Source organism: Sus scrofa, chromosome 8, assembly GCF_000003025.6.
Source record: "Sus scrofa isolate TJ Tabasco breed Duroc chromosome 8, Sscrofa11.1, whole genome shotgun sequence".
NCBI classification, from domain to species: Eukaryota; Metazoa; Chordata; class Mammalia; order Artiodactyla; family Suidae; genus Sus; species Sus scrofa.
The window spans coordinates 35,761,894-35,906,072 of record NC_010450.4 but is presented as its reverse complement, the minus strand read 5'-3'; the positions used below and the strand labels follow the sequence as shown (position 1 = coordinate 35,906,072).

Here is a 144,179-nt window from a genome sequence, read left to right as displayed (position 1 = left end):
GTAGGTAGAGCAACATTCACGGAGAAAATTTATGAAGGGCACATAAACATATGTAAACTGTTTAATCAAATAAATGCCAGGTGAAATGACATATTTTACAGTTCAAAAACATGTAACAGTGATGGTTTCAATTATAATAAATCTCTGTGAATTTGAAGCATGGCCAGTATTATAACATACCTCCAGAAGAAATACATGTTTTCAAAATATCTTAATAATGTCTCTTATTCACAGAAGTTAACAATAGACATATACAAAGTCGCATATACACAAAATATACAAAAATATTTTAATAATATTTTGATACCATTATATAATACTAAAATAATATGAAGCGAATTAAAATTCAGTAAAATATTTATTAAATGTTATTTCTATTTTATCTTATACTATCTCTCCATCCACACTTTTATATATTTAAAATTAAAATGTTTAAATCTTAGAATCATTTTAAACTTTGAATTGTTTAAAGTTTATTAAACGTATATGATTCTTTGATGATATAAAATATTTTATCTAGGTGGGTAAAAAGTGCTTTTACATTATTTACCTTCTCATAAAGCTATATTTTGACCCACTTGCACAAAAAAGATAATTCATTTTAATTATTCAGGGCAATGTATTGAAATGTGTCCAATTTAGTTTATGCTCATGTGTTCTTCTAAATAACAGTCTTTCTGTGTAGCTAACCTTTTCTCTCTAGGCAGTTTTGGTAGTTTCTACAACTACGTTTTTTTTTTTGTTTTTTTTTTCCCCCCGTGGCATATGGAGCTTCCCTGGCTAGGGGCCGAATCAGAGCTGTAGCTGCCAGCCTATGTCACAGCCACAGCAATGCTGGATCTGAGCCAAGTCTGCAACCACACCACAGCTCACAGCAATGCCGGATCCTTAACCCACTGAGCAAGGCCAGGGATTGAACCCATGTCCTCATGGATATCAGTTGGGTTCATTAACCACTGAGCCATGAAGGGAACTCCTATGTCTATGTTTCAAGTGCACATTTTTCAGTAACTATCATGTGTTGTTTTAAATCTTTCTTTTTATATATGTTTTTTCCACAGGACTCTAAGCTTTTACTTTTGATACTTTCAGTGTCCAGCACTGTAGCATATTGTACACAATGGGCACTGAAGAATAATTTGTTGAACAAAATCCTGAGCCACAGATATCAAAATGTAGAACTCACACCATACTTCTTAATAAAGACTCCCCCTCCTCTTGCTTATATTAGCCATTAATAATCAACCATGGTAATCATTTCTTCTTCACCCATATTTGGCTTCAAATCTTTCTTGATATAAGACTCCACGTGGCCACTGTTTAGATTTACCCAGTGATCAGTTTAGACATATATGCTGAGACCTATTCTTCCTATCATTAAATCTTCTTAGTGAGCTAAACCTCTTGGCATACTTGTCTCCACAAATACGTACCTCTCCTAGCTAATTCTTGTTATGCTTCTCTAATTCACATGAGTAAACCTGTGGCCTGCTTTGATTGTGTCCAAGGCATATGTTTGCCATCTGTGACAAGGATTTTACTCCAGCAACAACGTCCTCCTCAGACTATGACATTGAGGCTACAGGAAGTTATACTACCCTATGCATAAAAGATTAGTCCCAGCAGCATTTGGGACTAATACATGTCAAGTATTTTGACAAACACTGTTCAGAATACTGCTCTAATCCTAAACAAGTTCCAAAGTGAGAAGAATAAGACCCTGAGGTACTCCCTCAGGGCACTGCCAGATGCTCAAAACAGAAAAGCACAACTCACTAAAAAAAGATTCATATCTTCCCCTCTGGCACTTGTGTGACACACAAGGAAAAATGGGCTGCCATCCCTAAAGCCACTTCTGAGAAAAGAGATTGGTGATGGCAAGCAAGCGAAGCAAAATGCCAAGATAATCCTACACAAATTTATCACCTTCTTTCTCCAATAAGAATTCCTTAGATTTTATCAATCTTTGACTAGGTTCCAGAATTTTGGTAAAGTTGAGTCTGACAGCAGATGCCAGTTCAACTGTTGCATCAATGGAAGAACAGGTTCCTGGTATTCTCGACTCCTCAGGTTTTAGCCTCAGGCCAGTTTTTATCTTTCTATTACTTACAAATTATTCTCTTGTTCCTGTCCTAACAGTAGACTCCTGGGTTACAATTATATATATTGCATCCATTGCACATGGAAGCTCCCAGACAAGGGATTGACTCCAAGCTGCAGCTGCCACCTACACCACTGCAGCATTGACGGATCCTTAACCCACTGAGTCACAACAGGAACTCTAATAATAATACTTGCATAACAGATAAAGGAGAGGGCCTTTGATGCAAGGTGAGAAATTGGAACTTAACTGCATAAATGTTGTTAACATGATGAAGATTTTAGAAAATGAATATAAACAGAGTTGATACTTCATTACTGAATTACCAGCTCTGAAATCTGTAATAATGCTTTTTACATGTTCCCTTTACAAACACATTTACCCCTTTCACTATCTTTCTGGTCTCTATTTCACAGGTGTAATTTAATCATTTGGGTAGGGTTTTTAATATCTAACAAATAGGTTACATAGATGGTATTGAGGGAAAAAATAAAATACTGACATATTTAAAAGGGGATATTTGTTTTGTAAGTGAACTCTTTCTTTTGTGCTCTGGAATTTAGTGATAATAATCATATTACCATACCTTAGTATTAATTTGTTTCACTGATCATGCAAAATCCCATCCCTGATGATAGTTATTTGACAATATCAATTGAGATGGACAATTTATACATTTGAGCATGTGATTTTATAAAACGATAGAGGTAAAATATTTAAACAAAAAGAAATAATTTATTCTCGGAGATACAGTTCTATGAATATGGATATATTCCACATATTGTTCTTTATTGGTTGTTTTTTCTTCTTAAACTTCAGTGGGTGAAAATTAGTGTTAACTTTTATATCATTGGACACAATGACCACTTTCTCCTATAATTTCTCTATAGGAGTGTTTTAGAGAATCTAATATTCATGTTATAAATATAATATTTTAAATGTGAGCTCATAAAGGTATTCGTTTCATAGCTATTGATTTCTCCTGCTCAAATATATAAGTATCTAAATGCCCTTTACTATTGCTCTAGACAATTCACGGCTTGTAATCCACATTTAAATATTATTGATTTCACATGTATATTTAAAACACATATTTGAGAACTGAATTAAGTATAAATTCTCCACTTGAAGTAGTATGAGCTGTTTTTCCAAACTTCTGTCTTTAAAATAGGGCTATGGCAACTGAAGATCAAAGAAAATGTTTAAAATCTATCACCTTTAGACAACTCTTGCCTTCACAGTTTTCTTCATATTTTCTTATATTGTTCCCCAGTATTAGAACTAGAAACAACAATGAAATATATTCTTCAACAATGACAGGTAAAGGTCACTTACATTCTGTAAAGATAAACCTACAATTTCCATAAAATCCATTTACATAAGTTACTGCCACAGAGACAACTGGTGGCAAATTTGTTTTAAATTATTTTAAAAGCATTATTTTACATGGTAGAAAAATGTCAGAGAATCGTAGACAAGACAAATAATACCATTCTAGTGACAAACAATGAAAATGTACAACCTGATTTATCTGCCAAAAGAAGAATATAAATTCTTTTAAATAACTTTTTGCCAGGTGACTGAAGAGTTGGAATTATCATACAAAAATATCATTTTTAAAATCTACCAAAAATAATCAAAACAGCTACAATAATGCAGACAGAATATCTGTATATGCCCCTAATTCATTTGTTGCAGCCTATTCACCACTGAGGTAGCATGGGGAGGTAAGGCCTTTGGGAGATAATTAGGTCATGAGGGTAAAGTCCTTATGAATAGGATTAATTCTCATATAAGAAAAGAGAGAATCCAGCCACGCCAGCACTCTGATCTCAGATTTCCAGCCTTCAGAACCGTAAGAAATAAATGCCTTTTTTTTTTCAAACCCTCAGTCTATGGTATATTTGTTAGAGCAACCTGAGCCGACTTATCAAATAAGAATTTTATAGACTTCCAACTTTATTACATTGTGTTATACATAGTAACTGGAATTAAACCAATAAAATATTTCCTCTATAAGTTCTAGATTATTTCATTTAATAATAAGATAAATAATAAGATAAATGTTTATTTAAACATATCCAGAGGGAGTTAGGAAGGGTGACACTTTAGCAGACATTTCTATAAGAGAGGTACCCATCTTATTAGTGCTGCCTATAGTATATAAGCTGCCTACAGTATAGAGTCTATAAAACATATTTTCTATTCAGAGATAATTAAAAGTATACAGATGGGAGTTCCCTTCATGGCTCAATGGAAACAAATATGACTAGTATTCAGGAGGACACAGGTTGGATCCCTGGCCTCACTCAGTGGGCTAAGGATCCAACATTGTCCCCAGCTGTGGTATAGGTCACAGATGCAGCTCGGATCCAGCACTGCTGTGGCTGTGGCATATGGAAATTCCTGGCCAGGGGTGGAATTGGAGCTACAGCTGTGGGACAGCCTTGGCAACACCAGATGTGAGCTGCACCTGTGACCTATGCTGCAGCTTACACTAAAGTCAGAACCTTAACCCACTGAACCAGGCCAGGGATTAAACCCACATCCTCACAGAGGCAATGTCAGGTCCTTAACCTGCTGAGCCACAATGGGAATTCCTGTATGCTACTTCTTTTTCCCACTTTTCCTCTCCCCACCTGATTATAATAAAGATATAAATATTATGGACATAGAGACAAGAACTCTTATAATGGCAACAAGATTGAAGCAGCCTAACTCCTCCACAGGATGTAACCTCTATCTGAGGCCTGGCTTGCTTATGTGTGGACTGTTACATGATAGAGAAATGAAACATTTTCCTAATAAAGTCACTATATTTAGAGACTATTTTTACAGCAACCCATTTGATCCTAACAATGTGACTACCCATGAATGCTTTAATATAGATAAAAAAGGCTTATAAAAGACTAGTATGCCATTCTGATTATCTGTTAAATTCTTAATGCATGTAGCTGTTGCATAATAGTATTATAAGTTATTATAATAACAAATAAAATGCATCTGATTAAAACTTTTGCAGAAGAACTAATAGATATTTTCCCAAAGAAGACATTAAAATGGCAACAAACACATGAAAAGATGTTCAACATCACTAATTATTAGGGAAATTAAAATTAAAACCAAAATGAGCTATCATGTCACATCATTAAAATGGAGATCATCAAAAAGACAAGAGACAACAGGTCCTGGTGAGAATGTGGTGGAAAGGGAACACTTATAAATCACTGGTAGAAATGTAAATTTGTCCAACAAATTAAACATATATTTACCATACAATCCAGAAATTCCACTTCTGGGCATATATCCAAAAGAAATGAAAACAGGGTTTCGATGAGATATATGCACTCACATTTTTATCACATTAATCACAATAGCTATGATATGGAGATAACCCAAATGTCCATCAATAGATGACTGGGTAAAGAGGTGTGATACAGATACAAAATCACATCACATATATGCGGATCCTAAAAAAGGTAAACCTACAAAAAGCAGAGAATAAAATGGTGGTTTCCAGTGGATGAGGATGGGAGGATAAAAATTATGGCGTTTAAATGGACAAACTTGAAAAGAGTAGTAAATAAGTGAGAAATCTAATACACAGTATAATGAATAGAGACAAAATTGTTGCACTGGAATTATATATAATGATAAATGTCATTACATTGGCAATCATATTACAATATACAAAATGTAACAATGTAACATGCTGTATATCTTAAATTTACATTGTATTGCTTATCAAATTTACTCAAAAAGTAATTAATTTTTCTTTTTTGTCTCTTTGGGGTTGCACCCACGCATATGGAAGTTCCCAGGCTAGGGATCAAATCAGAGCTATAGTTGCTGGCCTATACTGCAGCCACAGCAACATGGGATATGAGTGTGTCTGCAACACACCACAGCTCACGGCAACACCAGATCCTTAACCTACCGAGCGAGGCCAGAGATTGAACCCATGTCCTCATGGAACTGCGTCCTCAGGTTAGTTACCACTAAGTCACAATGGGAACTCCAAAAATAAATAATTTTTTAAATGGTGAAAACGATAACAATACTTCCCTACATATTTGTTAGAAAGATTAAATGGCATTATGTGAAAGACTTAATATGACCTCAAATATACATAAAACACAATCACTAAATGAATATTGGTATCATAACTTTTCATCACTCATTTTATGTGTTGCATATAAGTGTGTATGTGTGCAGATATTCATTCATTCAACAATATTTACTGGATTCCTACACTGTACACTGGAGTTTTGACATATAGACCAAGACTTCTTAGAAGTAGTATCATATAACTAATGTGATGATGAATTCTCTTACAGTAGTGTAGAAGACAGGTAGGATGATAAAGCACTATTTTATCCCAAGTTCCCTGGAATGACAGAGCCTGAGGCATAAAATGCAGTGCTTACACTTTACTGAGGAGTGAAATCCTACAGAAACATCATTGAGGGAAAAAAGGAGTGTGAGGTATAGAAGGAGACAGTGCAAATAACAATGTTACTGAACTGGCCTCAGATTTGTAACAAGGGTGGTTGATTAGCAAGACTCAATGGACATATTTAGAGACACTTTAAGGAAGAAAAGAGAGGATGTATCTGCACTTGTACCCCAAGTCCTTCGTTGGTCAAAATTTGTTCCAAATTGAGTTTACTCCCCTGTGGTATTTTCAGGTTGCATTTTCTAGACCTTCAGTTGCCACTGGGAAAGGGTGATGAATTATGATCATTTCCTGCTTGTGTTGGTGAAACTAGGCTTTTGTTATAAAAGAATCCATATTAAAAAAAAAAAGGCAGCCTAGTCTCATTCTTAAAACAAACATTATAATCTTAGGCATATGTGGGTTAAAACCCGGGTAAGCCTTTCAATCTGTTACTTTAGATAATTTACTTAAGTTCTCCATTTCCTGGGAGACATGTCTTTAAAAGAGGAATGATAACAATGTTTGTTATGTAGACTTATCTTGAGAATTAAAAGCATTCTGAATGATAGTCCAGGATCTGCCACATAGCAAGCCCTCAATAGTACATGCTCTTTTGGTACTGTATTATTTTAACATGTAATGTATTAGATATCTGTTACTCTAGAATGGTGGAATGTAAATATACCATCACCGAGAAATGTATCTTATATTAAGGAATATTGGGGCTTTAAGCAGTTTTTTAAAGGGCTAATGATAATACTTTGCAAAAATTGATATTCTGGAGGTAAAACCTGCCAATAACTCTACAGTCTTGGCTACCCTATATAAACTCATCTCTGTATTTATTGAAATACCTTTTTGAAAGCTCTAAAGAAATAGAAAAAAAATTTGCTTAGATAAGTGTTACACTCTGCACTAAATAGGGATGTATTAATTTTGAATTTCCCTGTGAAATTGTTTTGATGGAAGTGAAATCAGCGACTATTTTGGCAAATATTGTAAAAAAAAAAAAAACTTAAGCAGAGGATGGTTTCACAAAGAGTCTTTGATATTTACAGAATTTGGGGGAGTTCCTGTCATGGCTCAGCAGTAACGTACCCAACTAGTATCCATGAGGACACAGGTTCAATCCCTGGCCTTGCTCAGTGGGATAAAGATCTGGCATTGCTGTGAGCTGTGGTATAGGCTACAGTCATGGCTCAGATCTGGCATTGATGTGGCTGTGGTATAGGTCGACATTACAGCTCTGATTTGACCCCTAGCCTGGGGACTTCCATATGTTGTGGGTGTGGCCCTAAAAAGCAAAAAAAAAAAAAAAAAAAAAAAAAAAAAAAATTACAGAACTTTTACTCATATCATTTTCAAAAAAATCTTAATTATTTCTTATAGATATAATGACATGATTTTAATATACATTTAATTTAATCTGATGTGGTTTCCTGAAGAAATACTAAGGCAATTAATTCCAAGACTTACAACAGTATAATTGAATGAGGACACTGTAAGTTACCTTATTATTGCTTCATAGGAAGTAAAGTTTTATGAATAGATTATTAGAAACTGCTTGAGACTCTGAAGGGGTCATCAGGTATGATTAACAACTCCCCTGTCAGAATTCTGAACAAATAAAGAATGAATTAAGAGGTATCAGATAATAACCAGAATATTCCTTTTATTGCCGTTAAAGACTCAGCTATAGAAGGAAAACTCACGTGAGCTTTCCACCTAATGAGAGATAGGATGCCTCTGAAACAGAGGCAGCATATGTACAACCTGTGGGTAATGGGCTTCCAAGGAAAATGTGGGTAGAACCAAGAATACCTTGTTACTTTCCCCAACTTATCATTCTGCTTCTTCCAGGGCATGAGAATGGAGAAGAGGAGAGAGCCACAATGTTCTAGAGTGAATGTTCTACGTGAAGATTTCTGCTAGAAATTTGCTTATAAATGGATTTTTATAAATGGATTTGTAAATATAAACTGGATGTTTTAGAACAGAAATATTAATGTAATGTTCTATAGAACATTTCAATATGCCAGATAGAGCATTTATAGCAAAGAACTACTCTCTGAAAGCACGAATGGTAAACGTCTATTCAACATGGTAGGTATGTTTTAGACTTTACTGAGATGATGCTTTAAAGACTGCTTAGCACTCCACTTTGTGATGAAAAAGATTTGTGAATAATCAGAAACAGGATGTCATATCACATGACATCCATTCAAACCTTGCAGACATGACTCTTGAAAAGGCCTGATGTCCCCTTAAAGACATCTCCCTCTTTAGGCCATTTTCACAGCATGCTGAAAGACACATCCCCAGATATCCAGACAGGAAAATTAAAAGTTCATCTTGAAGGAAATTTTTATAATTTCAACTCTATTAATATTTCAAGGACAGTAGGTTACATTATAGAAGGCTGTGGAGTTCAAACTTCAGTGCTATGATTTTACACTGTAAGTTCAAAAATCAAAACTCTTTTATCTGCATAGTCATACTGCATGTATAGAATTAAATGTTTCAAAATTATATTATTTTAGTACGTTAAAACATTCCCATAAACAACGATTAAATTACATCATCACTGGTTTATTCCTAAATATTTTGTGATAGACTAAATAATTGGAATTTAGCCCCCAGTATATTATTGGCACTAAAGTGGAGAGTGATAAACATCATGGACTGAATTATATGGCTTCTGGAAAGAAAGATGAAGTATTTGAAAATGAGTTAACGCATACCAATACTTTTTCAAAATGTGTTTCAAGAAGCCTCTATTGTTTCCCACTGATACATCAGGATTCTTTCTTACTTGATTATAATTTAAATGCAACATGTAATTTAATTTTTCTTAAACTGTAATGAGAAGAGTGGAAATTTAAATTTGTTTACATTAAACTTTAATATAGACAATGAATGTGTTAACTTTAGCTATCAACTCAAAATGAAGCTCTTTAGTCATCTCTGAGCACATGCTTAAGTTTCTTATAAATGCGTCACTGAATTGGAATGTTACAGGTCTGCAACTGTCTACTTTTTAAAATGAGGTTCTGGATATGTCTCTTCATGTACAGTTTTACAGAGCACCTGGGAGGAGCATAGATTTATTTACTCAAATAACTGGAAAAATTGTTTCCAGTTGATGAGTATTCTTGAGGCATGCACTTATCATGCTTGCATCAAAATGCATGTAAAAATTTAAAAAGTACAGATATGATACTCACTTCAGTTCTGCACACTTGTCACAGGCCAAAATGCATGTAAAAATTAAAAAACATATGTATGATACTCATTTCAGTTTTGCACACTTGTCACTAGCTTTCATAAAGATTTTGTATAAGTCTTACATATTTTCATTCTCCTGAATCTAAAATATTGTACTATTGATATGAGTCTGCGTAGATTTACTAAAAATTAATCTAAAGATACAAGGTAAGGTATTAAAATGGATGGTCTCAAGTTTTTTATGTGACTTTTATGTGACAAAATATAAACAAATGTATGCTCTCTCAGCTTTCTATCAATTTACACATTTGCTTTAGCTCTGCACTTCTGTTATGGGTTTCATTATTCCTGAGGTATTCACACTCAGTATAAATAGTACTTCCTCAAAGTGCCTCAGATTACCCTATTTAAAAATTTATCTTGTTTCCTATTTTTTGAAATGTATTAATTTTTCCAGCTCTATTGAGGTATAATTGAAGAATAAAACTATACTATACGTATTTATGGTATACAATGTGATAAAAAATATGTACCACCTTACATAGTTGCCATCGTGTGTGTGTGTGTATGTATATGTAGTGAGAACACAAAGTCTCCCTCTAAACAAATTTTAAGAATACATAATTAACTGTTGTCTTAACAAATACATTGTATAAAATAATGTTAGTATTTATTTCTTTCAGTGATTTTTGTCTTTTTAAATTTTCTACACTGTAAATTCCATGAGGATAGGGATTTTGTCTCTTATTCAAGAGTTTTTGAAACCAAGTATATTAAGGAGAGAAGAGTGGGAGTTAAGAACACAGTAGGAATAATGAGGAAGTAAAATTGCGGAAAATCCCCAAAGGATATTAAAATGCCCCTGCAAATTCAGTAGGCTTAAATATCATGACATTTTTAACTAAAATATGACACACATATTCTGTTTCATGGTTCAAATTTATACTATAGACATCATAATGTACATCAAAAGGATTATTCTTATAAATAACTGGTGTGGGAAATTTAGCAAATTTGGGAATGTAATAGTAAATTCTCAAAATCATTTACTGTAAAATATTTTGAACTTAATGCTGTAGTCTCTAAAGATGGACGCTCCTTAGACACACATCCATCCTGTTCTTACTGTGCTTAATGCTATGGCTTCTTATACAGGCATTTAAAATACCATAAAGAAATCATATTCTTTATGGTAGTTTAATTTTTAAATAAAATTACACATTAAAATGTTTATCTGTGAAGTATACAGAAGTAGCACAATGATTTGTTGAGTGTCTGCATTTTTGTCAGACACTTCAGTTATTACATGAGCTGACAAGAGTTCAACTCTATTGTACAAATGCAGAGTGTAGATTCATAGGAAGTAGGGCATATCTGCATGGCTAACCAAGTGGTAACTTCTGGGGATTTTAACTACAAACTCTCTGACCCCAGAAACAGTAAGTCCTATGGGAGGAAGCACTAAAAAGAATGAAGGAAGGAATTATGGAATTTTGAATATTATGAGGGAAACAAGTATCACGAATAACTCTAAAATAAATACTAGATTTTTTAAGAGACTGCAGATCATCATGCAGGTGTTGAGAAAGAAATTGAAACTACCACTGAGTTCTCCTCCACAAAAGGAAATTATTCTGTGCAATGATATATAATGTGTGCATGTATGTGTATACAAAGACACACACACACACACGCACGCACACACACCAGGATTTATAAACACTTGAGTTGTATCCAATACAAAGTGTAATAAGTGAGAAGATTCTGAAAAATAAAAATGTGAAAACATGGAAAGGTAGTATTTTGAGATGTGATTTCAGAGATGTAGTGGGTGGAAATGAATCCCTGATTGTCCACAGCATATATTTTTTCCTAGAGCCACTGTAATTTATTTCTAATCAATTGTCATACAATAATTTGAGTATTTTGAAATGATCACTGTTGGAAAAGTGTGACTATTGAACCTTACCAATTTAAGTGCAGTTAATTTTAGTAAGAATACAATGGGTCATTAAACACTAACATTTTGTTCTACATATTGTGTTCCTCACTCATAGTAGATAGGTTTTCTTTCCTGAGTTAATTTTAAAGCAAAGTGTCATACTCAGCATGTTATCTATAAGCACATTGCCTCACCTAGCCTTTTCCCTTACAAATGAAAAAATGGCAGGTAATTCACCTAATTTATGTTCAATCATATTTGTTTTCTATATTCAAATTTCAATTCAAACAAAACAAGCAACTTACATAGACAAAGTCCACGTTAACCAAGCCATTACTAGAACATGCTCTAGGCTACTTACAGAAAGGAATAAAAGAAAAAAGGGGAAAGGAAGAAAAAGGTTGATTGTTCAAGTAAATAAAAATACTTTCTTCTAAAATTACTTTTATAATGTACGCTTTAACTTTAAAAATAATTTAAAAAATAATTCAACAACTGCAAGCTTTAAGAACAGATATAAAAGCTGTTGTCAGAAAATACAGCTGAGCAATCTTATGTATTAGAAAACAAATACAAGCAACTGAATGCTAATTTCACAAAGAGTAAATTGCCACAATTCCAAAAATAGTTTACATTAAAGTTATTCATCTTAATCCAACTGGTATCCGTGAGGACATGGGTTCAATCCCTGGCCTCACTCAGTGGGTTAAAGGATTCCGTGTTGCTGTGGCCTGTGGCTGTAGTTTAGGTGGGTGGCTACAGCTTCAACTCAACCCCTAGCTTGGGAAGTTCCATATGCCATGGGTGCAGCCCTAAAAAGACAAAAAACTAAAATAAAAAATAAACAAACACTTAAGGTTATTCATCTTCGTTCTAATGGAAGATTCCAGTGGGGAAAAAAAGTTTTTCGAAATGTAACGGATCAGTAAAATAACATGAATTTTAGTTCTAGAGACTGCAGATCATTAACTGATAAAGCTTTAGTACTCAAAGCACATTTCTGGTTGTACTTATTTTTTTAAGATCAGAAAGTCTACCATTGAGCAAGGTTTAATGTTTGACATGATATAAATGGAGTGATTTGAAAGTAAAATTTTCCAAATGCCTCAGAAAATGTTATCTATCTTTTAAACTACTGAATATTACTTTGCTCAGAAAATTTGTCATCTATATTGATCGGGATCTATCTCCAGATTGATATTTTACTTGAATACACCAGTACTGACATATCCTTTGTGGAAACCGTAAATTATTTTGTCTGCTACTTTTGTCACATCCCTCCCTCCATTTTCCAAGATACTCTGTCCATCCCAAGAGTCCCCTCATCCACAACATCCAGATGCTGCAGAGCTGTAGGATTAACACCTGGCACAGTAAGGGATGCAGTGATAGAGCATTCACTCTGATTGATCTCCACCAATATCACACAGGGTTTTTTTTAACGTTTTGAATTCAATTCCAGGTTTGAATGATCACCTCGATTCTGTTAGGTATATGCATGATCTTTGACATCTGCCTACTTCCAAAATGTCCACTTGTTTAAATGTCAGTATCTTAGCATTAAAGGAGCATACTTCCTCCATCAAGAGTTAGAAAATAATTGTGTTAATAATATTCACACATAAAGAATAATTCATTCATTCAAAGATTTACTGCGCACCTATTTGCCGAAAGATATACTTGGCAAAGAATACAAGGCTGAATAATCAAGATTCCTTTTTTTTTTTTTGTCTTTCATCTTTTCAGGGCCGCACCCGCGTCATATGGAGATTCCCAGGCTAGAGGTCTAATCGGAGATACAGCTGCCAACCTATGCCACAGCCACGGCAATGCCCGATCTGAGCCGTGTCTGTGACCTACACCACAGCTCATGGCAATGCCGGATCCTTAACCCACTGAGCAAGGCCAGGGATTGAACCCGCAACCTCATGGTTCCTAGTCAGATTCATTTCTGCTGCGCCACAACGGGAACTCCAGATTCCTTTTCTTATGTGATAGATAATATATCTTATATCCCCATTCTCTACTGGAAGCTTTCCAAAGCACCATAAGCACAAATGCTTAGCCAAAGTATACATAAATATATTGAGGCAGAGTAATAAATACTGATTTAGGCAATTAGTATAGAAACATGGGCTTCAATGTATTCTTTGATATAGCTGTTGATTAATATCTATGATTTGGGCTGCTGTGGTGTGGGCAGGCAGCTATAGCTCCAATTGGACCCCTAGCCCGGGAACCTGCATATGCTGTGGGTGCAGCCCTAAAAGGAAAAAAAAAAAAAAAAAATCTATGATTTGGGAGTTTCAGGAAATAACATTCTCAGGCCTTGTTTTCTATAGAAAGTATATCTGCTTTACACCTATGTGAACGTTAATCTCTACACCCCTGACTGAAAGAAAGGAATGAGAGAAATGGCAACTCCCAGTCTAGGGGAAAGAACAAAGTAGCCACAAAATTTATGGGGTATATCCATCTCTAAGACCCCTATTGGGAGTTCCCGTCGTGGCGCAGTGGTTAACGAATCCGACTAGGAACCATGAGGTTGCGGGTTCGGTCCCTGCCCTTGCTCAGTGGGTTAACGATCCGGCGTTGCCATGAGCTGTGGTGTAGGTTGCAGACGCGGCTCGGATCCCGTGTTGCTGTGGCTCTGGTGTAGGCGGGTGGCTGCAGCTCCCATTCGACCCCTAGCCTGGGAATCTCCATATGCCACGGGAGTGGCCCAAAGAAACAGCAAAAAGACAAAAAAGAAAAAAAAAATCTAAGACCCCTATTGGATAAGGCCTGATACAGGTGACTGGACAAGGCCAATGGGAAAAAAAATGATGTCTGGACCCCACATTGGTACCCTGTACTTAAGAAATAAAAGCCTCCATAGAACAGTAGGAAAGGGGGACTCCCTCCCCATCCCAGTGTCTGTGCTGGAAGATATTTGCTTTCCTGTAATAAAGACTTTTGCTTGTTTGCCACCTGTGTGTTCACAAAGTTCATTCTTCGGCTCCATGAACAAGATATTACTGAATTCCGGTAATATCTTTCCACTATTAACATCATGTGCTTTAACTAAGCTTTGTTCTTCTTGGCATTCAGTAATAACTGAACAATAGGAAATTATTGTCTGCCTGATATTGAAATAAAATAAATATGTCAAAAACGTTCTCTATTTCTGCTAAAAATTGCCTTTTCTATATGCATGGATTGATTACAAATATTTTTCTAGGATATATATACAAAATAAATGAGAGACGTAATTACTATTCAGGCTGTTGACACACTTAATATTTTCCTTTAGCTAACCTGAACTAAAGAAAAGAGCTTCTTTTTATTTTTCTTCTTTGCAATAATTTTCTAGCATCAAATAACACCTATAATTTTATAATTACTTGATTTGGTACATAAGATATTGTTCAAGTTATGTATATAGTGCTTATGGTATTACTCATCAGTAACTTAATATAGAATTTTACCCTTAGAAAATGATGTTTATTGAATTGTATACATTGAAAGGTGCAATATATCACATCTCCAGAATTATTCTAAAAGCTATCTCATTCTATAAGGTTGTTTGTTTGTTTTCAGTTTTTTTGTTTTTTTTTTTGTCTTCTTAGGGCTGCACCCGAGGCATATGGAGGTTCCTAGGCCAGGAGTCCAATCGGAGCTGTTGCCACTGGCCTATGCCAGAGCCACAGCAACGCCAGATCCAAGCCTCGTCTGTGACCTACACCACAGCTCATGGCAACGCCGGATCCTTAACCCGCTGAGCAAGGCCAGGGATCTAACTCGCAACCTCAATGGTTCCTATTCGGACTCGTTTTCACTGAGCCACAATGGGAGCTCCTCATTCTATACTTTTAAATCATGTTAGACATTGATGTAAAAAGGTGGAGATGATCAGTTTAGTTACACTGTCAGAAAGCCAAACCAAACTACCTTTGTGACTTAAAAAAAAAAAAATTCTGCTTTATAATAGTTTTTATATGTATCCATTTGAAAATATTTAAGACTTTTAGAGGAGAGCAAACATATTTTTTTTTCCTCTACTCATCTTAATTTCTTTGCCTGAAGCCCTGCATATTAGACGGACAAAAACAGAGTAACAAGAGAAAAACAAACAGAAGATTATTAATACATGCGTTCACAGAGGAGTACTTCACGCTGAGTAACTTGAAGAGGTGGTTAGACCTTGGATGCAAGTAGTATCTTAACAAACGAACAATAAATTTGTAGAGGAGTGACAAGACAAAAGAAAACTGCTTTCAGCTTTTAGGGGAGGCAAACTGTGGGGAGGTAAATATATGGGGAAGCCTAAAGGAAGACAAGGACTAGTTAGTAAGTTTTGTTATGTAGATTATTCTGGTGCTGTCTCCAGACCCATAGGAGTCTAGAGTTGTCTCAGGTAATTAAAAATGGTCCTGCCTTTCCTGGTAGGAGGTGCAACATAAAAAGGTTTTCTTGTATCTGCTTCTTCTCAATTGCCTTCAGCTTAAAATAATCCTTATGCCAGAGCAGCACATTTTGGGTGGCATACTCTGAAACTCTTCAGACTCATTTACTTTAATTAAATGGAAATTGAGGATAATATTATATTAACTCTAGATTTAGATTTGATCTCTATCTCTTTCACTATTTGATTTGTATATTCATTGGGCAAATGCTTTTTGAATACATCATATATACTATGTATTACATTTTGGGAATTACAGTGGGCAAATCAAAGCTGCTTCTCCAATGAAAGTCATTTCCTAATAGGGGATTTACAGAGTAAACAAACAGGCATAACATGTACTAGGTACTGAAAATGCTATGGAGAAAAGTAAACCAAGGGAGGGAGGGGAAAAGATATAATAGGTTTCTGAAGGGAAGACACTGCAACTAAAGAAAATGCAAAGTACAAGTGCTCTTAAGAACAGCAAAGACATCAATATCTGCAACAGGGTAGTCTGAAAGCAAAGGGCATGTAAGTCAGAGAGCTAACTGGTATTGTGAAGGGCAGGCTACACATGAGCTTATGTTCCTGCACTATCTGACACTGAAAAGCACTAGGAGGTAGGAGTTCTAAAGAGTAATAACATTAAATTTGTAAAAGATCACTCTATCTGCTGTGTTTCATATACAACTGCAAGCACATAACTACAGAGAAGAATTAGAAGGTGATTGTGATAAAAATCTAGATGAGAAATTATGGTGAAATGCATCAAAAAGTACACATGGAAGTGGTGAGAAATGGTAGAATTTTGATTTCATTTTGAAAGTAGAGCAAATAGCAGTTGATTGACTGAATTTAAGATGTGAGAAAAATTGGAGGATTCAGGAGTTAAATGTTTCATCCCAAGAAATTAAAGTCAGGGAATAGTCTACCAATGAAATGGGAAAGAAGGGATGAGGAAGGTACAGTTTGGGAGAGATGACCAAGTGTCTTTTGGACATGTTGAGGCTGTAACATATATTATACACCTAATTAGAGATGTCGAGAGAGTAGCTGAATACATCAGTCTGAAGTTCAAAGATGATGCGAATTATAGGTACATCAGTTCAGTTATGATATTTAAAACAAAACAATTTCATGAGATCACCAAGAGAGTGGATATAGATGGTTAAGATTTAATTACTGGACCTTGGAATGCTCCCATATTAAGAGGTCACAGAAAAGAAGAAACAAAAACAAAGGAGACTGGGAAGGAGAAGGGAGTGAGACAGATGACCTGAAAGCCAAATGGACAAATAAACACCTATCAGAGAGGAACAGGTGATCGACTATACCCAATTTTCTGTCAATTACAATAAAGATAGTGTTTGGCAATGTGGAGACCACTGATGTTTTTATAACGCTATTTCAGTGGAGTAGTGGTGGAACACAGCTAATTAGAATAGCTTTGACAAAACATGGAGAGGAATTGAGAACACAGAGCACAGGTGAGGCTTTTGAGAATTTTGAGATAAAGGAAACTAGAAATGTAATAGTAAATCACAGAGAAAATTAGGACATGTAAGAGATTTTTTTAAAAAACATTGAACAATTAAAGCAGGTTTAGGTGCTACTAGGAAAATTCCAGGAGGCAGGAAAAAATCAGAAGTGTAATAAAGAGACAAGAGTATTGCTGGACATATGTCCTTGAGTAGGAAAGTAAGGACAGAAGAATGGGCACAAGTGGAGAAGTTTGTGTTAGGTAGGAGTCCAGATAGATCATCCCTGCTAAGAGAAAAGAATGCAGAGTGTCTATGCAAGACTTCCGGTACAGGGGTATGTCATTGATGGCGTTGTATTGAAGTCCTCTTCTACTGGCTCCTAATTTTTTAGTCAGAAAGGAAGAAAATGATCAGTTGAGAATGACAATGGGAGTAGGTGTGGAAGCTTCATCAGAGAAAAAATATGAAATTTACATTGGGCAGTGTTTGAGAGTCGATAGATCAGAAAACTGAAATAAGATTATCTGGCACCATATTGGTCATGCTTTAACTACTGGTCATGAATTTAGAGTGAGCCCTGACAACAGCGCTGTGATATTCTCTTGTCACACCCAGCTCTCCAGGGCTAGGTTTAGAGTAGGGAAGAGTTAAATTTAACAAAGTTTTGCATTTTCCAAAGACTACAAAGAGAGGGGCTAAAGGACTGAAGGTAGAGACAACAGAGTGATTATAGTATTCAAAGAGCGGCAAAAGAGGTGATGGGATGAAGGAGTGGGAGTGAATGAGAGGAGAAAGGGCCAACAGACTGGTTGGTATAGCTAAAGGATTATTGTTATAAGGTAAGGGAAATAGTGAGCTATAAAAATCAGAAGCTCCAAAAGACAATGAGTAACTCAGGTAAAATACTACTTTCAATGAAAGAGCAAGAGTTTCGTTCTCAAAAGAAAAGGTGGCAAATTACTTAAATTCTTATATGTAAATGAGGAAGAAGAAATTTATCTTAAAGAGTTTTTAGAATGACTAATTAAGATAATCCAAGAGACATGCTTAGGTCACTGTGCATATTAATCACTCTATTAGCACTACTTTCTATTTTAACTACATTGCCATTGATCAGGTCATAAAACAGCCTTGATCTCTATTTTAATGATGGTAACTTTTATTCCTAGGTTGAAACAAGACCCACATAATAAGAGGAAATAATGTTTAACTTAGTTTTGAATTTCTTTGTATTTTATTTTTAATATTTTCATGCAAATATAATGCTAGTTATAAAAGAGATTTTAAAATTATGTAGAAATACATGATAAATTTTAAAAAATCACAAAACTCTTGTGACAGTTTTTTTTTCACATTGAAATTATGGAGAAATTCCATAAATAATTACCAAATTTTGATTCAATATATATTCCATGTTTAACTACAGGTTAAGTGCAATTAAAAGAAAAAAATAACAGATGTGTTCTAATCGCTCAGCTGATATGATCCTTGGAGATATATATTCATACATGAAACAAATGCATAAAAATAATCTTGCATATATAATTCAATGATAAATTATGTAGGAAGTATTTTAAATACAGTATACCTTTCCATTTTTTTAAAAAAAACAAGGCCCCTTCACCCTTTTGTTTTATCATTTTGAAAATGACAGCTTAACAAATTCCAATTTCTAGAGATTTTAAGGATTAGAAATAATGGGAATATATATTTTCAATCATAGAAAGCAGACATACTTTTAGCAAAAAATACCTGTAGTCCAAAAAAGTAAAAAGCTTGTGAAAATGACCTTTAAAAATAAATACAAATGTTGATATCATTTGTTTTTGAAAAACCTTGGAATGCCCTGTCCACCAAATATTATTAAAATATAATTAATCTAGCAATATTTTAAGAATTTCTTGATATCTGAAGCAACTCACTCTGAATAAAGCATTTTGAGTTTTAAAAACAGAAAATATAAACCAGTTAAAACTCAGTTTTGTAGCATTTATGATGACTGGATGAGTATAGACAAAATATTGATGATTTGATAGCACTTTTCTGGCAATATTATGAAGTTCTGAAAGTTCTTTTGAAAGTTAGTGAGTCATCATCTTTCCATTTTTCTCTGTGGCCTCAATCAATATTTAGAACTCTAGCCATCTCCTCTCATCCTTCCAGCAAATGAAGTATGGGAAATTAGTTGATTGAGCTCCAAAAAACTTTTTCAAGTTCATCATTTAGTTCTCAAACTTCGTGATCATTCATTTATATAGTTTATTTAGGAGAGCAGGTTTTTAAAAATCCTGATTTATTCTTCACTGGAATGCAGCCTAATTTTAGAGTGATAATTTTAATATTCATGATTTAGACATTAGAGAATAAATATTATATACATATATATTTTTAATTGGAGAGTTTATTCATCTCCCTTATATATCCTATCAAATTCTCCCAAACAAAATCCTGGGCAGAGTGAAATATGAAGATCTTATTTTAACAAGAAAAATACGGTATATTCAGAATGCTCATAAAGACTTACAACAAAATTTTTAGAAGACTTGAGATAAAACACTTTATTTAAATTCACTTCATTTTCTACCCCTCTCATCTTCACAGTCTAGCACAATGATAGACTCATGGTTTCGCCTCAATAAGTACTTGCATATTTGCATAAAGAGAGTTAGCAGCAAATGCCTACAAAATAGCTCTACTAATTGTAAATAATACTGCCAATTCACTGGTGGGCAGGGTCAGGTTGTAGCTTGGCCTAAAGCAGTAAAATGTATTTTACTAGCTCCTAGCAAGTGTTAAGAGAAACAGAGATGTGAGATTCTTGAGATAGGAGTGACTGAGGTAAATTTTATTTCTCATCCATGTCTATCATAGGCTCCAATGCTGTTGGCAGAGTCATAACATAAAGGAACCCTAACTCAACTGTGTTGGCCATATTACCTACCTTCATAATCCTACATGCTCATATAGACATATACATTTCAATTCTTAGCATACTTTGATTCAGATTAATTTATCTCACTTAAATGTCTGCTTTAATATTACATTGCTTGGTGTTAAAAAGCAAGGATTTTTTTTAAAAAATTATTTTTAAAAAAGCAAAACAAAGCACTAGAAAATTAGGGTTGCCAGTGGTTTCAGAGTGGGGGCAGGGGATAGTTAGGTGGAGGGCAGATTTTTTTAGGGCAGAAAGCATGCTGTATAATTTGTAGATTATACAATATACATTGTTTATCAAAACCTGTAGAACTGTACAAAAAATAAATCCTAATGTAAACTGAGAATTCCAGTTAATAATAATTCATCAGTTTTATATCATCAATTGCAACAAATGTACTATATCAATGCATATTAATATGTGTATCTATTATAGGTTTCTGGTGTGTGGTAACCAAGAGATTTATAAATGGTTAATATTTATATATTATAAATGTATATATATACATTTATATGTTTATATATACACACATATACACATATATGTGTACGTATACACAAAATTGTATTTAGTTGATGATCGCTTATGTTTAAATGCTTTCTAATAATCCTCATTTTCACCACGCCCTTCCCATATTTGTTGTTTTTGAAATAATATTTCACATCCTTTTCTATTGTGTGCACTAGCTTTATAAGCAGTTGATCTATAATCTTTATTGTACGTTTGCCTATACCGGTAAGATTTTTCCTTTTGTAATTTTCAAATTTCTAGTTGTGGTCTTCCCCCCCGCCCCCCAATTTAGAGAAGTCTCTTTAACATTTTTTTTTTTTTTTTTTTTTTTTTTGTCTTTTTTTGCTATTTCTTGGGCCGCTCCCGCAGCATATGGAGGTTCCCAGGCTAGGGGTTGAATCGGAGCTGTAGCCACCGGCCTACGCCAGAGCCACAGCAACGCGGGATCCGAGCCGCGTCTGCAACCTACACCACAGCTCACGGCAACGCCGGATCGTTAACCCACTGAGCAAGGGCAGGGACCGAACCCGCAACCTCATGGTTCCTAGTCGGATTCGTTAACCACTGCGCCACGATGGGAACTCCCTCTTTAACATTTCTTATAAAGCTAATTTAGTGGTGCTGAATTCTTTTGGCTTTTTCTTACTTGTAAACTTCTTTATCGCTCCAAATTTAAATGATAGCCTTGCTGTACTCTGTGTTTTAGGTTTTTCCCTTTCAGTACTTTGAATATATCAAGCCACTTCCATCTGTCCTTCAAAATTTCTACTGAAAAGTCAGTCAATAGTCCTATGGGAGTTCTCTTCCACGTAACTAGTTGCTTTTCTCTTACTGCTTTTAAGATTCTCTCTTACCTTTGTTTTTTGTTTTTTTTTTTCCTTTGGCTGCACCCATGTCATGTTGAAGTTCCTGGGCTAGGGTCAACCCAGGCCACAGCAGGGACCAATGCCAGCCACTGCAGTGACAATGCTGGATCCTTAACCTGATATGTCACAAAATAACTTGTCTTTAATTTTTGACATTCTAACAATGTGTCTTGGTGTAGTCCTCTTTGGGTTTGTCTTGTGCTTTCTGGACCTGAATATCTCCTTTCCCAGGTTACAGAAGTCTTCAGCTATTATTTCTTCAAAGAAGTTCTATGCCACTTTTTCTCTCTTCTCCTCTGAGATCATTGTAATATGAATGTTAGTATACTTGATGTTATCTCAGAAGTCTCTTAAACTATCCTCAGTTAAAAAAATTCTTTCTTCTTTTTTCTGTTCATCTTGGGTAATTTCCACTATTGTGTCTTTCAGTTCACTGATCCCTTTTCATGTATTTTTAATTTGTTATTATATTATTCAGATTTGTTTGGTTCTTTATATTAGCTAACATTTTGTTAAAATGTTCACTGTTCATCTATTCTATTCTTCTGAGTTTACTGAGGATCTCCATTTTTTTTTTTTAGGGCCATACCCATGGCATGTAGAAGTTCCCAGGCTAGGGATCAAATCAGAACTCCAGCTGCTAGCCTATGCCACAGCCACAGCAATGCAGGATCCAAACCACGTCTGCAACCTACATTACAGCTTGCAGCAGCACCAGACCCTTAACTCCACTGAGTGAGGCCAGGGATCAGAACTGCATCCTCATGGATCCTAGTCTGGTTCATCACCACTGAGCCACAATGGGAATTCTGAGGACCTTTCTGATCATTATTTGAACTCTATCAGTTAGATAGCTTCTCTCCACCGTCAATCTTTTTTTGAGGTTCAGTCTTCATATTCATTTGGAATATATTCCTCTGTCTCCTCACTTAACCTAATTTGCTTTTTCTTTACTTCCTTCCTTTCCTTTCTCTCCCTTCCTTCCTTCATTCCTTCCATGCTTCCTTCCTTCGTTCTCTGTGTGTGTTTATTTCTGTATAGTTTTCCAACCTTGGAGAAGTGGCCTTTTGTAAGAATACATTCTATGGGACACAGCAGCATACTCTCCCCTCAGATTACCACAGACATACTCTAGGAGTGCTTCAATGTAGGGGCTGTGTGGGCTCTTCTGCTGTGGTAGGGCTGATTACAGTGGTCACACTGGAAGGTGGGTCTGGTTCTCAGCTAAACTGGTTGATGATCCATTGGTGGGCAGAGCCAGGTTGTGGCTTGGCTAGCCTTGCAGCCCAAGTTCCTGGTTCCTGCGACTGGTGCTAGTCTAGTAAACAGTAAGCTGTCAATGATAATAGGCTAGAAGAAGGACTCCAAAAGATGCCTTCCAGCACCAGTGTCCTTTTGGTAGAATGACCTCCCCCAAATGGCTACTGTCAGTGTTTAATACCTCCACAATGAGTTTCAGTAGGCTTCTGCCTCTCTGGAGGCTCTCCAAGATCAGCAAGTGGGTCTTATCAGGTTCCTTTCAAATTACTGCCTCTATATTGGGACTCACAGCTAAGAGATTTTGTGTGATCTCTTTAAGAGGGAAGACTGTTTCCTATAGCCCTCTGGCTCTCTCTCAAGCAAGATTCTCTGGTCTTCAAAGCCAAGCATTCTGGAGCCTTGTCTTCCCAGCGCAAGATCCCCAAGCTAGGGAGCCTATTGTGGGTCTCAGACTCTTTGTTCCTTGGGGTGAACTTCTAAAATTGTGACTATCCTCGTGTTTGTAGGGTACCTAACCAGTGATGTAAGTACTGACTATATTGTGTTTCTGCCCCCTCCTACTCATTTCTGGTTCCTTCTTTAGGACTTTAGTTATAGAAAACCTTTTCTGCTCATCTTCAGGTCATTTCAAAAAGAGATCCTCTGTAAATAGTTGTAATTTTGGTGAACCTTTGTGAGTAGGTAAGATCAGGGTCTTCTTTCCTACTACATCATCTTCACCACATCCAGCTAAGTTAACATATTTATAGATTAGTATGATAGCCCACATGATCATCCCAATAAAATATATAGATATTTTTAGAGAACCTGTAATAAAATTATCTAGATATAATCCTGAAATGATTTAAAAATAATTCTTAGCCCAAAAGCCAGTTATTTAGCTTAGTGGTGATAGTCAAAGCATTCCTGTTAAAGTCAGGAATAAAACCTGTGATCTATAACCACCATTATTTAATATTAATATGGGAGTACTCACTAACCCAGTAAGATGAAATACTATCATACAAGAATGATCAAAATTATTATTATGTGTGGATGTTATCTTTCTCTGCTTGTGAAACAGAAGAAAACAAGCCAATAGCTATATGAGAAATAAGTAAAAAGACTAGTTAGAATTTAAATAAAAATCAAAAGAAATAATTCAATATAGTCAACCTAGCTTATACGATAAAGCTTATAAAACTCTATTTCACATAAAACCCAATATGAAAATAAAAAATTTTCTAAAAATATTCTTACATTACAAATTAATAAACACATTCCCTGTAATTCTGTTCAAGCTCCTAATATGTTATTTAAAATCTTTTTATGACATGAAATAGTCTAAAGTCCCTCTTAAAAAAACAGTCACATGTGAAATGAGAACAAGAAAAAAAATTTAGGAAGCATAAGAAAATATAAGTACAAAATTATTTATATCTGATGTCGAATCATGTTGAGGTCTTAATAATTAAAACAGTGTGATATCAGCACTGGAACAAAAGAACTGTATTAGTTTGGCAGCAGGTTATAGAATACTTCATGAATGACAGTTTAAATAATAAATGATCTTTATTATTTACTTGAATGCCTCAAAGTAAGCAGTTTCAGAACTTTTCTAGCAGCCCCAGATCTGGGTCACAATTGTTCTAGCCTTTTCTTCATCATTATAATATGCTTGCCATAGCAGCAAATATCAAGTCCTCACTCAACAACAAAACATATGAAAAGGAAGGTATGGGTGGAAAGAAAACTTTCCTCCTATAATGGTTTCTCTTCTCAGGAAAGACAAAGTCTTCTCTTATAAAATTTACCAGAAGTGGGTTAAAGGCTTACTTCTTGTCTAATCACTAGGGAAACAATACAATTAGAGCTACTGATAGAGGGCTATTACGATCCATCCCCTGATCTTTTCTCCCAATGATCATTCCTTGTGGGCCGTGGCCGTAACTGAGATGATGTTAACAACGTTAAAGGCCAGTGATGGATACTGAACAGGCAAGTCAGGTTCTCTTCCTCACATTTCAATCAGTGTAACAGAACAGAGAGCACAGATATAAAGCCACAGCTAGAGGCATTTACTATATGATTAAAATATAATTTCTGCTCAGTGGAATAAAGAATGAATTATTCACTAATTGGTGTCAGGATAACTTCCCATGTCATCTGTAATAACAAGTGAAACAAGCCTTAAGATTCACTATGCTTTATAGTAGAAGAAATACCAATTCCAACTATGATTCCAGAAAAGAATTTAAAACCATAAAAAGTATAAGACAAAAGAATAGTGAAAATATTTTTAAACTTGAACTAAATTGACCTTAAGTTCTTGAAGGAAAATAAAAAAATACCTGTAAACGTTTAACAACTTGAAATCACAGGACAAAAGAAAAAAAATTAAATTTTAAAAGAGAAACAAAAGGACATCAATAATATTTATCTCAATTAAAACTGAAAAATATTAAAGTACTCACATATTAATAAGCAACCAAATATAAAAACAAGAAAAATGGATAGAGCAGATAAAAAAGCAACTTACTAAAGAACTATAATGCAGCAAATATGAAGAAGCATAGGTAAATATCAATGCCAGAATGGATATGGCAAAGCAAACACTTTTACTATTAAATTACATGAGATTCTACCTTTCTGAACAACATTTGAAAAAAAAAAAACATTATTACTGTTAGGTTCGCCTTAGAAAAACTGAAAAATGAAACCTGACTCACCCCACCCTTGGAGAAACATAACTAAGACATGACTTAAGTCTTCCCGGAAATCATGTGACTCAATCTTAAAGCCTACCTCACCCAGGAGAGTGTCTAAACCTCTGCTCATATCCCACTAACAATTCTCCTAAGCTGATTGGTCTGTTCCTTTTCACCCTATTTACATAAGAAATGGCCAATCAGCTTCTGCACAGGTGACCCCCTTTCTTGGCACTCACAAATAACCTCCCTCCTCAAATGGCTGACTGCTGACCTACCCTTGTGAGTCAGCCTGGCAGTATACCCCACTAATAAAGTCTTTTATGCCTGAACTAGGGTCTCACCCTTTCGGCCAATCTTACAATTACTATTATTATTAAATAATCACTCAGTAGATCAGTAATAACAAGATTAAATAAATGTGTGAGAAAAATGAGCTCATGTTATTTCAAACAATCAACACCAACAACCCAATAATAGAACATAAGACAATGATATTGTAGTAGTTCCTTTATGCACATAAGAAAACATACTCAGAGTAGTTAAGAAATTTGCTCAAGGACATGGAGTAAGTAAGTGGAAGAGTTAATATGAGTCCAGACAGAAAATGTGAACAGTTTGCATTAGAAATTCATTTTTTTAGGAATTTATCCTAATGAGATCATCAGATTGCAAAAGGATATGTACACCAGAGTATTTATTCATCACATCATTTTTACAACAGCATTATTTAGAAGCCACATAAATATGCATCATAGAGATTGGTTAAGTTAATGATGGTACATGCATTATGAAATTTTAAGCAGCTATTAAAATAATAATGTAGCTCACTCATTTACATGGAAAATGCTTGCAACATGCAATTGGATACTAATAAATTATAATTAAACAGAGAGGACTGACAAAAAGCATTAATCTCCTTTCTCAAAAGACAACTAAAATAACGGTAACTGAATTATGTGTGACTATATGTGCCTCTGTGCGTGCGTATCCTTAAAAGGAAAAAACAAAACAGAACAAATTAAAATAAAAAAGAGTACAAAAACACAACAGATTAATGTATGATGACAACACTTTTTTTTTTCTTGCTTTTTAGGGCCACACCTGTGGCATATGAAAGTTACCAGGCTAGGGGTCTAATCAGAGTTGCAGCTGCCAACCAATACCACAGCCACAGCAATGCAGGATCTGAGCCATGTCTGTGACCTATACCATAGCTCATGGGAATCCCGGGTCCTGACCCAATGAGTGTGGCCACAGATCGAACCCACATCCTTATGGATACTAGTGGGGTTTGTAACCTGCTGAGCCACAACAGGAGCGCCCAACAACACATTTTTGGTCTTGCTACTGCATTTAAATGAATAACAAAGATTACTGTTCCATGACAGCAGAAATCTTTGAGGAGGAAGAAACTGGAAATATTCCAGTCCCTGGTGAGGCTTAAAACGTCGCATTTTAAAGGAATTAGTAATTTTGGAAAAAGTAGCAAAAGAAATATATATAAACATATTCTATGAATTGATTCAGTTGTGAAAATATTTATACAATAACAATATAGTCAGGTTTTTTTTACATTTATTTTCCATGGACATTTGTGGCAGCCTGGTGAAACCTATGGACCCTTTCTTAGACTAATGTTTTCAAAGGCAGAAAAGATAATGTTACAAAGGAAACTAGTTATATTTAAATACTATTCATAATTAAAAGTATTTATATTACTGTTGGTGACACAATCACAAATACTTCCAAGGCTCCTTAGTTTTTGTTTACATTCATATATTAAGAAAATGTTGAATTTCAGATAGAAATTAATATAAATGGAGATGGAAGTATTTTCCTCATTCAGGTCACAGAGTTACTGAATTCAATTTATTGGTATCTTTGGACCCCAAGTTAAAGATGGCTGAAATATTTATTAATAATTTAAATAAATTACAGTTCAAATAAAAATGTGATCTATCTATACAGGGAAATGTGGAGAATGGAAGACAACTAAAATAGGTGAATGCAAACACCTCTGGGGACAACCACTGGAAAATAGGAAGAAATAAGGTAAGAGTTTTTTTGTTTTCTAAAACCACTTGATTTTAACTATTATAAATTTTACCTTCTAATAAATAAAATATTTTGTTAAAAGTCATTGAATTGCATGAATAATTTTATCCTATTTGTGTAAATGACATGCATGTGTTAAAAGACATCTGCAAGAAAAATGATAAAGATGTTAACAGTGATTCGTTTATGGATGAAATTTCCAGACCACAGGAAAACAGAAACAAGGATATGTAGATAAAATACTGCCTGCCATTTCAGTAAACAAGGAATGTTGCCTGCCATCAAAGCATCAGCCATGGCAGCCATCCCTGACAGTGTACCCTGAAGGGGATTCAGGATGGAGAAAAACAGGATATTGGCCCTAGATAGTTAAGATGAGTATCAAAGGAATAATTTCAAAGAGCCCTGATTCTTGCATTTTCTAATACATAGAAAAGTGCTAAAATCATTAATTTGAGATGTCTGTATTCCTGATTAGGAGTAATCTTTTGATGTCTGACTGAATGTTTAAGCAAAAACACCTATATACCCTGGCTCCTCCTTTACCTCTTGGAGTTTCCTGAGAAGCTGTCTTCTGGACTACACTCCTCAGTAAGCTCCCCAAATAAAAAACACAACTCACAACTTTTAGGTCGTGCATTTAAAAAGATTTTTTTTTTTTCACTTGACAGTTATTGGGAGAGGTGTAAGAAAGGGCAAAGATGAAAGGCAATGATCCTTGTCATAGAAATGTTAGGATTTGAGGTATATTAAAATATCCACATAAAGATTATAAATTTGCTATTTGGTTGGAGCTAAGAGCAGAAGTTTGGGGAGCAAATATATATTTAGTAGTCATAAATATTTTGTGAACTGAAGTTTGGTTCTTGCCATTAACCTCTATATGAATTAAATCATGAGCCACTACAGCTGCTGACCTGACCTGTGGCACCCCCTAAGCAGAGCTCAGGGTGAAAACCAGGAGCGAGGCACTCTGTGCTCTAGGAAAACTGGAAGAAGAGGTCTTCAGATAGTCAGATATTTTTAGGAGAAGATTTTTGTGCCAAATTCTTGCATCTTCTCATATGTAGAAAAACACTAAAATCCTTCATGGTGATGGCTGCTCCTTGTGACTGGTAATAACCTTCAGGAGATCAGCAACAAACTTTGTAAAGTATATGTATGGCCCTATGCACCTCGCCCTCACCTTATCATATCCTGTTCTGCCCCCTTTCCTCTTTGGGTGGTATTTCAAGTATCTGAAATACCTTGCCTGGTCTGCAGTTAAGGATAAAACAAAGAATGTCACCGTCATCTGTGAATGCAGTCACCATGGAAGGTGAGAGCCCATGTGTCCTGCAGGCGTGAAAACTCAGGATACCAGCCCTGATAGCTGAGGTGCATATCAAAGGAATGATTTCAGTGAGCCCAGGTCTCTTTTGTTCCTTCTATCTGCAGCCTTCCAGTGGTTTTTCACGGCTACCTGAGATGCTGTCTCCTGGGCTTAAGTTCTAATTTTGCCCCACATAAAACTTAACCCTCAACTTTCTGGCTGTGCATTTTTTTATGTTGACAATCTTAAGTGAAATTATGGGTTTGACCCATGGAAGAAGGATGAATCTAGAATATGCCAGGTATGACCTCTGTCTTGAAGATATTCTGGTTAAAAGTGAAAAAGGACATCAACTAACTTTAAAAATGTAATTTTTTGCATGTTAAATATTCAGTAAAAGATCTCCTTTTAAGCCTGGGCTAATGCACAGAGTCACGTAATATCACAAATCTTTTTAGCTCTGACTTCAACTCTGCGGTTTTAATTTTAGGCAGGCATCGTGCATGTGTGTGAAGCTGTCCTCAGTCTTGCCAGGACTACATTCGAAAAGAGGAAAAGAGTTTCCTCTTGAACCAAAACTTTGTATTGGAAAAATAACTACGGCAGAAGGTACAGAGTATCAGCCTTGTTAACCACCCCAGCTGGTAAGGAAATCATGACCTGCTGATTGAAATCTCTACCAGATAATAGAGGATACATTTCTCAGAGAAGAATTGGTTGATGACAATTCAACCAAAAGATGACAGAAGGCAGAGGCATGTTGTATAGGGAAAAGCAAATGTAATCTACCAGAGATTATTCAGAATGTCAAATACTATGGGATTCTGTGTTTAGGGGAACAAACAGGAAGGAATTAGATAAATACAACTGGAAACAAACAAACAAAAAAATCCTGAGCTACTGTAAACAGTAAAAAAATATATATATATTTATAACAGATTGATATAATTTTTTTTTTTTGTCTTTTTTAGGGCTGCACCCACAGCATATGGAGGTTCCCAGGCTAGGGGTCTAATTGGAGCTACAGCTGCCAGCCTAGGCCAGAGACACAGCAATGCTAGATCTGAGCCATGTATGCGACCTACACCACAGCTCAGGGCAATGCCAGATCCCTGACCCACTGAGCGAGGCCAGGGATCGAACGCACAACCGCATGGTTCCTAGTTAGATTCGTTTCTGCTGCACCACAATGGAAACTCCAGATATAAATTTTTAATAAAGGTCTCTGAATCAACAATTTTACTGAACAAAAAGAAAACTAACCTGACATATCCTAAATGGATTATTTTAAAGGTAGTATTAGTGAATAAATATTTTCACTATTTTTTCTTTTTTTGATCTTTTTAGGGCTGCACCTATGGCATTTGGAGGTTGCCAGGGTAGGGTTTGAATCTGAGTGTAGCCACTGGCCATAGCAACTCCAGATCTAAGCCACATCTGTGACCTACAGCTCACAGCAATGCCATATCCTTAACACACCGAGCAAGGCCAGGGATCAAACCTTCATCCTCACGGATACTAGTTAGATTCGTTTCCACTGAGCCATAATGCGAACTCCTGTTTTCACTATTTTTAACAAAAATACGAAACTACTACTTTTATCAAACTAAATTATGACAGCACTATACTCAAATGATTAATCACAAATTCTGACTAAAAATGAGACACTAGTATTTTTTTAAATTTTTTTTTTCTTTGTCTTTTGTCTTTTTTTTTGAGGGCCACACCTGAGGCATGTGGAGGTTTCCAGGCTAGGGGCCTGATCGGAGTGGTAGCCACTGGCCTATGCCAGAGCCACTGCAACACCAGTCCGAGTCGCATCTGCAACCTATACCACAGCTCATGGCGATGCCAGATCCTTAATCCACTGAGCGAGGCCAGGGATCGAACCCGAAACCTCATGGTTCCTAGTCAGATTTGTTTGCACTGAGCCACGATGGGAACTCCTACACTAGTATTTTTTAATGCAAGCACAACTGTAAACCAGATACTCAAACAAAATTACTGGATTAATATAATAACTGCCCCTTCAGCCTACTGTTGAACTGAAAAGAAAGAAATTCTGCAGAGGGCAAAAATTAGAAGTAATTGAAAAGCAGAATGGTACATTTAGGTTGAGTTACTCTGCTGATGTTTGAAGATACTAGTTTAAAAATATCCAAAGGTCATGCAAAGATGTGGTGAAAGGAATAGAAAAGAAGATCTTCTACTTAGTATGGAGACTCCTTAAAATGCTAAATCTTCAGTGAGCTCACAGGCAAAGAGAGGTGATGGGGTGGTGTTTATTTGTTTGTTTTTTTTACAAAGTTCTAGACAATGAAACACAATCAAACAAAAAGATTATCATATGAGGATTTAACACCACAGTCCTGTCTTCATCGAATTTTGAGGTATGCATTTATAATACCTCTAAAGTCTAGGACATCTTAATCTCGAAACTTTAATTTTTAAAAGGCTATGCTTGAGAACTCCCAGAAATTCTGAGCCAAAAAAAAAAAAAAAAAAAAATAGACTCCATTGTCAATACAGGCCCTTAGGATTTCTCAAGATTTTGTTTACCCAAGGAAATGCTTTGTACTCTCACCAGCTATTTCAGACCTTTATCTACCCTCTCGCTAAATCTCTCTGCCTACTTATATGCTTGTTGTGAACTTGATCACTTATGTGCAATCAGAAAAAGCTGCATACTTATCCATGACATGGGAGAACAACTGAAATCTGTAGAAAAGAAGTATTTTTCAGATAGCCCCTCACAGTCAAGGTAGTTACAGTACTCAAACAGAGAGACAGGACTATGTCTCATTTCTGTTCAGTTAAAATTCTTCTTCTCGTAGCCTGTGTTTAAAGAAAAGTTCTATCAATCTGTAAACTCAAAAATGGCTTAAAATGGTATACTGCATTTCTTCTAGCTCCAAATTTACTCTTTATGATGAATATAAAACCTGGCAGAGAAAGTTAAATTTCCTAGCTCAAATGACAATATTTTTTTTAAAGAGCAGCTCCAGGTTATTTAATGAAAATTGCTATATTATAACATTTAATCTAATACTAATCTATTGTAAATGCCTCAGCTCTAACTCAAGTGAAATTACATTGCTCTTTTTTAGCTCCAAATGATAGATAAGAAAAATAAAATCATTCAAATTCATAATAGCTGTAATTATAATAGCATGTTCTTCTCTTACATGTGAACCGAAGTAAAAAATTTATGTGACAATAGAAATGAAGATTTATGACAATTTTTTCTAAATTAATATTACTATAAATAATTTCAAATGTCATTTTTTTAATTAAACAAGTAAGTTTTAACCTTTAATATGTGCCAGACAGTGTACTAATACGTGGGAGATATTTTTCTGAAGTAAGCCATTACTTGTTTCTTTGCATTTCTTTCAGTAAGGGTATGATTCTGAAATGTCACTGAGGTAATTTTAGGTATTATTTCACACTTTTTCAAGTGGGGGATGATTATGGGTTCATCATCATGTCTTAGCACATATTCAAATATCAGTAGAAAACCTGCAGTTTGGAAAGCAAGTGTGCTGCCTGAGTGAGTATAAAAGAGGACAATTTTAATTTTCTGTGCTGTAGTGTGATGTAGTTTTATGGGTTAGGAACTTTCACTGTTACAAAGGTCAAATTTAGTCGAGTCATGAGATTTTGGAGAACCTCATTTGAAAAACATATTCATAATAATTCTATAACATGTTACCTAAGAATATTCCAAATTACTAAACTGAGGTAGAAAGTGTAGCTGGAGAATATCAGATAAGATTGTAATGGGGCTCTGACACTAGCTGGTTCTTTTACTTTCCAATTGCTGCAACAAATTACACAAAATTAGTGGCTTAAGGTAACATAAATCTATTTTCTTTAATTTCTAAAGATTTAAAGTAAAAAAAAAAAATGAGATTTAAAGGGCTAAAATCAGGAGTTCCCATCGTGGCACAGTGGTTAAGGAATCCGACTAGGAACCATGAGGTTGCGGGTTCAATCCCTGGCCTTGCTCAGTGGGTTAAGGATCTGGCATTGCCAAGAGCTGTGGTGTAGGTCACAGATGCAGCTTGGATCCAGCATTGCTGTCTCTGGTGTAGGCCGGCAGCTACAGCTCTGATGAGACCCCTAGCCTGGGAATCTCCATGTGTTGCAGGTATGACCCTAGAAAAAAACAAAAAATAAAATAAAATAGCAGAAGCTAATTAAAAATAAATAAATAAATAAAGGGCTAAAATCAAAATGAAAGCAGAGCTGCTTTTGTTTTGAAGGTTCCAGGGGAAAATCCCTTTCTTTGCCTTTTCCAAATTCTAAAGGATGCCTGTATTCTTAGGCTTATGGCTTCTTCCTTCATCTTTAAAGTGTAACATCATCAAATCTCTCCTCTAATTTTTCCTCTTTCATCACATCTTCCTCCTTTACAGAGCATCCTGCTCTTCTGACCCTCCCGTCTTCGGTTTATGAGAATCCTTGTGATTTTATTGGGTCCACCCAGATGATCCAGGACAATCAGCCCATCTCAGAATCCTTAAGTTAATCACATCTTTTGCCACAATATTTTCACTCCTTTGCCCTCTAAGGTAAATATTCACGGATTCCAGGGGTCAGAATGTGGCTATCTTTGTGCATTATTCAGCCTAACAAAACATGTGAACTCGGACAAGCAATTTCAGTTGATCTTAATTTTCTTATCACAAAAATGAAAGTATCAACAGCACTGACGTTCTGAGCAAAGTATGAGTATGTGTGTATATATTCATGTACATCTATCACTGTATGTATATCACTGATTATATATCTATATTTCTGTATTCTAGGAGTTCCCTTTGTGGTTCAGTGGTAACAAACCCGACTAATGACCATGAGGATGCGGGTTTGATCCCTAGCCTCGCTCAGTGGGTTAAGGATCCGGTGTTGCCTTAAGCTGTGGATGTAGGTCACAGACACAGCTCAGATCCCATGTTGCTGTGGCTGTGGTATAGGCTGGCAGCTGTAGACCCCAGCCCAGAAACTTACATACACCACAGGTGCGCCCCTAAAAAGCAAAATATATAGATATATATATGTATTTCTGTATTCTATATATCTAACTAGCTATTTATGGTCTAATGATCTATCATCTATTATAAAACTGTGCCTGACATACTGTGACACAAGGCTTATGTAATTGCTAGTTTTATTATAAGTTTGACTATAAACTGAATTTTACTTTTAAATAACTGAGGATTTCTCAAAATTAGAAAAAAAAACTAGCACCTTAAAAATAGATTACTGATAAATATTTCAGACTCTGAAAAATATTACTATGAAAAATAATAATGGTTAGCATCTGCTTGTATTATTTTATTTGAATACTTTTACTCTATCTCCCATTCTTATTTTCATCCATCTCCCCATGCCTTAAATATTTAACATTCTTATATTTCTGTGTGTCTTTGAGATTATATAGTACTAATTTGAGTGTACATTTATTTATTTATTTAGTCTCTTTAGGGCTGCACCAGTGGCATATGGAGGTTCCCAGGCTAGGGGTCAAATTACAGCCTATGCCACAGCCACAGCAACGCGGGATTCCAGCTGCATCTGCAACCTACACCACAGCTCGCCGGAACTTTAACCCACTGAGCAAGGCCAGGGATCAAACCTGCATCCTCATGGATACTAGTCAGATTCCTTTCTGCTGATCCACAATGGGAACTTTCCCATTTATTTTTGATTTATATAAATGGTACTTCTCTGTAGTTTCATCGTCTTGCTTACATTTTTCACACAATGTTATTTTTTTTGCAAGCTCTGAATAAAAGTATAATCTCTGAAATGATGTGACACAGTTGGTAATGTCTCTACTACTTAATACTCATGTACTGTCATGTAATACTGGGAAAATTGCATAATCTCTTTGATGCTTGGCATTTCTAGGTTACTTCATCTAACTGTATCCTCAACATGTAACTTTTTTTTTCTCCTACTGATGTACTATTAAGCCTTCTCTAAAAAACACTATAATGAAACTCCCTGTTCATGTTTATTTGGATGTGTGCTTGAAATATTATGAGACACAGATGAAAGAGTGGAACATAATGGCTCTTAATTTATGTACATAATTTCAGTAACAACAGTTTATTTTCATAATGTTTTCATTAAAAATAGAGAAATCTGATGTCTTCTTATGTCCTGATCAACTTTAATTCTATGATACTCCTATAACATGCCATAGTGATCAGTGTAAATTGGTGTTATGCCATTATTTCAGATTTGCACTTTACTTCTAGGCAGTTTAAATATTTAGTTGAGCATTTGCTAGCAATTCAGGTATTTATTTCTGAGATTTGATTGCTCATTATTTTTCCTTTGGTTGTCTCTTCTCTTTTGGTGTTGATTTGCAGCAATTCTTTATATACTGTATATATTAATATCTTTCGAGTTTTTGATATTGGTACTCTTTCAGTCTTTTCTATTCATGTTGCCTCTGGTGTCCTTTCTAGATAATGTATTTTAATGTAAAAAACATATATATCCTGATATCATGTGTTGTAAATTTGATCAGTTCCAATAAGTCATTTCTGTAAGGCCACACAATGATGCAGGTTCAATTTCTTCTGTTGGTTTTACAATTTCACAGATTTAATCTTCACATTCAAAGTTTAGTTTGTTTTTAGTAAAGGGTTTGTAGAGGGATTCTGGCTACAGTTTTTCCATGAGAGAGAACTTGTCTCAAACGAGAGACAAGATATCAAAGATATTCTCTCTTTTTTCAACTATAATACAATGTTATTTCTATTATACATAAATTTCCACTATTTTCCTGGATTTATGTCTCGTTTCTCTTTATTTACTGGAGTTTGTTGCAATGTGCTATTAATTTATTTCTTAAATTATTTTCATTATTACTTGTACATCTTTGCAAAAATAGGGTGAGTTTAATCTCTTCTTGTTCTCTCTTAAAATTCCTTTAGCTGTGCATGGACATTTGTTTTTTTCCAACTATAATCTTAATTAGAATGGCATTAAATGCATAGATTGATTTGGAGACACTTAGCATATTTACAATTAATATTTTTAGATATCAGACCTGAAAAGAGTATGTCTCTTCATGTGTTCAGTCCTTTTATGTCCTCAAATAATTTTACAAATTTTGTTCACTAAGGACTTTGGAACTTCTCATTCGATAAAAATATTAGGTGCAATATTTATTTTATTGCTTCTGGGAAAGGCATCTAACCTTCCAATACATTTTCTATTTGGCACTTATTGGTGTAAAGGAATGAAATCTATTTAGAGATTATTTCAATAGTTATTTTAAATAAATCCTATTAGTAGTTTGTATGCAGATTTTGTTCAGTTTTCTTTGCAGTTGTTATAGCACTTACTCCTATTTTTGTGCTGTTTATGACCAAGTTCTCTCAAAATGAAAAAGGACAGGCAAATTTGTTTCGAAACTTAAAGAAACGTGCCTTAAAGTGCTCTTTTTTTTTTTTTTTTTTTTTTTTTTTTGGTCTTTTTGCTATTTCTTTGGGCCGCTCCCGCGGCATATGGAGGTTCCCAGGCTAGGGGTCCAATCGGAGCTTAGCCACCGGCCTAAGCCAGAGCCACAGCAACGTGAGATCCGAGCCGCGTCTGCAACCTACACCACAGCTCACGGCAACGCCGGATCGTTAACCCACTAAGCAAGGGCAGGGATCGAACCCGCGACCTCATGGTTCCTAGTCAGATTCGTTAACCACTGCGCCACGGTGGGAACTCCTAAAGTGCTCTTTTAAGAATACTTGTAGCTAGAAGTTTTGGGAAGGTACATTTTTTTATCAAGTCAAAGAACTTTGTCATTTTTCCTATCTGGGAATTTATTTAATTTATCGAAAGATTTTTCTCATAGAGTATTAATGCAGAAAATTATATGATTTAGTTTTCTTATGTTGAAATGTTCTACCTTTATTTAGAATTAAATGTTTTTTTAAAATATTGTCTATTAAATTAGTTAATGCTCTAATTGGAGTATTTTAATATTCATATGTAAAATTTGTCTCATTTTTTTATTGTGTCCTGGCTTTATCCAATGTGTTGTCAGGGTTTGAATGGCCTCTTAATGGCTTGAACATATTTTTCTTTCATTTATTTCTACAGTTTTAATAATGAAATAGTTTATGTACACAAAACTAGGATTTAGTGAGAGTCTGGAGAATTTAGAATTAACACCTGAATAGAGACATTAAAACAAGATAAAAAGCACTAAACAGGAGTTTCCACTGTAGTGCAGTGGGTTAAGAATTCAACTGCAGCAACTCAATCCTCTGCAGAGGTATGGGTTTGATCACCAGATTGGTGTAGTAGGTTGAAGGATCCAGTTAAAGGATGCCACAGCTGCAGTGTAGGTCACAGCTGCAGCTTGAATTCAGTCTCTGGCCCGGGAACTTCCATATGTCATGGGCGTGGCCAAAAATACAAACAAAAACAAAGAAACAAAAAAACAAAAAGATAAACAAACCAAGAATAAAAGACCTACATAGATGATGAGAAAAAGAAAAATGGGTTTGAATCCATTTGGGGCCACCAAACCAGAGGAAAGCGTTCAGGACTGTCTTTGTCCTGGTTGTCAGCCTGGAAGTGATGCCGCAGAGCATAAGAGACTTACTTGTATTTTTACACCCCACTAGGCCTAAAAATAAACGTAGGGCCTTAAAGATAAAACTCAGTTTTAATGCTAAAAAATAGTACCCAGAAAAATCTCTCTCCACGTTGGCCCATGACTCCCAAATTCTACATTCTAAGGTTACTGTGAATAAGAAAAAAACAATCTTGGTTTTGAATCTTTAGGGTTAGGAGTAGGGTTAGGGGTTGGGTTAGGGTTAGGGTTAAGGTCGTGAAAATATCTCAGCCATAGGTCTGAATGCTTGGGTCCTGAGAACCCTAATAACAGCAAGTAAAGAGCCTCTGAAGAAAGACACCATTATTCTAGGTCTCGAGATATATTAAGTAATAATTTCAAGATAAAATGTTAAAAACAAAATATAATGTCCATAGAGTTCCTGTCATGGCTCAGTGGTTAATGAATCGGACTTGTAACCATGAGGTTGCGGGTTTGATCCCTGGCCTCACTCAGTGGGTTAAGGACCTGGTGTTACTGTGATCTGTGGTGTAGGTCACAAGACATGGCTCAGATTGCTGAGGCTCTGGTGTAGGCTGGCAGCTACAGCTCCAATTAGACCCCCAGCCTGGGAACCTCCATATACCATGGGTGCGGCCCTAGAAAAAGACAAAAACAGACAAATAAATAAATAAATAAATACACACACACACACACACACACACACACACACACACACACACAACACACTCCTAATGCCCAGAACAGTAACGAGGTATACAAAGAGAAAAAATATTGAAAAGCAATTGGAATGTGAACAAGGGGTGAATAATAAATTTCAGTTTTGAAAATGACCGGGCACAGTGCTGAAAATTAAAAAAACAAAAAGAAAAAACACCCAAAACTGTCAACAGGGATTCTACATCCAGCTAAATTAGCTATTCTCCAACAGCAAAGGTAAAATTTGCCCATTTCAGAAATTTTTCAGCCTTCTACTTTTCTCTCAAAGAACTGTGCTGAATTGCTATATCACACATTAGTTCAATAAAAAAGAAAATTTCTATGGAGTATCTGTGAAATGCTGCCATTAGCCTTTTAGAATGGATTACTGTTCAAAATGTTAATATTTTATTTTAGAATAAAATTTAGATTTATAGAAAAGTTCTAAAGCCTATAAAGAAAGTTTCCACATATTTCTCACCCAGTTTCTCATATCCTTAACATCTAACGTTGCCATAGTCAGAACTAGGCAACTGACATTAGTGTATTACTTTTAACTACATTCTAAGTTATATTTTTATTTCAGTAACTCTTCCACTGATGTCTTATTTCTCTTTTAGGAACAATCCAGGACACTACATTGTAATTAGTCCTCACAACTTCTCAGTCTCTACTGAGTTTCTAATTGTTTCCTTATTTTTAATGAACATGGGAGTCTTAAGGAATACTAGCCTGGTATCCTGTAAAAGGCTGCGTATCTTGGATTTTTTTTTTTTCACTTATTAGACAAAGGTAATGGATTTGGGGGAAAGAATAGAGATGAAGTGCCTTTCTAGTCATATCATATCCAGGTAATTGAGATTCACATATCACTGGTGATGTGAACTTTCATTACCTAGATAAATTAATGTTTGCCAGTAAAAGTCGTATTTAAGTTCACAGTTTTGTCCACTGTACAGTAAGTATTTTCAAGAGCCATTACCCACAACCCTCAAAGACTCTCAAGATCATGAAAATAATATATTCTATTATTTCCTATATTCTGTAATGACTTTTTGTATCTCAAACGCATGATAAACTGGTAAGTTAGGGATTAATTGTCATTTGAGGGATGAACAAATAGGTAAGGCAATGTCAAATACTGTGGTCCAGGACAAAGTTACAGAGCAAGTAGAGGAATTGTACAAAAACCAAAGTTTTCATTCCCTCATTGATCTTGTATCATAAAACTTTTACTTCGGAAATTTTAGACACGAGAATCATCATCCTACTATGCTTCCTCAGCATGATCACTGTAAACACAACTGTGCAATCAAGCAAAGTTTAGTGTGGGTCCTTCATGGAGAGTCCATCAGATAGCAGAAGACCCATCATCCACAACCATCAGCATTTAATCTTTGAATTCATGTCCCTCTGTGCACTTTTTCTTATTTCAAGTTTAACGTTATATATCTGTCAAAGTGTGGCTTTTCTTGGAGCCAAAAGCTTTTTCCATGTTCTCTAGATGAACCTTTTCTGTACTGTCAAAATGAACTTTTCAAGGAACAAATAACCAATAAATGACTACTGCTACCAAACAATAGCAAAGAAAAAAAAAAATGTAGCAAGTCTGTGAGGAAAGAAATGCAAGTTTAAGGTAAAATATTCCAAATCTCATTTTTTTCAAAAAGATATGCAGTATATAACCAAAAGAATATATTGGAAAATACTTGTCTAATCACTTACATGTAATAAAAGAAGATGTTTATTATTTCCATTAAGAACGAAGTTGTTTGGTGATGTCAACAGCTTATAAGAAGATTGCATTAAAATGAAAATCACGATTGTCAAAGTAAAAACCACATTGTGAGTAATGACTGGAACTAATGCTGTAGAAATTCCAATTAGAAATTCATAGACTCTCTTGAAAAACATCCTCGAAACACAAAAGAATAAAGTGGAGAAATGCAATTAAAAATGATATGATGGCCAGATCTTAGAGACAAAACTTAAATATATATTCATAAAACAGAAAGTATCCCAAATGAATGAAGCAATAATCAAGGGTACACATCTAGGGGAAAATTTTGTAAATGCAGAAGGATAACTATACTATGTCAGGTAAATTTCATAAATGATACAGACACTCTCAATTGTTTCCTCAATACTGCTAAAGGAAAAAACATTGAAAAATACAATTGTTTAGATAAATTTCTATGTCTTTGTTAAGATCCTAGGGTAAAAATATTTTTGATTTGACTTAGTTCAAATATTACCAAATAATCATTTATTTATAAATTGTATAGACTATTCTTTAGAATATACACACAAAGAACCCGATTCATTTAAATGAAATAGCCAAACTAATCATGACATACAACCAGGAAATCAGTAGGAAGGGATAAATACATGGATAAATTTTACCTATGAATAGAGGTAAAAATGTATATAATGTAATATGAAACAGGATTCAGAAATATATTAAAGTTTCCATAACAGAAAAGTTTTCTTAGAAATTTTATTGAGAACATATACCATCATTATATCAAATTTTAAAGTTTCAAACATACGTGACACAATTCACAACTACTTATTTAGAAAGTAATTCAATAAGTAGAAATAAAAGGATTTTTATACACTAAAAAGAATATAAAATTTAATAATTATCAGTGTAATGGTAGGTATCTAATAAAAAGTGGACACGAAATGTACATTCCTATGTACATATTCCTTCAGGAAGTTCTAAATGAAGAATAGGAACATGAGTTAAAACACTTTGAAAAGGAGGAAATATGTTTACTCATCATATGAGATGAATTTTGATTTATAGTTCACTTTTTAAATGAGACCAGCTGTGCTAAAATTCTAGCTCCAGCTTTCTTTCTGTATATTCATAAACTAATTTTAAGCCTCAAGTTCCACATCTGAAAAAAGGAATAGTCACACTCACATCATAAATTTGTTCTATTAACTTTGGGCAACCCAAGTATTTTAACAGAGAAAGTGACAGACTAGGTTTTAAATGTAATTTTAAAATATTATGCCTATTTTAATTATTTTATTACTATTATTATTTACTTATTTATTTATTTATTTGTCTTTTTTGCCTTATCTAGGGCTGCTCCCGTGGCATATGGAGGTTCCCAGGCTAGGGATCGAATCGAAGCTGTAGCCACCGGCCTAACACCACAGCCACAGCAAAGCGGGATCTGAGCCACGTCTGCAACCTACACCACAGCTCACAGCAACGCCAGATCCTTAACCCACTGAGCAAGGCCAGGGACCAAACCCGCAACTTTATGGTTCCTAGTTGGATTTATTAACCACTGCGCCACGACGGGAACTCCAGCTTTTAATTATTTTTAATCAAGAAAATAGCTGATAGACTTAAAAAGAAAGTTCACAATTTTGACTAGATACCAACATTTTCAATAGATTTTGCATATACCAATTTAAAATTGGAAAATATATTAGAAAACAAGTTAATCTGATAACATGTTTGATAATACAAACAAAATTCTGAAATGCTTATCCTTATAAATGTATAAATCACTCAGTATATGAAACATCACCAGCTATTACTGAATGACATAAAAATGGAAAAGAATGGGAATATTCACTATATTTGCAAACATAAAGACTGTGTACACCATTAATTCTTTTCATTTAAACCTTTAATGAGAAAGTTTTCTCTATAAATATTTATAAAAATTTTATATTAAAACTTTACCTAAATAACAAGTTCCTAAAGTTCATTTGTAAAAAAGCAAAAAATGAGCAAAAAAATAAAATAAGAAATATTTAAGAGGTGAATTACCTTGTAAGATATTACATATACAATGTCACAATACAATATTGACATGCATATAATATTTTATAATTATGAATACCATGAACAATAATAAAATAAGAAGCCATAAGCCTATTACCCACTCAAGGCAGTGTATTACTGTCAAAACTTTGACCTCCTCTATGCTTCTAGTTCCCAAACTTTTACCTTATTCCAACTACAGAAATAACTATTCTGTAATTTATTTTCTTAATATTTATTTGAAAAATGGGCAAAAGACCTGATCAGACATTTCTCCAAAAAAGATATACAGATGGCCAGCAAGCACATGAAAAAATGCTCAACATCACTAATTAGTAGAGAAATGAAAGTCAAAACCAGAATGAGGTACCACCTCACACCTGTCAGAATGTCTATCATTAACAAATCAACAAATAACAAATGCTGGAGAGGGTGTGGAGAAAAGAGTACCCTCCTACATTGTTGGTGGGAATGTAAACTGGTACAATCACTATGAAAAACAGTAGTGAGGTACCTCAGAAAACTAAATATAGAACTACCATATGACCCAGCAATCCCTGTGACTCTTGGGCATATATCAGGACAAAAACTTTACTTGGAAAAGATACATGCAGGAGTTCCCATTGTGGCTCAGTGGAAATGAATCCGACTAGTAACCATGAGGTTGTGGGTTCAATCCCTGGCCTTGCCCAAGGGGTTAAGGATCCAGAGTTGCCATGAGCTGTGGTGTAGGTTGCAGACATGGCTCGGATCCTGCGTTACCATGGCATAAGTCAGCAGTAGTTCCGATTCAACCCCAAACCTGGGAACCTCCCTATGCTGTGGGTGTGGCCTTAAAAAGAAAAAAAGAAAAAGATACATGTACCCGTATGTTCACTGCAGCACTATTTACAAAGGCCAAGACATGGAAACAACCTAAATGTTCATCACCAGATGAGTGGATTAAGAAGATGTGGTTTATATACACAATGGGATACTACTTAGCCATAAAAAGAAGAAAAGAATGCCATTTTCAGCAACATGGATGGAACTACCAACTCTCATACTAAGTGAAATAAGTCAGAAAGAGAAAGAGAAATACCATCTGATATCACTTATATCTGGACTCTAAATATATGGCACAAATAAACCTTTCCACAGAAAAAAACTCACAGACTTGGAGAACAGACTTATAATTGCTGAGGGGGAGGGGGAGGTAGTGGGATTGACTGAGAATCTGGGGTTAATAGATAGAAACTATTGCCTTTCAAATGGATAAGCAATGAGATCCTGCTGTATAGCACAGGGACTGTATCTAGTCACTTGTGATGGAACATGATGGAGGATAATGTGAGAAAAAGTGATATGGGTCACTCTGTACAGTAGAAATTGACAGAACACTGTAAATCAACTATACTGGAAAAAATAAAAATCATAAAAATAACATAAAATAAAAACCTTGAAAAAAATAAAAAAGAAAAATGATTACACAAGGTGTCTCCAAAAACAAAATGCTAATTTAAAGAGTACTATAGTATCATACTCTAAGAATGCTTCAGACATATTTTTTCACTGAGTATTGTTTCTAAGATTTATCCAAATTGATATGTACAGCCACAGTTGTCTGCTATATAGCTTTATATTTTATGAAGGACAATGCATTTATCCAGTTTCCAATAAATGGACATTTGTGATTACTAAAACTGATAAGGTGAGATTATATGCATGACCTGTTGTAAACATGGATAAGTTAATGTAGATGAAGTAACTACAAATGAGTTGCTTTTCTTATAGTTCACTCTGTGTGTGTGTGTGTGTGTGTGTGTGTGTGTGTGTGTGTGTGTGTGTGTGTGTGTGTTTAGGTATCTAAATTTAAAATGTTTTCCAAAATCATTTTACCATTTTACAGATCTACCATGGAGCAAGGAATCTTCTTGCTCCATGTCAATAATGATGATAGAAAATTTTAGACTTTAAGTTTGCCCTTCTGGGATTGTGAAATAGTATCTCATTATGGTTTTATCATTTGTTGTCTTTTTAAAAATGTTTTCATGTTACTAACTGTGTAAAGTTCCTCAAACTTCTTCCTTATTTAATTATTATTTGTGTTCTCTTTTATGTGAAATAACTGCTCAAGACTTTGGCTCATTTTTCTATTTCATTCTTTTCATGGTCTCATTCATTTTAGGAGTCCCTTATATATTCTGCAAACAATCTGTGTTCAATTACTGCTGCAACCATAACTCCCAGTTTACGACTTGATTTTTTAACAACCTATGGTGAAAAGAAGGAATCATTATTCCTTATCTCCAGGTAATAAAAATGTTCACTTCTAACATAAGGGTTTTTTAAATATACTTAAATTGATATTCATGTTTACAGGGATGAAAGGATTCAGTATTTTTCCTTATTTATAAACAATTAGACTGGCACTATTTATTGAATACTTCATATTTACACTGCACTTCACACTGTATTGATTAAATATATTTCATGTGAGTGAAGTGGTTCTTAGGTGCTCTCTCCCATTCCATAAGTCTGTCTGTCAATCCCTGCACTCAGGTCATACAGTTTTTAATTTTAAAACTTCTTATTGAGGTATAACTGACATGTAAAAACTGCATAAATTTAACGTATAAAACTTGATGAATTTGAGAAGCATATACCCATGAAATCATCAACACTGTCAAGGTTATAAATATATCCATCACCTCTCAAAGTTTCCTCCCATCTCTACCATTATTATTGCTATTGTTAATTAATATTATTATTATTATTTAAGAATACTTAGGGAGTTCCCATTTCCATTGTGGCTCAGGGGGTTAAGAACATGACATAGCATCCATGAAGATGCTATTCAATCCCTGGGCTTACTCAGTGGGTTAAGGATCTAACGTTGCTACAAGCTGGAGCCTAGGTCGCAGATGCAGCTGGGATCTGGTGTGGCTGTGGCGTAGGCTGGCAGATGCATTTCTGATTTGACCCCTAGCCCAGGAACTTCCATATGCCTCAGGTACGGTTGTAAAAGGGGAAAAAAAAAAAAAAAAAAAAAGAAGACCTAGTCTCAGCAAATTTTAAATACACGAAATGGTATTATTAGCTATAGGCATTATGCTACATATGAGACTCCCAGAACTTATTATCTTATATACCTGAAACTTTCTTTGGTCATTTGCCCATTTTCACTTTCCTCCAGTCCCTGGTAACCACTATTATCTACTTCTATGAGTTGGATTATTTTAAATTGCACATATAAGTGAAAATATATAGTACTATCTTTCTATATCTGGCTTATTTCATTTAGAATTATGTCCTCCAAGCCCATCCATATTGTCACAAATGGCAAGATTTCATTCTTTTTTAAGAATGAATAATATTCTATGTATATACCATAATTTATCTACTTACCTGTCAATGAATACTTAGGCTGTTACCATATCTTGGGTACTGTGAAAAATGCTACAGTGAACATGCAAATGCAATTTTGTCTTTGAGATTTTTATCTCCTTTTGTAAATACCCAGAAGTGGGACTGTTAAAGCACATGGTAGTTCTATTTTTAATTTTTTGAGGAAATTTTGCTCTATTTTCCATATTGGCTGTACCAATTTAAATTTCCATCAACACATAAATAAAAATCAAATTCCAAAAGACAGCAAGAAAGTAAGAAACAAGCAAAGGAACTAAAAAGATTCAGAAAAAAGTTGACAAAATGTCAATAGTAAGTCCTTACCTTTCAATAATCAGTGTAAATATAAATAGCTCCAGTCAAACACATAGAGTGGATTGAGGTTAAGAAACAAGATCCAACTATATGCTGCCCCACCACCAATTCACTTGAGCTTTAAGGACATACATAAGCTAAAAGTTAAGAGATAAAAAAATTCATGCAAATGATGACCAAAAGAGAGCAGGGGTAGGTTTACTTTCATCAGGCAAAATAAAAAGTGAGACAGAGAAGTCCATTTTATAAACAATAAAGGGAGCATTAATCTAGAGGTTATAACAGTTGTAAATATATATGTATCCAACACTGAAGCATCTAACATATAAAGCAAAAATTAACAGAACTGAAGGCAAAATAAATAGCAATATAATAATGGGAAACACAACCCTCTACTTTCAAATTGGGTTGATTTTCAGACATAAAATAAATAGAAAATAGTGGACCTGAGCAACATTATAGCTCAAATGGACCTAACATATATATAACTTTCCATTCAACAGCAAGAGAGTACACATTATTTTCAAGCATTCTCCAGGATAGATCATATGTTCAACTATAAAACCAGTCTTAACAGATTTTAAGAAGACTGAAATCATATTAAATATCTTCTCTGAACATGATGATATGAAATTAGAAATCGTAATGGGAATCAAAAAAGAAATTATAAGGGAAATTTGGAACAATAACTTGAAATGAATGAAAATGCAAACAACACTCCAAACTTATGAGATACAGCAAAAGCAGTTCTAAGAGGAAAGTTTACAGTGATAAATGACTACATTAAGATTTTTAATAAATTAACTTTATACATCAAAGAACTGATATCAAAAGAATAAAAGAAGCCCAAAGGTAGCAGAAGGGATAATAAATATTAGAGCAAAAATAATTAAAATAGAGAATGGAAATGCAATATAAAAGATAAATGAAACAAAGATTTGGTCTTCTGAAACAAAATTGGCAAGCCCTTAGCTAGACTAACTAGAGGGGAGCTTCAAATAAATACAGCCACAAATAAAATAGGACACCAAAACTGATGCCACAATAATACAAGGGGTTATAAAAGACTACTATGAACAATTATATACCACGTGATTGGATGACCTGGATGAAATGGATAAATTCCAGAAACATGCAACCTACCCAGACTGAATCAGGAATAAAGAGAAATTCCGAGTGATCAAAAAGGAATATTGAAATCAAATCAGTAATCCAAAACTTCCCAACAGAGAAAAGTCTGTGATCAAATGGCTTTAAAGAAGAGTTAATGCCATTCCTCTCAAAATCTTCCATATAATTAAAGAGAGGGAAATACATTCAAACTAATTTTTGAGGCCAGTATTATTCTCATATCAAAGCCAGATAAGGACACAAAAAGTAAAGGAAATTACAGGCCAATATCCCTGATGACCACATATTCAAAACTTCTTACCCCCCCCCCTACAACCCTAATTCACCTTGATCATGCACTATGACTAAGTAGAATTCATCCCTGGAATGCAAGGATGGTTCAATATATCCTAATCAATAAATAAATGTGTATACAACAGTAAGAGAATGAGGTTATAAATCATATGATAATCTCAATAGATAAACAGCATTTGATAAAATTCCATATATATTTATGGTAAAAACACTCAACAACTGGGTATAGAAGGAACATATCTAACCATAACAAAGGCCACATATAAGGCCAAGCTAATATCATTTTCAGTGGTGGAAAGCTGAAAGCTTTGCCTCTAAAATCAAAAACAAGCCAATGATACCCACACTTGGCATAGTTTTAACTAGTGTACTCATTCTCAGACCTCTCTAAGGCAAGCTGCCCTTTTTCTCCTTCTTTCCTATGTATTACAACTGTTTAGATATCTTTGGCACTTTTCTCTTCTATATATATACTATATTTTTCAATTATCTTGTCAAGTTTCAGAGATTTCTGTCTTTGAAAACTAAATGGGAATTGTATTGATTCTTTAGTACTATTAATAGAAAACTGATGCCTTTATTATTGACAAACTATCAATGAACCTTTTACTCTGTTTTCCCTTACTTAGGGCTTTTAAAAAAGTTTTCAAAAAATTTAAAAAATATTACTTGTATATTTATTGCACATTTTTGTTAGATTTATTCTTATCCTACTATACATAGTAACTTTCTTATGAAGTTTCATTTTGTGGCCCCATAGTACCTCATGAATGGAAATTAAATGAGTTTTGAATCTCTATATTTAGCAAAAGGCATAAGCCAATTATTAATCTAAAATTTATTTCAGATTGTATGAGTGTTCTAAGTACATAAGTTTATTATCCAGATATTTTATATTTTTAATCCATAAATTGAAGTTGAATTGTTTGCATTTTTTCTACATATTATGATGATGTAATATGTATATGTTCTTAACATTTATTTGTTTGTATGTTTGTTTACTGGTTATATGCTTTGCTAATATAAATACAACCCAGTCATGATATATTGCAGCTATATTATTTTATACCCAAGTAGGAGTATTTTGACTAATGATTCCCTTAGGATTCTATAAGGTCTGCCACTTGATCTCTGTTGAAATAATATATTTAAATATAGGAGTTCCCAGATGGTCTAGCAGTTAAGAACATGGCATTGTCACTGCTGTGGTCCACTTTACTGCTGTGGCTGGGGTTTGATCCCTGGTCTGGAAAATTCCAAATGTTGTAGGCATGACCAAAAACCAAACCAAAACCAAAACAAAAAAATATATATGTGTGTAAATCTATATACATATAGATTTGCATAATAGTTACATAAATAGGACAAATTAAGTGTTTTCAATAGAATCTAGTATGTGTGAAAATGGCATTCATGCTTATGGAGGACTTGTAAAATCAGTGGAACAACAGAATAATTCATTAAATAATGTTATTTACTCTGTGTTAATTTGGATAATGTATTTTAAACAGAAAAATTACCATAGAGCTTATCTCAAACCAAAATTAATTGTGTGGGAATAAAACAAAAATATAAGTAAAATTGTATAAGAAGAAAACAGTATGAATGTTTATTATCTTTTGAAGGAAGAGAAGTACATAGGAGCCTGGTTCATTACTGATCAAAACGGTTAACTTAACATGCTTAATCACATATTAAACAATGAGTATCATACTGTAAATGGAATCCCAACACTTGTAAAGAGTTCAATTTATCTTCAACCTATTGTGATCAGGCCATCACATATGGCCTGATACATGCATCCATTCTTCCAAAGGGCTAGTGAAAATCTGTTTTCATATGGCAATGAGTATTTATAAATCTAATCACTGGGGACAGGCTAGACTAAGTGATGTTTTTCCTTCAAGATTGCAGAAAGCAAAAAGAGAAATATCATCATCATCATTATCATTATTATAATAAACAAGAGTTGAAAAAGTTATGCATTACTTATAAGAAGTGGGATCAAACACTAAGTAAAAATAAGTGGTTAAACAGAGAAAGGGTTATTACATTTAGAAAGCAAGTAACCTTTGCTAACTTCCTTCATTACAGATACTACAAATATCTGTCCAGATAATGTTTGTTTCCTTTACTAAATAAAGTTTAATACACTTAACAGTGTCCAAAATTCATAAACCTGTTAGCTGAAGATTTGTTTCTTTCATAAATCTGGTAAAATTATCATTCTTTATCAATACAAACTCTGCCAATTTCCAACTCAGTTACACTTCTCCTTATGAAATATCTGTGATTTTTGTCTTCTTTTTCATTTTTATAATGTCTCCTATTCTTAAAATATACGTTACATATATCATTTCATTTAAAAATCTTTCCAGTCTGCAATAAATTGTAATATCCTTAGAAAAGTATAATTAGTAATTATAGTTAGTAAATTGTATTTCTTTTATCACCTATCCATGCTTTTTTATGTCTCTACATTATAATTATAAAACTATAACTGCAATAAAAATATTTGCTTCAAAAATATTAATTCCTACTATTTCTAAAAAATAGTTTGAACTTTATCTCTTCATGATCACTTTACCATTCATATTTATAAATGTGATTGATAAATATAAAAATTAACTCATATCAAGATAAATACTTCCTCCAAATATATTCTAAAAAATACCTAGTTTTCCACACAATTTAGCTTTACTCTCAAACTAAAAGATATGAAAATAATCTTTCATTTTCTTTTATGATTTTTTTTTTTTTTGGTCTTTTTGCTGTTTCTTGGGCCGCTCCCACGGCATATGGAGCTTCCCAGTCTAGGGGTCGAATCGGAGCTGTAGCCACCAGCCTACGCCAGAGCCTCAGCAATGCAGGATCCGAGCCGCGTCTGCAACCTGCACCACAGCTCACGGCAACGCCGGATCGTTAACCCACTGAGCAAGGGCAGGGACCAAACCCGCAACCTCATGGTTCCTAGTCGGATTCGCTAACCACTGCGCCACGACGGGAACTCCTCTTTTATGATTATTTTTTAACTCACTACCTATCAGCAAAAACAACACAAGGACAGAATTAAAAACAATGAAAATAATGGGTACTAAAAAAATCAACCAAGACAGAATCCACAAAGTTTAAAAGAAGAACAAACTAGCACATTAAATGAAATTTCATGAAGTTTTATTTGAATTTGATTTAAAATACCATAAATGCCATCAGGAGATGCCTAACAAATCCTTTAATAAGCATTTAATCTTCATGTGTAGGAGTTACAGTCATTAATTCCAAGGTTCCTAAAGAGTAGAAAAATTACATTTTTATAATGTCAAGTGCCAAGTTTACAGAATTCATATATTTCTTTTATTTAAAAATAACAATATGACATTCAATCTGATGCCATGACCTATATTTATGCATATTTAAAGATAAGCCATTTCAGTTATATTTATACTAGAATTATTGGTGGAAAATCACATGGGCACCTGGCATTGAAGAGATTCATGGTACAGGCTGTTTTTCCTTCCTAACAAATAATTCTTTAAAATGGAAATGAGATATTGGGTTTTTTCCTGCCATTATTTCAGTACATTCTTGCTGAAAACTGTTCTTATTTCAATATTATCAGAATAATTGAAAAATATGACATTGTTCCTTACTAAAAATTGATACGGAATATTGATGCGGAACAGGAATAAAATGTGTGCATTGGTTTTGAAGTGCAATTCTTTAGAAGTACTCATATGGTAACTAAATAAAAATCAAGTGTTAGCTTGCTATACATTTATTTGTCTTCATGGAAAGAAAATATGGGTACAAAATATGGGTACAAAACTTGTAAATTTTCTATGATTTGCATTTTGTATGCTTTACCTTGATAAACCATATATTTTCCTAATTTTTCCATTCTGGGTCAACATGGCTTAGGATGCAAGAAACCAGAGTATTTCAAAATAATCCATTTCTGAGTGTTTTATCCAAAACGTCTCAGAATTCTGTGTGCTTAAATGGCAGAAGTTATAGCACTGCTCTCACACTTCAGAGCAAGGTGCCATCCATTCCGTTACACCACTGTATGCCTTTCCATTCTTTTAAGAGTAGCTCAATAGTAATATCTTCGTTTCAATCCCTATTAGAATGTTACTAACCTATGTATGACAAATCAAGTAGACAAAAGCCTATTTTGTTTTTTCATAAATACTTTACTCATTTTTCATTTTTTAGCCAAACATTAGTTTAAAATCCATATAAGCTCTAACACATTTCTTCTTGAAGTAAGATATAATTAGTTAAAATTGAAATAGTTCTTTTGGAAAATAGGATAATATTGGTTTGTAGACTACACAGAATACAATGTGTTTTCCATTAAAGGACAAGACAAAGAGCTGTCAGTTTGGAGAATACAAACTCGTGGAAAACACAAAGCTGTTGGTAATATTTCTATGTTAATGCTAATGGCAGGCAGTTTTCATGATATTTTAGGAAGGTCTGCTAACTAACAACACTTAATTAATATCCCATATCATAATTAATATCCCAACATAACTGAAACTAAAGAGTTTCCAGTTAAAGAAAAAGGGAGGCAGATATAAAGTAGAAAAAATAAGACAGAAGTAAAAGCAAAGATACTGCACAATGAATATGGTGGTCATTTTTTTTTTTTTTAAAGAAAGATTTTTTTTCTGAAAAATCAATCTAAAGCACTATAGGCAGGGGGTCTTGACATCTGAACTGACCATTGCTCCCTGCTGTTTCCATCAACAAAAGAGACACTGTAATTTCCACTGTAATTTCAAACCCTGTGCTATAAAGTTGGCAGTCTGCCCCTCCAGCAAGTTGGAAGATCTTACACACGAATCAAAGGCAATTTTACCTATGTCACGGGGTGATGTTATAAGATGTGCTCTTCTCAAGGAAAGATAATACAAAATCTTATCTTAAAAAACATTGTGAGATGCTAACTAAATCTCCAAATCTCTCTATTATGTCATATCTACCATGCTTAACAGACTACCCGGGAAAAGAGATGAATTAGGAAAAGTGTGAGGAAATCTGTCAAACTTAATAAAATCACTGTTAAATAATTTTAAATAGTTCTCTACATACTGACAGTAAGAGCACATGTTGTTTGATTATTTTAAAATTAATAGCAGAAAGTTAATAATTAGTTTCAGAATTTATGAAAATAGGATGCCTTTAGTTGTCAACACTAAAACCAGGAGCCTAGTGCCTTAGGTAAGTCACTTCTTAGAAGACAGTCTCTCTAAAATTCTATCTTAAATATAAAAACAAGGAATAGCTTTGTCTACTTGTGAATTACTTCAGACAACACTGACTGAAGCAACATACGCTTTTGATATATCGATTTTTTAAATATGAAATTATAGACAAGTTATTTTTAATAATTCAAATTTCTTATTCTGTACAGCTCCCCCCTCAAAGTGTTCCTAAAAGAATCACTTGAATTTTAAGAAAGTGATATATTTTAGAATGCAGCAATGTATCGAAATTTTTCTTTTGCTGTGCCAGTAGAAAGGATACAAAACCATACCTGCATTATGGGAAATAGATGTTTCTGAAACAACTGGTGGTTCAACATATTTTCAGCATTGCTTCATTTAATTCACAGAAGAACTTAATGAGTTAATAGTAATTTCATTTTACAGATGAGAATACAGCATTTCAGAATGAATACAGACTCATTCAAACTTAAAGAAAAAATAAGTAGAAGCTCGAAAGAGCCCCTGGAGCATCTGGCATTGAAGGTCAGCAGGGATTGTGCGCAGGAGCTCCACAGGACTGGGGGAAACAGAGACCCCATTCTTAAAAGGCGCACACAGACTTTCACGTGCACTAGGTCCCAGGACAGAGCGAGGTCTCCACAGAAACCTAGGTCAAACCTGACTGCAGTTCTTGGAGGACATCATGGGAAAACAGGGGTGAATGTGGCTTGCTGTGAGGGAAGGACATTGTAGGCAAAGCTCTCGGGAATATTCAGCAGTTGCCTTTCTCTGGAGGTGGCCATTTTGGGAAAATCTGGCCCCACCCATCAGTCAGTGCTGAGAAGCCCCAGGGCAAACAACAACCCAGGTGGGATCACAGCCCCACCCCTCAGTAAACAGGCTACCTAAAGAGCCTCAGGCACACAGCAGCCCCTAATCCCATCCAGAGACTAAGCCCCACCCACCAGAGGGATTAGAATAGGCTCCACCTACCAGTGGGCAGGCATCAGCCTCTCCCATCAGGAAGCCTACAGCAAGCCCCCCACACCTACTTCAGCCACAAGGGGGGCAGACACAAGAAGTAAGAGAGGCTACAGCTCTATTATCTATAAAATGGTCACCACACCAAAAACCTATAAAAATGAAAAGACAGAGAACTATAACTTAGATGAGGGAGAAAGGAAAAACCCCAGAAATTCAGCAAAGCAATGAGGAGATTCTCAGCCTCCAGGAAAAAAACTTTAGACTGTCGATGCTGAAGATGATGCAAGACATTGGAAATAAACTGGAGGCAAAGATGGATAACTTACAGGAAACACTGAGCAAAGAGATACAAGATATAAAACTTAAACAAGAAGAGATGCAAAATACAATAATGGAAATAAAAAATGCACTAGAAGCAGCCAACAGCACAATACAGGAGGCAGAAGAACGAATAAGCGAGGTGAAGGACAGATTAGAAGAAATTACGGATGCAGAACAGAAAAGAGAAAAAAGATTGAAAAAAAATGAATACAGTCTCAGGGAACTCTGGGACAATGTTAAACGCACCAACATCCGTATTATAGGGGTGCCAGAAGGAGAAGAGAGAGAGAAGGGGACAGAAAAAATATTCCAAGAGATAATAGCTGAAAATTTCCCTAACATGGGGAAGGAACCACTCACTCAAATCCAGGAGGCACAACGAGTACCATATAAAATAAACCCAAGGAGGAACACACCAAGACACATACTAATCAAACTGACCAAAATTAAAGACAAAGAGAAAATCTTGAAAGCAGCTAGAGAAAAGAAACAAGCAACATACAAGGGAACCCCAATAAGGTTATCAGCAGATTTTTCAGCAGAAACTCTGCAGTCCAGAAGGGAGTGGCATGATATACTTAACATGATGAAAGGAAAAAACCTCCAAACAAGAATACTCTACCCAGCAAGGCTCTCATTCAGATTTGAAGGAGAAATCAAAACCTTCACAGATAAGCAAAAGTTGAGAGAATTCAGCAACACTAAACCAGCCTTAAAACAAATACTAAAGGAACTTCTCTAGGCAGGAAAGAAAAGATCAGCAACAGGAAACAAAAATTTCACAAATGACAAGGCTCACCAGTAAAGGTATATATACAGTAAAGATATGAAATCATCCATGCACAATTATACCATCAAAATCAGAAATCATGAGAAGAGGTGGGTACAAATGCAGGACACCGGAGATGAACTTGCAATTAAGAGAACAACAACTTAAAACAATCTCATATACATATAGACTCTTACATCAAAACTTCAGAATAACTGCAAACCAAAAATCTACAATTGATACACAAACAAGGAATCTCTGGAGAAGAAATATATCTCATAGTAAATAAGTGCATAATCCACCATGAAGGGGGTCATTTGACATCATTCTTGGAATGCTGAAGTCTTCTTAGATCTGATTCTGATTTCCTCTCCATCAAAGAACTTATGATAATTATAATTAAATAATGCCACTGTACAATTAAATAATACAGTTCTACAATTGTATTATTAATAACCATTTCTCTCCATGGTAAAATGTAGTCTATAATGTCTTATCACATCACCTAGAATGGTGTAATGCCTTTATTGAAGAATCAATGAGATGGAACAAATTGTGAGGACATATTTATATAGTTACACTGTTTTTTAACCAACTTACGCATTTTATATTTTACTTATCTTCAGAGGGTGTATTATTTTTGTTATGCTTACCAGTTGTTATTCTTTTTACTATGCTATATAAAATATTTGATGGTATATAAGGCTTTCTTCTTTATAAATTTTAGTTGCATAATATAACAATTTAATATAATGCTAATTTTTAAAGAAAAATTGAAATGTAATAGATAAAACTAAGTAGTAAAGATGAAAGCCATAAAATTGGGATAAAGTATAGAATAAATTTCCTATTTGTCTCAGCATATTTTCCATTCCACTTCTCCAGTGGGAGTCACTTAATCTGTTTCTTAAGATCCATGTTATAATAATCTGTGTGAATGTAATTGTGTGTAAATGTATGTATTTTATTCTGTAATAAAAAGAAAAAAAAGAAAAAAATAAGTAGAAGCTTAGCAAATACTTAGAGTCTGAGCCTAATGATTTTTTTAGGGTAGCATTTCCCATCAAATCATAGTTGCTCAAAATTTATTGGGCGTTTAAGAATAAAATGGGCTTGAAACCTTTGTGAAACATTGTGTTAGGATTTGGATAAAAGTTTTGTTACTTCACATTTCCTAAGCACTTTTATTATTGGTTCATTAAGATTATCCCAAACATATTGTACTATATAGCCCTTTTGCTTCTCTCCTTGGAGTATTCTGTCACTCTGACATTTGATAAAACACACTCTAGAAAAAGCTGAGTCCAGACAATTCAATGATTCATCTTGATTTTATTGATTATTTAATATATGTCAAGTACTTTGCCAGACTCTAGGCAATCAGTTTTGTATGGCATAGTCCTGCAAAAAACTGACAGCTTAAAACTGAACACTATTACATTACCCTGCAGTGTAATAAAGGTAGAAATATATTCAGAGAAATATGGTATACAGAATAGTGGCACCTAACAGCCTGAGTTCAGGAAAGAACTTATGCTAGAAGGTGGTATTTAAGATAACCTTAAAGAATGATCAAAATGAAGCCTCGTTATGTACTACATAATTGGCGTAACTAATTTATGAATATTATTACTTGGATTTTGCATTTCATGATAATGAATTTTATACCGAGAAATGTCCAAATTTGAACTTACATTTTCTTCTTTTATTTTGTATACATTAAAAGTGTGAATTTCACACACATACACACATATATAAAACATATAAATACATATTTATATGTTTTTCTTCCTTTACTCAAAAGCAAATCATTTATTCCTCATAGTGATTCAGGCCAATTTTCTACATTCATGTATGAAGTGCTCTTTATATTATCTTTAGTTAAGCTACTTTATGAATAAAATGCAAATGAAATTTTACAAAACTTCCTATTCATTGTATCATCTGTTTTCTAGAAATCCAACAACAATGAAGCAGTCTAGGGAAAAATAGTTACAAGCCAGAGATAGAATACATAACTTCTATTCATTTTAATTTATATTAGAATTTATAATTATGGTTAAGATGAACATATGGTGGCTAGAGTAGAGTGAAGAGATTTACATATCTTAACTACTGAAAACAACTAAATTACTCAACAGAACTGCCAAGAATAGACATTTCAGAGCTCTGAAAATCAAGCAGAGACAAATAACAAATTCAAAAGAGTTTATCCATGAAAAACTCTCAAACTTCCATGAAGAACAGTAGTTTTCTTGTCTTGAGCTGCTCTATAAGAAGTTCTATAGAAATTGTCCAAACTAAAATGAAAGACACTAGTCAGAAATATGAATCCACATAGTTTATAATTAATTTCTTTGCATATTTGACTTCAAAGGCAACTGCATAAAGTAAGAGTTATAAAAATGCACTGATGTGACTATAATTTATTAATATGTAATTTGTATGACAATGACAGGACAAAGGATGAGGGACGATAAAACTATATTGGACACATTTCTTTTTATACTATCAAAATTAAGTTTCTATTATCAAAGTATATTGTTTTAAGTTAATATATTAATTGCCAATCATTAAAAAATAACAAAATAGCCAAACAGCAATGGAATTATAATGATACACTAAAAAATATCTATTTACCACACACACACAAAAATACTATCATGGAAAAAATTGTGGTACAAAAATATTTCCTGATCTCCTGAAAGCAATTAAAACCATTTCTCTGGCTATACATCAATGCAATAGAACTGAAAATAAATTCTCATATTTATGGTCAACCGAGTTTTAACAAAAATTGTGAAGACAATTCAGTGTGGTAAAATAGTCATTTAAACAAATGTTGCTGCAGTAACTGCATATCTGATAACCAAAAATGCATGCAAAAATTAATTTGGGGAGTTCCAGCTGTGGCTTAAGAGGGTTAAGAACATATCATAGTGACCTTGAGGATAGGGGTCTGATCTTCGGCCTTCCTCAGTGGTAAAGGACTGGGCATTGCCACAAGCTGCTGCATAGGTCACAGATGCAGCTCAGATCCAGTGTTGCCATGGCTTTGGAGTAGGCCTCAGCTGCAGCTCCAATTGGGCCCCTAGCCCAGGAACTTCCATATGCCACAGGTGCGACTATAAAATGAAGAAAAAAATAATAATTTGGATGCTTTCCTCATACAAAAACACAGATTGACTCAAAACGGAACAGAGACATAATTTGTAAGAACTAAAACAAAAAACTATTAAAAGAAATCATAGGACTAAACTTTTGACACACTTAGGCCAAGTCTTCCTAGATACAGAACCAAAAGCATGAGAAACCAACAGAAATAGCTAAACTGGACATCATTAACATTAAAAGTTTTTATGCTTCAAAGGATACTCTCAAGAAAGTGAAAAACAACACATACAAGACAACACTTTTATAAATCATTTATCTGATAAGAAACTATATATAGAAAATATAAAGAACTCTTTACAACTCTGTAATAAAAAGACAACCTAATTAAAAACGGAAAAATAATTTGAAAAGACAATTCTCCAAAGAGGAATCAAATAATTACTTGTAAAAATGCTCAACATTATTAGCTCTCAGGGAAACACAATGACAACCACAGTAAAACACCACTTTACATATACTAGAATTGCTAAAATCAAAGAGACGGAAAATAACAAGTGCTGGTGAAAATTCAGAGTTTAGAATCTCCTAAATTGCTGGTGAGACTGTGTAACAGTGCACCTACTCTGGAAAACAGTGAGGCAGTTCCTCAAAATGTTACACATAGAGTACCATATAACCTAATAATTTCACTTCTAGGTTTATAACCCCCCAAAAATGAAGGCATACGTTCACATGGAAACTTAATTAATTAATGTTCATGGCAGCATTATTCATAGAAGCCAAAGTTAGAAACACCCCAGATACAGATCACCTGATGAATGAATAAATTTGATGTACTTACACAATGGAATATTATTCATCAATAAAAATCAATAAATGTCACAATATGGATAAACCCTGAAAACATTCCACTAAGTAGTAGAGGCCAGTCTTATAAGGCATATGTTATATGATACCATTTATACTAAATGTTTAGAATAGGCAGTCCATAGAGGAAGTAGATTAGTAGTTTCCAGGTGTGTCTGGGTAGAAAGGGAGAGAAGAGAGTGACTGCTATGGGTACAGGGTATTTTGGATGGTAATAAAAACATTCCAAAATTTGATAGTGGTGATGGTTGCACAACTTTGTTAATATATGAAAATGTATTTATAAGTATAAATTTTATGTCCACAAAACTATTTTTAACCTCCCCCCAACACACACACATACTGAGATACTGCTACACAATAAGAAGAATGGCTATATTTAAAAACAATGGCAATAAGCTGGTTTGGGAGTTTGTGGAACAAATGGAATCCTTAAACACTGTTGGCGGGAATGTAAAAGTTTTAGCCACTTTGAAAACTACTAGACAATTCTTTAGAAGACTGTATGGGGGAGTGATGCAATGGGTTAAGGATGTGGTGTGGTCACTGCTGTGGTGCTGGTCACTGCTGTGTCACAGGTTTGATCCCTGGCCCTGGAACTTCTGCATGCCATGGACGTGGCAAAAAAAAAAAAAAAAAAAAAAAAAAAAAAAAAAAAGCGGATTTTTTTGGAAATTCAGTAAGTCTGCACTTTCATCCCTAGATTTCTATCCAGAAGCAATGACTATACATCCATACAAAGCCTTGTATGTGAATGTGCACAGCAGGATAATTCAGAAGAGTGAACTGTGGCTATCAACTGCAAATGTTGCCTATCTAATGCAAAAGCACATGATCAGCAATAAAAATGAACGAACTATAGATACATGGTCTAACATGGATAAACCTCAAAAACCTTATGCTAAGTGAAAAAAAAAACCCACACATAAAAGACTTATCACATTTATGTGGAATTTCCTAGACAGGCAAACTTGTAGGAGATCAGGAGTTGCTTGGAGCTGAGGATGGGAGTGGATACTAACAGAAAATAAACACAAGTGAACATTTCAAGGAACTGTTCTAAAACTAAATAATGTTTTGGTTACGTAGCTTGATAAATTAAAGATAACAATTTTATACACACTGAATGTAAGTTATACTTCAAAAAAACTTTAAAAAGAGTAAATTGTTTATATTATTTTTATCCTTTAAAATTTAGGCAACGAATACACATTATCTTCCAATCTTATAATTTGCCTATTTCATAACATTGCTCCTTCTAGCTCTATGTCAAGGACACAGAGAAGGCTCCTGATGTATGAAATCCTCATTCTAACCTTTGTAACAATGAAAAATCACAAACTATAGCCTCTGTTTCACATAGAATCATAATTAAGAATCTGATTTCCCTGAGAGTATCAAAAAAAAAAAAAGAGTTAACTGCTGCTTGTATATGGTGTATTAGTCAAGATTATTAATCATATGAATGGTAATGTGAATTCTAAACCTTAGAAACAGCCTTGAGTTTGTAAAATTATACTCAAGTTGAGGATTAAAAAGTTTTTCACATGAATTTTATTATTCATGTGAAGTTCAAAGATAGCTGAAGTCAGTGGGAGAAAATATTACCCTTTTTCAACATTTTCATGGAGCAGAAGGAAATAGATCAATCCCAGTCTATTTTTCAAGGGTGTTCTCTATTCTTTCCCTTGAAAGGAGGAGAGACTAATTAAAACTTCAGTGAGAGTCTAACATCTGTTAGGACTTGTTTTCCTTGACAGGCGTCATCCATTGACAGCGTTAACCCAGTCCCAACACTCAACACTCATTTAAATTCCCTGCCATAAAGGAGTGATCATCTTATTTCCCTGTTTTTGAAACCACGCTATCCAATTCCAGTGTTTAAGCTGAACATTATGTCGGTTATCAATTTATTGCACCTCAGTTCCAAATACATAGGGATATAATATGTAACACATGTGATATGACTATTATATATATAAAATATACATATATGTATACATTTATACATAGGCTTTCTGATGATATAGAGTTCCTTTAAGCATCTCTCCTTTACAGTGAACATAATACAAAGCTTTCTCAGTAGAGGGCACTAGAGGGACACTGCAAAAGAAAGGCCTTGACTTGGTTTCCAGCTCTTGCTTAGTGAGTCAATGGTACGGAGGTAAAGACATCAAGGGGAGTTCTGCACAAGCCTGTGGCCAAAAGCATGCTCTCTTGGTGACACTGCAGCCCAGTGTGGTCTAGATATCACCTTCATGTGGTTCTCTTGATTCAGAAATCAGTGTCCCAAAGATCTTCTACCCACATTGGCACCCTGATTCCTTCTGCATGTCCCTAAACTGTGTGCCTGCAATCCAGAGGGTTCCCTCCAAACCACGACCGCTTCTTGCTAACTGCACCATCAGTTACTCCTGCTGCTCTCTGGCGGGCTGTTTACTTCTTGTCCAGTGACCTCAGACTAGATTTGGCCTAGGCAAATCAGTGAATATTTCTGATAATTCAGTAGGTGGAACTACACCTTCTCCAATAAAATCTAGATACTAGCCTTCAGGGGTAGGGAGATTCATTTTTAAGTTGTTCCTTCTATGGGTATTCTCCCTCAGCTCTAAGGTACCAAATAGAGTTTCCTTATATCAAATGTTCCCTATTTCACTCACTGTGTGGCTTCTATGTCTTCATTCAACCTAGACTGATGTATTACCTAACACAGCTTCATTAGCATAGCTGGTTGCATAACTCTGGACTTTTTTCTTTTCTTTCCGCCTCTTTTCTTGATGGTGAAATTGGGATCATTTATTACTTTTCTAGTATTAAAATGAGACTATTAAAATACTTAAATAAAAGGGAAGAAAAAGTATACAATTCTACGTTAAGTATGACAATGTTGTATAAATCACTACACACATCCCAGAACTTTTTCATCATCCCAAACATAAATTATATATCCATTAAGTAATACCTCACAATTTCTTCCCATCCCCCACCTCTGGTAACCTCTGTTTGATTTTCTATCTCTATGAATTTATCTAAATACCTAGTGTAAATAAAATCATACGATATTTTTATTTTTGTGTCTGACTTATTTCACTTTTTGTATTTCCAGGTTTCATTCATGTTATAACATGTATCAGAGCTTCATTCCTTTATATGGCTGAATAATATCCCCCTGTATATATATATTACTTTTTTCAATCCATGATGTATTGTTAGACATTTGGGTTTTTTACACCTTTTGGCTATTTAAAAAAATGGTGCTAAGAACACTGATGTACAAGTGGCTGAGTCCTTGTTTTTAATCATTTGGGTATATAGTTAACTAAGAGAGAAACTGTTATCTAATGTAAATCTTTAAGTTTCTGGGAAATGGCCAAATTGTTTTCCACAGTGGCTGTACTACTTTCATCAGCAATGCATGACGCTTCCTTTTCTTGGCATCCTCAAGGCTTATTATTCTCCAGGCTAATCAAAATGTGCAATCCCAAATTCTTGGAGGGTAAGGTCCATACTGGCTACCTGTTCCAGGAATGTTGGCTCCTATTGGTATAGTAAGATGAGGAATGAGTTATAGTAACTGGTTCATGCAAACCACTCTCTTATCAAAGAACATCAGTCTCTGCCTTCATAAAGCATTACCCTGATTGTTAAAACTCTCCGACGAGGTTGCATGGTTCCAAAGCAGTTGATTTTCATTGCTCTTTCCAGCTAATTGGTCACTTCAGTGAGAGGACCAACCTTTAGAGCTTCCTACTTTGTCATTTTTTTTTGTGGTATCAGTTGGCATGTTTTAAAAAATGCATTCTCTCAATTGATTAGAACCTGGAATAAAGAGCTTTTGAGCAGGTAGTGCTTAACTTCCAAAATATGGACCATAGCCTGAGATATTTTTAGGACCATTAGCCAAGAAATCTTCAGGATCTTCAGCATCTGAGAGACATTATACCAATCAGGAAGTCCAAGTTTTGAATGTGGCAATGACAATAGATTCATTATGTGCCAACCATAACATTGATGGTTAATGTTAGAGGTAATTCACTAGAGTGGGATGAAGGTACAACTGCTTCTACAGATATATATATATATATATATATATATATATATATATATACACACACACACACACACATACATACACATAAGCAATAAAATAAATAAATGGCTTCTGAATAAGACAATATCACTGGACTTGAGCAGATGAAGAAATTGAAAAATTATAAACACTGACTTTTTTGGACTTCAATTTTCAAGGAGAGGGATTATTTTATACTTTGATTATCTCTGTAAGTTTAATGATGGCAGAGTTCTTATTCCTCAAGTTAGAGAATTATTTTATAACGTATCATATTATTTAGAATATTATTATGCTATTATTTGCATTACATAGTCACTACTGGCAAGTTATTAAATAACATAGCTGCTTTTATGTGAGGTAAGAAACAAAATTCAGGGTAAAACTGTGTATGATTCACTTCAGCTATTTATAGGCAGCAGTTGAGAAGTCCTACAGGGGTTCTAAAAGATAAATAAGAAGCTGTGGTAGATACAGAGAGAATTGCCCCACAGTGGTGGGAAAGGACTCTGGTAAATCGTTATTTATTTCCCCTGAGTGGGCACAGGTCCAGCCCCAGGTTGACCTTAGTTTTGATTATTAACTCCAGGGAACTAAAAAGAAAGTGTTCAAAGAAAAATTCTCACCCATCTTACCATTCATTCATTTCTCGTCCACTGCTCTGGAGGGAATATTGAGTTAAATAGTCTTTGGTTTAAAATGCCAATTTGTCCTCAAAGTAATAAAGTAGGGCATAATCCATATAAACATGTGATGTTGGTGAATGTATATACCCATTGAGCCATGCATCTCATTATCACATTGAAATTGGGCAACAGTGGTCTAATTCTGATTTTTTTTTTCATTTTTTTTCTTAGACACTTACTCCCAAAGCACAGTGTTTATCTCGTACGATTTTGTTTCTTTTTGTGCTAAGATCTTCTAGTAAAGCCATTTCCTCTCATTGAGAAAAAAGGATAACCATTCTCAAAGTGCTTTGGCTATAACTAGGTTAGGTTCAAATCAAGGCAAAATATGGAAACTTACATGCAATTTCCAAGAAAAAATCGCCAATAACACATACATGCACATATGCGCACACACAAACACACACACATGTGCACGCATACACATCCTTTATCTGAGTTCATTAGTGAATTCTCATTAGGTCAGATGGAGAAAAAGCGAATTTTTGACACCATCAATCTATCAGGAGTGGATATACTTTTTTAAAAAATGTATTAAATGTGCTCTACTAAATCTATGGTGCATACGAAATTATTAAAACAAAATGAAATTAACCAAGGAATAGTAGTTTTTGCCATACATATTTTCTCCAGAGAATTGAAATCTCATTTTCAAATACATTCTCAAAGAATAACATATATTGTAAGGAAACATAGGCAACAGTATTTTTATAATGAGGATGTATAGTGCATCAAACTTGAAGATGAACAATGACACAGTCAGAAACTCCAAACAAATCTGTTGTCTCCACTTTACCACATTTATCTATAAATTTAGAATCCTTTTCTAAACAAATTCTGCATTCATCTCACTTTTCTACTAATGCATGATTATTACCTACTGGTTTCCAAGGCACTATAATTTGAGCACACAAATATCTCCCCTAAGCTTGAACAATTTTAAAAACTGTTTGTCAAAATAAGGCAAACTTATTTTAGAACAAAATACATTTCTATAGTAATGGGAGACTTATCAGTATTAGTGTCATGTTCAACTAAAAGGGGGAAAAATATTGCCAAACTAACAAAAGGTTTATATAAAAATTTTAGCAGCACAAAGCTATTATGCTTCATTCCTAACTGTTACTGCTAATGTGATTCTATAATCATTTGCATTAACTTATAAAGAAGCTAAATAATAAAAAAACTATCAAGTTATCCATGTTTATCATCTGAAAATAAAAAAATAAACAAAATACAAACTATTCTCATTTTTACCACCGTGAACTGTTATTACTATAGTTAACATTTACTATTACAGGAGTTCCCATTGTGGCTCAGTGGTTAACAAATCCAACTAGGAATCATGAGGTTGTGGGTTCAGTCCCTGGCCTTGCTCAGTGGTTAAGTATCTGGCGTTGCCGTGAGCTGTGGTGTGGGTCACAGACGCGGTTTGGATCCCACGTGGCTGTGGCTCTGGCGTAGGCTGGCAGCTACAGCTCTGATTCGACCCCTAGCCTGGGAACCTCCATATGCCAAGGGAGTAGCCCTAGAAAAGGCAAAAAGACCAAAAAAAAAAAAAAAATTGACTATTACACTGAGATGGGTTTTTCTATGAGAGCCTTGAGATTTAGGTAAGCCAGCTTTTGACTGTTGATGTCTGTGAATTTCTCTGAAGTGCTGCTATAATTCCCATGGTCGGTCACCTTTGCCTCTGGGTCCTGTTTCCAAATGCCATGTAGGATTTTTATTCTGGAATTTAATTTCTGTTCTGCAATCTATCAACTCAGATTTGAAAGTCAGGCCTTTCCATATAAAAAGTTACTCAGTAAAACAACTTGAGCTTAGTAAACTCCCTCAAAGAATCTGTGCATGGTGCAGAGGAGTTGTAGAACATGCAGCCAAAGGCATTTTGTATCTCAGCAATGAAAATTGATTAATTTCAATATCATGTACTTGTTTTTATTAAAGTTCTTTGGGAGAAAAAGAACAGTGCCCAGCATGTAATAAAAGCTATTTAAGTGTTCTAATTTTCATTTTGGGTATTCACACCTGGGGTTCTTTCACTGGCCCCTCCCCAGGCAGTCTCCCCCTCCCCTAGTCTAAGTGACAGTGCCAGGTTCCTATGTTCCTAAATATTTGTCTAACTTTATAAAATTCCTCTTCTATTCAAGGTAGAATTTACTTTGTACAGAGGTTGGCTCTTCTCATTTATTCTTTATCAATTTTAGGTCCTTTAGGTTTCTTTCGTCTGTCAGCATTCATTTTATGAGGACATCCTTCTCAATGTTCTTGACTAGTAGAAAATTCTGTTATCAGCTATTTAATTAAATCATTTGACTCTCACTATTGGGGAACATATAAAAACAGGGTCTTACTATATCTTCTTATTTATAATCTAGTTGTGTTTCTTAACCATATATCTGAAACTTTTCCCACGACTATATAGCTATAGAAGCACAGGAGCATACATTAGCAAGAGGTACAGATGATCATTAATGTGAGGCTTCTCAAAGAATTTCATGGCTTGCTCTCTTTATACACTAAAAGGCGTCCCTAGAAAAATGACTAATTTTTTCACATCATAGTATCCACCAATTATAAATGAGTACTTACATAAAATGATGTTTGAGTAAATACAAATACTACCTCTCTCTGAATACTGGAATAATAACTTTTACTTCAGGTTGATATTTTTAGCAAAAAGACAAGAGGAAAATACCTACTGGAAAGGAAATGGCTGAGGCGAACAGAGCAGGGTGACTGTGTCCAATCGGTATCTGCAAATGTATTTTTTTAACAAACTAAAATGTCTGACATAAGCTCATTTTGTATTTTAAAGTGCATGAATACAAAGACATTTTCTAAGTCACTGACAAGAAGGTTTTTCCGGCAGAATAGGTTAGCTTATGTGGCAATAAAAAAACTAACATCTCTGTGGTTCAATACAACAAAGATTTAATTCTCATTCATATTAGGTGTCTAAGAATAGACCATTTTTGCTTTTGTGGTTTTCATCGTTACTCTAAAACTGAAGGTGATGACAACTCACTATCTGGAAGATGCTCATGACCTTAGCAGAGGGTAAGAGAGTTTTGGAGGGTCTTGCAAAGACACTTTAATAATCTGGACTGAAAGTGATATGTAACACCTCTGCTATCACTCACTGACCAGAAGGAAGCACAAGGGCACATTCAATCACAAGAGCACAAGAAAGCTCAATTCAACCTGGTGTCCCAAAGGAGGGATAACCAGAATTATTTGATAAGCAAGTACATAATTCATTAATGTGAAATTATATCTGTAATTAGCAGTATGCTGAAACTAGCTCATAGCAGTTTGGAAGAGTTGGTTTTGCCTGTCTCTTCCCAACCCCTTACTCAGTGAAATCTTTTCGGAAGCTTGAATGTTTGCACCATGAATATTGGCAAATACCACAAATTAGGGCCTTTTTCTCTCCTTGAAAGCCAACTGTTACATATATAGCACACCACCAAGTGTACCTTTATGAAGAAAAACAAAAAAAAATTTTTTTTTTTTTTTTTGTCTTTTTGCTATTTCTTTGGGCCACTCCCGTGGCATATGGAGGTTGCCAGGCTAGGGGTCTAATCGGAGCTGTAGCCTCCCGCCTACGCCAGAGCCACAGCAACGCGGGATCCGAGCCGCGTCTGCAACCTACATCACAGCTCACGGCAACGCTGGATCGTTAACCCACTGAGCAAGGGCAGGGATCGAACCCGCAACCTCATGGTTCCTAGTCGGATTTGTTAACCACTGCGCCATGATGGGAACTCCAAAACAAAAAAATATTTAAAAATAGGTCTAGCCAAAGAAGAACAAATCTTTAATGCTCATATCTTAACAATTTCAAAGATTTCTGTAGTGTCCACTACATCTGTAGAAAATGTTTATGAATGAGAAAATAATATAATTGAAAAAATTCATTATTTCTGCCTAAGTTCTTTCCTGAGCTAAGATTCTTAGATAAGCAGATGACTGATTTTCTCCATAGTTAAAAACACTCGGTTTCAGCTTCCTTACAAACAAAAATAACATATTGAGACCTTGATGAAACTGCACATTTTAAAACTCCATGATATTGTAGACTAGACCTATCAAAAGGCTATCAAAAGCCTTCCAATTCTAGAGAGCACTTATTTTCAGAGCTGAGTTAATAATATCTGCAGTGTCTTACAAATTTCATTACAACACGTTAAGTCATAGTCTAGAGCAATTCATTATTCAATTTCCTTAAACTTTAACTATATTCAACTTCTTAAAAGGTATTTGCCCTAGGAATTTGCTTCTCTAAGTTAAAGCAAATAAATATATATTCCCAAAGTCATTTACAATGTCTTGCTTCTGACAAAATTAGGTTCTTATTAATTAAATATCCTCTGGTCAAAGAGAAATTGAACCAGACAGGTTAAACAGACAAGGAAGACTGAATTCAAGACTATCACAATAGGAAAGAGAGATTAAATTCTATTTTATGGGAAGTGGGGAGAAGGGAGGTGAATGGGTTTTTAAGTGTTTGTCTGAGCTAGTGGAAAAGCACTAAAGGATGCTGCGGGGGTGGGAGGGAGGTTCTTGCCAACTGGCACTTAGCAAAGTTTGGTTCCTACTCTTCTTCAAAGACAGAAAGAGAGGGGCACTATCTTCCTTGATGATTATTGGAAAAGATAATCTAAACCATTCAGAAATATATATCTGGGTTATAAAACTGGCAAGATATTGGGAAAACATTTACATCTCAAAAGACCAGAGAAAGAATTTGTGCTTAAAGGTTTTCTAGAGTAAATGCTCTAAGAAAAGGGAGACAAGCTTCTTTTTGTTTTGTCAAGTTGAGGGGAATTTTCAAAGCCTTTGTGGTCACTCCTAATACTTTAAAATAAGACAATATGTCCAATAGTTTGGTGTTAGTCAATGGTCACATGAAATAGTACTTAATGATTTTTTGCAAAAGCTGCTAGTCCAGGACTTCCCGTTGGGGCTCAGTGGGTTACGAAGCTCCCTAGTATCCATGAGGATGTGCGGTTTGATCCCTGGCCTCACTCAGTGGGTTAAGGATCTAGTCAGTTAAGGATCTAGTGCTGCCATAAGCTGTGACACAGGTTGCAGTTGTGGCTTGGATCTGGTGTTACTGTGGCTGTGGTGTAGGCCGGCAGTTGCAGCTCTAATTCGACCCCTTGACTGTGTGTTCGCAGAGTTCATGGAGTTCATTCTTCAACCGCAGTGAACAAGAACCCGGATTCTGGTACCATCTTTCTGCAGAATGGGGATGGTAAAAGCCATTCTAATGAGATCTCATATAAAAATGAGGAACATGTTATCAAAAACTAAAGGAAATGTGATCCTAGCTGCAAGTGGCAAAGAACTTGACTGAACTGTGTTTGTCTTTTATGGATGATAGAACTTGTTAGTAATGAAACTGAGTATCTGGCTGAAGCTATTTCTAAGCAGTGTTGACAATATGGCTTGGCTGCTTGACTCCCTGTAGTGAAATCTGAGAAGAGATCAACAACTTGATGAAATCATTCATCAAAAGAGAAGCAGAATTAAAAGACTTAGAAAATTCTCAGCTTATCTCTATTGCAAAAAATGAGATACTAAGGGTATGGCCAAAGATCCTTTGATAATGAGATTACTATGGATCAGCTATCTCAACCGAAGTCAAGGAGCAAATCCTTAAAATGTGGAAGAATGGCCCTGAAGATAATTCAGAGATTAGGAAAGCTGACACTCCCATCACAGACCCAGAGTATAAGCCAGCAGCCAGAAAGCAGAGTGATTTCAAAGGAGAAGCTGTCAGTGCCTGTGGGACCTCAGTGAGCATGGCTTGGCACTGCCCTCTATCACAAGCTCCCTGCACTCTGGTTCTACATTCTTTGGCCACTCCAGGTGAGGTTCCTATAGGCCTTGATGTGATATAGGCCACAGTGGCCACTCCTCTGAAGGGTGGAAACAGAAGACTTGGGTAGCTTCAGTGTGTTGCCATTTCTCCACTAAGCAGATACATGAGCCCTGTGGGCCTGGCTGTCTCCATCTTGGTTTCAAGGACAGAGCTGCCTGGAGTCACAGGTGTGCAAACAAGACACAGAGCTGCTTCCAGATGGGATAACTTCAAAGAATAATCAGGGGGGCATGGCCTAGGAACAAAGGTACTACGGAGAGGGAGTCACCCAAAGCTATGGGGGCAGCAAGTTTCGTGATCAGGACGGCCACCTTAATTTGTCCAGAAGATGATACTTCTGCCCCATGGAGCCTAGAGAGTAGAGCATCAGGCCAAAAGGGGATGTTCCTGAGCCTCAAGCTTTAGTGAACATTTTTGATCCCATGAGGTTTTGGATTAAAAGAGAACTTTCACTCCTTTTTCCTTTCCTATTTCTCTCATTTATAATGGAAATGTCTATCTGATGCTTGTCACACCACTATATTTCAGAAGAGCATAACTTGTTTGGGTTCACAAGTTCACTACTGGAAAGCAATTTGCTTCATGATAAATTATATCTTGATTCTCACTCAAATCTGATTTAGATGATATTTAGAGGAGACTTTTTGACTTGGACTTTAAAGCTGATAATGGAATGAGTTAAAACTTTTCTATTGAGATGGAATAAATGTATTTTTCATGTAAGAAGGACACAGATTTGGGGTACCAGGTGTGGAATACTATAGTTTGCCCCCCCTCAAATTTTTATGTTAAAATCCTAATTCCCAGTATAGTAATATTTGCAGGTAGAACCTTTGAGAAGTGATTGGGTCGTGAGGGTGGCATTCTTCTGAATGGGATTGGTGCCCTTATAAAAGAATGTCCATAGAGTTCCTGTGTCCCTTCTTCCATGTGAGTACAGTGAAAAGACAGCAATCTATGAAGTAAGGAGCAAGTGCTCATTGGACACCAAATATGCTGAAACATTGATCTTAAGACCCTACAGCCTCCAGAACTGTGAAAAATAGATTTCTGTTGTTCATAAGCCACTCAATCTATGGTATTTTGTTGAAGCAGCCTGAATAGCCCAAGACATATACTGAGGCTTGCCTTTTGCATAATTATATGCCATGATTTAGCTCCTAATAATAGTTAATGGCACCTATGTTGTGAAATATTTACTTTAAAGCATAAATTTGAAAAACTAGAAAAGTTGAGCTAAAACTCCACTTGGAGGTTAAGATACCTAAGTTCAGCCCAGAAACCCTTAGAGAAGAATAAGGTGCTGATAAACATAATAACATATAAATAGAAATAGTTCCACGCACGGATGGTCACCCGATATATCACAGAGGTGGCACTAGAAACCACTGACAAAAAGAGGACTATTCAATAAAACGTTCCTTCAAATATTGGATATCCATGTATGAAAATCATTACATTGTATCCCTATCTAACACTATACATTAAAAAAAAGAAATCAATTCCTTGTGCTTCAGAGCTCTACCAATGAAGAAAAAATTATGGACATTTTAGAAGATAAAAAATATTTTCATTACTTAAGGGTAAGGAATAATTTCTTAAAACTAAACACAATTAATTACTAATTATGCAATAAAGGATTACTGCATTCAATAGCATTCCAATCATTCTTTTATAAAGACAGTGTAAACAACACCATGTGAACATATGTTCACAACACTCCTAACTAACAAAATATGTTGAAAACTCCAAAATTCAATTAGAAAAAGAAGAGGGAACTCATTTAAAAATAAGAAGACTTAAATGCCCATTTCACCAAAAAGGAAATCCAATTATGCAACCAACAAATGAAAAGATGTCAACAAGTTACTAAAAATTCAAATTAAAGTCACAATGTAAATCTATTCCACATATATCAAATAAGAACAGATTTCAAATTCTAATTTTACTAGAATGTGGATCAAGGGAAAAACTCACATGCTGTTATGAGTCTATAAACTGTTATTGTCACTTTGGAAAGTGTTTGAAATTATCCAATAAATCTGCATTCTTATATACACCACAACCCATCAATTTCAGTCACAGATTTATACCTTAGGTTCTCATACATCTGCACTAGGATATTTGTACAAGAATATATACAATATGGGAGTTTCCATCGTGGCTCAGTGGAAACAAGTCTGACTAGTATCCATGAGGATGCAGGTTCAATCCCTGGCCTTGCTCAGTGGGTTAAGGATCCGGTATAGCACTGAGCTGTGGTGTAGTTTTCAGACGCAGCTTGGAACCCACTTTGCTGTGGCCCTGGTGTAGGCGGGCAGTTACAGCTCCTATTTGACCCTTAGCCTGGGAAATCCATATGCCACGAGTGTAACTCTAAAAAGACAAAAAAAAAAAAAAAAAAAAGAATATATAAAAATAACATTATTTGTTATAGAAAAAACAGGAAACAATTTACCTCTACCAAGAACAGAATGGGCCAACCTGCTACTTTATACTATTAAATATGCTACTGAGATGGTGTATATCAGAATGATTGTAAATTCAGGATTTGGAGCCAGATTACAGAGATTCATATTTGAGTTCTATCTTTAATAAACTCAATTTGATATTATATTTAATAATAACATCTGCAGTTAATATGACAGTGGTATCATCATCACTACCATTGTTAAGAAGAGAAACTGAATGAACAGTCACATAATAGCACAGATAGCTCTGGTATATACAACACAGAGTTAAGAAAAAGAGAGACATAAATGTGTACAGGGTAATTCCCTTTGTATATACTTCAGAGACAGACAACTAGATATTGTTAGAGCATACACACACAGACAATGATCTAAAACAAAGTAAAAAAACGTAATCTAAGTGTCAAACATGATTACTTTTAAGAGTGGTGGGCAGATGTGATCTACAGAAAAAAAAATAAAAAGAAGAATCTAAGCTTTTGTATTAGGAAACTAGATAAAGAAGAGAAATTTAGATCGAAAGGAAAAAAAGAAAAGAAAGAATAAGAATTAGGGCAGAAATCAATTAAAAACAGGAAATCTATAGAAAAAAAAAAAAAGAAACCAAAAGCTGATTCATTGAAAAGACTGATAAAGTTGAAGAGCCTCTAGCAAAAAAAAAAAAAAAAAAAGAGAAAGAAATTACTAGTATCAGAAATGAAAGGTGGTACATCATTATGCATCCTATTAAAAGAATAACGTAGAAATACTATGAACAACTCCATGTCCCCAAGTTTGATAACTTAGGTGAAATATACCAATTCCTTGAGAGACCAACCTAAGACTCGCAAAAGAGGAGATAGATAATCTGAATAGGCCTTTATTTAGAAAATTGCATCAAAATTTAATAACCCTCCAAAATGGAAATCATCAGGCCCAGAGAGTGAATTCTACCAAATATTTAAGGAAGAAATTATGCCAATTCTCCACCTCTTTCAGAAGATAAAAGCAAAGGGAATACTTCCTAACTCTTTCTATTAGTCTAGCATTACCCTAATACCAAAAACAGACAACAATATTACAAAAAAACTACAAAGGAATATCTCCTGTGAATATAGATGCAAAAAAAAAAATCCTGAACAAAACATTAGGAAATAAAATCCAATAATGTGTGTGTATATATATATATATATATGTATATACATAGATACCTATATATATAAACAGTATAAGGATTATTGGAAAGTTTCTAATTTGTGGACTGGATGGTAGTAAATGACTGTGTTCTTATGCATTAACCTGCTCATTTAGATTTTACTGACTATTCTGTGCATATGATATCTCTCAAAATTAAAAAAAAAACCCTAACAAAAATACATAGATAAAATTATTGGAGTATGTGTGACATTCTTTTCCACAATAACAACATAGAAACGTAGACACAAAGTGCTTTCTTGAATAACAGAGGAAAAAATGGTCAGTCAGGAATTAGGTGTACGTCAATCAGCTCATAAAAGGATGGGAAGGAACACTATTTCTGATTTAATCATTTCATTGTTTTTTGTACACTCAGTGAATACACTGAGGGTTGCCTTTAGAGAGATGTTTCAGGTTAATAACTTATTTTCCCTTGTCAATAATGGTCTTTCCATGAGTCCTTCATTCCACTAAGCCTCGTAAGTTTGCTTTTAAAGTACAGGTAATATAAACCATGTGCTATGCTCATTGTAAAACCATCCACTGTGTGAAAAAGTCCTTTTTAAAGAGAAGACAGCTTGTGATAATGTTTATATGTACACTAATTGAAATGTTACTATAGTTAGCTCAATTTATAATTGTGTAAATGTCTTACACAGGAAAACACAGTGCCCCAGCTGAGTTGGGAATTGGAATTATTTTGAGGCCCACAGTTTGGGCATGAGCCAAGCGAACTGGCTAGCATTCAGAGATTTTCAAATAGTTCTTACTATGATTTTCTTACCATCATCAAATACATCTGGATGGCACCAGACTCTTTAAATTTGGCTTTTTAATATTTTGTATATCTGTGTTTTGGTGATTTAAAAAAAGGCTGATTTTGGCTTAATTCCTGAAAGGAAACATTTTTTCAGAGGGTCATACTCCAGAGCCCAAAGTGTTACACAAAAGATAGAGGAATAGCCCTTAAATTCCAATGAAAAGGGCATTTATATTCCTTTAATGTACATAGATCCACAAATTCAAATTTAGTCTGTGTTTATGATAGTTATATGACCAGCACTATGCACAAAATGAATGAATTATTTTTACCTAATATATTCCTAAGAGTCAATTACAGTTGTTAACAGTTTAAAAGCCCTAAAAGAGAATCTCTCAATGCTGAATTTTATTCACTGGTGGTAAATACAAATTTTAACAAATTAGAAGGTATGACCTTAGAATATATGTTTGTGTTGTAAGCCTGAAAAATTTTCTGAACCAAACAGGTTGTCATGAATATCAAGAACAACATGCAATGAAAATTCCTTTCAGTGTCCATACTCACAGTACTGTGAGGGATACCGGAAACTACTGGCTTCGAAAATCTTCCTCTTAAGGAAACAGCTTCTTAACAGAATAATAATTTGTTGAAGATAAATAATTAGCTACTAAATTAATCAGGACAAGAATCTGAGTCAGCTGACTCCTAAGTTATAGCTTTCTTTGACAACATTCTGTTGGAGATTACATTTATTTTATGAATAAATGTTAATGTTATAGTTATTTTCCAGAAGTAACTTTTTTTTTCTAAGCTTCTTTTGCTCTTTGCTTCAGGAGTATTCTTTTCTGGGATACATCATAAATTAAAATATCATTTTAGCATTATATAAAATGTTATAAAAATGAGGCATGTCACAATCGGATTCTATTCTGAACTCAGACTTGATAGCCATACAGAAATAGCAGGATGATCCACCCTCACTGGCTCTCCAGAAAGGCTGAGAGCCTGTTTTAAAAGTTAATAAAATTTCCTCACCTTATTCTCATTAGTCTTGGCTGACAGTCTCAATCACAATTCCCTACAGACTAAAATAGCATCATGGAAATTTCAAAGGCTGCACAACCAGAGTTAAAAATCTACCAATGCAGAGAGCAAGCCTGTGAGTTTGCAGCATTCACTGAGTGCCTACTATGGGACAGGTTGAAACCCCATGACAATGGTGAATGAAAACATACCTGCACCTTCAACCCCTAAAAAAATAAAATGTTCACAGTTGAGAGAGAATATTAACACCTGCTGAATTCTTATACGTTACCAATTGGCATGGTCTATATCACCTTATTTCACACTCATTCAATGATATACATTTTTTTATTCTCACTTTACTAGTGAAAAAATCAAGGTACAGATTATTTAATGGCATTTCCCAAGTCAACTAGCTATTCTAATTTTTTCAGCTTATATTCTTCCCATAAGATAAATATAAAATTGTAGTCAGCTTTGGAAATGTTGTTTCCTGAAACTTGATATTTTATTTCTTTATCTTAATAATTTACATGAGCTCTATCAATTAAGGTACCTATCCCCTATTCTTATCTAATTACATTTCTCCTACAAATCTTTCTTGGTTCTGTTATGTCTCTAATTTTTACCAAACTCCCAGGATATCTATGCCTAGTAGATCTGAGTATCAGTCATCAGAAAGTTTATCATAGATATTTTATAAGAAAGTTATCCTAAAAATCTTTAGAACTAATATTTTCATTTTGTTTTTTCAGGTGAGGAGACTAAACCCAGAAAGACAAAGCATTTTCAGACGATGACAAAGCTGAATAATTAAGAGAAAAGTCTGGAGTAGGAGAAAGGATAAGGAATAAAATCAAGTTCTTGACTCTAGTCTGATAATGTTTTTCTATATTTTATGGCTGGTTAGTAGATATTAAGATAAGCTTTTTCCCTATTTTCTAAAATAAATGTTGATAGATTATAGATGTAAGTGTGTTTTAGCACTCTATTTACCTCCAAGTTTATTTTCAGAACATTTCCTTTGAACACATATAACAGCTATTACTTTCAAGTCTCATGCTTTACTTGCTAGTTTATTAATTTAACAAATATTGTTATTAATCATAATGCACTCATTATTATAGAAATATACATTTTTATTAATCTATAACTACCTTAAAATTTAGTACTATAATCACTCAAGATATCAATTCAACTTTCCGTTAACACAATGATTCTTATTTTCAAATACAAGTAACAAAAGATTTAAGTGATATAGGCTCATTAGAGAATGACAGCTTTAAGTTTTTGAATAATTAAAATGAGTAGAATTCTATATTAGTAGCAATAATAGCTAATATTTTTGTAACATATAATAGATGCTGGGAAGAATGGTAAGCACTTTACAGATATTTCCTCATTTATTCCTCAAAATAAACTATGGGGCTGGTTATTAATTTTATTTGTATTTTATAAATGCAGACACTGAAACTCAGGTCGGTTAAATATTTACTCAAGGCCATGTGTAGTTCCCTAAGATGTAGAAACTTAAAATCTCTCATTTTTATAGAAATATCAAACTTCCTTTGGTTTATTTCACCCAGAGAGAGCTGATTATTTTCCACATTCTAATGTGTTTAGATTACTGACTTAAATATCTGTTGCTAATAGCAACAACATGGAATACAAACTGCTTTTTTTAAACACAATATACCATGTGTAAAAAATAGAATTTTAAAAATAATAATTTAAATTCATTACATAAAGAATGTGTAAAGAAAACAAAATTATTTTTTTTTTCTTTTTTGACCACCCTGTGGCATATGCAGTTCCTGGGTGAGGGATCAGATTCAGGCTGGAGCTGCAACCTATGCCACAGCTGCAGCAATGCCAGATCCTTAATCTACTGCACTGGGGATCAAATCTGTGTCCCTGCTGCTACAGAGACACCTCAATTCCACTGTGGCAATGGGAACTCCAAAACAAAATTCTCTGACAAGCCTTTCTAACCAGCTAGCTCTTGGATATAAGTCAGAGGGAAAGAAGGTAAAACTAGGCATATGTCATCCACCCTTGCCAATCAAACTTGCAAATATTCAAACAAGATCATAACATAGAAATGGATAAGCAAATATTCCTCTAACACCAGTCTTTAAAGGAGCTCTCGAGTTATGTCATCCAATTTACCAACTACAATAATTCTCAAGGTATAACACTATCTAAAGTCACAGATCTTCAATAGAATTTTCTACTAAGTTAAAAAAGATGTTTTGATAAGACTATTCAATAAATGAAAAATGTTGCAAAAGCCATGGATAGAGCTCTTCACAGTGGATTTTAGCTTCAGCCTTGAGAAAAATTTGGGGTCTTCAGAATTTATTTGCTATATAAGGGATGCTAAGTGGAAATATGCTAAGCTTTAATAAACTTTCTGTGCTATATAATAAATATATGTGCTTATTTACTATAACTCTTTCATTAAGGGCAGGATTAGCTAGTAGATTTGAGGTTTTGCCCTGGATTGAAAATATTTCCCCAATGACTGCTTTACATAAAACTTTTAAGAGCTCCTTCACTCTAAATTATCAGGCTAATAAATCTATAAAAAAGTATGAAATGTGATAAGTATCACAACATTGGCAATCATGTTACAATTCATAAATGTCTCAAAGTTATATGCTGTACATCTTAATCTTACACAATATATAACTCACATTTATTCAGTTAAAAAAAGAAATTAAAAATAAGCAAAAGAGAAGAGAGAGAAAGATGATATGTGAAATGCATAATTTCTCTTTGTGATTCTGGCACATTTGTTTTCCTCTCTGGAACAGGAAGATTAAAAATTAGACCAGTAAGCCTTCTTATGTCTGGGGAAAATATGCTATCCTTGAAAAAAAAATAAGAAGTTGAAGAAAAACCTCAACTAATAGTGCTAAATAGTTAAAAGTGCCTATTGTCAGATATATGCTAAGGTATTGGAACATGCCTTTTTTTAAAAAACACTCCAGTGAAATTAAGATTTATATTATCTATCTCAGCAGTTGGTAATGATTCTGCTCCATTATATTTTCTTTTTAAGCATTATAACAATCATGAAAGTAGTAGTCACACACACATGCTGTTAAAATCTTAATAATAGAAAGTGACTCAAATATAAAAAATAGAATGAATGTAATATAAAATGAATAATTCTATAACTAACCTATTATTGAAATGTCTGTTTCTTTATACTACAGATATGTTTTTCAAGTAACACTTTTAAAAATCCACTTTTTATCTTCTATTACCTCATTGAGACATGTACATCACTAGGGTGATAGTAATAAGAATCTGTCTCCAACACACATCTTTATTAGCGTGAACACTTAACAAATGCTCTAATTTGTGTGAAATGATTTACCATGGATCCAGAAGTTGTGTGCTGAACAAATACAACTCATGGAAGCAGATGAGCATGCCGTGTTGTCTCTTTCTCTCCCACTAAAGCATTCAGTGATGTTGGCTTTTCTACTGATTGAAAGGAAACTGTCTCAGAATCCATGTATTTATTGGTTACTCTTAGATTTAACTCTCAAATTCCATTTTACTTTCAAAAATGAAACTGTCCAGTCTCAGTTTGTTTGTTTTGTTTTTGTATTTTTGCCTTTTCTAGGGCCGCTTTCATGGCATATGGAGATTCTCAGGCTTAGGGGTCTAATCGGAGCTGTAGCCACCGGCCCACGCCAGAGCCACAGCAATGCCAGATCCAAGCCGCGTCTGCGACCTACACCACAGCTCACCGCAAAGCCGGATCCTCGACCCACCGTGCAAGGCCAGGGATTGAACCCTCAACCTCATGGTTCCTAGTCAGATTTGTTAACCTCTGTGCCACGACGGGAACTCTGAGTCTCAATTTTATTTCTATAGAAGAGCAACAAAATTTGGAAAACTAAAGTGAAAAATCAGTTATAAGATCAGTTAAGATCAATAAGCATTAAATAACTACATTTATCAAATATTGTGATGACATACACCCTAAACTATTTAACACTACTGAGAGAACTCTATACAACCTATTTTAAAAACACAAACCACACTAACGAACTCAAGATTAAATTGCTAATTTTCTGCAACCTACTCTTTAGATTGGATGCAATTCCAAATAAGATTCCAAATAAAATCACTATTAAAAATTAAAATTGACTATGAAGTTGATAAAAAATTGATTATAAAGTTCACACAGAAACACAAAAAGCCAAGAAATGAGACAAGATGAAGAAGAAAGTTGAAGAACTTATTACAAAACATTACTATTAAAGGAAATGGGAAGAAACAGAGTGGGGACAAGCAGAGTACAGACAGACAGATAAACGGAACAGACTGTACAATTCAGAAAGATTGCAACAAAAAATAAAAAAAGATACCACCAAAATGCAGCGAGACAACAATGTTCTTTTCAACAAAAAGTTCTGGATTTAGTAGTGTCGAATTATGGATAAAAAGTAAACTCTGACCCCACCTCACATCATACACAAATGTGAATCCAGGTATGTTACACACCTAAATATAAAAATAAAATTATTAACCTCTTAAGGATACTGCAAGGAAAATGTCTTCTTGAATTTAGAGCAAGCAAAGGTGTCATAAACCAGATAAAAAAATGAATAAGCATATCATGTAAATGCTGATGGACTGAACACCATTGAAATTGAAAATGTTCCCTAAAAAGCAAAAAAACAAAAAAACAAAAAAAGCAAAACAAAACACACACACAAAAAGGAGTTCCCATCGGGGCTCAGTGGTTAATGAATCTGACTAGCATCCATGAGGATGCAAGTTCGATCCACGGCCTTGCTCAGTGGGTTCAGGATCCGGCGTTGCTGTGAGCTGTGGTGTAGGTCACAGACGTGGTTCAGATCCTACATTGTTGTGTCTGTGGCTGTGACCAGCAGCTATAGCTCTGATTTGACTCCTAGCCTGGGAACCTCCATGTGCCGCAGGGTGCAGCCCTAAAAAACAAAATAAAATAAAATAAAATAAAATTGGAAATGTTTGTGCCTTAAAAGATCCCTTTAAATAGTGAAAATATTCACAGAATGTGAAAAGATATTGCACACATAAATCTGAAGAATTCCTATCTAAAATACACAACGTTTTCTCATTATTCAGCAAAAAAAAAAGGATTAACTCTTCTGCCCTTTCAAGAAAAATTAAGCAAAATATTTGAGCAGGCACTTTAGCAAGAGGATATACCATTGTCCTATAAGAATACTGAGAGATGCACTGACTGTCTCTTAAGTGAGAAGGGAAATATAAATTAAAGGGTCAATGAGATAACCCTACAACTATAAGAATCCTATCCATTATGAATGGTTAAAAGGGAAATAGGGCTGATAATATCAAGTGACAGTGAGATGTCTACAACCATACCTCCCAAGCATTTTAGTTACATTTTTTTTTTTTCATCTTTATGGCCACACCCACAGCATACGGAAGTTCCTGGGCCAGGGATTGAATCTGAGCCCCAGCTGATACCTGAACCACAGCTGCGGCAATGCTGGACCCTTTAACCTACTGCACTGGGCTGGGAATTGAACCCATGGCTCTGCAGCAACCCTAGCCACTGTAGTCAGATTCTTAACAAGTTGTGACTGTTAATTGTTAGAATCCTTGTGGAAAACTACTTGGTAGGAACTACCAAATGTAATCAGATGAATATCCAATACCCCAGGCATTCCACTCTAATCACTATTTCTACCCAAAAGTAATGTGCAAATTGTGTATCAAAAGAATTTTCTTATCAACATTACTTACAGTCGCCAAAAACTGAAAACATTTCACTCAGCAATTAACAATTATTGTAATATAGTTTTTGTATCATACAGTATTAATATATTAACACATAGCGCTACATTGTAATAAAAATAATGAAAAGCGCTGAGGTAATATTAGGTAAAATAAGTTACAAGTAAGTATATACAAGTTTATTGCATGTATGTAGGTTTTAAAAACTGACAAATAAATTAATATGTAAGTCAGAAAGATAGGTTCTTTGAAGGAGGTGCATGGCAAAGAAGTCTGAGATTTCATAAATATTTGCACATAGTTCTTTTCTAATTATTTTTTCCTGCTGGTCCTACCATCTCTGCATCTGCTGATTATTTTTCTGGTTTTGAGTCACATTTTCCTGTTCTTGACTTTCAAAGGAATTTTTGGTTGGATATTAACATTGCAAATGTTGTATTTTTAATGTCTGTATTTGTATCTTCCATTAAAGAATATAATGCTTTGTTTTGACAGAGAATTAAGTTATATCCTAAGTAATCATTTTGAGCTTCAGGTTCTTAAAATTTTCTGGGGTGGGTTTAGAAGAGCCTTTACTCAGACATAGTTCACTCCCACTTACTCAGTCATGACCCTTCTGGGCTCTCTAAGAATGATGTGAATGATTTCTGAGGATGCTTCATTCTTGCTGGTCAGGGATGGAATTTCTCCTTACCTAATGAGGAGCTCTGAGAATTTTCAGTTTATAATTCTCTGATTGTTCTTTGTCCTTGGGAGTTTCATTTTCCTCATGTGCCATCTGGTAGTCAATAAATGCTCAAGGAGGCACAAATTTCTGAAGTTTGAATCTATGAAGTTCTTTTGCTACATAGATCCCTTATGCCCAGAACACTATGCTGAAATGTTCAAGCACCTTGGTTTCTCTGTTACTGTTAATTCCTTGGTTCAGTGAGGCTTTCTTGCTCAGCTTCAGATTCCCCTCTTTGCACTATTCCCTGGAAAATGCCTTAAAGAGGAAAACCAGTATGATTTTGGTTTCACCCCCTTGTTTCTTTTCTCTCAGGGATCACAGTCCTGCACTGTTCTTATCTAATGTCTGAAAAGAGTTATTTCATACATTTTTTGTTTTGTTAGCCAGTTTTAACGGAGGTCAAATCTGGTCCTAGTTAAGCCAGCATGCCCTTTAGAAGTTCTCACCCTCATTAATAGATTTGTTGTTTTAAATATTTTTTATATATTAAATAGTTTTGTTTTTTAAAATTTGTTTAATTTTAGAAATCAGATATCTAGTTGACTCCTATTTGATACAATTCAAATAAATAGTTTTGAAGCGCTTATACTAAAAGTTTGTGACTATCTGTTCTTCGCTACTTATTCTTACAAGGCTACTAGGTTCTTCATTCATTAATCCTCTTATACATTCCTCATGGAAGAATGATGGAGTCTATTTATTAAAAATTTAAAACTGTCCTGGTTATAAAGTGGATAAATAATATAATAATAATTTATATTAAAATTTTACTTATAAGCAAGGTAAATAACATTGTCAAAGGAGTGTGGCATAAATTATTACACACAAACCAGAACTTGAATCCCAGTTGTGATTATTAGATTTGCTTCCATTCACAAGTTTAATCCTTTATGAACCATAATCTTCTCCTCTTTAAAATGGAAATAAAAATCCTTCACCTGATGGGGTTAAAAGGGACAGAGTATGCCCTTCATAAACAGTCAACATTAACACCATCATATTTTTTTTTACCATTATTTCTATTTTTATTGCAAGTTTCCTGAAATCTATGCTACCTGATTTCTAAGTACAGAAGAAGAAAACAAATATTTTTTTTTGTCCATACAAAATGAATAGGTTTTTAAACTGCATTTTAGTGTTATGTAGACACCACAAAAATCAGGGACTTTAAATACAGTAACTTATTTTTTTGTATTAATACTTCTGTAGGCCAGCTCATCAAATTCACAGATAGTTAAGTGCAACAATGTAGTTTCTGAACTACTTCACATCTGTTGTGTCTCTGCTCCAACTTCTGAGATGTATCTTGAGAATAATAAGCAACATCACTGATATTGCAGTATTATATTCAGATAAATCAAATTTATTGGTAATATATATGTTATTAAAAGGATGGATAAGATTAATTATACTGTGAGATGAAGGACCCTGTTTTTAAGGTCCCTACAAAAATTCAGAATCAGCTATTTTATTATCCTGACACTTTCTGTTAATGGTAACATGGTTCAATAAATTAAACATTCTCTAGTGGGCCACACATCCATTATGTTAATACAGGTATAGAAACATAATTACAAAAGATACAAAGTGCAAACTTGCCTTATATGTGCAAGGATGATTTTGCAGACTACTTAATTCTAATTAGCATTATATGTTAATTGGATGATTCATTTTAATATGGGAATAGTAAAATTAGACATCATTAAATCAAAAGGTAATACAGGAAAACAGAAAATCTTCAGTGATCTACTAAAATCCAACATAAGAAAATTTTTAAGAGCTTCAATAATCATGGATTAGTATATCCCTTCACCTAGAATAGTATATAACCTATAACTGATGCTCAATAAATATGGGTTAAATGAATATATGAATCCTGATGAAAAAATATTTATACAGATTCTCATATTATATATACATATTTTTTTGGGGGGGAAGGGGGGTCTTTTTAGGGCTGCATCTGTGGCATATGGAAGTTCCCAGACTAGGGGTTGAATCACAGCCACAGCTGCTGGCCTGTGCCACAGCTACTGCAACACCAGTCTAAGCCATGGCTATGACCTACACCACAGCTTACAGCAATGCTGGATCCTTAACTCAGTGAGCAAGGCCGAGGATCAAGCCTGCATCCTCACAGATACTAGTCAGTTCATGACTGCTGAGCCAAAATGGGAACTCCATAAACATACATTTTTAACTTAGTGCTGTTCCCCAACATAAGGAAAACCTGAAATATGCCTCTGTCACAGCCAGTTTAGATTGCTGTAACAAAATACCACATACTGGGTGGGCTTATAAAAAAGAGAAATCTATTTCTCACAGTTCTAGAGTGTAGGAAGTCCAAGACCAAAGCTCCAGTACATTCTGTGATGGTGAGCGCTCACTTCCTATTTCACAGGCAAAGCCTTCTTGCAGTGTCCTCATTTGGTGGAAGGGGCTGGGGATCTCCTGAGCCTCTTTCACGTCATCATCCCCCACCTCCTAATACCATCAACTTGGGGGTTAGACTTCAGTATTACATTTAGAGGAGAAAGAAACATTCAGATCATAGTATCTAACAAATGATCAGTATCACATGGATTAAGTTGAATAAAAAAGTGAGTACAAGGAAAGCAAATAACTTCCAATATCTCTGTAAGGGGGGGGAAGGACAGGAGGATCAGGTATGAAGAGGCTCAACTCCACAGTACAGTCCTTAACTAATTGGAAATGGTGAGTCCTTGTGCTACTGCAGTGTGCGCTCAGTCATAGACAAGGATTTTCTAGGATGCACAAGGCCTAGGCTGGCAAGGTAAGGTAGATTGCTAAGGCAATCACAGCTAGAGAGTGTGGTTTCACAGTCCTAGCTGGTCCTCTCTTTACCAGTTATCTGTAAGGCACACTTCTGTGGCTGCCATGTAAGATGAACTTTAACTGAGGGGCTACATCTATGGATGGAAGATGTGGAATAATTTTCTTCTTCCAGGGCAAGGTGACACAGTAAGCCTTGCAGGGATATAGTACCATCCTAGCAAATGTATATCAAGTGACTGTACCTTAAGAGAGTCATGAGATCAAATTCTGAGGCCTGGAAATCCCATAATACGTGGAAATCATGTCCTAAACCAAGATGGGACTTTAGCTAACACACACACTCAAAGTTAAGAAGATTAAAATAACTAAGTTTGGAAACTCTATTAACAGGGTCATCCAATTGGACTCTCCTTCAGGTAAAATTTTTAAAAGATTGTTTTCCCTAATATTGCATGAATTTCTTTATTTCTTGATATATTTATTTCTTTTTTGTTGTTGTTAGGGAGGGAAGAGACAGGAAGGTTAGTCTTTGACTCATTGTAAAAAAAAAAAAAAAAAATAGAGATTTTCCAGAATGTGATCAAGATAACTGGGCAAGAGACGTGGAAGTGCAGCATCAATAACCGTCCAAGACAGGAGTTGTGATGGGGAAATAGCAGAGAGGCAGAAACCATAGTGACCATGGATGGTCTTCCATTTGGGCCATATTCCCATAGGTAATTATCAGATGAAATATACTACCTACCACAGTGCCAAGGAACTAACACAGAAATCAGCTAAATAAATAGACTGAATAAATTACACCTCTGTACAAGTGTCAGGTTAAAACATGTCATATTAGTTTTCTATTGTTGCAGTAACAATTTACCACAAATTTATTTTCCCATAGATTCTGTAGGTCAGAAGTTATGATGGGGCAGGGTTTCATAAAGCTGAAATCAAAGGTGCTGATAGATCTGCCTTCCTAGAGCTCTGGAGAATGATCTACTTCCAAAGTCATTCAAGTTTTGAGCTGATTCCATCCCCTTGTGATGACAGGACTGAGGTCCCTATTTCCTCACTGGTTGTCAGTCAGACTTGTTATTGCTCCTAAGTGCTATCTGTGGTCTTTCTCATGCTTTCCACGTGGCCTCCGCCAGTAAGCGTGAATCAAACCCCACGAATACACTCAGTATCTCTGATATTCACCCTGCTATATCTCTGACTCCAGTTTAGAAACTTAACTGCTTTTAGGGACTCATGTGATTAGACTGAGCCAAGTGAGATAATCCAAGAAAAGCTCCCTATTTGAAAGTTAAAGGTCCATAACTTTAATGATAACTGTAAACCCCTTCTGCTATATAATGTAACATATTCATAAATTCCATGGATTTTGGTGTAGACATCTCTCCAGGTCCATTCTGATCACATATAGCAAATTTCCTAAGTATACTTTAAAAAACAAAATGAAATTACCCAAATTATGCAAACCAAATTTTAGTACATGTAAAATATTTACATATATATATATACATATATTCATATAAATTCATGTGCACATGTATTTCCCCCAAATGTCTAAATCATTGATGCCAAGATACATTTTTCCATCTACGTCCCAAGCGCTTCAACCCAACATTTCATTTAAATGTGTGGGAAAATGTATCAAAACATATTTTAAGAATTCAAACCTCTTTGAATGAGTGATTTTGATTTAAAAAGGCACAAAGCAATCTCATTAATGAAATATCAAGGGATTTTCACAACATCTACATTTAATTCTGTTCCTGTCCTTCACCATAGACAATAATTGTTCCCTTTTCTATTGAAGGATATATTAGCTGTTTCTGAATTATGGTTACATTTAATGGCTTAGATCCAGGGACAAAATATTGTTTTATAATAGGCCACATTACCTTGCATTTCTCTGTGGGAAATTCTGAGAGGAAATGAAAATGATGTTAACTACTGTACCACTGCCTACATCAAAACAGAATTATAATTATGTTGCAGGTAGCAAACTACTCAAGGTACCTGCAGAGTACAGATAAAGTGGTTCATTGGCCATCCGTTTCCCAGGCAGTTTAGCTTAATCTGCAGAGTGTGCATAATGCATATTAATCCAAATAGCCCTGAACTCCAGCCATTTTGAGAAGGCACACCTGAATCTTCTTTTAAGAATAGATTTTGTAATACAATTTTTTTCTGGTTCCAATCATTAGCACTGAGTGGTTTTAAACTTATCTCGGAGCCCATATTAATACTCTGAAATACTGATGCAGAATTTTTACCCTTCTGAAATTACCCTTCAATAAAGGGAATAATGATGTCCTGGATGTGGCCTGTGTCATAAGATGTCCAAAGTACTACATTATAGCTAAAGATATGTAAACTCCCAGTCGGGATAATTATATCAAGTAGATAATTCAAGTGGAAAATTCCCACAGTATGAGATATCATATCTTTCTTTCAAAAAAGACAGCATCAAAAAAAGCTTAGCTTGCCCATTCTTATAAAAATATTTATGATCTATATACCAAATTTTCACATGTATTTTAAGATATTATGACATTATGCCAGATAGGCTTGTTCATTTGTTCTAGGAATACACATCATATACGATAAGGTGACAAGTAGCTTGTGGCTTAGAACACAAGTAACAGTCTAACAATTAGCAAATATGATATCAACTACCATTTATAAATCAATGCTAGCTCTAATTTATTTACATTTACAGATTGGCAAAATCTTTTTCATAATTCAGATGATTATTCCTATGTATTTAAGATAAAATATCTACAAAAGTTCCATAATTATCAATACTATTTTTAATACTTAAAGTTAACATTTCCTTTTGGGGGGTGGGTATGTTTAGGGCTATACTTGTGACATCTGGAAGTTCCCAGTCTAGGGGGCAAATCAGAATCGCAGCTGCAGCCTCTGCCAGAGTCACAGCAATGCCAGATGTATGCAGCATCTGTGACCTACACTGCAGCTCATAGCAATGCTGGATCCTTAACCCACTGAGTGAGGCCAGGGGTAAAACCCACATTCTCATGGATACTAGTTGGGTTTGCGTCACTGAGCCACAGTGGGAACCCCCAAGTTAACATTTCTTGAATTAAGCTATATAACAAAATAAAATGAAGTCAGTATTAAATAAAATATATTTTATCTGGAAGAGAATTCTAAACAAAAAATTAGATTTATCTGTAAGTCTCACATGCTATTTTATGACTTATAGTCTAAATTAGACCAAATGATTTGAGTTAGATATGGTAAAAAATAATTTTCTTACATCAGCCATGAAAATTATATTTTAAAATATAGGAATTTTTTAATATAACTCAGAAAGTATCCATGAATCTCACCAAAATATAGAGATGATGCTTTTGGCTAAGATCAGCCATTCCCATTTCCTACCTAAGCCTTTTGTACTGGGAGGAAAAATTACATTAATTATGGCCTTTAATAAATACATCTGTCATTAATAAACCAATAGAAAATTTCAAACAGGTAAATATTAAAAGGATATTAAGGAAAACTATTTCTTTTTTTCATTTAACTTGAGGCAACACTCTTTTATTAAACTCGTCTTATTACTTTTATTCCTCCACTTACAGGCTTATATTCTTGGGTAGTATAAATCTTTACCCACAACATTAATGAAACCCAAAAATGCTATGTTCATCTAAGCTCTTTTTCCTCTCTTAAGTTAAAAAAAAAAATAACTAGAGTATTCCTACTTAATTTAATCAGTTTAAGAGGACTAAATTTCTATAAATAATTTAAAAGCTTTTAAAATTATATAACTTAATTTTTATTTTTTTTCTGATTTAAACTGACAACTGAAACAACACAAAAAGTAATAATCCCAGAAAAATAATTTTTATATGTATTAAATAAGGATCTGTCCTAGTGTATAATTTTTACTTTCATACTTCTTGAATACTACAAAATAAATCTCTTCAAAGTAGTCAATGAGAATTTTTATAGCTGACATTTCTTTGCTACATAATTTGAGGGCTTAGGCTGGATGTCTGAGTGACAGTGACCAGGCTCCCTATATCTTCATCTAAAAGGTAACATTCTAATTAAAAATTACACGGTAGTAACAGGGCAACTTACTTTACTCAGTGTAACGAGTCCAATGTTAATCTCATTCAGACACACTAAAAGTAATGTTTAACAAAATATCTGAGCATGCTGTGGCCCAGTTATATTGATACATAAAATTAACCATCACACTTGGATTCACGAATATTGGAAAATAATTTCACTATGTAGGCAAGAGCATGGAAGGAGCAATATTGGTATATTGAGTTTAAGAACATCTGGAGAAGAAACATGTAATTGAACCAATAGGCAGTGACATGAAGTGTGAGGATCTTTGTCTCCTATGTTAATGCCCCCACAGAACATCCTCTATAGAAAAGACAAGATTGGGAATAACAAAACAAACTGAAAGTTACTAGAAGAGAAACTCCTTAAAGCAGTATAAAACGCAGGATGAGTTATATTAATACTAGAAACCAACACCTTTCATGTATACAAACAATGGGTAGAAGAGAGCAAAAGAAAACTCCAGTTAAAAAAGCAATGAGAAGGCAAAATATCGAGGGATAAAACCAAAAAGAAATGTGTACTGTTTTTAAAAGCAAAAGTTTAAAGAACTCATAAAGGACTCTGAATAATTGAACAAATTGGAAAATTACAGCACTGGGGAGGGGGGATTTTATGATTCATGTAATTATTAGCACCAATTCTTTAGTTTTCATTGAATTCCTATCTCTACCACGGCCTCATCATGAATGTACGGTTCTTCTCCACTCTTTTGACATTGTGACTGGCCTAGTGACTTACTTTGATGATGTATTTCTCTCCCCTTTATGAACTCGATGATAGAAACATAATCTGGCTGGACACCAGTTCAAGAATGAACTTTTTCTTCTTTTAGAGGGGCCAAAGACCTCCTAAAAAAAATAAGTCCCAAAGCAGCATAATACTATCAGAGTACTAATAATTACATCCAACCAGAAAGACATATTTCACAAAAATTATCAATGTGACTTTTGGCCCAAAACTGAGTAAGCTCAGTACATAAAACCCTACAATGTTTCAGAAAAGATTTTACAAGCAAAGCGGTGTCAATCTAGATCCCAACAACAAAAAGCTTGGCTCTGGGCCCCAAAATTTCAACTATCAGGAATTAGGCTGGAGTTTCCAGCAGCCACCAAGACACACACACACACATACACAGCTAATGTGTTCTTTAGAAATAGCCATGGACAATGACAGAAAGGGAAGATTCTTTCATAATTTGAAGCCAAGCGCCTTAAAAAATATGGATGTGGGAAACAATCTTAGGAATTAGAATTGAATGCCAAGCAAATAATACCCACTACCTGAGCCTGGGTACCTGGTAACATTTGCCTAGTGTTTCAAAATCAATATTGAGTAGTGACTGTTATGAGACTCTGTTCCTTTTTAAAATGAGAGTGTACATTATGTGTATTTTTTCCCTGTACATCATTTTATATAGGGTATGTGTACTACAGATTTTTTGTTGTTGTTTTTTAGTTCATAGGCGTAAGGACCAAGAGAAATTGCGTTCAACCCAACGTGAATCACAGTATCTTAGATTGCAAAGTTGATACCATGATTGTATGAGACATATAGTGATCTGGAATGGAGATGAGTTTGTTTTACATGCAGGAACATCATGAATAATTGAAACCAAGAAGGCAGACTATGATGTATTGAATATTTTGATGCAATATTCAATTTCGGCATTCATACCATGGCTTCAAAGTGGTCATAGTCTCCTTCCCCACCCTTTGACTTTTAGCTTGACTATGACTTGCTTTGGCCAATGTCATATATCTGGAAGTTACAGTATGCTCGTTCCAATGTTAGAAATTAAGCTATCTTACTTGTTTCTATGTTCTTCACAGCACTGCATGTCACTGCCCATGAATGGAACAGATCATGTTATATTGGTCTGTTTGGGCTTCTATGACAGAATGCCATAGGCTAGGTGGCTTATAAATAAAATACCATAGGTGGGAAATCTAAGATCAACCCATTAGCATATTCACTGCCTGATGAAAGCTCCCACCCTAGTTCATAGATGGCCATTTACTTGCTATGTCCTCACATGGTAGAAGGGATGATAGAGCTTTCTGGGCCTCTTTTATAAAGGCACTAATCTCATTATTGAGGGATCCACACTCACAGCCTAATCACCTCCTAATACCACCACCCAGGGGTTAGGATTTCAACATCTGAATTTTGGAGGGACAGAAACTTTCAGATTACAGCATGAGGTTAATACTGCTAACAAAGAACAAAAAAAGTTGCCCAAACAACTCAGTTGATTCCTATGAGAAAGAGTAATCACTGTTACTAGTGCCTTGTATATTCTCATATGTTTTCATGTTGCGGATCTGTATCTTTTTATTTCAGCTTTAAGAACTCCTTTCAGCCTTTTCTATAAGGCAAGTCTAGTGGTGATGAAATTCCCCAGCTTTTGTTTGTCTGGGAAAAGTCTTTATCTCTTCTTCATTTATAAAGGTCAACTTTATTGGAATAAGCATTCTTGGTTGGCAGATTTTTCTGTTTGTTTTTTTCAGCATGTTGAATATATCATCCTATTTTCTCCTGGCCTGAATGTTTTCTGCTAAAAAGTTGCTGATAGCATTATGTGGGTTCCTTTGTAAGTTATGTGTTTCTTTCTTTCTGCTGCTTTTAAGAATCAGATTTGATTCTCATAGTTGTACTACAAAGTGTCCTGGAAAAGGTCTCATTGGATGTGTTTGGAGACCTATGAGCATCAAGATACTGGATGTATAAAACTCTCCCCAAATTTGGGAGGTTATTAGCCATTACTTCTTTAAATGAGCTCAAGTCATGGGCATCACACATGTGAATTCAGCTCTTGCTCCCACTTCTCCTTCCTCATTATGGTGAAGTACAGTGAGTGTAGCTATAATGGCCAGGACCACATCTGTTTGGACAAGCTCAACCTCATGGAACTGGCTGGTAATAAAAGGCAGAACAAAGCAGACCTTTTCTGTGCCCTATGCAGCTGAAGGAACAGCCACATTGTCCATGGGTAGTGGCGATGGCAGCAGAGGTGGTGGTAGAAAAACGCCAAAGAAGCCTCCAAAAATCAACTTCCCTCTGTCTACCCTGGGCAATGTGATCACGGTTCTGTTAGGTATAAGGAGCGCTCACATCCCCTACCAGGGCCTTGAGCTGACCTAGCTGCTCAGCGTCTGTCTTGGGGGCAATGACAAGATCATTACAGTGGTCACACTGGGGCCAGAGTCTCGCTAGCTACACTGAGAACCTCTCCAACCTATACTTTGCCAATTGAGCCAAAAACATCACGAACAAGTCCTGAGACATGAGGACCCTAAGGACACACTGCTGAAATAAATACAAAAGATTACCCACCTGAAGTCTCATCCAGAGAAGAAGGAGATGCTGCAAAAGTGGCTTCCAACAGCATAAAAACCAATAGCACAAAAAACAGCAGCATAAAGAACAGTACATAAAAAGTAGCATGTCAACCCTGGTGCAGTACTATGAAGGGTAAATGATCAAAGCCTGGGAGGCCAAAGATGACATAACAACAATTAACAACAACAACAACCACCTGCCGCAGCTGCCTGAAGTCGGCTTTGGAGAAAAACATGGATAATTACCTTCAGGTGCAGAAGTAATGGCTCAAGGAAGAGAAGGCGACAATCCAGAATGGCTGCAGCCTGGTGAGCAAGGAGAGGCAGAAACTGTTGAGGATGAAGCAGGAGATGTTGGAAGTTCTATAGCAGGAGCAGCAGGACACAAATCTGCTTGCAGTCAAGTACAAAGCAAGAGAAAGTAAGCTACTCCTTTGGGACCGGAACTTCATGGATCACACCAAGAAGCAGCAGAAGATACTGAAACTGAAGGACGAAGAGCTGGCCAAGCAGAAATGTCATAAGCAGGAAATGCAGCAGGAAGTGATGATCTGAGATGAGGAGACCATGCAGTTCTGGCGCACCTACGCATCTCTGCAACAGGATGTGGAAGTAAAAACCAAGAAACTCAGGAGGCTCCATAACAAGCACCAGGCAGTGAAGGCAGAGATCCAGGATCAGCCTGAAGAGTATATCCACATGTAGCAGGACCTGGAGAAGGCACAGAATGAGGAGGCCTGCGAACTCAAGTTCAAGTATCTAACCGTGGAGAGCTTCATCTTCCCTGAAAGGAACAGGATCATAAACCAGCTTTTCCTAGACGGTGAGGAGAAGCAGTAGAAGGGCCAACAACGTGTGCCAGCTGGACTTAATAACAGCTAAAAGAAGCAGCAGCAGGTGTTTGCAGTGGACTACAAGAGGCCTATCAGTCAGTGTGCTTGGGTTGCCACAGCAACGGGGTCCCACCCTAGCCACGGGATAATGGTTTGGAGTTGGATATATCCCCTCCTGCTATGTTTATGATAGAATTCTCTCATGACTAAGAGCAAGACCCCCATGCACTATATATGGAGAGGCTCATGCAGTTAAACAGCTTCGTGGAAAGAACGTTCCGGTCTAAAGTCCAAAAATCCAGATCCTGGTGCCAGACGCCTTCTTGGCCTCCCCCTCCACTACTCTACAGACCATGACAGTGCTAGACCATAAATGATGATCTTCAGTCGGGCTGACAAATTCACCCATCCGCTGATGCACCGGCCAGACACTGAGCTCCATCTGTAGTGGTTTGCCGCCTTCGTCCCCAGTACTTCCCCGAACCTAAAGAAAACTCCAGAGCACCAATCCATGTAGAGGGTCTACGCAGGAAGCGCGGCGGGGGGGGGGGGGGGGGGCTCCTTTTGACCTCTGACCTCCGGAACCTGTCCATCCCTGAAAAAGTGGGGTTCAACACCAATGAATTTCACCTCCGTGGATATATCCACTGCGCAGCTTGTGCATGGTGTTTTTGTTCTCGTCTTCGCGCTGTTGTTTTACAAGTTTTCTTTGACCCCTGAGGTGAAGAAAATTGTTTTCCTTATTGTTGGCCTCCTTAAAGTCCGTGCTCTTCTTTCTCATTACAAAAGGAGAAAACACCTGCCTAAGACTGTAACAAGGGAGGCGGGGCCTCAGGTCTCCTGCGCACAAGGTGAGGGGCTGGGGCCGCTGGGCCTGCGAAAGAACTTGGCGGGGTTGCGCTATGGCGCCGCGAAACTGGCCACATCGGCCAGGCGGCCTGTGCCGGGGCGGTCAGGGCGAGCTGGCGTCAGAGCAGCAGTAGTGGCAGAGGGGGCGGCACCGATCCCCGCGCAAGCTGAAGGCGGGTGTGACGGCGCGCGTGATCCTCGGCTCCGCCCGAAGGGCTTCGCACAGGTGGGCCTCGCAACTTCTCGTTCAGGCACAGAGAGGTGGTGGTGCCTCGAGCTTTCCGAGGAGGAAGCGCAAACTTTTGGAGGGCCTGCTGCCAAAGGCGAAGCATGTCTTCGCTGTTTAAGTTATCAGGAACAGGCGCTTTCTTGCAGGCTGCACAGTGGTACTGGGCGTTCTCTTCGAGGACCTAAGGTCGGCGCGACTTTGGTCCCCTCGGCCTCTAAAAGGCCGGGCTCCGTGTTGTCCGAGGCCCTGGGCTCTTGCTCAGGATCCAGCCCACCTGGGCTAAAGTTTGGGTTTGCTCCTCGCAGGGCTTGGGGGAGGAGGGGCGCCTCCGCACCTGCGCTGCTGCCCAGGAGCCGGTTTCGGGGCTTGCGGGGGTGCCCGGGGCGGTGCGGCGGTGGGGGTTGTGTAGGGGAGGTGAAAAGGCAGGAGCAGCGTCCTTACCCGCGCCCCGTGCCATCTCTGCGCCCTGTCGAAGCACGCCTGTGCTCCCTGGTTGAAGTGGGCCAGGACCCATGCCACCGGGAGGAGGAAAACCATGTCCTTGCCTTCCTGGCGCCGCTGGAAGCCGGTGGCATGGTGGGTCAGCAACTTGCAGTGCCCTTCTATGTGGGTGGGCAGGGACAGGAAACGTAAAGAACACTCTTCTAGTTATAAAATAACTAGTGGGATGTGATGGGACAGCTTGGTGAGTTTAATATTGTGTATTTAAGGTTGCTAAGCGAGTAGATCTTACAAGTTCTCATCACAAGGAAAAAACTCAGCTATTTTGAATTCTTTATCAAGGATGTTTTAGAGATTGGTTACTGAGAGATTATTGAGGTGTCAGGTTTCCATGATTTTTTTTTTTGCTTCTTGAAGTTTTTTGCAGTTTCTTTCTTTCCATTGGAAGTAGCAGACACTTTCTTCAGTATTTACTGACTGACTTTAGGAAATAAATATCTTCCCACTGCTCTGCTAGGGATTCTGAGGCTTTCTCAGTCCTTTGGTGACTACACCTCGGTCACCCTTTTTGCTTCCACTTGGCAGAATACTTAAGCCAGTATGCCTTCTTTCCATCCTGCAACACACCAGGCAGGTTGCTGACAGCCTCCCTTTTACTTTCCCAGTGGTGCTGCTAAAGCTCAAATTTGTGGTTGATTTTTGGCCTGCTGATTTTCTGCAGTGCTCACTAACCATCTGCTAAAGCTTATTCTTGCCAACATCAGGAGTGTGCACAGGGAGCTGGCCAGTTCAGGGTGTATGGGGGTGAGTTACAAAGAGCACTAGGGGGTTCTCATGGGCCAGTTTGGGGAGATCCAGAAGTAAGGCTTCCCCAGTGGCTCCTGGCCAGGATTCTTCAATTAGCAGGATCCAGATTCACATTCCTTTAATGCCCTCTAGACTTCTTTCTGCCAGTCTCCCAGCATCTTCCCTCTCCCAAGTTGTGCATTTGACAACTCAGTACTTTGGATGGGGTGAAAAAGAAATGGGCTTCTTGGGCAGCATCTCACATGGCTGGGAACCTGAGTACTCACAAGCTTTCACTTCCCCTGTGTGAGGAATCATGAGTCAAGATGGCCCCTTTGGGCACTAATTTGTGCTGCCTTAAGGAAAGGATTATGCAGGTTAAGTCAAACTGTACCTCCTACTCTCTCTAGTGCATTGAAACTTGTATTTTTTTCCCCCTCTAACAGTATGCTGGGACTATTCTACTGGACTCCTGGATTCCACAAAGGTTCTGTTATCTGTGAGTCTACTCTGTTCTCCCAGGTCTTCCTAGACCATACTGAGGGGTGATAGCTGGGGTACGGGGTACTGCAGGATCCATAGCCAGGACCAAGGTATGTATGTCTGTTACCTGAAGCTTGGTGGTCAGTAATTTATGATGGTTGATGTGGTCTGGGTCCCAAGAAAACCAAAAAACCCAGCACATTTTGGATTTCCCTACTTGATCTGTGATAGATTGAACTTTATCTGAATTATAGGGTTGTGATAGTCATAATTACTGAAATTAATATTCCATTGAACCCTATCCTTAAGACAAAATATTAAGCTCAAAAATGTTATTTTTCTGTGCAATAAAACTATTAGTGATTATTTATAAATACAGCTAGATTATCTAAAATCAAAAATTAATAGTTTTTGTTTCCTATCTGTATAACCCGCATTGGTCACTTACAGACTTGAGTAAAAGTGGTAAATATATTTCTAGGCTCCCACTGCACTGATTCAATAGATCCATTAATATTCAGACAGTGGTTTATTACTTTTAATGAATTTTGATGGTGGAATGTCATGCTAGGTTTAATTCATGTATTGAAGATGGTATTATTTCACTCTCTTGAGAAATAGAAAAAAATAGATAATGTTAAAACTATACCATACATTTCCCAATTTGTTTCCTCTGACCAAACAATTAATGAACTGTTTAGGTGTATTCACTGCATGCATCATTACAAAGGTAGTATAAAATATTTAATTCATGAGTGGGAACAAGATCTGTCGCCTGGAATACAGTGATAGGCACTTTGGCCTTCAAAGCACTCTTAACAAAAGATGCAGAAAATCATAAGACCCCTGCACTAATCTTATGTGGAATGCAAATAACATATTTGAAAGGTTTTTCCGCTTCAGGACCAAATATTTTTGACCTAATGTTAAAACAGGACTTCAATACAAAGGTTGCAGTGAAGTTTCTTAAATAAGCACACAACAATAAATTTCATGGATTTTTGGATGAGCTTTAAACATTTGTATATAATTTTAGGATGTGACCTTAAATAAAAAGTATATTAATTCATCTCATTTCCACATTTGAGCACATGACACATACTCAATATATATCAACTATGTGATTTTAATTATTTTCCTTCTAGTTAATATGTTCTGATTATTTTTTTCCATTGTAGATTATAAACTATCCTGAGTTATACCATACATATGTATATCTATATGAAATTGTAGATATATTTATAATCCATTAAAAAGATATTACATTCCAGTGCCAAGAAAATTTATTTTTTCATTAATACACATATCAGAATATTTGCAGTGGTTACAACACTAAATAAATCTCAAACTATCTTAGACAAAATTAATTTTCTCCATACTATAACAGAAATTGCTAAAAAAACTTTTAGACTTACAGTGTTCTTTAACTGACAAAGAATAACATCTAACCTCCTCCCTCAGTATCCATCTTAGTTGCCCCAAATAACACTGTTCCTGCTTAATTCACCTATCTACTTCTGAGCTAATCATTATGGATACTTTGATTGGCCAGTTTGGGTTTCAGCTTCATCTCTGTAGGTCTAAGAGGTAAGTTCCCTATAAAGTGAGTGAGTGGCTTTTTCTGAAAAAAAGAAAAAAAAAAAAAAACGGTCTCCTTTATCTTTATGAGGAAAAAGGAAAATGAATCTTCATAGTTCATAATATTCAGAGTTTCCACAGCCTGACTCTCTAGCCTTACAAACTTCAGCCTACACCTTCAGGGATTTGGCCTCAAACTACATACATAACCTCCTATAGTCATGGGCGCTTTGATCTCTTTCACTCTACTTCTGTACTCAATAATAGTAGATGTGAAGAAGTCTACCCTGGGTTCCAAGGTTGGAAAGCCCCTGAATTTCTCTAGTACAGGAAGACCTGAACATTTCATTCACTTAGAAAACCCACGGACCCTTCATTACAGTCAAATTATAGCCCTGCCCTTTGGCTTACTTGCTTCTTCTTATCCCCTTATCTTTCTCCAGCTACATCTTTTAAAAACTTTTCATCCTAAGCTCTATTCTTCAGTAAAATAAGTTTGGTCTTTAAAAGTACTATAGTCTTTTATTATACCATTTGTCTTGACATCTGAATATGCTCTTTCCTCTGTTGGAATCCATTACCTCCAGTGTCTTCACTGGGCTAACATGGAGTCACTTGTATTCTTTTATTGTATTTACTCTTGGAAGTGCATTCCTCCAAAATAAAGCTGGCAGCCAATAGGTCAGCTTTTCCTGTTACACTCTAATTTGAACCTGTGCCTTATTTCTCCAACATTATATATGTACACTATAAAAAGAAAGTACATATTAGGACCAAGATGTTAAAATGTCTATGAAAATGACCACATGCCCAAATCCAAACTCTAGATATGCAAGTTTAGGACAAAGGTCTTCATGTTGTCATTACCAAACTTATACCATGAAGGCAGTTTCACACTCTGTAAGGTTAACTGTGGGGCCTCCCTATTTCTCATAGTCATGGTCAATGACATGTTTGCTTTAATTTATAAAATTGTGTGAATGGGTGGCTGTTTTTCTAATCATGACAAAATGAAATGTTTAGAGTCACACAAAAATAACGGAATCAAGATAGGTGAAAGGAGTAGTGGAGAGAGGTGCTTAAAGTAAAGTAAAAAGCCTGTTTGCTAATTAGTATTTCCTTGTTGCCTGCTCTAATCTCATCTTTGTGCTGACAGTGCTTCACACTTTATCTATGTCTCTGTGCTGTTTTTTTTTATATCCTCCACAATCCAGTGTAAGAGTCCTTCCTTCCCATGTGTCAAAGTTAATGACTAACTCAGTGTCCTCCTGATTTACAGATAAGCAAATATCTTGGTATTTCGGCCTCTCAGGAATTTATAAATGTTCCTTAAGTTATTGATGGAATCAGTTTTTCATTCTCACTTGCAAAATTATTAGGGTAGTAAATTGATTCCTCAGCTATGCTTAGAGACATTATGAACAAAAAAATAACAGTTTGGTCATGGTTGTTGCTCCACTGTCTTGCTCTGACCATCCATTGTTACTCAAGGAAAATTGTTTCATTATTGCTTGTGACTTTCATTTGTTCAGAGCTGGGGTGATTTATAATCAAATTTCAACCATAAGGCAACCCAACCCACGAGGGAGCCAAAGAACACCTCTGAGACCAAGGGTTGCTATTTCACTGTATCCCAGATAATGCAGCCCTTTGAGATATATCATAAATACAGATATAAATATTGAGGCCATGATATTTTAATGAGTCTTGGCTATATTGAAAGCATAAACTTTGCTTTCAATTCTGTTCATTTTATCCTACTCACATTGCCTAAGGTAATGATTTTCCTATAAGATTAAATAAGCAATGAACTGATAAACATTTCTAATTTCTGATGTATATTATTTTAATTGTGTAATTCCATGAGTTATGACAAACCTACTCATGTTACCATAATCACAGTCAAGATATATAACATTTTCTGTCTCTCCAAAAACTCCCTGTTTGCCTCTTTGCAGGCAACCCTTCCCTAATTTCTGATTCAGACAATATCTGCTGTGACTATAGATTAGTTTTGCCTCCTCTGGAATTTCATATATATGATGTATTAATTTGCTGAAGCATCTGTAAAAAACCACCACAAAGTTGGTAACTTAAAACAGCAGATCATGCTGAATTTATAGGGTTTTTTTTTTTGTGAAAACAGTTATCTTAAATAATACCAAAAAGAATGAATGTAGCAAAATAGACACAAGTTATGTACACTGAAAGTTACAAAATATTGATAAGAAAAAACCAATAAGACAGTGCTTCCTCTTTTCTTTGGGAATCCATCAGAGGGGTTCATCTGAAGGGGAGATATTTGAAGCATGAGAAGAGTCTACCTGCCATTGTGAGAGGAAGTGGAGATATATGGAAAACATGACCAGGAAGGTTTCTAGAGGCCCCTAGGTGGCCTCTAGGAGCAAAGACAGCCCTTTGCTGACACCCAGGAGAAAGTGGTTTCCCCAGTACTGCTAATGAAAGAAAATGAATCCTGCTAGGTGAATGATCTTGGGAGAAGATTCATCTCTGGAGCCTCCAGAAAGGAGCATAGCACTACTGGGTGTTATAAGCAAAAGCTGAGGGAATCGGTATATAAAACATCCATAATATAAGAGATAGCAGTCAGAAGTTATGCAGTATATTTATTATCATCTTGAGCATTTTGCCAGCTTTTCTTCCATGGAAAAGCCGATGCTTATATTTCAGGTGCTAGAGGAAATAGGCATAACAGATTTTGGCTGTTATGTGCATTTCCTCCTGTTCTGCTTTTTCTCACACAATTGATTTGTTCCAAATTTATGCCAATAATGGACACTGTTCAGATGAAAAATAGTGCTTGACTACATAAGCAAAAAGTTAAAATGAAATAGCAAAAGGAAAGATAGCTAAACAAAATTATATATCCAGAGTGATTTATTTACATTTTACAGGTTTTTTTTCAAATTGCCTATAATTTAAATCATAGATCTTTTATAGAAAAAAGGTTTTACGTATTTTATTTCTGTAAGATTTAAAAGAAGATAAGATATGTGGCTAACCCAAAATCTCAGAGAGTACTATAACGTCTAGTAGAACCTAAGACCTCTTATTTCTCTAAAAGTAAAATATCTGTCCCAAATTTTAACAAAAATATATAAGGTATATTTCCATACATTTTGTTTTGCTAAAATGAATTGTATTTATATTCAGTAATTAATCCAAAAGACTTATTTTAAATAATATATTAAAAAACCTAAATATTAACATAATCATTTTGAAAGTCTACTATTTGCAAAATTATACCCACTAATTTCTCAACATGCTGTATGATTCTTTCATCTGCCTGCTTATTGAACATAGTATTTGACTATAGTTATAGAATGCAATATAAAAATTACTGCAATAGTTAGTCATGAGACTACTTTGGAATCCAGGAATAGTTGTTACAATAATCACAGTCCAGAGCACTTTAAAATAAAAATATTCTAAACCTTCACATTTAATCTAAAATTGAATTTATATGGTTAAAGAGTGTACCTAAGAAGTTTCTTTCTTGAAGTTATCTTTAATTTCTAAAGATTTCCCCCTCATATGACAGGAGGTATCTACTCAGAGACTTCTGTAAACCATTATCTACACCATTGTCAGGTTTTATAATTGAAGTGCTCTAAACTGTTGTCACTGTACTGCATTTGACAGTGTCAGCATGATGGGAGTGACAAGGGCTAGTGTACACTTTGTGTCTACCGATGAAATTCCTATGTGTTGCCAATGTAGAGTAACCTTCTGCTTAAGCATATTTGGGTGGGGGGAATGGACAAAAATATGAAAAGCAAATAAGATAAGGAGAATGGAATAGAAGGTGAAAAAAGAAATCAGAATAAAAACTCTTCAGATGAACTAGGACAGGAAAAATGAAGCAAATAATTTATGAACTTCAAAGTCTAATTGCTGCCATAAGACTGCATAGGTTCCATTAGTCTAATGTAGATTACGAACAAATGGAAAGTATTGGTTTGAGCAGACATACACAGTGTCAGTATTTCTGATATGAAAACATTACCTTAAAGAAGAGGCCTTTAAAATATACCTTTAGAGATGGTTTAAATGATGCACTCAAGAATAGCACTAGGTTCTAGATGAACTTTTGTGTTAAACATACCAAGAGGTGTTTTGCAAAGGCAGTCCAAGTTTCATATAAAACTCTTTGTATCATGAATATTTTATAATTTGATAAACTTATGTTACATTTAACATGGCTGATAGAGGAAGGATGAGCATGAGAAGGATTTTATATAGTTATAAGAAAAGCTAGTAGGGTTTCTGCTTATTTCACAAATGTTCTAGGGAAATTCTTTATAAATTATTTCATTATTTCTCTTGAAATACAATTTTATCTGAAATACTCAAAATTTTTCTCTGAAATAGTACTAACCTTGTATTTTCCTAAAATATTAAAGTTATTATTTCAATATTCTAAGAATTTGGGAAGCTAATATAATAACATATTTTTAGGACATGGAATCCAAAAATGAAGATAGAGTTTAAAATTAACTGCAGATTTTAATGTTGGTATTAAAAATGGCTCCAAATTTTTCAGTGCAAGTCTTACCAAGAGAATAGTCAACTAACGAATCTAGTCTAGTATTACACAAGAAGTTTCCATTCTTTTGCTATTATCATATTTTGGGGGCCAGCATAGTGTCATAAATGGTCTGTGGGACTTGGATCTCAATCAGTGTCCCATTTCTGCCATTTATCGACTCTGTGAGTCAATAGTGCCTTAGTCAAGTTACTTATATGTTTGGTAAATCTGTCTCCTCAAATGCAAATGGTTAATAAGACTGGGTTATGTGGAGGCTTAAATACTTGAAGGAGATGGTATGTGAAAGTGTATCTATTTCCCTTCTCTTTTACTTTATTCAGTGGGGTAAAGAGCCTTTGTAAATTTGAGAAAGGATGCAGCCTTTTATTACTTTTATGGCCACACCTGTGTCACATGGAAGTTCCCAGGCCAGACATTGAATCCAAGCAGCTGTGGTAACCCTGGATCCTTAAACCCACTGCATCAGGCCAGGGATTGAACCCTTGCCTCCACAGTGACCCCAGCCACTGCAGTTGGATTCTTAACCCACTACACCACAGCAGAAACTCTAGGGTGTCCCTTTTTAATTTATGTGGTCCTTAACACAATCATTATAATTATATGCCTTGAGAAATCAAGGGAAATATTAGGAATGCCAAGAAGTCAAAGTATTCACTTAATAAATAAATGAAAATGACCCCCCTCCCCAACATTAGAAGACTTGAATCATAAGGGTTTACCTGGAGAACTTGTAACATATAAATGTTCTGGACCTTTTCAAGCCTGCAAACTGAGTATGAGAGCAGCAAAGGACCAGAAACGGCTAATTGAGCAAACTGCCAAACTCTCAAACTCTGAAGCAGGTGGCCCATGGGAAAAAATATAAAAAAAGAGGATCTAAGACTTTATATATGTGTGTATATATATATATATATGGAAAAAAACTTGTTTAGTTATGTTGATTCTCTTTCTCCTGTCTGCTGATAATGGTGCTTAAATTTAACATTTTCTTTGGAGTGAAGGTTCTAAAATATTTATATTCAAACTAATGGTTTCACGGAGCTTCTAAAATTTTATAAAACAACTCCCAAACTACTTAATAAAAACCAACAATAAATCAGGCAAATATCTGAATATTTATAAAGGTTATGAAACAGTTCTTTTTAAAAATTTTTTTTATTAAAAAAAATTAAAGGGTTGATTTACAATATTGTGCCAATTTCTGCTATACAGCAAAGTGATCCAGTCATGCATGTATATATACATTCCCTTTCTTGTATTATCTTCCATCATGGTTCATCCCAAGAGACTGGATATAGTTCCCTGTTCTATACAGTAGGATTTCATTGCTTATCCATTCTAAATGTAATAGTTTGTATCTATTAATTCCAAACTTCCCGCCCATCCCACTCTCTTCCCCCACCCCCTTGGCAACCACAAATCTGTTCTCCATGTCTGTGACTTTGTTTCTGTTTTGTAGATAGGTTCATTTGTGCCATAATTTAGATTCCACATATAAGTGATATAATATGGTACTTGTCTTTCTCTTTCTCTTTCTGACTTCACATTTTGAGAATCTCTAGTTGCATCCATGTTGGTGCAAATGACTTTATTTTGTTCTTTTGTAAGGCAGAGTAGTATTCCATTGTGTATATATACCACATCATCTAAATCCATTCATCTGTTGATATCCATTTAGGTTGTTTCCATGTATTGGCTGTTGTGAATAGTGTTGCTATGATCATTCGGGTGCATATATCTTTTTGAATGATAGTTTTGTCCAGATATGGGCCCAGGAGTAGGATTGCTGGATCATATGGTAGATCTACATTTAGTTTTCTAAAGAACCTCCATACTGTTTTACAGAGTTGTACCAATTTATATTTCCACCACCAGTGAGGAGGGTACCCTTTTCTCCATACCCTCTCCAGCATATGTTATTTGTAGACTTAATAATGATGGTTATTCTGACCAATGTGAGATGGTACCTCATTGTAGTTTTGATTTACATTTCTTTAACAGTTAGTGATGTTGAGCCTTTTTTCATGTGCCTACTGGCCATCTGTATGTCTTCCTTGGAGTAATGTCTGTTTAGGCCTTCTGCTCATTTTTCACCTGGGATGTTTGTATTTTTGTTGTTGAGTTGTTTGTACATTTTGGTGATTAAGCCCTTGTCGGTTCATTGTTTGCAACTATTTTCTCCCATTCCATAGGTTGTCTTTTCATATTTTTTTTATGGTTTCCTTTGCTGTGCAAAATTTTGTCATTTTAATTAGGTCCCATTGATTTATTTTTGTTTTTTATTTCTATTTCCTTGGGAGACTGACCTAAGAAACATTTGTACTATTGATGTTAGAGAGTGTTTTGTCTATGTTCTCTTCTAGGAGATTCATGGTGTCATGTCTTATGTGTAAGTCTTTAGGCCAGTGAGTTTATTTTTGTGCATGGTGTGAGGGTGTGTTCTAGTTTCACTGATTTATATGCAGCCATCCAGTTTTCCCAGCACAATTTTCTAAAGAGACTGTCTTTTTCCTGTTATATAGTCTTGCCTCCTTTGTCAAAGATGATTTGACCATAGGAGTCTGGGTTTATTTATGGGCTCCCTAGTCTGTTCCATTGATCTGTTTTTGTACCAGTACCACACTGGTTTTTTTATTTGGAAAATGAAAAAAATTTGCAGCTTTATTGAGGTTTAATTGATGTGCAAAAATTCTGCACATTTTTATTGAAGTACAGTTGATTTACAATATTGTGTTTCAGGTATACAGTAAAGTTATACATATATATTTTTCAGGTTATTTTGTTATAAGTTATTATAAGATATTGTATGTAGTTTCCTGTGCTATATAGTAAATTCTTGTTGCTTGTCTGTGCCATATATAGTAGTGTGTATATGTCAATCCCATACTCCTAATTTACCCCTCTTCTGGCTCTCTTTCCCATTTGGGAACCATAAGTCTGCTTTCTGAGTCTGTGAGTCTATTTCTCTTTTGCAAATAGATTGATTTGTGTTTTTTTTTAGATTCCACATAGAAGTGATATTGTATGATATTTGTCTTTCTCTAACTTCATTTAGTATGATAATCTCTAGGTTCACTTATGTTGCTTAAAATGGTAAAGTTTCATTCTTTTTTATGAAACAGAATAGAGAGCCTAGAAATAATCCTATACATGAATAATCAAGTAATTTATAACAAAGGAAAAAAGAATATGCAATGGCAAAAATACAGTCTTTCTAAGGAGTTCCCTTGTGGCTTAACAATTAAGGATCTGGCATCATCACTACTATGGCCCAGGTTTTATCCCTGGCCTGGGATCTTCTGCATGCTGTAGGCACAGCCAAAAAAAAAAGAAAAAAAGAAAAAGGGCAGTCTTTCCAATAATGGGCAAATTGGACAGTTATACATAACAGATATAGTCTTTGACTTCATGGATTATTTATAAATGCTATTAATTTCCAAATATTAAAAATTTCTCAGGTATCTTTCCTTACGAATTTCTAGTTTAACTCTGATATAGTTAGAGATTATACTTTGTATGATTTTAATTCTTTTAGGTCTGTTAAAGTTTGTTATATGGCCTATGAAGTTACATATTCTGGAGAATGTTTGATATGTGCATAAAACAATTTGTAATCTACTGTTTGGGGTAATTTTTCTATAAATGCCAATTAGGTCAAGTTGTCTGATAGTGCTGTTCAGTTCTGACATATATGTGTTTTGATTTGCTAATTGCTCATTCTACTCATTACTGAGAGAGAAGTGTTGTACTCTCCAGAAATATTTGTGGATTTTTCCATTTTTCCTTTCATTTCTATCTGTTTTTGCTTAATGTATTTTGGAACTTTGTCATGAGGTGCATATACATTTAGAATTTCTGTATATTCTTGGAGAATAGACTATTTAATTACTATGTCATGTCCCTTTTACCCCCGGTAATTTGTCTTGTTCTGAAGTCTCCTTGATAACAATATACACATGCTTGCTTAATTTTCGTTGATGTTTACTTGCTATTTCATCAGTTCTTTTACTTATGAACTATATAAATGTAGCATTATATTTAAAATGGGTTTGTTGTAGAATCTGTTTAGCTGGGTCTTATTTTCTGTTATGCAATTTGACAATTTCTCTCTTTTTCTTTTTTCTTTTTTTTTTAATTACTCAATGAATTTTGTTAGAGGTGTACAACAATCATCACAACCAAATTTTATAGCATTTCCACATTGTCTTGATTACTGTAGCTTTGTTATGTTGTCTGAAGTCTGGGAGAGTTATGCTTCCTGGTTACTTCCTCCCTCATCCCCCACTGCTCCAACTCCACAGTATTGCTTTCACAATTCTGGTTTTTTATGATTCCATATGAATTTTTTTTATTTATGTTTTTTATTCAGTGCATTTTCAACTCCTTTGTAAGAAGGTAGTTGTTAAAAATCCAAAAGGAAAATATGAGAATGTGAGAATGAATTTTTTTTTTTAATTTCCCACTGTACAGCAAGGGGATCAAGTTATCCTTACATGTATACATTACAATTACATTTTTTTCCCCACCCTTTGTTCTGTCGAAACATGAGTATCTAGACAAAGTTCTCAATGCTACTCAGTAGGATCTCCTTGTAAATCTATTCTAAATTGTGTCTGATAAACCCAAGCTCCATATGAATTTTTTGATTCTTCTAGTTCTGTGAAAAATGTCATGGATAATTTTATAGGGATTATATTTAATCTTTACAATTTTGGGGGTAGTATGGTTATTTTAACAATATTAATTCTTCCAATCCAGGAGCATGGGCTATGTTTCCATTTCTTTTAATCCACTTTAATCTCCTTGCCAAATTCCTTATAGTGCTCAGTGTATCAGTCTTTCATTTCCTTGGTCAGGTTTATTCCTAGGTATTTATTTTGGTGCAATTTTTAAAAGTTTTTTTTATACATAATTTTTATTTTTTTCCATTTTAGCTGGTTTACATACTCCTTTTCTAATATTTCATTGTTAGTATACAGAAATGCAACTGATTTCTGAATTTTAATCTTGCATCCTGCTACTTTTCTAAATTCATTGATCAAGTAGTATTTGTTTGGAGTCCTTAAGGTTTTCTATATATAGTATCATGCGATCTTCATGTAGTGACAGTTGTACTTCTCTTCCAATTTGGGTACCGTTTATTTCTTTTGTTTGTCTGATTGTCATTGCTAGGACTTCCAAAACTATGACCAGGACTTCCAAAACTTCCAAAACTATGTTGAATAAAAGTGGTGTCTTTTATTTGTGTCTTGTTCCAGATTTTAGTGGGAAGGCTTTCAGCTTTTCTCTGTTAAGTATTATCTTGGCTGTGAGTTTGTTGTAAATGGCTTTTATTATGTTAAGACAGGTTCCCTTTATACCCATTTTGTTGAGAGTGTTTATCATGAATGAATGTTGAATTTTGTCAAAAGCTATTCCTGCATCTGTTTAGATGATCATGTGGTTTTTGACTTTTGTTAATGTTGTTTGATTTGCGTATGTTGAACTATCTTTGTGAACTTGGAATGAATGCCATTTGGTTGTTGTGTATGATCTTTTTTTATGTGTTGTTGGATTCAGTTGGCTAAAATTTTGTTGATAATTTTTGCATCTATATTCACAAAGATATTGCCCTATATTTTCCTTCATTGGTAATATCTTTGTCTGATTTTGGTATTAGGGTGATGGTGGCTTCATAAAATGTCTTTGGATGTTCCTTCTTCAATCTTTTGGAAAAGTTTAAGAACAGACTTGTGATTACCAAGGGGGCGAGGGAGGGAGTGGGATCAACTGGGAGTTTTGGATTTGTAGATGAAAACTATTATATTTAGATGGACAAGCAATGAGGTCTTGCTGTATAACATAGGGCACCGTATCCAATCACTTGTAATAGATCATGATAGAAGAAAATATGAGAAAAAGAATGTGTATATATGTATGACTGTATCACTTTGCTCTATAGCAGAAACTGACAGAACATTGTAAATCAACTCTACTTTAAAAACTTCTTTTAAAAAAGAGTGGGTATGAGTTCTTTGTATGTTTGATAAAATTTGCCTGTGAAGCCACCTCGTCCCGGACTGTTGTTTGTAGAGAGTTTTTTTTTTTTTGTTATTATTACATATTCAATTTCATTTCTAATGATTGGTCAGTTCAAATGATTTGCTTCTTCTTGATTCTGTTTTTTGATGGGCTGTATGTTTCTAGAAATTTGACAATTTTTTCTAGGTTGTAAAATTTGTTGGCGTATAATTGTTCATAGTATTCTCTTATTTTTTTGTATTCTGCATTATCAGTTGAGATTCCTCCTTTTTCATTTCTTATTTTGTATATTTATGTTTTCTCTCTCTTCTTCTTAGTGAGTCTGGCCAGAGGTTTGTCAATTTTGCTTACACTTTCAAAGAATCAGCTCTTAGTATTATTGGTTTTTTCCTCTTTTTAATCTCTTTATTATTTACTCTCTGATCTTTATGATTTCCTTCCTTCTGACTCTAGGTTTTTTCTGTTCTTCCCTTTCTAATTCTCTTAAGGTGGTAAGTTAGGTTGTTGATTTGAGATTTTTCTTTTTTTTTTTTTTTGAGGAAAGGCTGTATTGCTATTAACTTTCCTCTAAGAACTGTCTTTGTGACATTCCATAGATTTCGTGTGGTTGTGTTTTCATTGTCCTTTGTCTCAAGATATTTTTAAATTTCCTTTTGATTCCCTCATTGACCCATTGGCTTTTTAGCAGCATGTTGTTTAGTCTCCATATGGTTGTTTTTTTCTCATTTCTTTTCCTGTGGTTGATTTCTAGTTTCATGCCATTGTGGTCAGAGAAGATGCTTGAAATAATTTCCCTACTCTTAAATTTGTTAAAGTTACTTTTGTGTCCCAGTATATGGTCAGTCCTAGAGAATGTTCCATGAGCACTTGAAAATGATATATATTCTGTGGGTTTTTTTTTTTTTTTTTGGACGTAATGTCCTGAAAATATTAGTTAAGTCTATTGTGTTATTTAGTGTTTCCATTGCCTTACTGATTTTCTGTTCAGAAGATCTGTCTGTTGACATGAGTGAGGTGTTAAAATTTTCTACTGTTACTGTATTCCCATTAATTGATCCTTTCATGTCGGTTAGTATTATTGTAGGTATCTGGGTACTCCTCTATTAGGGGCCTGTATAATGACACGTGTAATATCCTCTTCTTGAATTGATCTTTTTATCATTAGTGTCCTTCCTTATCTTTCTTTATGACCTTTGTTTTAAAGTGTATTTTGTCTTTTATGAATATTGTGACTGCTGTTTTCTTTCATTTCCATTTGCATGAAATATCATTTTCCATCCCCTCACTTTTAGTTTATGTGTCCTATATACTAAGGTGGGTCTCTTGTAGACAACATCATAGGTTCCTTTTTTTTTTTTAATCCAGTCTGCCACACTGTGTCTTTTAATTGGAACATTCAGTCCATTGACATTTAAGGTAATTGTTGATGAGTATGTATTTATTGTCATTTTAAACTTCATTTTCCAGTTGATTCTATGTTTCTCCTTTGTTCCTTTATTTTTTTCCTTTTTTTGGTTGGATGGTTTCCTTTTATCTTATGCTTGTTTCCTCTAATTTTTAGTTTTTGTGAAGGTATTGTTTGATTTTGATTTGTGGTTTGCCTTATTTTTTTAAGTATGTTAACCCCTTCCTATATCTGCTTGCTTTAGGCTGACAGTCATATAGGCTCAAACACATTCTAAAAAAAAAAAATCTGGATTTCCTTTTTTTCCTTCCCCATATTTTATGATCTTGATGTCCTTTTTTTTATATCTTCATGTTTATCCTTTTGCTGTTGCTTGTGTTTATCATTGCTTTCACAAGAGTTTTTGTTTTGTTTTGTTTTGTTTTTTGTTTTTTGCTTTTTTTTGCTCTGTATCTGGCTTTATTGATTACTTTCCAATTGGGATTTCGTCCATCCCATATCTTATTTATTCTTTCCTAAATAGAGGAGACCTTTCAATATTTCTTTTAGAATGGTTTAGTGTTTCCATATACTTTTGGTTATTGTTTGTCTGAGATATTTATTTCTCCTTCTATTTTAAATGATAGTCTTGTCAGATAGAGTAATCTAAGTTGCAGATTTTTCTTTTCTAGACCTTTGAACATATTTTGCCACTCTCTTCTGTCCTGTAGTGTTTCTGTAGAGAAATCAGCCACTAGCCTTATCGGGCTCCCCTTATAATTAACTCTTACTTTTTTTCCCTTGCTGTCTTTAGAATCCTTTTCTTATCTTTAACTTTTGCCATTTTATATTAAACCATGTCTTGGCGTAGGTCTGCTTGGGTTTAACTCGTTTGGGGCCCTCTGCTTCTAGTATCTAGATACCTGTTTCCTTCTTTAAATTTGGAAAGTATTCAGCCATAATCTCTTCAAATATATCTTCAGTCCCCTTTATTTTTCTTCTCCTTCTGGAATCCCTATTATGCACAGATTGGCCTGCTTTATATTACCTCATAGACGTCTTATTTTGCTTTCATTTGCTTTTCTTCTCTCCTGATTGCTCCATTTCCATAATTCTATCTTCCAGTTATTCATTCCTCTGCATTATTCACTCTGCTTTCAATGACTTTAACTTAGATTTTGTCTGTACAAATGAAATTTTCTAATGTTTTCTCTCCTACTTATAGTTTCTAGTTCCTTTTTACAGTAATCTGCATTATTGTTTATATCCATTCATAATTGCTTCATTATTTTCATTACTTTCTTTTTGAATTCATTGTCTGTTAGACTACAGAGGTCTGTTTCATTGTTTGCTCCTACAGGGGAATTCTCCTGTTCTTTTAACTGGGAATAGCCCTGTGCTTATTCATTTTGCTTATATTTTTCTTACTCTATGAGTTTAGCAAATAGAGCTACCCACTATAGTCTTCAAAGGCTATTTGTATGGGTAGCTTCTGGGGACTTCTGTTTTTTTGCAGTGAGGGCTGCTTGTGGCTTGGATGCTTTCTCTTTCTTAAGTGTGTGCAGGCCACTATTACTTTGATAGGGGATGTGAAGGTATATGGCCTGCATGTGCTTCCAGGGATGTGGGAGGAGCAGTGGGTGGTGCCTGAAGTCAGCACTTATCCACCTGGCCTGTGGCACTGTTGTGGACTCATGGGAAAGTGGGAGGGTGGGGTGGCAGGCTGCTCCTGGTTGCAGAGCCCTTGGCAGTGGTGACCCTCAGGGAGGTGGCGGTGGTGCCCAGAGCCTTTGGCAGCAGCGGTGGTGGAGTGTATGCATTCCCAGGGAGATGGAGGAATCAATCAGCCCTTGGTTGCAGGGCCTTCTGCTTTAGTGATCCTTGAGGTGACTGTGGCTCCAGGCAGTGCCTGTTCAAGGGACCCTTAGCTGTGTCCACCTCAGGAGTTCGACATGGTTACAGTGGTTTGCACCTATCCCTAGAGCCTACACAAGAGACACCCAAGAGCCTGGAGAAGTTCCTGTGGTGTCCCTTGTATTCTCTTCTAGCCCCTCCTGAATCATGGCACCTTGCTTCTCCTGGGGAACCCAGGCCTCCTCCTCTGCTCCCTGGGCTGTGATACACTGCTCCCTGGGCCCCAAGGCTATTTGCACACAGGAAAACCTAGTCCTCTCCCTGGAACTGACCTTTGAAACCAAAGTCTCAGAACCCAGCCCCTACCAAAGTGTCTCAGGCTGTGGAGCCAGGGGCACTGGTACCGATGGCTTTTGTGGCTCTCTGCTTTGACCTCAGACCAGCTACTTCACTTTTCTCCAAGGCTTTGAGGCTCTCCCTTCTTCCTTCTTGGCTAATGTCTGTCAGTTTCCCTGCAGATTCATTTCATTTTTCATAGCTTCCTCTCAGGAGTGCTGGTCCCATCCTGATTTCTTTCTTTTTTCTTATCTGTCTCTTTTTTTCCCCTTTTGTTCTACCCAGTTACATGAAGGGTTTCTTGCCCTTTTTGGAAGTCTGATGTCTTTTGCCAGCATTCAGTAGACGTACTTTGTTAATCATTCTACTTTTAGATTTTTTTTTTAATGTGTTTGTGGAAGAAGGTGAATGTCATGTCCTACTCCTCTGCCATCTTGATCCTGCCTGAAATAGTTTGAATACAAGTTAATATTTGAGGAGCAGTGGTCTAGACTAGAGAGTGACTTTGCCAAGAAGCAAATTTATAACCTGTATCTGAGAGAATAATATATTGCCAAAAAACCAACCTTCAAATAGTTCCCTTGTGGTACAGCAGGGTAAGGATATGGCATTTTTTTCACTACAGCAACTTGAGTTGCTGCTATGATGTGGATTTGATACCTGGCCTGGGAACTTCAACATTCTCTGGGCATGGCCCATAAAATAATGACCCTCAAATTTCAGGAACAAGTCTTCTGATGAATGATAAAAAACTCAGGAATCCACTAATTTATACACTCATGCACTTTTACAAATGTTTTCATGGTAGTACATAGCAAATGAGATTGTTAGCATGTTAAATTTAGAAGAGACATTATGGATGATAGGGTTCTCAGCTCACTGACTACCCAGAACAAGAGGAAAAATTTTGTGGCCTCACCAGAAAGGTTTAATTTGATTCCTTAGAGCATATTTTCTGATACCAGATGGAAAAAAAATAGCCTAAATAAGTCTGTTTGAAAACTTTTGACCACAGAGTTCCTGTTGTGGCTCAGTGGTTAACGAATCTGACTAGGAACCATGAAGTTGCAGGTTCGATCCCTGGCCTTGCTCAGTGGGTTAAGCATCCAGCGTTGCTGTGAGCTGTGGTGTAGGTTGCAGATGTGGCTTGGATCTGGCATTTCTGTGGCTCTGGTGAAGGCCAGTGGCTTCAACTCTGATTAGACCCCTAGCCTGGGAACCTCCATGTGCCATGGATGCGGCCCTAGAAAAAGACAAAAAAAAAAAAGAAAGAAAACTTTAGACCACAAAGAACAGTTTTAGTATTTGTTTTTCATCATAAAAAGAGTTTAGAGTAAAATATATGGTTAAAAACTTTGACATTTAATTTCCATTTTAAGAACCTTAAAGACATTGCAACTTTTATTTGGGGCATAATACAACCTTGAAAAATATAAGAAAAGACTATTCTTCAACTGATTGTGAATTCTGTGACTGTCTCATTGGTGATCAAATTTGGGGGGTCAGATAGTCTACTTTTTAAATTAACATTTAATGATAAGGAACTCAGATTAAAAACTGGTAGTACCTTTGCCATTTCCATAAAACAAGTTCCATATTTAAGTAATTATTTTAAATCCCCTCTTTATATAAAACAAATATGTAAAATAGGTAAAAGAATCCAGCTTTTGGTTGTGTGACCCAGAGTTAAGGAACAGAAACAAGTGCCAACCTGTTTACCCTTCTCTGCTAGAGGGATGAAAATAGTTTGAAATCTACCAAATGTAGATACATTAAACACAAATATACTACATTCTTGGTATTTGAGGACATTAGAAACAACTGCTTTAGTATTAAGCAAAGACTACAGAATTCTGGGATGCATGTGCGTTCACGTGCTCATCATGTGTGTTTGTAATGTGATTTATTCATTAGTAATTTTTTGTAGAACCCCTGAGGCCCTAATATAGGATTGTTTCACTTAGCTAATGAATAAATCTGCACACCATTCTACATTTCAGTACGGGTTTGTTTATTTCACTTACTCATTCTATATCTAGTACCCTAGGTTCAAAGTAAAAAGTAATAGTTAATAGTCTGTTTTCCTGAGAATCACCTAGAAAAGAAAGATAGCTCTTCTTGCAAGAAATGAAAATGAAACTGAAAGCAAAGCTTCTTAACCAGAATATAGAAGGTTTTGATAAATCTGGTTGTGACTCAGCTTTATATGCTCTATGTAGAAATACAGAGAAGTTCTTTTCTTAAAATGTTCCAGGTTGCACATAGTTCTTCATAGCTTAAAAGGGAATAATCTATGAGTATTAAAAAGATCATGAATGTGTGGTATGAAGGTGTGCATAGGAAACGTGATTCTGGATGCAAATATAATTTTGCATGAAGCCAGAAGCCTGCAAAAAAAATTCTTCTATGTAACCACAGGTACTGAAGGTACCAGAACAGCATTTGAAGAAACCAATTTTGGTTCAAGAATTTCAAGAAGCATTTTATTTTGCATAATGTTAAGTTAATAGGAAAGGAATCATCAGTTGAATACATAACTGAGAAAATATTCCCTACCAAGGCAGAATTCTAGCACAAAGAGATGAGCCATAGGCAGAATAAATTTCATTTAGAATTAAACCATTCAATAATGGAAGAAAATCTATTTCTAAATATACATTCATTCTATTTGTAGTGAACACACAAGATACAGCAAAAATCACAATTATTTTGCAAGTTTTAGGTTTGCCAGTTTAGTTCAAAATTAATATTACTATACCAATCATACATTGAATGATAGAATATTTATAAGAAAAATAATTAAATATCAAAATAATTAAAATCAAAGTGATATTAATATTTTCTACCTTGCTTTTTGAAGCATAATATAATTGTTAATATAATATTTTATGAGGGGATTTATATTAGTGATTTTCACAGATTTGGAGATGTGCAAAGGTCTTATGAAGTATTGCTCACAAATGTGGCTGGCTGTTCATTCATTTAAGATACTAAATAAATAGTGATTTCTACTTTAAATAGTAATCATTTTATTTGAAAATTTATATATGCAAAATGTGACTTCCAGAAGGATACATGAAGCTTTCAGCTTCTTAACTGCATTATGTTTGTGGACTTCCCTTTTTTTTCCACCAAAGAACTTCACTAATAACTATTTGAGTTATATCGTTAGTTATTTTCTTTCTGTTAAACATGGAAGCCTATATTCCTGTTCTTGCTCTGGGGAAGTTGTTTCAACCTCTAAACTACATATGCCAGGATAGCCTAGACCTATGCTGTAGTACCAAATATCTCCCCAAATCTAGTGACTAGACAAAGCAAAAGTGTATTCCCTGATCATTCTGATTAGAGTGCAGTTTCAGATATTTCTTAACAAACATGTCTCCCATGTGGAAGCTCAAAAATTTAAATCATTTCCATCTTGTGACTCAACTCTTTTAAGGTAAAACCTTATCCGTTTTTGTTCTGGCAGGGGAAGAGTGAGAGAATAGAACTCTATAATGATTTTTTTTCTGGCTTAGCCTAGAAATGACACATTTCTCCCATTCATATTTTAATGATGAGAAATACTCACATGACCTTACCTAATTAAAAGAAATATTATATGTGCAGTCTCTTTTGTATGAGAAAAATAAAAATAGATGAAATGATGAGCATTGGTAATCTCTACCTCAAAAACTTAGCCCAAATTTGCACTGTTTTTTGTACCAAAAAGTAAAATCAGTCAAATGCTCGGGTAATGACATGAAGAATTACATGAAACTACTATTTGTAAGATCAATTAGTTTACCACAATGAATCTGCTAGATTTGCAAAACAGTTGAGGGAAAATGTTCTATCTTAAAATACCAGATAGAATAATGATTGTGTACTAAAATATAAAGTGTTCCACACAACCTCCACATAAACAAAGCTAAATATACTCTATTCCTAGAACATAATTAAGAGATACAATTTGCTAAAAGTCCAACTTACATATGGGGGAAACATCCAAAATCATTGCAGCATATTCTGTAACCTTGTACTAAGTGGAAAGAACAGGAAGATTATCTGTAAAATAGATTGAGCAACAGAGTCCTAACAGTAGGAAATACGGATAACATCATCCTTGAAGAGGAAAGTCTGGCCATGAGTGACAGAAAAATTGGAACGTGACAGATGCCTGTGGATCAGAACAATTACTCTTAAGGAACCAGAAGGAAAAATTGGAACGTGTGGGGAGTTGGAGGTAAAAAGGTGGAAAAGCCTCACTTTGGGGGATGATAGAGGCCACGTGAAGAGGAGGCATTATTGGAAGTTTGATAGTAAAAATATAAAGGGAGGAAAATAGCAGTGAAAAATGTGGAACCTTCCAAAACAAAAGAATATCACAGAATCAGAAAAAATTCTACATTTCCTCTATCCCAAACACAAATATGGGGAAAAGGCAGCAATCAGTAAAGAAACTGAACTGCGCTATCAGAATATGGTAAGCTTAAACTAAGAGTCTTGGCAAGGCATTCACACTACTCAGTGTCATCTATATATAATTAACTATAATTAATGTTTCAGAGCAATAAAAGGTACTTTAAAAATACACATAAAAAGTCACATACCATCCACGTCGGATCTGCTACAAGAAGGAAGTGACTGTCAAAACCTCTCAGCAGATGCATGTACACACCAACAATAATTATGAAGCAGAAGAAAATTATAACACTCTAATATAAATTAGATAACATGTAAGCATTGGCAAAAATGAAGGAACACTATGAATCAGAAAGTCAACAACTCAGAGTATAAATGGCTCATAAATAAGCTGAACAACAGGAAACATGAATTAACCTTGAAAACAATGTACAACTGAAAGAAGCCAGTTGTAAAAGACAACATAGTTGATTTTTCCATTTAAATGTCCAGAATAAGCAAATCTATTTTTAATGATTTTTATTTTTTCCACTGTAATTGTTTTCCACTGTTAATTTTCTACTGTACAGCAAAGTGACTCAGTCATATATATATATGTGTGTGTGTGTGTGTGTGTGTGTGTATACACATTCTTTTTCTCGTATTATCTATCATGTTCCATCACAAGTGGCTAGATACAGTTTCTTGTGCTATACAGCAGGATCTAATTGCTGATCCACTTCAAATGAAATAGTTTGCATCTACTAACCCCAAACTCCTAGTCCATTCCACTTTCTCTCCCTCCCACTTGGCAACCACAAGTCTGTTCTCCAAGTCCATGGGCATTTATTTTCTGTGGAAAGGTTCATTTTTGCTGTATATTAGATTCTAGATATAAGTGATATCATATGGTATTTGTCTTTCTGACTTAATTTAGTATGAGAGTCTCTACTTCCATCCATGTTGCTCCACATGGATTTTTTTGTTCCATTGTGTATCTATACCACATCTTCTTAATCCAAACATCTGTCGATGGACATTTAGGTTGTTTCCATGACTTGACTACTGTGAACAGTGCTGCAGTGAACATGTGGGTGCATGTGTCTATTTCAAGGAAAGTTTTCTCAGGATATATGCCCAACAGTGGGATTGCTGGGTCATATGGTAGTTCTATATTTAATTTTCTGAGGTACCTACATACTGTTTTCCATTGTGGTTGTGCCAATTTACAGTCCCACCAACAGTACAAGAGGGTTCCCTTTTCTCTACACCCTCTCCAGCATTTGTTATTTGTGGACTTATTAATGATGGCCATTCTGACTGGTGTGAGGTGGTACCTCATAGTAGTTGTTATGATTTGCATTTCTCTAAAAATTAGTGATGTTGAGCCTTTTTTCATGTACCTTCTGGCCATATGTATATGCTCTTTGGAGAAATGTCTATTCGGGTCTTCTGCCTATTTTTCAGTTTGGCTGTGATTTTTTTGCTGTTGAGTTGTATAAGTTGTTTATATATTTTACAGATGAAGCCCTGGCCAGTTGAATGGTTTGAAACTATTTTCTCCCATTCTGTAAGTTGTCTTTGTGGGGTTTTTTATGGTTCCTTCACTGTGCAAAAACTTGTCAGTTTGATCAGGCCTCATTGGTTTATATTTGCTTTTATTTCTGTTGGCTTGGGAGATCTAAGAAAACATTTTTATGGTTGATGTCAGAGAATGTTTTGCCTATGTTCTCTTCTAGGAGTTTGATGGTTTCTTGTCTTACATTTAAGTCTTTAAGCCATTTTGAGATTATTTTTGTGCATGGTGTGAGGATGTGTTCCAGTTTCATTGATTTACATGTGACTGTCCAGTTTTCCCAGCACCATTTGCTGAAAAGACTGTCTTTTTCCCATTTTGTATCTTGCCTCCTTTGTTAACGATAATTGACCGTAGGTGTCTCGGTTTATTTCTGGGTTCTCTATTCTGTCCATTTCTCTGTAAGTCAGTTTTGGTACTAGTACCACACTGTCTTGATTATTCCTGCTTTATAATATTGCCTGAAGTCTGGAAGAGCTATGCCTCCTGCTTGGTTTTTGGTCCTCAGGTTTGCTTTGGCAATTCAGTGTTATGGTTCCATATAAATTTTTGGATTGTTTGTTCTAGTTCTGTGAAAAATGTCATGGGTAAGTTGATAGGGATTGCATTGAATCTGTAGATTTATTTGGGTAGTATGGCCATTTTTATGATATTAATTTTTCCCAAATCAAAAGACACAGAGTGGCAGATTGGATAATAATAATTAAAAAAACCCAGAAGCCTACAGTATGCTGTCTACAATAGACTAACCTTAGGGCAGAGGACACGTATAGATGGAAAATAAGTGGATGAGAAAAGATATTTAATGCCAGTGGACAAGACAGGAAAGCAGGAGTTGCAATACTCATATCAGACAAAATAGACTTAAAGCCATAAAGAAAGACAAAGGACACTATTTAATGGTAAAAGGATCCATTCAAGAAGAGGATATTGCCATAATCAATATTTATGCCCCTAATATAGGAATACCCAGATACATAAAACAAATAGCAGACTCAAACAGGCAGAAGGAAGAATAAGCAAACTTGAAGACAAGTCATTTGAAATTATTGAGTCTGAAGAACAGAAAATATAAAGAGAAAAAGTAAACAGAGCCTAAGATACTTATCAGACACCATCAAGTTGACCAATATGTGCAAGTTGGAAATCCCAGAAAGGAAAGAGAAAGGGTGATAGTACTTGAAGAAATAATTGCCAAAAACTAATCAAATTTGAGGAAAGTTGTAGATATGCAAATACAAGAAGTACAGTGAACTTAGAAATATAAAAAGGGAGATCCACAACAAGACACACTAATCAAACTGTCAAACACCAAAGACAATAAGGAATCTTGAAAGGATCAAGGGAAAATATAAAGGTTTTCAGCAGAAAACCTTGGAATTCAGAAAGCAGTGGAGTGATATGTATAAAATGCTGAATGTAAATGAACAAAACTGGCAAATGAGAAGTCAATGTCTAGTAAAACTGCTCTTCAAAAATGAGAGGTATATTAAGACATTCTCAGGTAAATGAAAACTGAAGACATTCATTACCACTTAGACCTACAGTAAACGTTAGCAGGAGTTCTTTAAGTTGAAATAAAAGAATGCTAGACCATAACTCAAAGTTATATAAAAATATAAATTTCTTTAGCAAAGGTCCATAAATGGATAAATAAAAAATTCAGTATTTTAATTTTGATTTGTTATATATATGTATGACTGTGTCACTTTGCTGTATAGTAGAAATTGACAGAACACTGTAAGTCAACTATAACAAAAAATAAAAATCAGAAAATAAAAAATAAGGTAATTTTGATTTACAACTCTCCTTTTAATTTTCCCACAGAATTTAAAATACAAGTGCATAAAATAATTATAAATCTGTTCTACTTACAGATGCAAGTTATACACATCTAATATAATGATGTAAGTTGTGACTGAAGGTTAGTAATATTAGTTTAAAAGAAATAGTTATATCTTTAATGTTATATGTAATTCCCATGGTAGCTAGAATAAAATATCTGTAGGATATGCACAACTGAAAATGAAATGAGAGAGCACCAACTCCTAATCATTAGACTACCAGGAAACATCAAAACTTAGGAGAGAATCGAAACATGTCACTATAAAAAAATTAACACAAAGGAAACATAAATGTAGGAAATAAGGGACGAAAAAATACAAACCTATAGGAAATAGACAAAATAAATTATGAAATGGCAATAGCATCTTAGCCTCTCAGTAATTACTTTAAATAACAGTGGATTAAACTCCCCAAACTAAAGACATGATTGGCATAATGGGAAACAAACAAACAGGTTACAACTATATTATGCCTACAAGAGATGCATTTTCTTATTATTTTTCTTGTTTTTAATTGATGTGTAGTTGACTTAAAATACTGTGTTACTTTCAGGTTTAAGGTGTAGTGATTCAGGTTTTTTTTCCAGACTATATTCAGTTATGTATTATTACAATATATTATAATTCCCTTTGCTATGCAATAAATCCTTTTTATATATTTTATGTATAGGAATTTGGATCTGTTAATTCCATACTGCTAATTTGACCCCCCCCACACACACACACTTTGCTAGCCATAAGTTTGTTTTCAATGTCTGTGAGTCTTTTTCTGCTTTGTATATAGATTCATTTGTATTATATTTTAGATTCCATATATAAGTAATATATAGGATCTGTCTTTCTCTGACATCACAAAGCATAATATTCCTAGGTCCATCCATGTTGCTGCAAATGGAAAGATTTCATTCTTTTTATGGCTGAGTAAGATTACATAGTATGTGTGTGTGTGTCACATCTTGATGGGCTGGTTCCATGCTTTGGCTATTATAAGTAATGTGACTATCAATATTGGGGTGCATGCATTTTTGCCAAATTAGAGTTTTGTTTTGTTTTTTAAATGGATATATCCTCAGAAGCAGGATTGCTGGATCATAAGGTAGCTCTATTTTTAGTTTTTTGAGGAACTTTCATACTATTTTTCATAATGGCTGCACTAATGGTGGACAAGGGTTTATTTTTATCCACATCTTTAGATTTTTTGATGATAGCCATTCTGACAAGTGTGTGGTGATACTCCATTGTGGTTTTGATATGCACTTATCTTTAAAAAAAAAAAAAGCTTTTGTTTTATGACTTTTTTCTTTTTTTTTTTTTTGGACCTCTTTTTTTTACTCTCTGATATTTATTATTTCCTTCTTTCTACTGATGTTGAGTTTTGCTTGTTCTTTTTTTCTAATTCTTTCAGGTGGTAGGTTAGGTTGTATATTTGAGATTTTTCTTGTTTCTTGAGAAAACCCTGATAGCTTTGTATTTCCCTTTTGTTTTTGTAAGGTTGTCTTTTCATTTTATTTGCTCAAGTTATTTTCTGATTTCTCCTTTTATTTTACCATTGATCCCACTGGGTTTTTGTAGCATGTTGTTTGGTCTCCAAGTGTTTGTTTTTTTCCCATTTTTCTTTCTATGGTTTATTTTTAGTTTCATACCTTTGTTGTCAGAAAAGATGTTCGAAAGAATTTCTGTATCTTGAATTTGTTTAGGCTTATTGGTGACCTAGTATGTGATCTATCCTAAAGAATATTCCATGCATGCTTGAAAGTAATGCGTATTCTGGGTTTGGGTTTTTTTGTTTGTTTTTTGAGGTAATATCCTATAGATTTCATTTAAATCCAACTGATTGATTGTGCCATTTAAGACCTCAATTGCTGAATTGCTTTTCTGCCTATGATCTGCCCATTGATGTCAGTGGGTTATTAAAGTCTTCTACTATTATTGTATTATTGTCAATTTCTCCATCTGTGTCTGTATTTTTTTATATATATTTAGGTACTTTTATATTGGTTGTATGTTAATGAGTGTAATATTCTCTTCTTGTATTGATCCTTTTTATCAGTGTATAATACCATTCTTTGTCTTTTTTATGGTCTTTGTGTTAAAGTCTATTTTGTCTGATATGAATATTGCTACCCCTGCTTTCATTTCTATTTACATGAACTATCTTTTCCATCCTATCACTTTCATTATGTGTGTGTCTTTCACCTTGACTTGTGTCTCTTTTAGGGGCATATTAAAAGATTGCTTTTTATTCCAATCTGCCACTCTATGTCTTTGATCAGAGCATTTAGTTCATTGATATTTAAAGTAGGTATTGATAGTTACGTACTTACTGCTGTTTTATTTCTTATTTCCCAGTTGTTATTTTAGTTCTTTGTTCATTACGTATTTGTTTTTCCTTTTGTGGTTTGATGATTTTCTTTTGTAGTATGCTTGTGTTCCTTTCCTTTTGATTTATGTGAATCTATTGTAGGCTTTTGATTTGTGGTTATAGTGGTTTTTAAGAATGTAACCCAATATGTATCTACTTATTTGTTTTGTTTTGTTTTGTATTTATTTTTTTAATAGCTATTTCCCAATACAATTTTTTTTCTACATTACAGTGTGGTTACCAAGTTATACATACATGTACACATTTTATTTTCACACATTATCATGCTCCATCATAAGTGACTAAACATAGTTTCCAGTGCTACACAGCAGGATCTCATTTCTAATCCATTCCAAAGGCAATAGTTTGTATCTATTAACCCCAAGCTCCCAACCACTCCACTCTCTCTCCCTCCCCCCCAGCATCCACAAGTCTATTCTCAATGCCCATGATTTTCTTTTCTGTAGAAAGGTTCATTTGTGCCTTATATTACATTTCAGATATAAGCGATATCATATGGTATTTGTCTTTCTCTTTCTGATTTAACTTCACTCAGAATGAGAGTCTCTAGTTCCTTCCGTGTTGCTGCAAATTAGCATTGTTTCATTCTTTATTATGGCTGAGTAGTATTCTATTGTGTATATAAGCCACATCATCCTAATGCAGTCATCTGTCAATGGACATTTAGGTTGTTTCCATATCTTATCTATTGTGAATAGTACTACAATGAACATGTGGGTGCATGTATCTTTTTTAAGGAAACTTATGTCCTGATAAATGCCCAAGAGTGGGATTGCTGGGTCATATGGTAGTTCTATGTATAGATTTCTAAACTACCTCCATACTGTTCTCCATAGTGGTTGTACCAGCTTCCATTCCCACCAATAGTGCAGGAGGGTTCCCTTTTCTCTATACCCACACCAGCATTTGTTATTTGTGGTCTTATTAATAATGGCCATTCTGACTGGTGTGAGAAGGTATCTCGTGGTAGTTTTGATTTGCATTTCTCTAATAATCAGGGATGTTGAGCATTTTTTCATATGCTCATTGGCCATCTGTACATTATCCTTGGAAAAATGTCTGTTCAGGTCTTTTGCCCATTTTCCAGTTGAGATGTTGGCTTTTTTGCTGTTGAGTTGTATAAGTTGCTTGTATATTTTACAGATGAAGCCCTTATCATTTCTATCATTTGACACTATTTTCTCCCATTCTGTAAGTTGTCTTTTTGTTTTCTTTTTGGTTTCCTTTGCTATATAAAAGCTTTTCAGTTTAATTAGGTCCCATTGGTTTATTTTGCTCTTATTTCTGTTGCTTTGGGAGACTGACCTGAGAAAATATTTGTAAGGTTGATGTCAGAGAATGTTTTGCCTATGTTCTCTTCCAGGAGTTTGATGGTGTCTTGCCTTATATTTAAGTCTTTCAGCCATTTTGAGTTTATTTTTGTGCATGGTGTGAGGGTGTGTTCTAATTTCATTGCTTTGCATGCAGCTGTCCAGGTTTCCAAGCAATTCTTGCTGAATAGACTGTCTTTTTCCCATTTTATGTTCTTGCCTCCTTTGTCAAAGATTAATTGGCCATAGGTGTTTGAGTTTATTTCTGGGTTCTCTTTTCTGTTCCATTGGTCTGTATGTCTGTTTTGGTACCAGTACCACACTGTCTTGATGACTGTGGCTTTGTAATATTGCCTGAAGTCTGGAAGAGTTATACCTCCTGCTTGGTTTTTGTTCCTCAGGATTGCTTTGGCAATTCTGGGTGTTTTGTGGTTCCATATACATTTTTGGATTGTTTGTTCTAGTTCTGTGAAAAATGTCAAGGGTAATTTGATAGAGATTACTTTGAATCTGTAGATTGCTTTGGGTAGTAAGGCCATTTTTACAATATTAATTTTTCCAACCCAGAGCATGGAATATCTTTCCATTTCTTGACATCTTCTTTAATTTCCTTGATTAATGTTTTATAGTTCTCAGCATATAAGTCCTTTACTTCCTTGGTCAGGTATATTCCCAGGTATTTGATTTTTTGGGTGTGATTTTAAAAGGTATTGTATTTCTGTACTCCTTTTCTAATGTTTCCTTGTTAGTATACAGAAATGTGACTGATTTCTGAATGTTAATCTTATGTCCTGCTATTTTGCTGAATTTGTTGATTAGTTCAAGTCATTTTTGGGTTGAGTCCTTAGGGTTTTCTATATATAGTATCATGTCATCTTCATACATTGACAGTTTTACCTCTTCTCTTCCTATTTGGATGCCTTTTATTTCTTTTGTTTGTCTGATTGTTGTGGCTAGGACTTCCAGTACTATGTTGAATAACAGTGGTGAAAGTGGACATCTTTGTCTTATTCCAGATTTTAGTGGAAGGGCTTTCAGCTTTTCTCCATTGATATTATATTTGCTGTGGGTTTTTCATAAATGGCTTTGATTATGTTAAGGAATATTCCCTATATACCCACTTTGGTAAGAGTTTTGATCATGAAAGGATGTTAGACTTTGTTAAATGCTTTCTCTGCATCTATTGAGATGATCATGTGGTTTTTGACTTTTCATTTGTTACTGTGGTGTATGACATTGATTGAATTGCATATTTTAAACCATTCTTGTGCATCTGGGATGAATCCCACTTGGTTGTGGTGTATGATCTTTTTTTATGTGTTGTGGCTAAAATTTTGTTGAGAATTTTCGCATCTATATTCATCAAAGATATTGGCCTATAGTTTTCTTTTCTGGTGGTATCTTTGTCTGGTTTTGAATTAGGGTGATTGTGGCATCATAGAATGACTTTGGGAGTGTTCCTTCTTCAACCTTTTGCAAAAGTTTAAGGAGGATGGGTATAAGTTCCTCTTTGAATGTTTGGTAGAATTTGCCTTTGAAGCCATATGGTCTTGGCCTTTTATTTGTAGGGAATGTTTTTATGACATACTCAATTTCATTTCTAGTGATCAGTCTGTTCAGTTGATCTATTTCTTCTTGATTCAGTTTTGGCAGGCTGTAAGACTCTAGAAAGTTGTCCATTTCTTCCAGATTGTCAAATTTGTTGGCATACAGTTGCTCGTAGTATTCTCTCATGGTTTTTTTGTATTTCTGTAGTATCTGTTGTGAGTTCTCCTTTTTCATTTCTTATTTTGTTTCTTTGGGTTTTTTCTCCCCTCTTCTTTGTGAGTCTATCTAGAGGTTTGTCAATTTTGTTTACCTTTTCAAAGAACCAGCTCTTGGTTTTATTGATTTCTTCAATTGTTTTTTTTAATCTCTATTTTACTGATTTCCTCTTTGATCTTTATGATTTCCTTCCTTCTGCTAACTTTAGGTTTTGTTTGTTGTTCTTTTTCAAATTCATTTAGGTGTTGGGTTAAATTGTCAATTTGAGATTTTTCTTCTTTTTTGAGGATGGCCTGTATTGCTATGAATTTCCCTCTGAGCACTGCTTTTGGGCATCCAGTAGATTTTGAGTGGATATGTCTTCATTATCAATTGTCTCAAGGTATTTTTTAATTCCTTCTTGATTTCCTCATGACCCATTGGTTTTTTACTAGCTTGTTGTTTAGTTTCCATATGGTTTTTTTTTTTCTCATTTCTTTTCCTGAGGTAGATTTTTAGTTTCATGACATTGTGGTCAGAGAAGAACCTTGAATAATGATTTCTGTATTCTTAAATTTGTTGAGGTTAGCTTTGTGCCCCAGTATGTGATCAGTTCTTGAGAATGTTCCATGTGAACTTGAGAAGAATGATATTCTGATTTTTTTATGTAATGTCCTGAAAATGTCAGTTAAATCTAACTTTTCTATTGTGTCATTTAAGATCTTTGTTGCCTTCTTGATTTTCTGCCTAGAGGATCTGTCCATTGATGTGAGTGGGGTGTTGAAGTCTCCTACTATGATTTTATTCCCATCAATTTCTCCTTTTATGTCTGTTAGTATTTGCCGTAGGTATCTGGGTGCTCCTGTATTAGGGGCATATATATTGACATCTTGGATGGATGTTTTTACCATTAAGTAGTGTCCTTCTTTGTCTTTCTTTATATCCTTCATTTTAAAGTCTATATTGTGTGATATGAGTATTGCAACTCCTGCTTTCCTGTCTTATCCATTGGCATGAAATATCTTTTCCCATCCCCTCACTTTCAATCTGTATGTGCTTTGCCTAAGGAGTCTCTTGTAGACAGCAAATTTTAGCTTTTTATTTTTTTATCCAATCACCACACTGTGTCTTTTGATTGGAGCATTCAGTCCACTGACATTTAAGGTAATTATTGATATACATATGTATTTATTGCCATTTTAAACCTTGTTTTCCAGTTTATTCTATGTTTCTCCTTTCTTTCTATTTTTGGTTGGATGATTTTCATTTATTTTATGCTTGAATATTTTTTAGTTTTTGTGAATGTTGTTTGGTTTTGATTCGTGATTGCCCTGTTTTTATGTATGTTAACCCCTTCCTGTATCTGCTTGCTTTAGCCTGATAGTCATATAGGCTTAAAAACATTATTAAAATTTTTAAAAAGTATATTTTTTTTCTTACTTTCCTTCTCCACATTCTATGATTTTGAAGTCTTTTGTTTTAACATCTTCATATTTGAACTTTTGCTGTTCCTTGTGTTTATCATGACTTTTACAGTAGTTTTGGGTTTTTTGTTTCTTTGTTTTTTTCCCTTTAGATCTGTATGCTGGCTTATTTAAGTGATTGCTTTCCAATTGTGGTTTCCTCCATCCTATTTCTTCTTTTTTTTTATTTAGAGAGGCCCTTTCAGTATTTCTTTTAGAATGGGTTTAGTATTGCTGTACTTTTTTAGCTTTTGTTTGTTGGAGAAATTCTTTACTTCCCCTTCTATTTTAAATGATGTTCTTGCTGGATAGAGTATTCTAGGTTGCATTTTTTTTTCCTTTAAGAACTTTAAATATATCTTGCCGCTCCCTTCTGGCCTGTAGCATTACTATAGAGAAATCAGCTGATAGCCTTGTGGAGGTTCCCTTATAATTAATGCTTTGCTTTTCTCTCGCTGCCTTTAGAATCTTCTCTTTAACTTTTGCCATTTTTATTGTAATATTTCTTGGTGTGGGCCTCTTTGGGTTGAGCTTGTTTGGGGCCCTCTGTGCTTCCTGTTTCTTGATATCAGTATCCTTTAGATTTGGAAAGTTTTCAGCCTTAGTTTCTTCAAATACATTTTCAGTCTCCTTTTCTTTTTCTTTTCCTTCTGAAATTCCTATTATGTGTAGATTGGCCCACTTTATATTATCACATAGATCTCTTATATTGCTTTAATGTTTTTTTTTCCCTTTGGTTTTCTGTCTGCTGTCCTGATTGTGTGATTTCCATTATTCTATCATCCAAGTCACTGATTTGTTCCTCTGCATTATTCATTCTGTTCTTTAGTGCCTTTAGCTCAGTTTGTGTCACTGCAAATGAATTTTATAATTTTTCTATGGTCCTCCTTATATTTTCTTTTTTTTTTAGTTGTTTTTTTTTTAGTTTTCTTTTTTTTTTAAATTTTTTGCTTTTTTAGGGCCACACTCATGGCATATGGAGGTTCCCAGGCTAGGGGTCGAATCAGAGCTGTAGCCACTGGCATACACCACAGCCTGGCAACACTGACTCCTTAACCCACTGAGTGAGGCCAGGGATCGAACCCATAACCTCATGGTTCCTAGTCGACTCGTTAACCACTGAGCCACGACAGGAACTCCCTCCTTATATTTTATAGTTCATTTCTAAAGGAATCTGCATTACTGCTCATATCTGCTCTTAAGTCCTTGCTATTCTGCCTTAATTCCTTCAGTATTTTCACTGCCTTCTTTTGAACTCAGTGTCTGTCAGACTGCAGAGGTCTGTTTTCTTGTTGCTGCTTCAGGTGAATTCTCCTGTTCTTTTAGCTGGGAATGGTTCCTGAACGTCTTTATCCTGCTTATGTTTTTTCTTTTTCTGTGAGTTTAGAAAAGCCAAAGTATAGTCTTGGAGGGCTGCTTCTACGCAAGATCGCCCTTTTGTATTTTGTGGGAGTTACTATTTATTTTTGGCATGGGAGTTTTAATATTTGCTGTTTCTTTCTTTGGTGTGAGTAGGCTGTTATCCCCAGGGTGCTGAGTGTGTTTCCAGGGAGAGGGAGGCAATGGGTAGGGCTAGTACTCAGTGCCTGTTGCTGGGCTCTTGAGAGTAGCAACAACCTGCAGGCAGGTGGTGCAGGCTACTCCTAGTTGCAGGGCCCTGGGAAGTGGTAATGAGCCTACATAGATTTACAAGGTGCCCAGAGCATTTGGCAGAGGAAGCAGCAAGATGTATGGGTTCCCAGGGGAGTGAGAACAGCAGGTATTGTTTGATTGCATTGCCCTCCTCTGAAGTGATTGAAGCTGCAAGTGGTGCCTATTTAGGGACCCCTACTGGTAGCAGGCCATGCCCACCTCTGGAGTCAGTGATAACTGTGGTGTTTTGCCCCCACAACCTGCAGACCATGCAACAAGCACCCCGTCTCACTTAGCCCACACAGGAGGTGCTGCACAGGGTGCTCCTAGTTGCAGGATCCTGGGAAGTGACAGAGATCAAGCATGTGGGCACTGCCCAGAGCATTCAGCAGGGGCAGCAACAGGGCTGGTATGCTTCCCAGGGTGCTAGAGTAACAACAGGTAGTGTTCGGTCACAATGCCCTCCTGTTTGGCACCCTTGAGGTAATTCAGGCCACAAGTGGTGCCTGTTCACGAACTCCTAGTGGTGGCAAGCCATACCCTCCTCTGGAGTCAGAGATAACTGTGGTGGTTTGCCCCTGCCATCTATAGATCATGCAAGAAGCACCTTGTCCAACTTAACCTCCTCAGGAGGTGCTGCACTAGCTGCTCCTAGTTGTAAGATCTTGGGAAGGGACAGTGATCTAGTGTCTGGCTGCTGCCCAGAGCATTTGGCAGTGGCAGCTAGTGTGGGTGTGTTCCCAGGGGGGTAAGAGCAATAACATGTGGTGCTTGGTTGCAGTGCTACCTCTTTTTTTTTTTTTTTTTTTTTTTTTTTTTTTTTTTTGCTGTCCCCTGAGGTGACTGGGGCTGCAGGTGGATTCCACTCACAGGCTCCCAGTGGTGCAGGCCACAGCTTCCTCTGGCCTCCGAGATAACTGTCATGGTCCATCCCTTCCACCTGTAGATCATGCAAGAGGCACCATATCACACTTAGCCTCCTGCTGCCATTAGCCCACACAAGAGGTTCCGGGCCACCTGTAGCCTGAGAAAGTGGCTTCTTGCCACCCTTAGCCTGCACCAGAGGCACCCTACCCTCTGAGAGCCCATGCACAAGGAGATTTCTATGGGGGTCTGTTTCTCCTCCTCTCACCCTCCCCAACAATGGCACCTTGCTTCTCCTTTGGGTCCAGACCTTCTCCTGGATTCCCTCTGCCGTGGTGTTCCACTCCCTAGCTCATAGCACAACACTCCCCCACCAGTGGCACACCACTCCTTAGCCCCTTAGGCTGTCCCCACACAGCCAACCCTAGTCCTCTCCCAGGGACTGACCTCCAAAGCCTAAGTCTCAGTGTCCAGCCCCCGCTCGAGTGTCTCAGGTTCTGGTGTCCAGGCTGGTGGTGCAGATGATCTTTGTGGCTCTCACTCTACTTTGCCCTCCTCAGTCCAGCTGCTGTGCTTTTTTCAGCGACTTTGAGGTCCTTCCATCTCGGCTCATCTTTCTGTCGGTTAGGTGGCTTCCCAGGGTGTGGGTTTCTTTTCTCCTTCACAGCATCCTCTCAGGAATGCTAGCCCCATCCTGATTCTTTTTCTCTCTCATTGTTTCTTTTGTTCTACCCACTTATGTCAAGAGTTTCTTGCCCTTTTTGGAGGTTTAAATTCTTCTGCCAGCATTCAGTAGATGTTCTCTCTGAGTCGTTTTACATGTAGATGTGTTTTTTTGGTTTGTTTGTGGGGGAAGTTGAGCGTGACGTCTTACTCCTCCACCATCTTGATCTGCTCCTCCCTAGTTTGATTTTTATCTTGTGAGTTGTATATTTTTGATTATTTCATCTTTATAGGTTCTTGTTACTATAATCTGCATTTTTATCGATAGTCTTTCTAAATTTAGTTAACATCTTTTATTACTACTTTTCCTAACTCAGTGTCTAGGAGACTGGTGAGCTCTGTTTCATTACTTGTTCTCTCAGAAGATTTCTCTTGTTATTTTAATGGGAATACTTCATCTGCTTTTTCATTTTACCTAAGTTTCTCTGTCTTTATGAATTTAGGAGAAGCAGTTATCTGCTGTGGTCTTGAAGCATTTTTATGTGGGAGTATCCCTATATAGACTGTGTGTGTCCATTGTTTTTGGTGCAGGGGCTAGTTTCAGTAAGGATACCACATTGGTCTTTCCTTGGGTATGCTGACCATTATCCTCTTGATAGGTGTGGTTGTTGTTGGAGTGTCTGAATCCTGTGCCAGGTGTGAGGTGGGGCTTCTTCTCTGCTCAATGACCATTCCTACCTTGTCAGGGGTGGCATCTATTCACCAGGTTTTGGAGTAGAATCCATGAGGGTTGGGTTCTACCAGGCTCCCTTGCCCTTTAATGCATACCCTGCCACAAAGAAAGTGATTGGTGAGGCAATTGAGTCCTGTGGAGTCACAGGCGATACATACACGGTCTGTGTAGGTGTCCATGGTTCTGCCCAGGAGCAGCCGAAGATCACAGCCCTTTCTCTGTTTTGTTCATCTCAGATCTAGTGCAAGCCTGTGGTGTGGAAAAGGCTAGGGCTCAGGGTTGGGACATTGCGTCTACAGGAATTGAGGTGGCTATAGTGCCACCAGAGATTTGGGTTGCCTCTCTACCAGTCTTTTCCTAGGACTTGTCTATCCCAGATCTAGTGCTAATCTGGGATGTTTAGTGGGCGGAACTGGGGTGCTCTCCCAAGCACACTGACAGCAGCTGCTATTGCCCTGTCCAAATCACATCCCAAGTCTCCTGGGCTGTCTCTGTATACTATATCAGGTCCTCTTCCAGGGTCTATCTGCTCAACATTCAGCATTTCGTAGTGGCACACTCCTGTGGCATCACTCCGTGAACACTCTTACAGTATCTACTATGGCCGCACCCAGATCACACACCAGACCTCCATGGTCTGTCTCTTCATAACTAGACCAAAATTTTTCCTAGATCTTGGTTGGTCCAGATTTCACACCAGGCTGTGGTGTGGAATGAGCAGGACCAGAGTGTTCACTTTGTCCCACTTCTCACAATTAGAGATTAGGCTTTTCAACCCCTTTTGTCTGTCATAGCGATTTTCCACATAGGACCTTAGGTCCTACTTAGGACTGTGATGCCCAGATTATGGCATGACCTGCTTGCTCCCTGAGGTGACAGTTTGTCTGTGTGAACCTTCTCTTCTTTTCAAGTTACTCCCAGGGCCTCAGGCCCCAACCAAATTTCTTCCTCCCCCCATCTTACTCAGTTACATGGAGATCTTTCTTGCAGTTTTGGTTGTATAGGAATTCTTCTGCCAGTCTCCTATTCATATTCCATGAGATTTGTTCTATGAGGTATTTTCCATATTCCATGAGATATGTTTGTGGGAGTAGGTAAGCTCCACATTCTCCCACTGTGACATCTTGATCCCCCTCTGTGAAATCATTAGACTCAGTTTATATCTAAGCCATGAAAGTGAAAGGATGAAAAAAGATATTCCATGCAAATAGTAACCAGATGAGATTAGGGGTGACTATACTATTATCAGGAAAAAAAAAAAAACTAAGTTAAAGACTCTTTTGAGAGAGAAAAAGGGACATTGTATGTTAAAGGGTCAATTGCATAAAAAGGTTGGTCCATTAAGAAGATATAAAAATTATAACGGTGTATGCCTCAAATATCAGTGCTCCTAAATATATGAAAACACTGCCAGAATTGAAGGGAGATGTGCGCAGTGCTGCAGTAATAGTGGTCGACTTTAGTACCCTAGTTTCAATAGTAGATATAACAACAGATCAGTGCGGAAATGGGAGACTTGAGCAACAGAGAATAGAAAAACAGTAAAGAAAATAGAAAAACAGTAAAGAAAATCAATGAAAGATTTGATTCTACAAAAATATCAACTATATTGACAAACTCTAAGCTAAACCAATTAAGAAAAAAGATGCAAATAACTAAAATCAGAAATGAAGAGGGGAAATTATTACTGATTTATATATAAACAAAAATGACTATGAGAGAGTGTTATGAACAATTGTATATCAACAAATTGTATAACTTAGATAAAATAGATGAATTCCTAGAACGACTACCAAGACTAAAGCATAAGGAACTTGAAAATCTGAGGAGACTGATAATAAGAATATTGACTCAGTCATAAAAATTTCCCAACAAAGACAAGCCAGTACATGATGTCTTCACCGATGAATTCTATCATACCCTTAAAGACTCAATACCAATCCTTTTCAGAGTCTTCCAGAAAACTGAAGCAGAATTAACATTTCCAAATTTTATGAGTCCAGCATTACTCTGATACCAAAGCCAGACAAACATATTCCAAGAAAGGAAATTGTAGGCACAGGGAATTCTGCTCAATATTCTATAATAATCTATATAGGAAGAGAACTGAATCACTTTGCTTACACCTGAAATTTATACATCATTATAGATCAACTTATACTCCAATAAAATTAAAAAATATATATATAGAGAAAAAATTCTTTGACAAAATAAATAACAATTAAGAAAAAGGATAGAAAATAATATAAACATACAAAATAAAAGGAAAGTAAGAGGAAGAAATAGATTAAAAATGATAGTGGTAAAGGAAATTAAAAATTTCCATAAAAATTTATAAATAAAAGTTAGATTTCAATTTTTAGTAAATATTATCTAAGAAATTTAGTTACCATTTATTAAGTAGACAGTAATAGAGATACAGATATAATAAGAACAAATTCTCCCAGAGAATTACAGACAGTTATTACAAAGAACCTCATTAAAAAACACTAGATTTTTCAGAGAAATTTATTAAACCGCAAAGAATAGATAATTTCTACGTTACTTGACTTGTTTCCATAGCCTAGAAGACTAACACCATCTAGATTCTATTCCTTATAACAAATGTATTTGATGCCTAATCCTGATAAAGATAGTATAAGACAGAAAAATTCACATTATGACTATCAATTCAAAAATCCCATAATAGGATTAAAAAAAAAAAAAGCAGATGTTAAAGTACATTAAATACAATACAACCATAACAACTAGTCAGTGATTATTACAGTTTGGCTTTCTGGTGACAGATTGTCTGTTTACCTTGCTTCTCTCACCACTTTCTCAAGTGATGCAACTCTAGTATAAAGATCTAAATCAAAGTTCAGGATTTCTGGGTGATACAGTCATTTTCATGTGAAGGTTGTGTTTTATGATAGGATAATATATGCATAATAAAGAGAACTTATCTGCCCCTTACCCTCATCAGCACACACACACCCAGTGTGCAGTAAAAACAGGATAATTGCAGTTAAAACTGCCACTACAAAAAAAAAAAAAAAAAAGATCTAGAAATACATATTTGTCACTGGATCATAGCAATAATAAATTTCTGCTGGGCCCAATATGGAAAATCTCTCAAGCCTGACATAATAGGATCCCAATTCTGCTTTCTGAGAGTACCTCACCCGTACACTATTCTCCAACGCCTTCTAAAGCCACCCTGTGGCCTGTCTTTTTCCATTATTATCCATATACATATATGAAGTAGCTGCTAACATGTATTGTTTTGGGGGGCTGCCAGTTTTTAGGGTCGATATCTTACTGGTTCAGATTTGGAGATCCAGTGTTGATTTGAGATTAAAATAAGTAATGCATATTTTAGTTGGCTTTTATCAATTGACTAGATAATTCTTCAAAGACATAATGAGATTGAAATATGTTTGCTTCCTGTCCATTTTATGTACAGAATCCACCTAAAAACATCTAACATTAATTACTTTGTAATTCTCATCCTAGTTTCCGTAAACACCACCCTGCCCCCAGGCTGAACACTTTGAACACCTGGAGGTTATCTGAAATAATAGGCTTATCTAGGTTAGAAAAACTCTTAATCTGAGCTTTGCACAAGGCTTTGTGATTTCGATTTCCTGAGTATCTGTTGCTCAAATCTGTTACTCTAATTTGTTATAAATCAAAAGCAGCCAGAATTTTCCAAACTTTTGAGGATCTCCAAATAGTAGGACTCTTTGTTTGCTTTTACTTCATTTTGTAAACTGCATGATTCTTCCTTGGGCTTAACTCTTTTGTAAAATATCTTTCTGGAAGCCTAAAATAAAAGCCAATGTACACTATCTTTTTTAAAGTCTTATTGAAGTGTAGTTGATTTACAATGTTGTGATAATTTCTGCTATACAACAAAGTGATTCAGTTATACATGTACACACATCCATTCTTTTTCAGATTCCTTTCTCCCATAGACCATCATGGAATATTGGGTAGTGTTGCCTGTGCTATACACCATACATTATCATTTTAACTTTAACATTTTCCTAGAAGTACAACTTAGTAGGCCTGTTGTCAGGCCTACTAAGTTACCAAGAGCAACAGCTTTAAATGAGGTATTGCTACTGCCCAAGGAATTGACATGTTTCTGAGCTCTAATATAAATTTCTTAGATACTGTATCTGATTGCTAAGGCGATCCCATCTAGTTTGTGATTATACTATGAAATTGTTTCACGTCAAGTTACCATTTTTATATTAATTAAGGAAACACTATTGCAGTATAACAGATAAAAATGGATAGTGGGGCAGTTATAATGGAAGTTAATTTCAAGCTCATATAAATTTGGTCGTTAGTAATTCATCAACATTTTAGCCAGTTATCGCACAGGCTTCTATTGAAGCCACCTATATCTTCTCTGCTTTCACAAAAATGAAACCATTCATTTGTCTCTTTTCTCCTGGGAAATTGAATTCTCACTTGAAATTTGGTCGTTTGTCTTCGGATAAGTATTCTGTACTTTCAAGGAAGATTATGCTTTTGTAAATGGTATGCCTTTTTTGGTTGTTAGGATAGGAGTCACATTCTCTTGCTTTCTACATCTTAAGTGGAAGCAGAACTCTCTTGATTATTTGCTGTGTCTTTTTAACTATACTGTTTATTACTGTAAATTGATGTGTGTACAATACAGTGCCGGGAATATAATGAGGATCAGACTCAAAATTTGAATGAATAAATAAATAGTACATTAACTACAATGTGCATACACATAGCCTCTCTTACATTCCCCCCAAAGCCAACATACATTTTTCACTCTTTTTTTTTTTTTCTTTTTGCCATTTCTTGGGCCACTCCCACGGCATATGGAGGTTCCCAGGCTAGGGGTCGAATCAGAGCTGTAAGCCACCGGCCTAGGCCAGAGGTCACAGCAATGCAGGATCCAAGCCGCGTCTGCAATCTATACCACAGCTCATGGCAACGCCGGATCCTTAACCCACTGAGCAAGGTCAGGGATCGAACCAACAACTTCATGGTTCCTAGTCGGATTCATTAACCACTGAGCCAGATGGGAACTCCACTTTTTTCACTCATATCACTGAATTTTATGTCTCTGTCACACTTGTCACAGTTACATCATGTATGTTTATGTGGAGATGTGGGTGTAAATATTGGATCAATATTTATTTCTCCCACCAGACTGTAAAGATCACCAGCATATTTTTTGTTTATTATTGTTTTCCTAACACTTCAAACACTAAAAGTATACCCTCAAATAATTATTGAATGAATGAATAAATGACAGACACCAAATATGTAACATCAAGGAGATAGCAGAAATATCATAAAATAACACATTTCCATTTCAAACATGACAAGATTTTAGGCAGTTGTATTTTAGAGGGATGCTTAAAAAATTCAGTTCAAACTCTTTGTTGTATATATAAAGAAATTAAGGGAAAGGGGAATTAAATGACTCTCATAAAGTCACAGAATTCATTAGTGGCCAAGCCAGAAATAGAAACTAGGTCTCCTGACTCTAAATCCATTGCTTTCTTGATTTGGCTGCTCTGAGCAAAATACTTTAAGACATTGGTTTATGGATGTAAAAATGCCCATGTTGAGAAATAAGGGAAAGGGAACACAGGCTTCTAAAATACATCTCAGCCATGATACCCAGACAGATGGCTATGTTGTAGCAACTCTCTCAGGGAAGTTATATTAAGTAAAGGCAACGCATCACCAAGTCTCTTAATCCCAATGGGCAGTAAATGATTTCACAGTGTATCAGGCAGCACAGCAACTGGCATTTCAATATTTCCTCCTGAAGGGACGATGAATGCAAAATAGCTTTACCTTCATGCTCTAGCTGGTGATTTCCCTGCTGTGCCCTTTATAACGTTGGTAGAAAGGAAAAAAAAAAAGAAAACTAAAAAAAGGTCATGAATAGAGTCTGCCAGCCATTCCAGCTGTTCATAAGCCCATACAAAATTAAAAGTTTTTACTAATGTTAGTAACAACATTAATATCTAACAATAATAATAATTCTTAACATGAACTGAATGTAATACAAATTGATTATTACTTAAACTATTAAAATCTTCTACCAATAATCATGAAATACCAACAGCCCTTTTTTTTGGTAATTAACTAATAAATGCATAAATGGGCTTAGAGTTTAAAGATCTGAGAGCTAGGAAGTGGTAGGACTAAAATTCAAACCTAATTGTTCAAAGTTACTATAAAAAATACAGGCATAGAATGTAAAATATTATTAATTTATGGATCTCCAAAATATTATCCAGGTACCTTTGTTAATTTTTTGATTGTATTGTTAAGGCCTGAATTTGGTGTCATGATAAAAAATGAACTTTTAATTCTTTTTAAGAGTGCATGAAATCATCTCTCAAGAAACTATATCACGGTTTTCAAACCACAATCTCTATAACTCTGTCCAATTGAAAGATAATTAGACCTAACTATTTAATTTCACATTTTTTTGTTAACCACACTTAAAATTAAGAAGAAACAGGTGAAGTTAAACTTTGTAACATATTTATTTAACACAGTATATCAAAGATATTTTTCAACCTAGCTTGTAAACAAAAAAGGACTCTAAATGGGATGTTTTATGTTTTTCTATACTAAGTTTTTGAGATCCACTGTATTATTTTGCAGTTATCATATTTTAGTTATTTTCCAAGTAAGTTTTTTTCTAGTTTATAATTTCCGCTAATACATGTTACATTTATATTGAAAACCTTATTGCAGTAACAACAGTGTCTTTAAAATGCAGACATTTGGAAAAAAATGTCAAGTATATAGTTGTTTCTAAATTTGCCAATAAACCATGCTTGAACTGTTCTTTTGAACTGAATATTAGATTTTTCACTATAATGTTTCTATAATAAATTCCATCTTTTCTTTTTTCACCTGTGTTTTACAATTAGGACAAACAATTTTGAATAATGCGTCTCTTCTCTGTTCAAGTAGCAGTTCACGCCTATGCTGCTGTCTGCTATTAAGTATAATTGTTATTTCCATTACCTGGTGTCTGAGTCATTTTCTGTGTCAGTGAATAGTGTCTTCATAACCATCTGTGTGACTTATTTAACATTGTTTCTTAGCCAGACTAATTTTTAGACTGTCATCATATTCTTTCCATACCGTGAGAAGTTTTCTGTAGTACTATTCTAATAGTAATTTTTTTCCAGAGGTGGTAATTCTTACAGGAAGCTCATTGTTATTTATCTTCTCTGATGTACTTTTCAGTTGTTCTTAATGTCTTCTGCCTTCAAATGAATCAATACTTTCAATTAATCATGTGTTTTATGTCATAATATTCAAATATATTTTTGTCATATCTGCATATTGGTAGTCAATTTCACTAGGAAAAAAAAAGTTGAATTTCTATAATCATGGAAGCACCATATCTTTCAACATTCTGGAACACTGCTTCTGCAAATTAATAGAAAGTAAGTTAAAAAGAAACTCTGTAATTAAGTACCTCCTATAATATATAGCTTTTCTTATGTAAAACAAGTATCATTTTTGTAGCAAATTGTATATGTGTGTATATATGTATATATTACATGCTATATACATTTTATATACATATATTTTTTTTTTTTGCTTTTTAGTGGTACACATACAGCATATGGATGTTCCCAGACTAGGGGTTGAACTGAAGCTGCAGCAGGAAGCCACAGCCACAGCCACAGCCACAGCCACATCAGGTCCAAGCCGTGTCTGTGACCTACACCATAACTCACAGCAATGCCGGATTCTTAACATACTGAGCAAGGTCAGGGATCAAACCCACATCCTCATGGGTACTTTGCTGAACCACAAATTGTATTTTATAATGGTCAAAATTATTTCATAGCAAAATATTGAACAAAACAAGTGAGGTAAAAACTGTAATGTTGCTTAGTACTGTTAAGATACTGAGACTGCCAAATTGTCACTTAGAAGCAGGTGAAAATCTGTTCAATAATTTAAAAAATATTTTGTTACCATTCATGAATCCTAAGTAGATGTTGGGTATTTCAGAACTAGGAATTCTGAACCTGCAAGGTTGTAGCTCCATGAAATTATTCATTCAACTCCATGTCTTTCTGTTTTCATCTGTACATTCATTTCCTGTTCACTACTTGCTTTTGTTTCATTCTCTGTCTTCTTCCCTCAGTCATTGATTCTAACATATATCCTAAATTTGTCTATGTCCATACTCTGCTTATCACCATAGGCAAGGGGAAATAAATGAACAAGAAAAATAATAGAATATTGAGGAAAAGATACAAAGAGGAATTTTTTGTTTTGTTTTATAGGAGAGATGGACAAAGATCTAGGTGGCAAAGGAAGCTTTCCCATTTCCTGAATATTTTCCTTGTTTCCTAACAGATGATAACTCCAGCAGCTAACATGTATTGTGTGATAGCTCTCTGCGAGGCACTACTCAAAATCTTTATAAATATTAACTGATTTAATCCTAAAAAGTTTAGGAGGCATAGCAAATTATTATTTCTGTTTTATAGGTACTAAAGCCTAAGGACTAAGGCATTCTTCCAGTGTCACATGACTAGTGAGTTCCAGGGCCAGGGTTTGACCCCAAAGTTTGGTTCTAGGGCCTAATCATGGTTAATAATGCATGATTTTCTGCTTATTTTAACTGCTTTGGAGTTGAGAAATTGTTTATACAACAAACTATTCTTTAGTAACAATAAACTTTTACAAAATTAAATGTCTTTTTATTAGCTAAGTGATTAAGAGCTACCTGTAGATATGTAATAATATTTTGCAAAAACCAAATATTATTTCCCTTACTGCACTGACATACATTGTGAATCTCCAAGAACACTATATAAAATATTTCCTTCTACAATTACATTTCATCTCATATTTTGTTGAAGGAATATTCTATTATGGAAATCACATACACATACTCGGAAAGAAAACTACATTTATAGATGCCACGTCTTGATTTTGGACTTGTAACACATTATTATAGTGGCCTTCAATTGTCGCTTAATTTTCTAAGTGAAGTTCCTTCACCAAGGTGTGAAGAGTGATATTTACTTATTTAGCATATCTTTATAATGCACAACTAATTTCCAATCAAATCAGTCATTGCTGACATTGACACTTTTCATATGAGACTTTGAAGTTTTTTTTTTAAAGTTTTATATGATGAAGACTACCATAAAATAGCTATGTCACTTAGTGTAAGTCACTCAGCCTCCCTGGGCCTCAGTCTCATTACTCCCACGTGAAGAATGTTGCACTAGATGACTTAAGGGACTTCATAGCAGAGAATTGAACACGTTGGTTTGGAGCCCTTACTAGCTTTCATTCCACTTAAATGAGTCCTGTTGTGCCCCCAGAAAATGTCCCTACAGCTACACTGACACCACAGAATATCTCCTATCCAAATTCACATAATAGTTATTTTTATTTGCCTTTTATAAAAAAAATCTTTGTTTTTCAAAGCAGTGTTAGGTTCACAAAATGAAGTGGAAAGTACAGAGATTTCCTTACATACCCCTGCCTCCCAACGTGGATAGCCTTCCCCACTATCACCATCTCCCACCAGCGTGGTGCATATTTCAATATACTACCTTACATTGACGTCATTACCATCCAAAGCTCATAGTTTATGGTTCATTCTTGGTTTTGTACATTCTGTGGATTTGGACAAATGTATGATGACAAATGATGTATTAACAATTATGGTATCATACAGAGTATTTCACTGCCCTAAAAATCCTCAGTGCTCTGCTTATTTTCTCTCACTTCTAACCCCTGGCAACACCTGATCTTTTTACTCTCTCCAAGGTTTTGTCTCTTCCAGAAAGTCACAGAGTTGGAATCATAGAGTAGGTAACCTCTTCAGATGATATTCTTTGACTTATATATATACGTTTAGATCTAATGTATTTTAGAAAGCTTCATAAAAGTAGAAACCCTTGAAAATGCAGATTGCTTGTAGTTTGGGAAAAATTCATTAACTTTTCTATAACAGAAACTAAACAAAACAAAACTTTTGACCTAAAAATAAAAAAGAATATTATGTATTAGAAATAAATGTTTTAAAGTTCTTGGACCAAGTATAGGTTCATAATAAGAGTAATAATTTGGGCCAGGATGACTTGAGGGACTTTTCCTGTGGCAATGCCATAGGAATTGTGTTTTTCCCAAATGCAGCAAGATTTGAGCCACATTCATATAAATAAATACAATTTTGTTTTCTACATGGAAAGAGATATTAGATATCCTAACATCACTAAAAGCTATCTAAAATGCTGTCTGAGTTCAGGGAGATAACTATAACGTGACAATTTAGTAGAACTAACCTATTATAGCATAAATGTTTACTTTAAATTTAAATAATAAACAAATTCAACAAATTAACAGTACTGAAGAGACCAATCAGATGGGAATCTATGAAGTAGCTATAAAATATTAATTTCTATATTACTCATAATTTGTAGTTCTGGCTTTATTTCTATTAGATTTCTCTTTTATGTAATTATAAAACAATTACATGAAACATGCTATTGTGGGAAAATCCTTGGAGCCCAAGTGATTACATTTCTAGTCAAAATGAAAAGCATTGAGAAGGCATCATTTCATATATTTAAAATTGTGGCAAAATATAAAACTGGCTAGAATCCTAATTTTCAGAAATGTTTAATGTTAATCTTATAAATTGACAGAAATTTACAACCTTTTAATCTAAAAATATTTCTGAAATGAAACTCAGAACTTTCCTCAGTACTAGTCTTTTTTCTGCTGCAATTCTGTGATAGACAGCCTCTTAAGATAGTCCCAAATAATTCCCACCTCCAGTTTTTCAAGTTCTTGTAAATCCTTCCCCTTGAGTGTGGACTGATCCTAGTGATTCTCTTCATTCTCACTCTCTTTTTTCTTTTCCCTTTAATTTTATTGAAGTATAGTTGATCCTCAAAGTTGTGTTCGTTTCATATGTATACTTCTAACGAACTCAGATGAGTGCTATTTTGAGGATTAGATTTCAAAGTATTTTGACTTCTGTCTTGTTCTCACTTCTCTCGCTTTCTTACTCTGATGGAAGCCAGTTGACATGTGAGAGGTGCATTTGTCAAGGAACTGATGTTTCTGGCCAGCACCCTTGTTCTGCCAACAATTCTGCTTATAGGTGAAACTTCAGATAAGATTTCATTCCTCATATTGCAGCCTCATGATACACTTTGAGACAGACGTAACCTGTCTCCAGATTATTGACCTAGAAAAACTGTGAGATAATAATTGTTTGTTTTAATTTTTTGGAGTAATTTATTACACAACAACAGATAATTAGTAGTCTGGCTTTATTTCTATTAGATTTCTACAGAATTAATATTTCCATATCTCCTTTTGACCCATCAATTAAGAATAAAGAACCTGGTGATGTTGCAAATAGTGTAATCTTCAACTGACTCATTTTTATTAATTCTGTGTCTCATAGTATGATCAATAAGTATCAACACTCACTAAAGCAAAAAATTATATTTGATTTAGACTTAAAACAAGGAAGGACCAAATTTTACCTTCTATTATACAACAGTTCTTCTGAAATGTAATGTTTACATATGACATTTAAAGGGTTGAATCAATGTATGTTTAATAACCATTTAAACTAAATTATAGAGTAGACTACTAGAAAGTTAAAAGAAACACTCATTGATTCTATTAAGCAAAAATTCACGAGGAGTTACGTTATACTGTATGTAGGCTGAACATAGTAAAATGCGTTGGTAATTAGAAATTTTGTTTTTTCTTCAGTCCAAGATTTTGTGGGTTTTTTTTTTTTATACACCAGAGAGAAATAGAGAAAAATATTAGACTCATATGCCTTTTGAAATAATTTAATCATTACAGGATAACATTAGCAGGAGTGTATACTACCCTATTATTTTTGTGTGACTTATTTTATTGAAAATCAACTAATCGTAAGGGCTGTAAATATAAGTACAAACTACATAAACTACTTGGATGAATTGGTTTCTTTTAATGCATGCCTTAGACCCTCAATTGATGCACATAAAATTTCATGACCTATAATTCTTCCCTCTAGGAGTTTATCCACATTTAAATTTCCACATTTAAGTTTTAAGAATCTGCTATGTGCCATAAGTTTATTTTGTGATTCTGTGTCCAGAGAAAATCTTCCTAACTTACAGCTTTGGTTTGTATATGAGTTCAAATGGCTGTCATCTGTTTTCATGTTCTTGGTGATTCTCTGCTTTTTTTTTTTTCCATTTCATATGGTTAAATAATTAAACTTAATCATAATATTCTGTGGAAAAAAGAGGAGTAAATTATACAGGTGTCATCAGAACAACAATATGAGATAATGATTTCTCAGGTATATATCTTGGTTATATTTTAAAATGTCTTTATGTTTTAGAAAAGAAGAGGCACTTTTTTATGAATTTCATAAGTTATAGTCAAATTTATACTGTTAGATTTATACTGTAGATATCACCTGTTTACCAGCGTCTCCCTTTTTAGTTCCATAAGGGGTAAAGTGAGTCCAAAGGACCAGGGCATATGCGTGGTAGAGACAGGAATTGAACCCACCTTACCTGCTCTTGATTCAATGCATCTTGTGCATGGCTTATATTGTACTTTTATTATCTGTCCCAGGAAGTCTCAGTAGTTGATAAACCTAATTTTATTTTTAGTATAAAACATATGAGATGGAGAAAATAACATTTGCCAAGAATTTATATTTCCCCAGCTTTATTGGCATAAATATATTGTGTGTATGTGTGTAATATTGTTTACATAATATTATGAGCTGGTATATACATACACATATATATAATGTAAGTCCAAGGTGTACATCACGTTGATTTGATACACATATATTGCAAAATGATTACTACCATGACATTAGTCAACATCTCAGTCATTTCTCATAATTACTGTTTCTTTTTGTGGTGAGAACATTTTGGATCTACTTTCTTAACTTTCAAATATATCATACCATGTTTTTTTGTTTTTGTTTTTTAATAATCACCGTGCTGTGCATTGGATCCCTAGGACTTATTCTTCTTATAAATAGAAGTTTGTACCCTTTGACCAACATCTCCCATTCCCCCCTCTTCCAGGTCCTAGCAGCCATCAGTCTAGTCTCTGTTTCTACAGATCCATTTTTTTTTTAGATTCCACGTATAAGTGATACTGTAAAATATCTTCTTTCTCTGATTGATTTCACTTAACATAACATCCTCAAGATATATCCATGTTGTGCCGGTGGTAGGATGTCCTCCTTTTTAATGGCTGAATCCATTATGAGTATAAATATATACATATATACATATATACCCATGTGTACAATGTATCTTATTTATTCATTCATCATGATGGGCACTTAGAATGTTTCCATATTTTAGCTATTGTGAATATTGCTGTAATGAATATAGATGTATAGATACCTCTTGATGACTTGTCTCATTTCTTTGGTACATATACACAAAAGTGGGATTGCTGGATCTTATGGTTGTCTGATTTTTAATTTTTTGAGAAACCTCCACACATAAACAGATATATACTCATGTAGCTTGAAATTAACTTTGAAAAAAATAGGGAATTTTCTGTATACCAGACAGTTTCTAAGCACTTAAAATGATTAACTCATTTAATCTTTACAATAACCTTATAATATGCATACAGATACTTTGCAGGGTTCGCAAATGTAGAAAGATACAGAGAATTTAAAGAACTTGTCACAGGTCACCCAGTTATTATATTGTAGACGCATAACACACTTTAAGCCTAGAACTCTGGTCTATGATCTTAATCTTTACACTGTATTTCTCATTCTTAATGCTACTAATTTCAGGGCAACACATATGATAGTCTGAAAAACCTTCAAGATCAAATAATCAATGTTTTTATTTATTTATTTTTTATGTTGGCTTATGTGCTCTTGTTATAACCCAGAAACTGAGTTACTCCAAATTTTCTGAATTATGGGTTTAGAATCCTGTACTTTTTAAAAAGATTATGTTCATTCTTTTGAATTCACTGCATGTTGAAATAACAATTAAAAAAAAAAAAAGCTAAGAAGGCATTTTACAAACATTTCAAAAGTTTGATTAAAATTCTCACCTGGGAGTTCCCACTGTGGCACAGCAGAAACAAATCTGACTAGGAACCATGAGGCTGCAGGTTCAATCCCTGGCCTCGCTCAGTGGGTGAAGGATCCAGCATTGCCGTGAGCTGTGGTGTAGGTTGCAGACGCAGCTTGGATTTCACGTTTCTGTGGCTATGGCGTAGGCCAGTAGCTACAACTCTGATTAAGACCCCTAGCCTGGGAACCTCCATATGCCACAGGAGCAGCCCTAAAAAAACAAACAAAATCTTATTTGTAAAATCTCTCTGGTCCTTTGATTAATAATATTATTCAGGATTTTCCTGCTAAGAATTGGGAAGAATTTAGTTCTAATTTGAAGGAGTGACAGGCAATGCATATTGCACATGGGTAACATAGGATTTAATGTTTGTTCTTGATGAATACAACTTTCCACCCAGTATTTATGACAAAGTTTTACAGTGTTCTTATAAAGCCTGGCTAGTAACTACAGGCTTTGTTACTGAACCAAACTTGGGTCTGCTCACCAGACACATAGCAAAACCAATCTACTGATATGGGTTGTGGTGAAGGAAAGTACAGTG

At 35.2% G+C, this 144,179-nt stretch overlaps 1 long non-coding RNA gene and 1 pseudogene across 1 annotated transcript; one reads left to right on the top strand and one right to left on the bottom strand.

The window, feature by feature from the left end:
- LOC110262082 lies at positions 50,612-91,926 on the bottom strand. The gene is made up of 3 exons (XR_002346625.1): positions 91,532-91,926; positions 88,937-89,046; positions 50,612-50,740 (listed from the first exon to the last, which is right to left on the bottom strand). It is a non-coding gene; the product is annotated as an uncharacterized LOC110262082 (long non-coding RNA).
- LOC100623129 lies at positions 90,850-92,742 on the top strand (annotated as a pseudogene).